General features: G+C 41.7%; 4 protein-coding genes and 2 pseudogenes across 5 annotated transcripts; all 6 read left to right on the top strand.

Moving 5' to 3' along the window:
- Positions 1-27,370: 27,370 nt before the first annotated feature.
- LOC130886568 (C-type lectin domain family 2 member E-like) lies at positions 27,371-67,869 on the top strand. Its single transcript, XM_057788494.1, has 5 exons — positions 27,371-27,440; positions 29,791-29,922; positions 45,311-45,495; positions 46,048-46,154; positions 67,734-67,869. The coding sequence occupies exons 1-5, from the start codon at positions 27,371-27,373 to the stop codon at positions 67,867-67,869; spliced, it is 630 nt and encodes a 209-aa protein (XP_057644477.1).
- Positions 67,870-73,939: 6,070 nt separating this feature from the next.
- Positions 73,940-74,200, top strand: LOC130888040 (centromere protein W-like). The gene has a single exon (XM_057790868.1). It carries the CDS (start codon positions 73,940-73,942, stop codon positions 74,198-74,200), a length of 261 nt encoding a protein of 86 aa, XP_057646851.1.
- Positions 74,201-83,370: 9,170 nt separating this feature from the next.
- Positions 83,371-89,305, top strand: LOC130886499 (C-type lectin domain family 2 member E-like). The gene is made up of 5 exons (XM_057788393.1): positions 83,371-83,497; positions 83,919-84,050; positions 87,419-87,603; positions 88,154-88,260; positions 89,161-89,305. Exons 1-5 carry the CDS (start codon positions 83,371-83,373, stop codon positions 89,303-89,305), a joined length of 696 nt encoding a protein of 231 aa, XP_057644376.1.
- Positions 89,306-102,577: 13,272 nt separating this feature from the next.
- Positions 102,578-117,193, top strand: LOC130872231 (C-type lectin domain family 2 member F-like). Of its 2 annotated transcripts, none has more exons than XM_057766115.1 (5): positions 102,578-102,808; positions 112,419-112,550; positions 115,022-115,197; positions 115,755-115,861; positions 116,820-117,193. In XM_057766115.1, the coding sequence occupies exons 1-5, from the start codon at positions 102,634-102,636 to the stop codon at positions 116,962-116,964; spliced, it is 735 nt and encodes a 244-aa protein (XP_057622098.1). In that variant the 5' UTR covers positions 102,578-102,633; the 3' UTR covers positions 116,965-117,193. The 2 variants fall into 2 exon arrangements, with proteins under 2 accessions (XP_057622098.1, XP_057622091.1); XM_057766108.1 differs by having other exon boundaries at positions 115,019-115,197.
- LOC130876163 (kelch repeat and BTB domain-containing protein 2-like) lies at positions 105,777-108,156 on the top strand (annotated as a pseudogene).
- An 8,474-nt stretch (positions 117,194-125,667) lies between the features above and the next one.
- On the top strand, positions 125,668-129,441 carry LOC130886495 (C-type lectin domain family 2 member D-related protein-like; annotated as a pseudogene).
- Positions 129,442-144,179: the final 14,738 nt, after the last annotated feature.

Genomic DNA, 144,179 nt, shown 5'->3' with positions numbered 1-144,179 from the left:
TTGTGCCAAGAAGAAAGTAAACTCCAAGTGGAGTGTCTTGAGTGCCCAACATTCTTTTGGGAATAGATTGGTGCTGGTGGGAGCAATTGTGTCTCATGTCAACAGAAGCCTAAGTTATTTAAATGCCATGTTCTCCATATCTTCGAAGTGGTTGAAGATCACCTATCAACGCAGAATATAAGCTCTATGTATCTAAAGAACCTAATTAGTCTGAGTATATGTATAACAAATATGAATGACTATAACCTATAATACTTAATACCTATATAACTTAAAGATTAAGACTTCCTATCAGAATATTCAACAATCTTTAAACAACTGTGCAGTAAAGGAGGACAATGATCTCAAAATGTAAACAATGTATAAGTACCTTGATCACAGGTAGAAATGTATAATACAACATGATAAATATATCCTAAAATTGTATCAATATACAAAACATCTTAAACAGAGGTAGAAACATTCATGTATACAATCTGACAAAATAACTTTGCATAGGTGGTGTGGGAGGTCCTTCTGTCTATGTGTTACTTTTATTGGTTAAAGACTAAAGAACTCCTTTGAGCCTATGGCAGGGAAGAACAGAGCTAGGCAGGGAAAACTAAGCTGAATGCTGGGAGAAGGGAGGTGGAGTAAGAGAGATGCCATGGATCTGCCACCGGAGATAGACATGTTGAACCTTTGCTGGTTGGCCATGATCTTGTGGTGATGCACAGATTACTGAAATGGGTTAAACTAAAATGTAAGAGTTAGTCAATAAGAAGTTCGAGCTAAAGGGCCAAGCAGTGATTTAATTAATATAGTTTCTGTGTGACTATTTTGGGGCTAAGTGGCTGGGAACTAACTAGCAGCCCTTCCTGTAACACATAGGTGTACAAATATTGTAAACAGATATTGGAACATATTCAATATAACACATAATTTGAGCTCATATCAATATACAAAAATCTGTGCTAATGTATTGTCTATAAATAATATCTTATAAGTATTTGCTCTATTATTCACTATTATTATTATTATTAGTGTGAGTAAGTTCACACTAAACTACCTATTATCCCATTCAGTTTTCCCTCTTTATTATTATTATTTTTTATGAGATCTCTGGGCCAACATAATATCCACCCCAACCTCCAACCCTATACAAATAATAATCAACCACCAAATGGTGTCCCTAACCTTGAGGACAATCTTTGTTGGGAGAGGAGACATTATCATTTATATTTGCTTCCAGCTCTCATGGGAATGATGTTCTTTCTATGGGGTCCTGTAAAAGAAAAATGATGGTTAAGTTTCAAGATTGCTATTTTGCATAACTGCAATTGTCTCTGAGTAGACAATAGGATTTTTCTGAAGTTCTTATTTGGAGTTCTGGCCAGAACATTGTAAGAAGGTGCATCATTTCCATAGCTGGTACCCCCAAATTGGTGTAATAGTAGTGCTATCAGCATCATGACATCATATTGACCAGGTGGATTTGTTGTGGGGTCCCATCTTCTTCCTGAAAACTTCAAAGATTACTGAAGGAACATCTACTCTTCATTGTAGAAAACTTAAACATTATAAATACAGACATATATTCAACAAAAGATAAGATATAGACAAAATGGGCATGGAGAAAAGTAAAGTATTTCCTTAAAATCTATATTCTTTCTGTCCCATACCAGATCCAACATATTCTTTCAGTCATAATATAATATTCCCAATCACGCCTTATTTGTTTTAAATTTTTAAAATGTGAATGCTGCTGGAAAATCTGCAGTGGATTGAGTTTTGGCATGAAGGCACCTCTATGAATTTGCCCTAATTAAATGGAAAGAACCATCTACCGGTTTATGAAAGAGCTCTGACCATGTATTAGTATGGGGATAAGGGCATGTCTGTGTGTTTTCACAGAATGAAAATGAAGCCTGACATGGGAACAACTCCTGAGAGAGCAGGCCCAAGTCAGAAACCTCTGTGGGAGCAGGTCCGAGCCAGGGACATCTGTAGGAACAGGACTGAACCTGTGACCAGAGCTGGGAGCAGGCCAGAGGCAGTTACCTCCACAGGAGCAGACTCAAGCCAATGACCTCCACAGTTGCAGGACCAAGGCAATGACCTCCTTAGGAGCACATACAAGGGAGCCAACACTGAGGGAACAGGCCTGAACCAGAGACATCTGCTGAACCAGGTGTGAATCAGCAAACCCCGAGGGAGCAGGCTCAAGCCAGAGATATCTGTGGGAATAGGCCTGACTCAGTGACCTCTGCTGGAACAGACCCAAGCAGTAACCTCAGCATGAACAGCCTCAAGCAAGCAATCTCTGTGGTAGCAGGCCCAAATGACTCCTGGGAATGCAGAGTGATCCTTGGCAGTGCTGAGTGACCTCTAGAGTGACTGGAACCATGGCTCTGACTGCACAATGAGGAGCAACCATCTGAGCCTTGGATCCACTAGCACCTGAAAGACTGATCACCAGAAACACAGCCCCAACTATACCAATCAGAGGAAATGATGGATAGAAAAGGTAAGAACACACTCAACACCACAAAGAGTAAAACAACATCAACAAAAACTAGTGACCCTACAATAGCAAGAATTGAACAACCAAATATAGATAACAGAAGAAAGTGACCTAAAAAATAGAATGTTTGAAACTCTTAAGAAGGAAATAAAACATTCCCTCAAAGAAATGGAGAAAAGACAAACAAAAAATTGAAAGAAATCAACAAATCCCTTAAAGAAGACCAAGGAAAATTAATGAAACAGATGAAAGAAATGATTCAAGACTTGAAAATAGAAATAGAGACAATGAAGAAAACATAAACCAAGAGAATTATAGAAATGAAAACCATAAAGAAACGATCAGGAACTAAAAATGTAAGCATAAACAACAGAATAAAAGAGATGTAAGAAAGAATCTAAACGCTGAAGATACAATAGAAGAAATAGACTCATCAGTCAAATAAAACATTAAATGTAACAAATGTTTAACACAAAATATCCAGGAAATTTTGGAAAACATGAAAAGACAAACATAAGAATATAGGGATAGAAGGAGAAGAAGTCCAACTCAAAAACACAGAAAATATATTCAACAAAATCATAGTAGAAAACTTTCTCAACCTAAAGAAAGATATGCATATGAAGATACATGAAGCTTACAGACACCCAATAGACTGGATCAAAAAAATCTTCCCTCATCACATAATAATCAAAACACTAAACATACAGAATAAAGAAAGAATATTAAGAGCTACAAAGGAAAAAGGCCAAGTATCATGTAAAGGCAGACCTATCAGAATTATACCTGTTATCTCAATGGAAACAATAAAAGCCAAAGATCGATGTCAAGTGTTATGCAGACATAGACTAAAGATGCCAGCCTAGACTACTATACTTAGCAAAACTTTTAATCACCATAGAAGGACAAAACAAGATATTCCATGACAAAACCAGATTTAACCAATAGTTAGCCACAGACCCAGCCCTACCCAAAGTACTAGAAGGGAAACTCCAACCCAAGAAAGTTGGCTACATCAACAAAAACACTGACAATTAATAATCTCACAGCAACAAATCCCAAAGAAGGGGAAAACAGACAAAATAACATCACCATCAATGAAAATTAAATTAACAGGAGATAGCAATCACTGGTCATTAAGATCCCTTAATATAAATAGACTTTACTCACCTATAAAAAGATACAGGTTAATAGACTGGATACAAAAACAGAACCCATCCTTCTTCTGCATACAAGAAACATACTTCAACATCAAAGACAGACATGGCATCAGAGTAAAGAGTTGGAAAAAAGTTTTCCAATCAAATGGACCTAAGAAACAAGTGGGTGTTGTTATCCCGCTATCCTAATATCTAACAAAATAGACTTCAAATTAAAATCAATCAAAAGAGACAAAGATGAACATTTCATATTAGTCACAGGAAAAAATCCATCAAGAGGAAATCTCAATATTGAACATCTATGCCTCAAATACAAGGACACCCTCATATGTAAAAACACTACTATAATTTAAATCCCACATTAAATCCCACACACTAATAGTGGGAGATTTCAAGACTCCACCCTCACTACCAGACATGTCAGACAGACAAAAAATTAACAGAGAAATAAAAAAAAACTAACAAATGTTATGACTTAAATGGACTTAACAAATATCTATAGAACATTCCATTCAAACAGTAAGAATATACCTTCTTTTCAGCACCTCATGGAACCTTCACAAAAATTGACCACATACTAGGTAACAAAGCAAACTTCAACAGACAAAAAAAAAATTGGATTAATCCCATGGATCGTATTGGATCACCATGGCTTGAAACTAGAATTAAACAGCAACATTAATTCTAGAAAGCCCACAAACACATGGAAATTAAACAATGCTCACCTGAATCACCAATGGGTCAATGAAGAAATAAAAGAAGAAATTAAAGATTTTCTAAAATTCAAGGAAAATGACCACAAAACATTCCCCAATTTATGGGACACACTAAAAGCAGTGTTAAGAGGAAAGCTCATAGCACTAAATGCCTACATAAAGAAGTTAGAAACAAATCCCACACTGATGAGCTAACAGAATACCTGAAAACTCTAGAACAAAAAGAAGCATACTTACCCAGGAGGACTAGATGGCAGGAAATAATCTAATTAAAAGATGAAATCAACAAAATAGAAACAAAGAAAACAATACAAAAAAAATCAATGATACTAAGAGTTGGCTTTTGAGAACGCCAACGAAATAGACAATGGCTATTCCAACTGTGTGGAAGTACAATGAGAAATGTAGGTTTGTGACATGCTAAGTGTTTGAGGCTAGTGGAATGTGCCAAACTTGTGGTTTTTGTCTTTAAAAAGTACCTGCTCACTCAGCTAGTGGCTGATTGTAGACTTATATTTGCAAGAGTGTGTGACACTGGTCAAGTCTGAGTGCCTCAATAAACACTTCAAGTTCATAAAGTGCTCATCCTGGCCTCTTTGTCTTGGGTGAGAGTACCACATTTACAACAGGATGAGGGGTCTCTGTCCTTACCCTGGGCTCCTTGGCATGTGCACTTCTGAAAGTGATCAGTGCAGTCCAACATCAGACCTGAGGAGATACTGAATGGGAGAAGTTTTGTTAAAGGTGAGAACAGCTATTCTGGGTCCACAGATTTCACCTTTGACACAAAGGTGTGGGTTCAGTTCCTCACCAGAGGGGCTTCTGCATAAAGGGCTGTGCCTCTGAACAAAGCCTTCCCTGTGGACACAGTTGCTATTCACTTGCCATTGCCTATGTCCATGGTACCTTCCATAGAGTGAGGGGGCTCTTCAACCCCACTGACAATAAATAAATAAACAACAACAAAAATATCCTATTCATGTAAGAGGCCATATGTCTGCCAAGAGAGGTAGCCATTTTGTAGTGTAAAAGGTCTCAAATGGGAATCTGCAAAGGTCCAGGGAAGAAAGCAGCAAATATGGCTGCCCTGAAAGTGGCTCTAGAAGAAGAGTGGCTTCTTCAATACTTGGATACTCTGCCTGTACTTTAGTTGTTCTAGAGCCCCATCTTTATAGAAAGACACCAAATGGACAAAAAGAAAATGAACTCAACAGGAGACAAATGGGTGGTGGTTCTTGCTGAATGAGGGACCTGTACTCCCTGCCTTTTTCAGAGGACAGATGGTCCTAGCAACCTTGTGTGGGTAAAGAGATCCTGACATGGAGCCTTGAGCAAATATGGAAAGTCTCACACCCTGTGGTCCTCACACTGCTACAGCATCACTGGTGTCCCCTGTGCACACAGCACACCCAGCATAGGTAGACTACACATCATAAGGGCAGAGGGGTCATCAGCAGGTCCTCTGACTCCCTAAAGATAAGACTGACATAGGCCCTATAATTACAATTGTTCTATTTTCTCTTTTTTGTCATCAGTGGAAAGGACCCCAACCCTCCATAAGCCAGGAACTTCTTTATGAAGATTAAGAAAGACTGGAACTAGGCAGCTCATAGCCAGTCTATCCACTGAGAACCAACCACCCACCTTCCAGGTATATTTCTATAAAATATTTCACCTAGATGCTACTGGGGGATGGTTTGCTTAATCATGGAGAGGAGAAGAACACCTGGGACTATGTGTCCATTGGTGAAGAAAAAGTGCTATCATATATTCAGTACCCTGCCTGCCTGACTCCACCCCTCAGCCTCAAACTGCCAAAAGCCAAGCAAGTACCATTCTGCTTGCTGCCATTGTGAAACTAAATCCTTCTGGGAGCACACTAGTCCCTTCATAGTCTTACAAATGAAACTGCTGTGGAATATTATTTTAGCTAGGCAAAGATGTATTACATTTGTTTATGCTACAGAACATTAACTTAGCTGTGTAAAGGTGTGAAACTGTTGTTTATGATGCATTTGTTTAGCTATGGAAAGATGTGTTGCATTTGTTTCACATTGCCTGCCTATGGCACCTGACTGTTCTAAGAAAGCTGAAGGGCCATTAGCTAGACAGACAAAGGACAGGCAGAGCTGGCTTGTTGAGAGAATAAATAGGAGGACAAATCTAGGCTGAGAAGTGAGAAGGAAAAATGAGAGGAAGAAGAAGATAGGAGAATGAGAGACAATTCCGGGGCAAGAAGTCAAGCAACTTCCATCCAGTCAGATACAGTAGTAGTGAAAATAAGTTATATAGAAAAAAAGGTTAAAAGAAAAAAAAAACAAGGAAAAAGGTAGATAAAGAAAAACAGACTGGCCAGGCGGTGGTGGCGCATGCCTTTAATCCCAGCACTTGGGAGTCAGAGGCAGGCGGATCTCTGTGAGTTTGAGGCCAGCCTGGTATACAAGAGCTAGTTCCAGGACAGGAACCAAAAAGCTACAGAGAAACTCTGTCTCGAAAAATTAAAAAAAAGAAAAAGAAAAACAGACTAATTTAAGTTAAAAGAGCTAGCCATAAAGGAGCCTAAGCCATACCAAATATTTATAATTAATAAGAACTCTCGGTGTGATGGTTTGGGAGCTGGTTGGTGACCCAAAAGAAAAAGCCTGGTACAGGAAACCATCATCATCCAGTTCACCAACCCAAACTGACCCATCTTAGCACCAGCAGAATACAAGCCCTCAGTGATGGCAAGGCCTTAAACCCCAATTTCACTATGGATTCCGTTGGCAACTGGAATGATAAAGGTTCAGGAAGCAGCAGATGCCAGCCCCTCAGTGTTGAGGATGCTAGAAAGAATGTACCAGTTCTTTAACCTCTCCCAACTATACATAGGTCAGGACAGCTAGCTATGCCTAGATCCCACACCCACATAGTATGTTGGGAATAGAACTAATCAACAACAAGCTCTGCTTCCAAACCTATCAGCTGTAAATGGACCGGCTAAGCTCACCCTGGGTGAAACTTAGGGGCAATGGTGCCTATTTAATATCACCTGGATATCCCCCAGATATTTCCCCAATGCAGATTTATGTATCCATACGCATTAGGTCAATTCCAGGAATGGCATCAAGTGTATTTCAAGTCCCAGAGATTACCTGGCTTTCTTGAACGAATTCAGTGCTTGATCAAGTACACATCTTCTGGAGAACCCACTCTGTTGCGACCTTGCGCATATTGTACCACAGGTGTTCCTCTGTAATGAAGATGAAGAAAGGGCTTGGGTCAATGTTGGACTTGGGGTTTTCTATGTTCTGTGAGCCATCTCCATTTTCACTCCCCTGTTGGTGGAGGCAGGTATCACAGCCTCCATTGCAGTTGGAAATTCAACCCTATTTATGTGGGATAGAAACTTCCAGTAACTCAGTGTTCAGGTTGACATACACCTGGACTATCTAAATAATTCTGTTTCCCATCAGGAAGCCCAATCAGTACTTAAACAGGGCTGGTTTTCAGAACTGAAGAGGATTGAATCCCTCTTGATGAGACAAGCAGGTCTCTGTATGGAACTTGGAGAAACTTGTTTCTTTTATGCCAATCTGATAATTAGAGAAAGTTTAGCCGTGGTCAGAAATAGCATTCAGTAAAGATAAAGGGCAGAACATCAAGAATCTAACAATTGGTACCAATCTATGTTCTCCTTGTCTACTTAAGACCATGGCTAGGTAATTAATCCTTTTGCTACCAGCTCTCACCATAGGACTGTGCTTGCTCAACTGTCTATTCCACTATGGAAAATAGAATAAATTCTGTTGACACATGGTCATAAGGAGACAAAATAACCCTTTGCACCCAAGTGAATCCGTGATTTGACAAATGCCCCAAGATCCAGGGGATCTATGAGGAATGCATAAGGTTCCCAGAACTTTTCAGGTCACCAAGCCTTAGCTCAACTGACCATGATGGAAGTACCTTTCAGGTCTTGGATCCCAACCTTTAGGCAGCAATTTCTGCTGAAATGAGAACGTCGTCAAAGTCCATACTTCAAGGAAAGTCTCTACATTTACTAGTCTTGATTTTTGACTTTGTTAGTTTGTTTCTGGCTACCTGTTCTTATTAAGTCAGGTATATCGACCCAGGAGGTGAGTGTTTTTTTTTCTCAGTACATCATCCTGACAGTGCTGTACCTGGGTCCTGAACACCCTGTTTAGTTGCTGGATGGTCAATAAAGACCTTTTGTTTGTTTGAACCCATGTGTGAGTGATCTTCTCTGGTGGACACCTTACAATACTTGGAAAGTAGATTATAAGAAATAATCAAACTCAGTGCTGATAACCATAAGATAGAAATAAACACAAATTCATTCAAAGTATCAATGAAACAGAGTTGGTTCTTTGAGGAAATCAGTTTAAGATTAATAATACCTATCCAAATTAACCAAAAGGCCCAGAGATCTCAAATAATATAATTGGAAACTAATGTGGGATATAATAAGATAGTGTAGGAACCCAGACTAATAAGGGCATACTTTAAAAACCTGTAATACACCAAATTAGAAAACCTAAAAGAAATGAATAAACTTGCTGATGCATCTCACCTACCAAAGTTAAATCAAGAGCAGACAAGCATTTAAACAGGCCTACAATCCTTAGTGAAATAGAAGCAAGAATAAAAACTCTATCAACAAAAAAACCCAGTGCCAGATGGATTCATGAAGAAAGAGATCAAGAGCTTTCCTATGAACACCCAGGATATTACCTGGGAACCTAAGGCACCTTTGTGAGTTTGTAGCTTCGTTGATAAGAAGATAAAAGAATTAAAAAAGGGTTCAGACAGAAACTTCAGGACTATCTCATTGACATTTGAGAGAGAGGAAAGGAAAAAGAGGACACAGGTCAGGTGGAAGACAGTTTCCAGAAAGCATATATTAGAATAAAAAAATCACACTGATTTAGAGTCCAGGGAAGCAGTCAGGCTGGGCAGTGGAAGTCTGCCAGCAGCTGCATTGGGGTGGGCGTGCTTGTAGGCAGGCTTAGCAGTGGGATCAGGAAGAGACAGCATTAGGGAAGGAGATCCTGGGTGTGTTCATGCTTTCTGTGTTAAGGGGATGGTTTGTTCTCTCAGCTTCTGTGTCTTCAAGTGTGTCTTCTCACCTTGTTTAAAGAGCAAGCAGTTCCTTTTCCTTTCCTTCTCATGATCTTTAGCCTGATGATGGCATCTGGGGTAGATTCTGTCGGCTATCAGCACTTGGAAATCTTTCCTTACTGCTAACTGCCCTTGTGGGATGCACATAGAACTGCTGATGGCCATTAAGAGCTCTGAAACCCCAGAAAACCATTGCACAACTGCCGGACAGGACTTGTCAGACAGCTGTGTGCACAGCTGCACCTGTCACAGAAGCAGAGAGTCCAGGGGCATTGAGAACCTTCTCTAAAGTCTCATCATCAAAGAACACCCAGGACAGCACTTGGATGTGAGCATAGCCATTTTAAACAGACACATTTCATTGGAACAGTGAATGTTCCTCATTAAAGACCTTGATGGAGGAAGGTCATTGGCTAATAAAGAAACTGCCTTGGCCCATTTGATAGGCCAGCCTTTAGGTGGGTAGAGTAAACAGAACAGAATGCTGGGAGGAAGAGGAAGTGAGCTCAGACTCGACAACTCTCCTCTCTGGGGCAGATGCGATGAAGCTCAGACCCAAGATGGACGTAGGCTAGAATCTCCCTGGTAAGTCACCACCTCGTGGTGCTACACACATTAATAGAAATGTGCCAAGCAGTGTTTATATGAATACTGTTTGTGTGTTGTTATTTTGGGGCATAAGCTAGCCAGGCGGCTGGGAGCTGGGTGGCAGGAATGCAGCCCGCAGCTCCCACTACAGAATGGCGCCCAGACATAAAAAACTGCATCCATAGAAAGCCTGAGAAAGCTTGGGAAAAGAGAGTAAAGCATGTTTTCTTGGTAGCAGCAATTTCTTGAGTCTGCTCTGCTTGCTAGAGGCAAGCAAGTGCTCTCATCTTAGAGAGGCTTCCAGACTCAGCCTTAGCTGCAAAACCCAGCAGCTCCTTTAAGAGGTCCTGCCATGAAACACTTAAATGGTGTTGATAAAAGCCAACTGAATGCTTGTTTGTTTTCAGCAGTAGCAGGAAAACAGCTGAGTTGTTTTAAAATGTCAGCTTTGTGGGCCTTCCTGCCAGTGCAAACTCTGATTCTTTGAGGCAGGAGGTCAGCCACAGAGAGAGCATTTGAGTGTTGTAGCTTGTTTGCTGTTAAGGACCTTGAAATGCCATAGAGTTGTGGCTATAAAAATGGCTACAGGTGGTACCTCAGCCATGAGGCTGGAAAGCTAAGGAATGGGCTGAATCCAACCATCAAAGCCACGGCTTTAATCCTACCCATATTGATCAGTAATTTAAAGGCTCATAAGGTCAGAAAAAGAGAGAGAGATACAGTAAAGAGATATTCAAAAACAAAGAAAACCTCTCAATGATTTACAGTTTGTTAAAAATATATGCAGGCTAAAAGTTAAAGTTCTTAAAGTAAAAAAAAAAAGGAAGAAAGAGAGTAGTTGGGTGTGGTAGTACACACTTTTAATCCCAACCTTTGGGAGGCAGAGGAAGATTGACCTCTGTGACTTCAAGGTGTGGTAGCACATGCCTTTAATCCCAATGCCTGGGAGGCAGAGACAGACGGATCTCTGAGAGTTCAAGGACAGCCTTGTCTACAGAGTTATTCCAGGACAAAGATATACAAAGAATCTGTCTCAAAAAGTAAAAATAAATGGAATAGAGTTAAAATAAAGCTGTACAAAGATGGAAAATACACAGAGAAACTTGATACTGTACGTTATTATGATGTCTTTGAATTGTTTGAATGCTGAGGAAAGAGCAACAGATGATAAAAGATATTTGTTTATAAATGCTGCTGAACTAATCCAACATAGATATTTTGAAAATACCTTGACTTTAAAATTTGGATCTAAGGACATGATGCTTTGGAAAAGAGATTCTTCTTACGTTTTCACAGAGGATGAGACCCTGTGGATTGCTTCTATACCAATATGGTATGATGGACCACGCCCTCCTGAAGGGTTGCTATGAACACCTTCAAAAAATTACTTCGCTCAACTTCTGACTGAGATGAACCTAACAGACAGGTTACACCATAAAAGACCTAATTAACAGTGCCTAATACAGCAGGAAGCAGTTTGGAGAGAAATAACTACGTCCATATTCCCAAATGTTGTTTATAAATGTTCTTTTACATTTAAAGGGGGAGATGATATAGATATGGATAATTTGCATTGGTATGGATTTTAAGGTCAATTTTGTTATATGTATATGTATTTCTGCTCTTGATTAATTGTGATTGTGTAGTTTATGTAAAAACGTAATGTATATAGGTTGTTAATGGATAATCATCGATAATAGTCGAACTTGTAGTAATGTTAGTTAGACTTTCTACATGTACATAGATATATTTTAGATAGACATTCTTCATATCTTTCAAAGATTACAGAATAGGACATTTAATGTTTTAATAACTTAGGGTTTTTCATGACAATGAGACACGTCTGCTCCTGGCAGCACCAATCTACTTCAAGAGGAAGATGGGCATCAAAGAGTCTCCTTATGGAGTTGGTTAGCCATTTGGGCAAGAAACTGCTCTTGCCTGGACTGTTGCATAAACTGGACACAGAGAACCCCCAGAGAGAGGACTACTGAACTTGCCTAAAGGTGAGATGATCTTTTGGGGTTCCTGATTCATGAAAGAGTCTGCGAGACATTCTGCAGGACACAGCAGATAGTGACTGAACTGCCTTTGAAATTTCCTGCTTCATGGAAATGTCTGCTGGAAACTATGGGCCTGTAGGCCGAAGATGGATGCCCCAAACCATACAGAGGAACTTTGGGTGACTGTCCAGGCAGCAAGATGTCTCTACCATTTCTAGAGTTTGGAAGTTGCTTATTTCTTGTTTGCTTAGGTAATATTATATCCTTCTGGAGTCTTTGATGGAGTTAAAGAATATATAGATAGTTATAGTTTTCCTTAGCTATGATAAAAGATAAAGTAGATATAAATATTGTAACTGTCATTCTTGCTTTATAACTGTTTTGTTATATGTAATTTTGCTATGTTAGAGTGAAAGCCTTTCCTTTTTGTTTAAACAGAAAAAGGGGAAATGATGGAGGAAGGTCATTGGTTAATAAATAAACTGCCTTGGCCCATTTGATAGGCCAGCCTTTAGGTTGGTAGAGTAAACAGAACAGAATGCTGGGAGGAAGAGGAAGCGAGCTCAGACTCGATAGCTCTCCTCTCTGGGGCAGATGCGATGAAGCTCCGACCCAAGATGGATGTAGACTAGAATCTCCCTGGTAAGTCACCACCTCGTGGTGCTACACACATTAATAGAAATGTGCCAAGCAGTGTTTATATGAATACAGTTTGTGTGTTGTTATTTTGGGGCATAAGCTAGCCAGGCAGCCGGAAGCTGGGTGGCAGGAATGCAGCCTGCAGCTCCCACTACAATACCTTTAGAATTTACTAAGTGCATTTTTCCCAGTTTCATACATGTGAGAAATTCTTCAAGATAGAATTGAAATCCACCCTTTGTGATGCTACCTATGGGTGAATGAAGTTCATGTGAACATGGCAGAGAACACCAGTCAAATGCTCTGTACACACAGTACAGGGTCCAACATGGATGAGTGAGAAAGGTGGAGTCACCAAATGGAACCCTGAGAATGGAAAAGTCACTGGGTGTAACACTAGTGCAGGTGATTCCTCATGAACTCTGCCTTTCTGTGATTCGTGCTATAAACAAGCAGTGGACACGAGTGAGATATCATTGCTGGAGGGAATGCAGTGGCCGATGCTGCAGAAATTTTGTTTGTTTTTTGTTTTAGGGTTACCACCCAAGGAGAACGAAAGCATGCCTACCTGAGTGACAGAGGGATCAGCAGTGCCAGGAACAACATACATAGGAGGTGGATTTGTAGCAAACCCTACAGCTATACTTTACAGTGTCCAGTAGTCTCACAGCTTGTGTAGAGAGTGTGTCAAAGCAGTTATGAGAGCCCTGTAACATGTTATCTACAGCTGCAGCCTCATTTCTTTATCTTATACTATTATCAAAATCAACACCTAATATGTGGTGACATCAGAAATAAAATCTATCACAGATGACTATACTTATAGGTACTTGGAAGAGTTTGGGTAATTATAAATTAAATAAGTGTTTGGTATGAGTATGTACTCATATCATAAACCTAAATTACAATCATATCATTCAGAAAAATAACATTTCTCTGTGTTCTATTCATAGTTCATTCAGTGCCACTTTTGTTTCATTTCATTTTATCTCAGATAAACAGTGTGTATAAATAAATACTTTGTCCTATGGAAATTTTTTTGTGTTTTGCATTTTTCATTGTCTTATTTACAGTACATGTTAATTCCAAGGATTGGGGGAAAAGATCACTGACCCAAATCTTCATGACCAAATTAATTAATTAAGGCATGCTTTTTCCCTTCTTTGAGTTATGTGGGTGGAGGGTTATCAGGTGTCTGTGTTATTGTGGGTGTTGTTAGCTTCTTTGGGTTGAGGTTTTCCTTCTAGTACTTGCTGTAAGGCTGGGTTTATGGATATATATTGTTTAAATCTGTTTTTGTCATGGAACATCTTGTTTGTTCCATCGATGGTGAAAGAAAGCCTCGCTAGGTATAGTAAGTAGTCTGGGCTCGCATCCATGGTCTCTTAGTGTATGCAGCACATCTATCCAAGACCTTCTGGATTTCATTGTTTCCATTGAGAAATCAGGTGTAGTGCTGATAGTTTTGCCTTTATATGTTACTTGACCTTTTTCCTTTGCAGCTCTTAACATTCTTTCTTTATTATGTATGTTTTGTGTTTTGATTATTATATAGTGAGGGGATTTTTTTTGATCCAGTCTATTTGGTGTTCTGTAAGCTTCATGTACCCTCATAGGGATATCCTTCTTTAGGTTGGGAAAGTTTTCTTCTATAATTTTGTTGAATATATTTTCTGTGCCTTTGAGCTGGAGTTCTTCTCCTTCTTCTACCCCTATTATTCTTAAGTTTTGTCTTTTTATGGTGTCCTAGATTTCCTGGATGTTTTGTGTTAAGATTTTTTTGGATTTAATATTTTCTATGATCAATGAGTCTATTTCCGCTATATTATCTTCAGCACTATAATCAAAGGAGATTGAACCTTTGTTCATGATCCTAGAGAAGCTAGGGAATAAGGTGAACCCAAAGAAAACATATATAGTTCCATCTGGAAACTGGAAGTAGACAAGATTGCTTGGCAAAAGTTGGGAGAATGGGGGTGGGGTGGAGAAAATGGGAAAGGTGGAGGGAGAGGGGTGAAGGGGAGGTTTGGGAAGAGCTTGGAGGAGTGGGATGGTTGAGATGGAGGAAGGATGGATATGGGACCAAGTAAGGAGATACCTTAATTGAGGGAGCCTTTTTGGGGTTGGCAGGAGGTTTGTTTCTGGAGGGGTTCCCAGAGTCCACAGGGATGACCCCAGCTGGGAGCCTGGCCAGTGGAGGAGAGGGTTCCTGAACTAGCCTTATCCTGTAGTCAGATTGATGACTATGTAGGGATATAGCCCCACCCATTGGGGGCGTGTTCACCTTGGGCTAATGTTTACTGATAAATCTGCCGGGCATGATCCCAGCAGCCCTTTTTCTATGCTTTTCCTGTTCTCCGCAGGAACCTGTGGTCCTGTAAGTCTATTTCCTTATTAAAGCTGTATATATCTTTATAATCTGTCTGCATTCATTTACACCACCATATTTGGCGTCCAACGTCGGGCTATTTTGCCCCCGCCCCGGCACAGGGCGGGCGCAAGCTCCATCTTTCCCAGCCTTTGCGAGTAAGTTAGTTACCGGAACTCAGGAAGTGCTATTGGGCGAGCATAGCCTGCTAGCTTTTACAGTGCACTCCCTGATTGCTTTCCCTTCCCCCATTCCAGACCACAATACAGTCGCAGAGCAGCGTCCCCCACAGAGCAATTAATCGCTCCCTGGTTCTTCCAAAAACTCACCACCTGAATTAACGGAAGCACCTGAGGTTTTGAAGCAAAAGCCGCCAACCCCTTCCCTTATCAGGCAGTACAATAATTTTTGTTTTGAGTTAATTGTTTCAGACCGGCTCTGGCTTAGACCACGTGGACTCAGGTGCATTTCTTTCACCACAACTGGCAGGAAAACTTCATTACAGGTACATAATTTTCTTTTATAAATAAGAAAAATGTCTGAAAACATTACCATTCAAGACTTTAACAGCCTTTTCAATTGTACCATGTGGGAGATTTTACAAGAAGTGTCTGTCAGTCCACAGATATGGATCTTTCTGGGATTTGTAGTTTTCCTTGGTACTATATGGTTTGATAATAGAAATATGATAAAGTCTTTACGAGACGAGGTTGAACGCTTAAAAACAATTGAGAATGACAACAATCTTCTCAAAAATCAGTTTGCAGTTCTCCAGGCAGAGAACAGATCTTTATTTAACACAACTTGACAAACTGAACAAAATTTAGAAGAGGTACAGGCTGATGTTAAGGAGAAATTCATTACTATGGAAGAGGGAACAGCTGATTTGGATCGTAAGCTTCAGTCCCTTTCAGTAGGAACTGAAACATTAACTGAGAGAATCAAAACTGCTGAATGTGACAATCGGATTTTGTCTAAAGCTTATGACAGATTGGTGGAAAGATTGTCAATACAAGAAGGCACGGTTTATGCTATAAAAATTATGTCCAAAGATGAGATGTTATCTCTAATGGACAAACTTCATACTTTAGAATCCTCAGTGAAGGCTTTAGAACATAATTCTGGACAGGAGATTCAGACATTACAGAAGGCAATGGTAAATAGAATTTAAAAGATTGAGGAATTTCTAAATTCTGAGGAAGAAGAGCAAGAGGTAGAAAGGCAAATTTTAACTAAATCTGTGGGTAAATCTCTCCGGGACAATTCCCACAAAGCTCTACCTACAGTTCTATCTGCCTTTCCAGTTGTAACAACAGAGAAAGTAGTTGGTTCCAGAAACCCTAGGGTCATCAAGGAAGATACATGGGAACCTGTCCGTATGAATGATCTCAAAGAAATTAAACAGGCTGTAATGACTTTTGGAATGAATGCCTCTTTTGTTAAAGAGATGCTAAGATCTTGGGCCACAACAAATAAAGCCACGCCCTCTGACTGGTTACAACTGAGCTCTGCTGTTCTTGAGAGTGGACCGCAATTGAAATGGAAATGCTTATTCAGGCAAGAGGCTAGACTTTTAGAACAGCAGGAAAGAGCAAAGGTAATTGAGATTTCCCTAGATCAAATTCTAGGAGAGGGGCTATTTTCTGAGCCTCAGGAACAAGCTAATTTGGATGAAACACACTCTCCATGTGTACTACAGCAGCCTTAAGGGCTTGGGACAGGGTGCAAGACCCAGGACAGAGGATGGAATCATTTGTCAGAGTTAAACAGGGTCAGAGAGAACCTTTTAGTGACTTTTTACAAAGACTAACTAAAGCTGTACAAATAGGGATATCTGACCCAGAAGCAAGACGTATAATGATCGAGACTTTGGCTTATGAAAATGCAAATGTGGAATGCAAAAGGATTTTGGGACCTTTAAAGCTCAGATCAGCGCCATTAGAAGAATGGGTCTTGCATACACTGAATCTTGATACATTTGACTATGGCACTGAAGCATGGGTAGGAGAAGCAATTTCCAATGGTAAAAGGAGACATCAGAATACCAAATGTTTTAATTGTGACAAAATGGGTCATATTAAAAGGAATTGTAGACAATGGATTTTCAAAAATAATAATAATGCATCTTCTAGAAATAACAGAAATAGGAGGACTCAGCCTTCAGATTTGTGTAGAAGATGTGGAAAGGGCAGACATTGGACGAATGAGTGCAGGTCTACAAGAGATAGACAAGGCAACCTGATACAGACAGGAAACGGGAGAGGGGGGCCTCACAGGCCCCCATGGCAAACATGGTTCAGTCATTTCCAGTTACTACAGAGAACGTGACTCGTCAGGACAATTAGAAAGCCCCATGCCTACTGTTACAAGCAATAATGATCAGAAAGATGAGTTCCGTGTGTTTTGGCAAACTTCTATAAATGATCAAAGACCAAAGCTGAGAGTGTGTGTAAATGGCATTTTTATTACTGGCCTGCTGGACACAGGTGCGGATGTAAGTATCATTACCCCAGAATCTTGGCATCCGTATTGGCCTCTTTAGAATGTAAATGTTCAGCTCCTGGGAATTGGAACCCTATCTCGAGTAAGGCAGAGCACGAGATGGGTTGAATGTATAGGGCTAGAGGGACAAATAGGAAAATTAAGGCCATATGTAGCCAATATTGAAATGAATTTATGGGGTCGTGACCTATTACAACAATGGAATACCCAAATTAAAATTCCTGCTACTTCTAGAGCCTATATTTCTGGGGATAATATTAAAAGATATTACAAATGGAGAAAACCAGCCATTCGAGCTGTACAAGAACAAGCAATTGATGTCCCTTCAGAGATACCAACAGCCTTGCCTTTAAAATGGTTGACTGAGAAACCAATATGGACAAAGCAATGGCCTTTAGCTGAGGAAAAGTTACAGGCTTTAGAACAATTGGTACAAGAGCAATTAGATGCTGGACATATAGAAGAATCTACCAGCCCTTGGAATTCTCCTGTATTTGTGGTTAAGAAAAAATCAGGTAAATGGAGAATGGTGACAGATCTCAGGGCTATCAACAAGGTTATTCAACCTATGGGCCCTCTACAATCTGGAATTCCTTTGCCCTCTTTATTGCCAAAAGGATGGCCTCTCATAGTTATTGATTTAAAGGATTGTTTTTTCACTATACCTTTACAAAAAGAAGATAGAGAAAAATTTGCCTTCACAGTGCCTACTTATAATAATTCTCAACCTTCGAGGAGGTACCACTGGGCCGTCCTCCCCCAGGGTATGTTAAATAGCCCCTCCCTGTGCCAATATTTTGTGAATCAACCATTGCAAGTAATACGCAAGAAATTTCCCAAATCGATAGTATATCATTACATGGACGACATGTTGTTATCCGATTCAAACATGGATACCTTGAACAGACTGTTTGAAGAAATAAAAATACTTTTACCTAAATGGGGATTGCAAATTGCTCCTGAAAAGATTCAAAAGGGAGATTCTGTTAATTATTTAGGTTATAAAATAGGTTTGCAAAAAATTAAGACACAAAAGGCACAAATTCGGAGAGATCGCCTCCGGACTCTTAATGACTTTCAAAGACTATTAGGGGACATTTCCAGTCTACGGCCAGCTATTGGGATAACACCTGATCTAATAATTCATTTGAACAAAACCTTGGATGGTGACAAAGATTTAAACAGTCCCAGAGAATTAACAGCTGAAGCAGAAAAGGAACTGACGATGATTGAGGAAAAATTACAACAAGCACATGTGGACAGGGTAAATCCAGAGCTTGATTGTATTCTCGTCATACTACCATCAAAAATTTCCCCTACAGGAATTTTAATGCAGAGAGATGATATTATCTTGGAATGGATCTTTTTACCACATAAACCAAGTAAGAAACTGAAAACTTATGTGGAAAAAGTCTCTGAGTTAATTATAAAAGGCAAGTTGAGACTTCGTCAACTAGCAGGCATAGACCCAGCAGAAATTATAGTGCGTTTCACTGCTGATGAACTAAAGAAATTATGGAAAGATAATGAACCATGGCAAAGAGCTTGTGCTAACTTTTTGGGAGACATTAATAACAACTATCCAAAAAGCAAGAGGCTTAACTTCATAAAGAGAACTTCTTGGATCCTTCCTCGAATCGTCCGTGATACTCCAATAACTGGAGCCCGTACATTCTATACTGATGCCAATAAATCAGGGAAGGCAGGTTACAAATCAGAAGACTTGGGTAAGGTGGAACAAAGTCCTTATGATTCTGTCCAGAAGGCAGAATTATATGTCATTCTTATGGTGCTAAGGGATTTTAAAGAACCTATTAATATAGTTACTGATTCACAATATGCAGAAAGAGTTATTCTACATATTGAAACTGCTGAATTTATACCTGATGATAGAGAACTAACCTCTTTGTTTATCCAGGTGCAAGATTTGATTAGGAACAGGCTTTGCCCTATGTACATAACACACATCCGATCCCATACGGGTCTGCCAGGTCCTCTAGCACAAGGTAATGCAGAAATTGATCAATTATTGATTGGTAGTGTGCTACAAGCCTCTGAATTTCATAAAAAACATCATGTTAATAGCAAAGGTTTGAAGAAAGAGTTTTCTATTACATGGCAACAAGCTATGGAGATTGTAAAGAAATGCCCTACTTGCTCTTTCTATAACCAAACACCACTGCCTGCAGGGGCTAATCCAAAGGGCACCCAAAGGAATGAAATCTGGCCGATGGATGTGTTCCACTTTGCAGAATTTGGCAAATTAAAATATGTTCATCACACCATTGACACGTATTCAGGTTTTCAGTGGGCAATGGCTTTAAGTTCAGAAAAAGCTGATTCAGTTATCACTCATTTATTAGAAGTCATGGCTATCATGTGTATACCTACACAAATAAAGATGGATAATGGTCCTGCTTATGTGTCTAGGAAAATGAAACGGTATTTTGATTATTACAATATCAAGCATGTTACAGGTATACCATACAATCCTACAGGTCAAGCAGTCATAGAAAGATCAAATCGAACTATAAAGGATATGTTGAACAAACAGAAAGGGGTGGAAAACACCCCCAGAAATAGGTTACATAATGCTTTGCTAACCTTGAATTTTCTCAACGCTAATGCCAAGGGAACAACGGCTGCAGAAAGACATTGGATAATGGAAAAGTCTACTGAACTAAATCAACCAGTTTATTTCAAGGATGTGCTGACCTCACAATGGAAGTCAGGAGATGTGCTGCATTGGGGAAGGGGATTTGCTCTTGTCTCCACAGGTGAGGAAAAATTGTGGATACCATCAAAATTGATAAAGGTTCGTTTTGATGAAGAGAAGCCAGTTGGGAAAGATAAATAACAATTCAATCACATGTATGGCAATCATACTGATGGTAAGTAATACAGATAGGTTGGGGGCAGGGTTCTCTTTTTATCTCCACAGGAAAATACCCATCTTCAAAGAATTTAAGGGACCCTGAATATTTAATTACTGATGGAGGGACATGTTCTGTAAGTATTAATTATATATATATATGTATATATATATATATATATGTCTTAAACTTTCTTTGCTTTTCCTCATATCTGTGTCTTTCTTTATATGTCAGTATATGTCCTTGTTGTTAATGTTTAAATTTCCCATAACAAGCAACAAATTTTCCTACAGTAATCTTTGAAGTTCCAGGATGAAGATGCGGCCCCACGACATCAACTCAATCTGGTTTTTATGACGTCATGAATTTTTTTTTTTAAAGCGCTAATATTAGACCTGTTTTTTTTTTTTGGTACCAACTACATGAGACAATTTCGAATGGTGCACATTTTTGACAACACTCTGGTCGGACCTTCTCAAAATGCTCTGAGACTAGTTACAATTTTCTTAGGTCAAAGGTTAAATTGGGAATTTTACCATCATTTGCTTTCACAGGACCCCCTAAGAAGAACGTCGCCCCCCATGTCAGCAAGAAGCAATCTTAGAGGACAACATCCCCTCTCCCAACAGAGTTTGCCCTCAGGGTTAGGGACATCTTTTAGTAGTTGGTTTATGGTTGAGGGGATGGGGTGATATTTTTATGGACTTAGGAAAAAAAAAAGAAGAAGAAGAAGAGGAGGAAGAAGGGGGATTAACTGTTTTTATGGGATGATTGGTTTTTGTGAATTATTGTTTATAGAAAATTGTATTGGTACTGTTTCTTGTATATTGATATATTGAATATTGAATGTGAGTGTTACTACCTCTATTTTTGTATGAGTATGCTTATAACTTTGTCTATATTGTATTGATGCATCTACCACATTACAATGTACATTTCTACCTCTGATACTATGACATTGTTTACAGTTGAAGATCATTGTCTTCATATATTGCACAGTTGTTTATTCTCTTAGTCTTCAAGTTAGATAGGTATTGAGAATTATATGTTTGTCATATTTATTTTTAAGTTAATCAGGTCTTTTAGTTACATAGAGATTATATTTAGTTTAGATAGTATGATCTTCAAAGATCTGTAGAAAATGGCTTTTAATCTAACCTAAAATTTCTGTGCCAACGAGACACAATTACTCCTGGCAATGCTACTCTACTCCCGAGAGAAGGTTGAGTACCAAAGACACTCCACTGGGAGCTTGTCTTCTTGGCAGAACTGGCTTTTGGGTTAAGAAAAGCCCATACCTCAACTTCTGACAAAGATACAGAATATCCCTAAGTGGATGAAACAGGATTGTCTTATCCTGCCAAGACAGGGTAGGATAGTTCTAAGAATGGTATGTCAGTTATATTAGGCCTTAGTCAAAGTTGGTTGACTCAACATTGCAAACGAGACTTTGGGTTATTGCCCAGGTAGTCAGTTGTCTCTGTCAATTGTTGCACATTTTGGATATCTCTCGTTTGTTAAGTAATATTTATTCCCTTCTCAGATCTTTGATGGAATTGAAGATTATATAATTGTAGTTACTCTCTATGTTATTTAGACTCCTTGAGATAGAATGTTTAGCAAAACTTTTGTTCTCAATATTGTTTGTTATATTTATTATTTGTTATTATTTTATATAGTTGTATTTGGTTTAGTTCTATCTTATTTAGACAAAAGGGGGAGATGTAGGGATATAGCCCCACCCATTGGGGGCGTGTTCACCTTGGGCTAATGTTTACTGATAAATCTGCTGGGCATGATCCCAGCAGCCCCTTTTTCTCTGCTTTTCCTGTCCTCCGTGGGAACCTGTGGTCCTGTAAGTCTATTTCCTTATTAAAGCTGTATACATTTTTATAATCTGTCTGCATTCGTTTACGCTACCACAGAATAGTCTCGGTCCTACTTTTTCTATTGTATCCCAGGTTTTTCAGTAAGGCATGCATGGGAGATTTGATCCAACCCGCAATTCCATTTACATTTTTAGTTTATGGTAAATGATGGGGAAAGGACTTTGGAGATTTCTATTTTTAAACCGTATCCTCTCATTTTGTAAAGTTTATATTTCATTCTTTAAATTTCTTTCCCTTTAATTGACACCTTTTAAAATTCATATTATGTGTATGGGTGTTTTGCCTGCTTGTCTGTACATGCCTGGTGCCCACAGGGGTCAGAAGAAGGTGTTGAATCCCCTGGACCTGCACTTAGGCAATTGTGTGGGTGCTGGAAATGAACCGAGTCCTCTCTCTACAAGGGTAGCAAAAGCTCTTCACTGCTGAGACATGACTCCACCCCCCCATCCCTTCTAGCCAAGGCAAGTTGATCTCAGGGATTCTTTCCATCTCCCCCCCCCCTTCCCTCCATAACATCTTTACCCTTATACCCTTTCCAATACCCACTAAACAAACTATACCAAAGCTCTGCATGGCTTAAAGCAACTGACTTAGGTGAAAGTTGCCATATCTGCCGACCCAGCTCTCTGAAACCTACTGCAGCCTCTCTGATGTTTTCACCTCTTCTGATTAATACCAAAAGAGAAAGCTCATGAACAACACTACTGTTTCTCAGCTAAAACAAGTACTTCAGAGGGATTAGGAGCTAGATAAATAGCGTGAAGGCTGTAAGAGAACCCATGACTAAGCAATAATGATGGTGAACTTCCAAGATGGCGGCTTCTTCTTCACCTTCCAGAACTGAGACAAAGCCTAGGGCTGCTTAAAACAAAGTCCTGGGAAGCTTTTTCTCCTGCCAGTGGGGCCCCTGCTGGTGAACCAGATTGAACAGTTCACAGCTCACAGCTCAATGTCGAACAGGATGTGTTTTTCGATTGACAGATTAAATTAACACAGGTGAATATATTATAAATCCTCTCTGCTTTTTAATTTTTTTTCATTTTAATTTTTATTTTTTGGTTTTTTTTGAGACAGGGTTTTGCTGTAGCTATTGAGCCTGTCCTGGACCTAGCTCTTTAGACCAGCCTGACTATTTTTTAGAAGCACTGTATGTTACTGTATACTGTGCTCATCCTACTGAGCCTTTTAACACCAGATCTGACACTGTTTTATTGTAAATATTATCTACTTCCTCTCTACCTCCCCAAGAGACATTTGTATTTGATTGTGTATTATAAGTGTTGTAAAATCGTGGGAGAGAGACCATGGTGGGCCAAGGGGCCAGGAGGCAGGTGAGCGCCAGAGGCCTCATGGGAGACAAATACTCCATGCATGCCAAGCTGGAAAGAAATTGAAAGTTGGCAGAGCTTGTCTCTTAAAGAGATAGCAACTGGATATAGACTATGTAGTGACATAACAGCCATTGGACCCTGGGCTGGCTGGGGTACTGCCTGGATTCATCCTGCCAGATGACAGGGTCAGCATAATTACTGAATCCTACCAGTAACACAGTATTACAATCAATACAGGTTCTGTGTGATTATTTTGGGTACCAGAAATGAATGAGTAGTCTCTGACGACAAACACTGTTCACAAATACCAACACTTGTAAGCCATCTGCATCTATTAGTGAATAAATGGGGAAAATTGTGATCCATACTCCTGTTGGGGGATCTTTAGATGGGGGCTGTAATGGTCTGTATTGTCTCTTTAAGAGACAAGCCCCGCCCACTTCCCCCTCCACTGAGGCAAGCAGATCTTCCTGTCTCTCTTTCTTCTCCCACTCTGCCTCTTCCCCCCTCCTCCGTCTCTCTCTGCCTTTCACTGTTCTTCCCCCTTCTCCCCTTCTCTGCTTTCCCCTTTCCTTCCATAATCTACTAAATAAATACCCACTTTCTCTGTCTGGTGCATCTCTGTCTCTCACCCACCACACAGGTCTCTCATCTGCCACCCAGCTCCCTGCCTGGGATCAGCTGCCTTCGTGGCCTGCCATGGTTTTGGGACCTGCTAGCCCTCTTGGCCTGCTGTTGTAGCCTCAGTGAACTGCAACATCTTATTTTTACCATAACAGGGGCCCCATCCATACTCTGGTCTTACTCCTCCCATTCTAGGCCCAGTCCCCTCAGAAAACCTGCCAAACAATGGCCCTGCCTATTAGAGAGCCCACCAAGAGTCAGTTCCTCCCTGGGGCTCTCAATACCATGCCTATAGGCTACTTAAGACATGGTCACCACACTCGCATGCTTTCTCCTCTGCCTTCCCGAGAGCCAGGGGGTGCTTTGCTCTGCTCAGTTTAAGCCTAGATTTATTATTCGCTTTGGTTGGATTTTTGCATCTGCGACAGAGGATATCCAATAACTGGGGATCTGAAACTTATCATCTCCCATATATAATGGAATTCTATGTACCAATAAGAGAGAGTGGGACAATGTCTTTGGTGACAACATGGGTGGACCTGGGTGACAGGTTGAGAGATGTTAGTCAGGCAATGAAAGTCTAATACTGCTCGTCAGTCAGAGAGAGGTAGCTAAAATCAGACAGGAGTTTATATTATTTTCTTGGATTTGGAAAGATTTTTTTAAAGCATGATGCAAAACTAGAAATCACAAGGAAGCCTATTCATTCAAAGTATGAAGGAGTCTAGAAATCTCCCAAGATTTACTTTCTATAGGGGGTGTGAGGAGCTAGGAGAAACCAGGGGAAACCAGATTGCTCACAGGCTGAGAAGTGAGGAGCTGTAAATGAGCACGGGAGAATTATTGTGCTACCTTCTATAGTTTTGTATGACTGGAAAGAGTGAAGCTTTGTGTGAACTCAAGATCCAAAGGCCACAGTTCAGTGCTTAAAGTCTTCCAATTCTACATATCCTTCTCATACCTTGTTAATAGGATGGAGGTTTCTTGGTATTTTAGGTGTGTGAAAACTCCAAAATAAATGGTTAAAATCAGTGGAAACCTTGTAAAAAGTACGATTTGTGTTTCTTAAATTAACTCAATATTATATATTTACATGAATTTTGAAAATATAATAATGCTTTCTTCATCAAGATATATAAGTATAGGAGAGTTGGCTCAACCATTAAAAGCATTTATTGCTCTTGCAGCAGACTGGTAATAATTCCCAACATCCATATGGTGGCTCATACATCCACCCCTAACTCCAATAACAGGGATCCAATACAGTTTTCAGAACCGCCCCCCCCCAATACTAGGCATGCATGTAGTACACATATATACATACATGCAGACAAAACACTCATACACATAAAATAAACCTAAAACAATAGTTTCAAAAGATATAGACCCCTCACCTCACTTCAAATTCCCTATTCCCTGTTGCAGACACTTTGTACTTCTGTACCCAGCCCTTACACTTACTTTTCCAGAATGCTACAAAATGGATCTCTGAAGCAGAGACTTCACACTTGACTTCCTTCATGCCGTCTCAGCATTGCATTCTACTCTTCAGACAATGCAGTGTCTATCAGACACAGCACTGATTAGATTCTAAGAGACTGTATCCACATCACAAATGACACAGGAACAATGCTCTGAATTCAGAGGTTCGCAAGCACCACCTAGTCAAACGTTATACACAGAAGTTAGAAAAGCTGGCAGGAACCTTGCGAAAAAGTGAGAGAAGTAAGTGAGTCGTGTCAGTTTCGGACTCTTCAAAGCCAGCCTGAAAGAGACTGCTTTCTGGGGCTCTCTGCCTTTAATCTTGTTTAAGCTTGCTGATAAATTCAGTTATTACTGTCTGGGGTGGAGCAGCCTGTAGCAGCACAGGGTTCAAAGTTTAGTTATTGTTGCCTGGGGCTGGGGCAGCCTCCAACAGCACAGGGCTTAAAGGGAACTGCACAGAGTCTGTAGTACTAAACTTTTCTTAACTTGAGGGGAGTTTAGGGAAGAAGCCACTCACACACTCTCTTGATGGTGTCATTCTTTATTCTGTTCTACTGCATACTTTTCTACAACTTATATACCCCAACAAAATTATTCAGGCAATATATGAATTACAATGTGGTTACATTCTATTGTTCAGGTGAGTGATTATAAAGAATACAGGCAAAAACATGCTTTTCATTTCCTTTACATTATTAAAAGAAAGTCACCAATAACCCATATACATTTACATCTAAGTAACTTGCCACAGCTTAATAGAACATGAGCAAGCAGAAGGTATATTTTCTTCATTTATCCTTTTTGTTGGAAGGCTGTATATTGTGGTTACAAAGAATCAATCACTTTATTATTTATCATGAAAGATAATCTTATAAGGAATCTTAAAGGAGTCACAGACCTAAACTTTTATACATAAAAAGCAATCGGTTAGCTGTGATTTAAAACTTTAGTGTGCATACCTATTTATCAATAGTTTCTTATATCAGGTGATTGAGGGCAGGAATGGGTACAGGGAGTTAATCTTCACCTTTGATCATCAACCAATCCTAGCAAGGAAAGTATGTCAGCTAGTAATATTTGGACTGTTTTGTATTTTTGACCTCAGCTATGAGTTCTTGTGAAATTTAGATTATTTTCTGAAGTTTTTAAATCTCAAAGCTATTATCAAAACATCTTAATTAACCTAATGTTATTTTAAAGCTTTTTAAAGCTAATGGTACACACTGAAACTGGTGACTGTGTATTTCAGCATTAAGCTTAAAGACATTTGAGTCATCCTGGCTCCTGGGACTCAATTGTTTTTCTTAATCATTTACTTGAGCTGCAATCTATGCAGCACCTTAGGTGAAACTCATAGACCCTAGCTATGTAAGATTTCTTTGTGTTTAATTTATTCATCAAAACTCTGTATAAACTAACATTACTATTATTAATTAGGCAATACACCTTAGGAAGGAATAATCTTCATGATAATCCAGAGGTAATAGTGCCCAGTAGAATGGGATGTTTCCATTATATAAACACACTATATCACAGGCAGTGGAGATTTCCCTACACCCATTCACACCATGCCAGAACCAGAGAAGGATAGCAGCAGCAAACATGTAAAGGCACAACAGAAGCAAAAGGCATTCAGAAGTCTGTGGTCTTGGGGTCTTGCCTCCTAGTGGGCTGATACCTCACTCTGCAGTTGTTACTTGCTGCTCCTCTGACATAACCAAGGGCATTTAGTTTAGGAACTTTTGAGTCAGAAGCCTTGGGGGATTTGCTCTGGTAAAGTGGTATAAGAACTAGGCAAGTGCAGGCTTGTGGTCAAACTTGTCTCTTGTGTAGAGAGGGTTCGTTTACCTTGTCATCAGCTTGGGGACATTTGAATGATTGCAGTGTTCCATATTTTACAGTGATCCTTAATGCTGCTACAAATATGCAATAAAGGTTTCTTTTTCTTTGTTCTTGAACCTTTAATGCAGGTTTTCCTTCCAGCATGGGGTATGTGGGTAGGATGGGGGCACATCACTGTGTTGTACACTTTCTGGACAAACAGCTTCATAGAAGCTGCACAAGTTTGCCTTTCTAAACGAAAGGCATTGGATTCCTATTGGGAGCTTCTGAGTACCAGCCTCAGCACTCCCTCAGGCTCAGAACAGGACTTCTATGACCAGCGAAAACTGGCTTGAAAATGGGATCTGAGGGTAAAATGAAATAAATCAATTCATGTACATGACCACTACATCTTCCTTGCAACTGTAAGGACATGGAAAATTTTAAGAAACGTTGTTTGATCAGGAGCTGGTTAAGGCATTGGGAATATCAAAGCAGATCTAGGTACACATGGTTTATATGTCAATAACTCATGCACAAGTTTGTATATGCATCACAGTTTCACTTCCTGAGAGGTGATTGAACTCGGGGAAAAATCATAACACCAAATTACTTGAAAAGTGCTATGAAAATTAAAAGGAAACTAGAATAGTCAAAAGTAATTCTGAAGAAGAAGAGGTTGAATTCAGAAAGATCACACTGCCTAATCTCATGACCCCTGGGAACAGGAAAAAAGACAGCCTGGTGCTAGCAAAAGAGTAGACTCTAGGACAATACTGCAGAAAAAAAGACTCCAGAAATGATATCACACACTTGTGGTCAACAGCTATTTAACAGAGATGAATAGCTTTTAGACAGGAGAGGGTGACACCGCTCCAGTATGTGCTACTGAAACAACCTGGTGTCTGCTAAAAAGAAGACTCAAGATGGAGTGTAGACCCAAGCACAAAGTTTAATATTGTAAAGTCAATGGATTCTTTAAGGGGGAGTGTATTTGTGAACTTCCCCTGAGCAATAATAGTAAAATCATTGTCTATACAACAGGAGTTTGATGAGTTAGATGTTGAGGTGAATTGTTGTGGCAATTCATTCAGCAAATAGCCCATTAGATACCAGTCCATTAGGATGTGGTTGAGGTACCATAAGCACAGACAGGAAGTGTGCTCAGCCTCTTTTACCTTTTGCTTGGTTGGTGGGTGGAGTTTGGTTCGCAATCCCAGCACCCACCTATTGTAAGTGATTCCCAATAAACATCTGTTATTCTTTATTAAGGGTTCTTCTGGATCTCATTTCATTACAGAACAGTGAATCTATAGTGAGCCCACAAGTACAGCTAACAGATCTATTGGGCTATCCATGGGAGGCGTATACGTACACTCCACTTAGAGTAATCCATTTTTGCCCCTCTGCAGAGACATCTGACCTTTGGATAAGTCACTGTCTATTCTATAGCAATCTTGTGAAATCATAGCATTTCTCCCTTCTACAGTATCCCAGGAATGTATAAACCTGACTTTTTAATATAGGATTAACTCCTGAGGAATTCTCTGGCACCATGACCCCATTTCTTTGCCATGACTGGGCCTCTTGTGAAGTCATAGCAGAGAGCAGACATCCTACTCCTGTTCCCAGTTGCAGAGAAACCATTAATAACTGCACCCTTGGAATTAAGCAGACTGCAGCTGAATTTATTGTTTTGCATTGAATTGATAATTTTTGTAGAGTTCAGGATATTTCTCTAATTTCTAATCTTTCATAATTTTGCTGTGTACTGATATTTCTATTTTTCCTCTTTTCTTAGTGTGCTAATCTGTCTAACTACATTCAGTTCTCCCTAATGTTTCCATTACTCCTTGTAACCAGAGCACTTTCTGGACAGAAATCCAGTTGACTGTTGTTTTTCACTGTGATCCTCACTCCTTTAGGTTCCTGCTCTTTCATGATTCACCCTAAGTTCAGTAACTAGAAAACCCCTGGGAAGTTCTGCTTCTAGAATCTCTAGTCTTCTTTCCACCATGGCCATCTTTATGGACCAGGGTCTTCCTTGAAAAAAGAAGCACTCTTTCAGGTACTTATAGGCGATTGTAAAGTGGATGTTTGTCATAAATTTATTCTGTTTTCCTTAAGAAATGTTCGAAGTTACCATTATTATATTTGTATTTTACAGATAAAGAGTTCCAAGGACAAAGTCTCAGAATCGTCTCCCCTGTGTCTCCTGCTGGGCTTTACTGTTGCTATGCAGTAATCATCGTCCTCATTGGAGCTGTGATTGCACTTTCTGTTGCTTTGTCATTGTCAGGTGAGTGACATTCTCCAGATCCTGCAGCATTCTGTCCACATCCACACTGTCAGTTACCCTTACTGAGCACTGTGATCCAGGCACTGTGTGAAAAGCTGAGAAAAAACACACTGAAAATTCCTGTTCTCTGGGAAATTAGGGTCTAGCAGGAAGATGCAGTGAAGGAATAGCACAGACTGTGGTGTGCACAGGAGGCCAGGTTCAGCATCCCTGAGAAGAAGCATCCCTCTAGAGAGATGCAGGAGACATGTAAACGTTGGGGAACTATTGAAGGCCGAGGACAAGTCATGCAGTCTCAAAGGAGGAGCCTCACAGAAGCTGCTGCAGCAGCTAAAAGGGCAGTGAGGGCAGTGAAAGGTGATATTGTTGGGGAAGATCCTGAACTACATCACCCCAACCATGACTTATGGTTTCAGTTAATATCTTTAACTTTGGTCTGAAGAGATTAAATAGAATGTTCCAGAAATATACTGTACACATACTGTATTCATTTAAACACTGCCTGGCCTGTTAGTTCTAGCCTCTTACTGGCTAACTATCACATCTTGATTAACCCATTTCTAATAATCTGTGTAGCACCATGAGGTGGTGGCTTACCGGGAAAGATCCTAACCTACATCCATCTTGGGCCAGAGCTTCATCGTGTCTACCTCACTGCTTTCTTCCTCCCAGCATTCTGTTCTGTCTTCCCTGCCTACCTATGTTCTGACCTATCAGGCCAAGCTGTTTTCTTTATTAATTAACCAATGAAAGCAGCAGATAGATAGAAGACCCACCTACATCATTTCCCCTTTTTCTGTTTAAACAAAAAAGAAAACCTTTCACTTTAACACAGTAAAATTACATATAACAAAACAGTTATAAAGCAAGAATTACAGTTACAATATTTATATCTATTTTATCTTTAACATAACTAAGGAAAACCATAACTATCTATTCATTCTTCAACGCCATCAAAGACTCCAGAGGATATAATATTACCTAAGTAAACAACTTCCAAAACTCTAGAAATGACAGAGACATCTCGCTGCCTGGACAGTCACCCAAATTTCCTCTGTATCGTTGGGGCATCCATCTTCAGTCTTCAAGCCCATAGTATCCAACAGCCATTTCCAAGAAACAGGAAAATTCAAAGACAGTTCAGTCACTTTTTTCTGTGTCCTGCAGAATGTCTCACAGACTCTTTCATGAGTCAGGAACCCCAAAAGACCATCTTACCTTTGGGCAAGTTCAACCGTCCTCTCTCTGTGGGTTCTTTGTGTCTAGTTTATGCAACAGTCCAGGCAAGAGCAGTTTCTTGCCCAAATAGCTATCAAACTCCATAAGGAGTCTCTTCGATGCCCATCCTCCTCTTGAAGTAGCTGGTGCTGCCAGAAGCAGACATGTCTCATTTTCATGAAAAGCCCAAGTTATTAAAACATTAAATGCCATATTCTGTAGTCTTTGAAAGATATGAAGAATGCCTATCTGAAATATATCTATGCACATCTAGAAAAATCTAACTAACATGACTTCAAGCTTGACTATTATTGATGATTATCCATTAATAACCTATATTTCCTAATTATACATTAGATTTTTAAATGAACTACACAATCACAATACCTTAATCAATATCAGAAATACAAATACATATAACAAAATTGACCTTAAAATCCATACCAATGCAAATTATTCATATCTATATCATATCCCCCTTTAAATGCAAAAGAACATTTATAAACAATATTTGGGAATATGGGCACAGTTTTTTCTCTCCAAATGACTTCGTGCTGAATGGGGGCACTGTTAATCATATCTTTCATGGTGTAACGAGTGCGCCAGGTTTATCTCAGTTGGCAGTTGAGTGAAGTAATTTTTTGAGGGTGTTCACAGCAACCTTTCAGGAGGGTGTGGTCTATCATACCATATTGGGATAGAAGTAATCCAGAGGGTCTCATCCTCTGTGAAAACAAAAGAAGAACTTTTCCAAAGCATCATAACCTTAGATCCAAAATTTGAAGTCAAGGTATTTTCAAAATATTTATCTTGGATTATATCAGCAGCATTTTAAACAAATATCTTTTAGCAGCTGTTGCTCCTTCCTCAGCATTTAAACAATTCAAAGAGAGCATAATAGCATACAGCATCAAGATTCTCTGTGTATTTTCCATCTTTGTATTGCTTTATTTTAACCTCTATTTTGTTTATTTTTACTTTTATTTTTTGAGACAGGTTCTCTGTATGTCTTTGTCCATGAATAACTTTGTAGACCAGGCTGTCCTTGAACTCACAGAGATCTGTCTATCTCTGCCTCCCAGGCACTAGGATTAAAGGTGTGTCCTACCACACCTTGAAGTCACAGAGGTCAATATACCTCTGCTCCTTGAAGTCTCAGAGGTCAATTTAGCACTGCCTCCCAAGTGTTGGGATTAAAGGTGTGTACCACCACAAGCAACTACTCTCTTTCTTTCTTTACTTTAAGAACTTTAACTTTTTTCAGCCTGCATATATTTTTAAATACACTGTAAACCATTTAGAGTTTTTTTTGAATCTCTCTTTACTGTATATCTCTCTTTTTCTGACTACATGAGTCTTTAAGGAAAGGGTTAAAGCCATGGCTTTGAGAGCTGGATCAAGCCCATTCCTTAGCTTTCCACCCCCATGGTGGAGGTACCAGCTGTAGCCATTTTTATTGCCAAAACTCTGTGGCGTTTCAAGGTCCCCACCAGCAAGCAAGCTGCAGCATTCTGTTCACAGACCACACTCAGTTGGACTGCTTGCCTGAAAGAGTCAGAGTTTGCCCTGGCAGGACAGCCCAGAAAGCCGGCATTTTAAAACAGCATGGCTTTTTTCCTGCTATGGCTGAAAACTGAAAAGCATGAAGTTAGCTTTTCATCAACACTGTTTAAGTATTTTGTGGCAGGACCTCTTAAAAGAGCTGCAGGGTTTTGCAGCTAAAGCTGAGTCAGGAAGAGCAGACCCAAGAAATTGCTGCCACCAAGAAAACATGCTTTACTCTACTCTTTCCCAAGCTTTCAACAGACCAAGCTGGTTCAACATACGCAAATCTATCAATGTAATCCATCATATAAATAAACTGAAAGAAGAAAACCTTATGATCATTTTATTAGATGCTGAAAAAGCATTTGATAAAATTCAACATCCCTTTATGATAAAGGTCTTGGAGAGATTAGGGATACAGGGATCATACCTAAATATAATAAAAGCTATTTACAGCAAACCAACAGCTAACATCAAATTAAGCTGTGAGAAACTCAAAGCCATCCCACTAAAATTAGGAACACGACAACGCTGTCCACATTCTCCATACGTCTTCAATATAGTGCTTGAAGTTCTAGCAATAGCAATAAGACAACATAAGGGGATCAAGGGGATTCGAATTGGAAAGGAAGAAGTTAAACTTTCATTATTTGCAGATGATATGATAGTATACATAAGTGACCCCAAAAACTCTACCAAAGAAATCCTACAGCTGATAAACACCTTTAGTAATGTGGCAGGATACAAGATCAACTCCAAAAAATCAGTTGCCCTCCTATACACTAAGGATAAGGAAGCAGAGAGGGAAATCAGAGAAGCATCACCTTTCACGATAGCCACAAATAGCATAAAATATCTTGGGGTAACTCTAACCAAGGAAGTGAAAGATCTATTTGACAAGAACTTAAGTCTTTGAAGAAAGAAATTGAAGAGGACACCAGAAAATGGAAGGATCTCCCTTGCTCTTGGATTGGGAGGATCAACATAGTAAAAATGGCAATTCTACCAAAAGCAGTCTATAGATCAATACAATCCTCATGAAAATCCCATTAAAATTCTTCACTGATCTTGAGAGAACAATAATCAACTTTATATGGAAAAACAAAAAGCCCAGGATAGCCAAAACAATCTTATACAATAAAGGAACTTCTGGAGACTTTACCATCTCTGACTTTAAACAGAGCTACAGTATTGAAAACAGCTTGGTAGTAGCATAAAAACAGAGAAGTCGACCAATGGAATCGAATAGAAGACCCGGATTTTAACCCACAAACCTATGAACACCTCATTTTCGATAAAGGAGCTAAAAGTATACCATGGAAGAAAGAAAGCATCTTCAACAAATGGTGCTGGCATAACTGGATGTCAACCTGTAGAAGAATGAAAATAGATCCTTATCTATCACCATGCACAAAACTCAAGTCCAAATGGATTAAAAACCTCAATATCAGTCTGAACACACTGAACCTGATAGAAGAGACAGCGGGAAGTACTCTACAATACATGGGCACAGGATACCACTTCCTACGTATTATCCCAGCAGCACAGACATTAAGAGCAACATTGAATAAATGGGACCTCCTGAAACTGAGAAGCTTCTGTAAAGCAAAGGACACTGTCACTAAGACAAAAAGGCAATCCACTTACTGGGAGAAGGTCTTCACCAACCCCGCAACAGAAAAAGGTTTGATTTCAAAAATATATAAAGAACTCAAGAAACTAGACTTTAAAATGCTAATTAACCCAATTAAAAAATGAGGCACTGAACCGAACAAAGAATTCTCAACAGAACAAGTTCAAATGGCCAAAAGACACTTAAGGTCATGCTCAACCTCCTTAGCGATCAGGGAAATGCAAATCAAAACAACTTTGAGATACCATCTTACACCTGTCAAAATGACTAGAATCAAAAACATCAATGATAGCCTTTGCTGGAGAGGTTGTGGAGTAAGGGGTACCCTCATCCATTGCTGGTGGGAATGCAAACTTGTGCAACCTCTTTGGAAATCAGTGTTGCGGTTTCTCAGGAAATTCGGGATCAACCTACCCCAAGATCCAGCAATATCACTCTTGGGAATATACCCAAGAGATGCCCAATCATACTACAAAAACATTTGTTCAGCTATGTTCATAGCAGCATTATTTGTAATAGCCATAACCTGGAAACAACCTAGATGCCCTTCATTAAAAGAAGGGATGAAGAAAGTGTGGAATATATACATATTAGAGTACTACTCAGCGGTAAAAAACAATGACTTCTTGAATTTTGCATGCAAATGGATGGAAATAAAAAACACTATCCTGAGTGAAGTAAACCAGACCCAAAAAGATGAACATGGGATGTATTCACTCACAATTGGTTTCTAGCCATAAATAAAGGACATTGAGCCTATAATTCATGATCCTTGAGAAGCTAAATAAGAAGGTGAACCCAAAGAAAAACATATAGTTATCCTCCTGTATATTGGAAGTTGACAAAATTGCCGGACAGGGGTTGGGAGCACGGGGGTGGGGGTGGGGTGGGTATAAGGGGAGATGGGGAGAGAGAAGGGAGAAGAGGAGGATGGGGAGAGCTTGAGGGAATGGAGTGGTTGGAATGGAGAAGGGATGGGTGTGGGAGCAGGGAAGTAGATATCGTAATTAAGGGAGCCATTTTAGGGTTGGCAAGAGACTTGACTCTAGAAGGGTTCCCAGGTGTCCATGGAGATGTCCCAAGCTTGTTCCTTGGGCAGCAGAGTAGAGGGTGCCTGAACTGGCCTTGTCCTATAGCCACACTGACGAATATCTTGCATATTACCATAGAACCTTCATCTGGCGACAGATGGAGATAAAGACAGAGACCCACATTGGAGTACTGGACTGAGATCCCAAGGTCCTAATGAGGAGCAGAAGGAGTGTGGTATGAGGAGTGGGCTGCTCCCCACCACTCGGCTAGCTTTACACCCGAAATAATTATACAGAAACTGTATTTATTTAAACACTGCCTGGCCCATTAGTTCCAGTCTCTTATTAGCTAGCTCTTACATATTGATCTAACCCATTTCTAATAATCTACGTAGCACCACAAGGTGTGGCTTACCAGGAAAGGTCTTAACTTGTGTCTGCCTCAAGTGGGAGAATCATGGCGACTGACTGACTCGGCTTCTTTTTCCCAGCATTCTCTTTTGTCTACTCCACCTACCTAATTTTCTGTCCTATTAAAGGCCAAGGCAGTTTCTTTATTAATTAACCAATGAAACAACAGATAGACAGATGACACTCCCATATCATTTTCCCTTTTTCTGTTTAAACAAAAAAGAAAGGCTTTCACTTTAACATAGTAAAATTACATATAACAAAACAGTTATCAAGCAAGAATTACAGTTACAATATTTATATCTATTTTATCCTTTATCATAACAAAGGAAAATTATAACTATCTATTTATTCTTCAACTCCATCAAATACTCCAGAGGATATAATATTACCTAAGTCCAACACTCTTGAAATGACAGAGACATCTCGCTGCCTGGACAGTCACCCAAAGTTCCTCTGTACTGTTGGGGCATCCATTTTTGGCCTACAGGCCCATAGTATCCAGCAGACATTTCCATGAAGCAGAAAATTCCAAAGACAGGAATTGTGTCCTGCAGAATGTCTCACAGACTCTTTCATGAATCCGTACCCCAAAAGACCATCTCACCTTTAGGCAAGTTCAGCAGTCCTCTCTCTGTGGGTTCTCTGTGTCCAGTTTATGCATCAGTCCAGGCAAAAGCAGTTTCTTGCCCAAATGGCTATAAGGAGCCTCTTTGATGTCCATCTTCCTTTTGAAGTAGATTGGTGCTGCCAGGAGCAGAGGTGTCTCATTGTCATGAAAACCCTAAGTTTTTATAAAATGCCATATTCTGTAGTCTTTGAAAGATATGAAGAATGCCTATCTAACTGAAATATATCTCTATATATCTAGAAAATCTAACTAACATGACTACAAGCTTGACTATTATTGATGATTATCTATTAACAACCTATATTTTCTAATTATACATTACATTTTTAAATGAACTACATGATCACAATACCTTAATCAAGAGCAGAAATACATATACATATAACAAAATTGACCTTAAAATGCACACCAATGTAAATTATTCGTATCTATATCAAAGGAAGTAACATATGAATGTAAATTATTCATATTTATATCAACATGAGCAAGGAAGTCAAGGATCAAACGAGTTCATCCAGCATGCCCGAAGGCAGTACACCTGTCAGCAGCACCAATATGAAGTCAATGCCAACCCCTTCAACCCTTGGACCTTTGCAGGCACACCAAAGATTTCTGCTGCCAACTCCCTTGGTATGCCTGTTGCAGCTGCCGCTGGCGCTCAGCAGTAACGATTTCCCATCTATCTCCTGATGACTAAGGAGAGGTGGGGAAATCCAACCTTTGTTTGATGCAGCTTGCACCTGGTTGGTAGAAGTAAGAAAACTTCAGAATCACCATGTCTGAACTGTCGCTTGTGGATTTAGCAGTCGAGTCATAAAAAATTATAATAGGCTGATTTCTTTTTGTTTGTTTTTGTTTTTTAAACTTGGACTTTTCGTAACTCAGGGTGTTCCCTGAAAAATTACCTGCAGGTGTAATATTTCATGGACAACATTTTTTCTCCCTTTTCAAATTCAGTTCATCACCACTAAAGAAAAACATAAACTAGCCTCAGTCCCATCTACTGTGTTTGGGTAGAGATTTCTTCCCCTTCCCACAATGCTCTCCCCACATCTCCTACACTCTTGGGGCACAGATCTCATGCTCTTCCCCAGAGATTAGAAAGTGTAGCTTATCAAGGGTGGTGGGAAGGAATCAGGTAGGGAGGACCCAGTCTTTCCTGAACTTTGTTCTGCTGCTGGTCACTTCATCACCTTTCTCCAGGACTGCGTCCATGGTTTGTCTAGCTCTGCTGGAGGTGGATCTGTCTTCATTATATCAAGATGTTAAAAGTCTATCCAACTTGCAGACAGATCCTAAATCTTCTTTTCTGATTGAATCATGTCTTGTTGACCTAACCCTAAATTGTTTTAATTTTAGTTGAGTTTAAATCTGTGATACTTTCCCTCCTGGGCTCCTGCTTTGGTCATTCCCTTTTCATCTCCTCACATGCTGTGCTTCATAGCTGGTAGGAGAGGGAAGGCAAATCTTTTTCAGTTTTCTTTGACTTGGCCATTTTGAAGTCAGTTATTTACTGGGCATAATTTATTGCTTTTTAAAAAAGAAATACTGTCCATGTAAGTTTCGTGCTAGAACTCTTAAGAGCTAATAGGAGATGTGGCCACACTGGGTTCATTTTGAGCTTTGTACTTTTTTCTCCTCCTACCTTCCCCGTTCTTCACATGCCATCTACTAAGGAGACTAAAGAGTAATTGAAACTAAAGAGTAATTGAAACTAAAGAGTAAGAATTTCTGTTATCACTAAGTAATAAGGTGAACTCATAGAAAAACATATATAGACCCACCTGGATATTGGAATCTGACAAAAATTTGGGAGCAGAGGGGTGGAGGTTAGAGAGGGGAAAAGTGGGGATGGAGTAGAACTTGAGGGAATGGGATGATCGAAATGGAGGAAGGACAGATATGAAAACAAGGAAAGAGATATCTTGATTAAGGGAGCCATTATGGAGTTAGCAAGAAACCTGGCTCTAGAAAAATGCCCAAGAACCCACAGAGATGAACTCAGCTGAGACCCTAAGCAATAGAGGAGAGGGTGTCTGAGCTGACTTTACCCTGTAGTCAGACTGATGATTTTCTTAAGTGTCACCATAGAACCTTGGTCCAACAAAAAAAAGATGGGGAACAGAGGCAATGACCCACATCAGAGCACTGGACTGAACTCCCAAGATACAGTTGAAGAGTGGAGGGATTGAGAGTATGAGCAAGGAATTCTAGACCATGAGGGGGTCATCCACTGAGACAGTTTGCCTGAGCTAATGGCAGGTAGCTCACCAGCTCCAACTGGACTGGGAGTGAACGAGTGCCTCTCTATCATGGCTCTAGGGGACCCCTAGAGCAGTCACCCTCCCCCTCCATCCCTTTTTTCCTCCATAAACACACTTAAATCTGTCCTCTGGCTTCTACACTAGGCTTTCACATGCTAACCAAGGACAAGTCCTCAAAACATTTTGCCAAAAGTTGGGAGAGGACACCGTTATCTCCTGGTCTATTTCTTTAAACACCTAGAATAGTCACTGCAGGCTGAACATTTGCTGCTAGATCCTGGCCATAGCGGAACTGCTTATTCCTGAGACAATCAAAATCTCACCTCATAGCCCCCTACACATGCTCAGTACACACTCACTACAGCTACTGAGATTTCCTAACTCTCCCTCCATCCAGAGTAAGGCTGTTTCATACTTACTAATATTAAATCACAGCCTCATTTTTTTTTGTGGTATGCCCACTATCCACCCCACAACACATCTCCAATAACCCCATCCACGTCCTCTTTCCTCCTTCCCTCCACTTGGAGACACTTGCCCTTTCTTCTAACCCTTTTGCCTATATATTGGATCATCTCCTGAAAAGCCCCAGATTGTTTTACAGATGGGAACATCCTAAAATAAACCCAGCATGGTCTTGAACTCACAAATTCCAGCTGCTTCTGCCTCGTGGTTGCTGTGATTTAAGGTGTGCACCACCACTGCCTGTTCTGTTCTTTTTCCCTGTTATTTCCACATTTCTTTGTCTTCCCAGCTGTCTCCCTTCTAATTCTTTGAGATCTTCTCCCTTTTATTTCTTCCCTGATGTTCCCTTTACATCTTTCCTGATTATTCCATCTCTTATTTTTATTTTCCTCTTATTCCTGGTATACCCAAGTCAAAAATTCTCTTCTTTTTTATTTCTTTACCTCATATGAGTGCTCTGTCTGTCTGTATGTAAGTTTGTGAAGAGTACAAGAATAAGAAAATAAAAATGTAGATCCCAGAAATAAGAATGTAGAAATAAAGAAATATAAAATTATAAATCTAGCAGAATGAGAACAGACTGTCAGCAGCTTTCTCTGCAGATCAAGGATCAATCATTCACAGTGAGCTATTTTCTTAGAGGCATAAGAAGCCTCCATCAGCTTAGGTTGCTTCATTTTACAACTTGCTGTTCTATTTACAAGACCAGAGCTTCTCTCTGCAAACTGAGAGTAGTGTCCTGGCCATCCGTGATACATGACAGATATGAACTGCATTAACTTTTAGGAGACAGAGATATGTGACCTCCAGGTTAGGCACTGTTTTTGTTATGGGAAATTGGCACCATCAAAGAGGAGGCATGAGGCTCCAGTATACATTGCCTGAAGGTACCAGGAGAGACAGTGGGTAAGGTACAAACACTTGTTTGACTAATGAGCTCTGATAAGGGAGGTTATAAAGTATGGCAGTCTGTATCTGAGTTTTACCTTGAGATAGTTTGAAAAGCTTTCTGCTATCATCTAAGTTCCCTGCCTAAGAACCCTAAGAACCAATCATTCTAATTTATTAAGCCTCTGATATCACTAGCAGTCCCTTTTCTGACTAATAGCTATAGACATCTGTTTTTTTTTTTTTTTTCAATTGGTGACTTTCACTGTAATCTCCTCTGAAACATATTTCATGATACCTGCCTAGTTATCCATTGACATTAGAACTCACTCACCTCCTTATGGTCTCTGTTGACTGACCTGCAGTTCAGGGCAAAATTATAAAAATTTTCAGACCTAATGCTTGGTGCCCCTATTATAAAAAGGTGTGTTTAGAAGCCTACCTTTTCCCACAGCCTAACAAACACCATCTCTGGCTGTGGTCTCAGCTAGCTGATAAACTTCTGTGCCCCATGGTGTTTTTATTTTTTTATTTTTAAGCTTGCTTCTGGTTTTCCTGGAATCTGGTTTCTGGAATAAAGTTTGCTTCTGGTCTACTAGACTTTGGTGGTCTGTCCCCATCTTTGCTCGACTTCCTTGGACCCAGCATTTGCTGTCTTTTGGCTTTCAGATGCCGTCAGTAAATTCCTTCCCGAGCATTTCTTCCCTCTGCTTCTCCCTCGCTCTCTGCCAGGCCACCCACACCTGAGAAGGCGACTGGAGGCTGTGGGTGGTGGCACAAGGCATGGACCAGATGACACACTGCCCATCGGCCATGGAGTGCAGCAGGTTGAGGTTACAAAGAGGCTTGAGTCACATAGTGCCTGGAGGCATGGTCCGTGGCTCCACACAGGGTTGGAATTGTGGGCTGAGACCTGGGTGAGTTGATCCCAAATGCCCAATATTGCTTTGGGTGGTGGCCTCAGGCATCAGTGGAGACAATGGCAACCTGCGGTCTCTCAGCCTGTGTAGAGCAGCTAGCTGCCTGCGTTTGTTCCTTGAACCTTGAAGTATGATTCACGTTGTGTGTGCATGGTGGCTCAGGTGTCTTGGCTCCAAAGTCTCAACAGGTCAGAGTTACTAACTGGGACACGGAGTTGGTAACCAAAGCCTGGTGAATAAGGGATCGCGAAGCCCGATGCTGTGGCCGTCATGTCTGAGGACTTGTCCTCCTCCATCAACAAGGACTACAAGAAGCTTCAAGAGATGACAGGTGAGAGCCCAGGGGCAAGGGGACTCTGGGCACAAGCCTCGGGGCACTTCCTGGGGTGGGGCTTCCTCCACAGGGAAAGGCTTACCTGAAACCCTTGTGTTCTGGGCAGAAAGACCTGTGGATGGGCGGCAGGCCACGTCAAGGTGGCAATGGGGCTTGTGGGCAGAGCAGTTTGTCCCTGGAATTGTGGACCATGGGCACTTCAGTCCATTCCTGCATCTGCACGACGACTCCTTCAAGTGTACCACAGCTGTCACCACACACAGCACTGGACAGTAAGTCTCGGCTTCTGGACTATGGACGTCATTTCTGCCCCTAGAAAGGTTGCAGCCAGTTTCTTTCAAGGGAAATTTTGTCTCATCCACCCTCGTGTTGTGGACATTTGCTCATCTACCCACATGGCATGGGATGTACGGTCCATCCTTCCATGAGAGTGAGATCTGAGATTTATGGGATCCTCAAGGTTAGGCAGTAGATTACTCTTACTTAGTTCAGTAACTAGAAGACCCTGGGTCAAGCTGTGTTTCTGGCATCTCTGGTCTTCTTTCCACCATGGCCATCCTTTATAGACCACGTCTTCTTTGAAGGAAGAAGCAGTCTTTCAGGTACATGTGGGTGATTGTAAAGTGGCTTTTTGTTGTAAGTTTCTTTTATTTTCCTTAAGTAATTCTCAAAGTTGGTGTTCTTATATTCGTATTTTACAGATAAAGAACAAGGGCAATGTCTCAGAATTATCTCCTCCGTGTCTTCTGAAAGACTTTACTGCTCCTATGCAGTGATCATCGTCCTCACTGGAGCTGTGATTGCACTTTCTGTCATTGTCAGGTGAGTGACATCTCCAGATCCTGCAGCATTCTGTCCACATCCACACTGTCAGTTACACTTACTGAGCCCTGTGAGCCAGGTACTGTGGGAAGGGCAGAGACAAAACACACTGGAAATTCCTGTTCTCTGGGAACTTAGGGTCCAGCACGAAGATGCAGTGAAGGAACAGCTCAGGCTGTGATGCGCACGGGAGGCCAGGCTAAGCATCCCTGGGAAAAAGCATTCCTCTAGAGAGATGCAGGAGACATGTCTACCTGGAGGAACAATTCAGGCAGAACACAAGAAAAAAAAAAAAACCCAAAGGAGGAGCTTCAAGGAAGCTGCTATAGCTAGGAGCAGGGAGGGCAGTGAAGAGCAATATGGTTGGGGAAGGTATAGAACACCCCACCATCCCATGACTTATGGTTTCAGTTAATATCTTCACCTATGGTCTGAAAATATTAAATAGAATGTTCCAAAAATATGCTGTTCCTGAGCTTTTAGTTTTAGATTATTCAGAATAATGTGAAAAAGTCTTGTATAGCTTCCCTGCCATAGCTGGAATAATGATTCATGATATTGTTTTATATAATCAATTTTAACCATGTCAGTGACTAATACACAAGTCTAAATATGGACGAGCATTTGCCCACAAGACTTAGTATGTATAATCTAAACTGTCACATGTCTCTAAATAACCGTCACCCCCAGTTCCTGTTACATTGATTCCTTTCATTAAAGCCTCATGGTAGTGTGTATAAGAACTGGGAACAGCTACAACAAATTGCCCTCCACTAAAAATAAGTGTGAGAGTGTCATTTCTAGTATTTAACATTTCTTATCAAATCATTTATTTCTATCCTCAGTAGATCTTCCAAAGAGTCGTGTAGTCATTCTAGCTTGTTAAAGGAAGAAAAAAGCAAAGTTATGAAAGAAAAATGTTATTTTTCTAAACAGTCCTGCATTCAGAAATTCTTACACACACACACACACACACACACACACACACACACACAATCACTCTATTGTGATAGACTCACAAATGAACATATCACACTGCTCCATTAGCATAGCCACTCAAACACTGGTCAAGTCCCAAACCCCATCCATCTCACTGAACTTCCACCCTGGTATAATAGCCATTCTGACATCATGATCTTTGGTTATGGTTTTAGATTTCCATTGTATTTACAATTTTACATGCTTATCAGCCACAAATTAGAAGAAACAACAGTAAAGTTAAAAGTAGAAAAATAATGCTCTTTATAACTTTTTTTGTGTGACTTTGGGCCATTTGCTGCATCCTGTCCTTCCTTGTCACCTTACATCAATCTTCCTTATTCTCCTGTCTATGTGTTACACCGTGCCCACACTCACAGCTCTTCACACTGTGGATCTCAGGCTGGGACAAGCATATGAGGGAGTGAATGGGGTCTCTTTCTTTCTGGGCTAGTGTGACATTATTTAATATTATGCTTTGTAGATCTCCCACTCTTCTACAGGTTTCAAGTTTTCTTTATGTCTGAATAACTTTCTGTGTTACATATGTATCACATTTTCATTACCTGTTCATCAGTTGATGGACATCTAGGTCAGGTCTGTTTTGCTGCTATTGTACATGGGGCATCAGTAGACATGGATGTGCAGGTCTCTGTGTTATGGTGTGTGTTCTTTCATATATGCCCAGGAGTGGCATAGTTGAGTCACATAAGGTCTGTTTTGTAACTTTTTAAAGGAGCCTCCATACTGGATGTTTCAGTTTATACTCCCACCAGCAATAAATAAGTGCCCCTATTTCTGCAGAGTTCTGACATCTGCTGTGAGATTTCTTGATAATTGCCATTCTGACAGCCTCTAACGAGAGCCAGCACACATTCATGTGGATTTGATGAATGTATACATGATAACAGGAAGGCCTTAATCAAAGTTTTGGTATCAAAAAATTATTTGACCATGCCTTGTTTGGCATGCTGGTATTTGTCCATAGTTAAATCCAGAGAAGTGAGGAGTCTTTATTTGGTCATTACAAAAGTAGACTGTCTTCTCATTCCTTCCACTCTTTAGCTGGGCTTTGGCAGCTCAGTCCAGTGTTCCAATGTGGTTTCTGTTTTTGTTTTTGTCAGTTGCTGGATGAAAGGTCTATAGTGATATTTAAGATATTCATCAGTCTTACTACAGGGCAAATCAAGATTGGGCTCCTCTCCTCTATTGCTTAGGGTCTTAGCTCAAGTCAGCCTTGTGGATTCTTGGGAATTCCTCTAGAGACTGGTTCCTGCTAACCCTATAATGCCCCCCTCAATCAAGATATCTTCCCTTTGTCTTGTCTCTGTCATTCCTCCATCTCGACAATCCCATTCCCTCAATTTCTTCTCAACCATCCCCTTATCCACTCCTTTTCATTTTTCATCTTCAGTTTTTCCCTCACCCCCATGCTCCAAGACCATGATGGGTTCACCCACTGAAACAGTCTACTTGAGCTAATGGGATCTCACCAACTCCAGCTGGGCTGGGAAGAAACAAGCATAGGACCAAACTAGTCCTTCTAAATGTGGCTGACAGACTGAGGGGTCACTGGCAGATTTATCCCTACTCCATGTACTGGCTTTTTGGGAACCGATTCTCTTTGGATGCATACCTTACTCAGCCTGGATATAGTAAGGAGTGCCCTGGACCTTCCTCAAAGCAATGTGCCTAACCATCTCTGAGGATTGGAGCAGGGTGTGAGGGTGTGTGGAGGGAATGGGAAGAAGAGAGTGAGTGGGAACTTGGATTGGTATTTGGTTTAAATCTGATAAGTTAAAAAAAAAAAAGCAAGATGTGAAGCAGGATTATAGGAAAGGAACCTGTAGGATTCTAGCAATCAGGAAGTCCTCATGGGGTAATGACTATGATTTTGTTCAGGGTATGGTGTCTTTAGTCCCTGCTCTTAGGAGGCACAGCCAGGTGGATTATTACAAAATCCAGACAAGTATAGTCAAGTATAGACAAGTATAGTGAGATTGAAGCCTGGCAGAAGGACATAGAGAGATTCTGTCCCCAAACTCAAAATACAAAGAAAAGAAACATTTCCTTAGAGTCCCACATGAAGTTTCTTGGTGGGAGATCACCATGCTAGGAGGAGTCTCTTAGTGATCAGTAATGAAAGGTACAGTCTAAATACACACCTCATAACAGAGATTGAATGGTTAGCCAAAGAGACAAGACACAGAAATGTTTATGATATGTAATTGCACTGTGTACATTCTAGTGAGAAAGACAGAAAAGGCCATTGTGAGTCCTGAAGCTGGCTATGTTACCTGCCCAAAAGACTGGATTGGATTTGGAAGTAAATGTTTTTATTTTTCTGAACACACAAGTAACTGGACATCTAGCCAGACCTCCTGCATGGAGCTGGGGGCCCATCTAACTCACTTTGACAGTCTGGAGGAGCTGGTAAGAAAGGATCGGGAATTGGTTTGGTGTTTGACCTCCTGTGGAATATGTATTGCCTTGAGATAGAGAGCTTAAAGCTGGAACATGAGGAAAGTTCCCACCCTAGGAATTGGGGTACATGGGATACATGTTAGCATGTGCCATTTGTGATGCTAACACATGTGACTGTATTCTTGAGACATTTCAAAGATATTCTCTCTTGTAATGCTGATAGTCAACCTGCATTCATATATCCAGATATATATTTGACTGAGAATCATCTTGGTCATGCAAGTGCTTGTCCGCGCCAGCAGGTGTTGCAAACTTAAGGTGAAAACTGTTACTAACTTAAATACAGACTTAACTAGGGACTTTCTCAGCCTCAGAAGGAGGGGTGGTTGTCTGTGTACTATGGGATATAGCTTTAAGTTGCATACACTGAGAATTGAGACTCCAAGGTTGATGACCCTCAGTTCAAACCTACTGCCATCCAGAGAGAAGGCCATAGAACAAAGACTCAAGGCTCATCTGAAACTGAGAGACACATATATTTGCTGTCTGTGTTTTTGACAGAATTTCCTGCATAGATACAAGGGGGATTCTGCCGCCTGGATTGGCCTGCACAGAGAGTCATCAGAGCACCCTTGGATGTGGACAAACAACACTGAATATAACAACTTGTATGTTTTCAGAATGTTTCTCCTTTTACTGTGTTCACGTGTTGTGACTGTGTGAGTTGTGGTTGTGAAAGGTGAAAGGCTGAGTCATGTGAACAGAAAAGGGAGAAACCCTTGGGCTGGAGGTGTGTTACATGCAACCGCCAGTTCCCAGTAATTCCACATCCCGTCAAATTCACATCTGTCAGAGTCACCTAGTGTTATTTCACTCCAGATCTTTAGCCTGATGATGGCATCTGGGGTAGATGCTGTCTGCTCTCAGCACTTGGAAATCTCTCCTTGCTGCTAACTACCCTTGTGGGATGCAGACCGAACTGCTGATGGCCACTAAGGGCTCTGAATCCCCAGAAAGTCACTGCACAACTTGCTGTAGGACTTGTCACACAGCTGTGTGTACAGCCGCACCTGTCGCAGAAACAGACTCCTGGGGCATTGGGAACCTTCTCTAAAGTCTCATCGTCAAAGAGCACCCAGGACAGCACTTGAATGTGAGCATAGCCATTTTGAACAGACCCATTTCACTGGAACAGTGAATGTCCATCAGTAAAGACCTTTAGAATTTACTAAGTGCATTTTCTCCCAGTTTCATACATGTGAGAAATACTTCAAGATATAATTGAAAACCACCCTTGCGATGCTACCCATGGCTGAATGAAGTTCATGTGAACATGGCAAGAAACTCTAGTCTAATGCTTTGTACACACAGTGTAGGGTTCAACATGAATGAATCAGAAAGATTTGGTCACCAAATGGAACCCTGAGAATGGAAAAGTCACTGGGTGTAACTCTAGTGCTGGTTGTTTCTCATGGCCTCTGCCTTTCTGTGATTCTTGCTATAAACAAGCAGTGGACACGAGTGAGATATCATTGCTGGGGGAATGCAGTGGCTGATGCTGCAGACATTTTGTTTGTTTTTTGTTTTAGGGTGCCCACCCGAGGAGAAGGAGAACATGCCTACCTGAGTGACAGTGGGATCAGCAGTGGCAGGGACTACATAAGTAGGAGGTGGATTTGCAGCAAACCCTACAGTTATATTTAACAGTTCCCAGTAGTCTCACAGCTTGTGTAGAGAGTGTGTCAAAGTCGTCACAAGAAATCTGTAACATGTTATCTAAAGTTACAGCTTCATTTCTTTAACTCATGAAATTTTATCAAAATCAACTCATAATCTGTGCTGACATCAGAGATGAAAACTATCATAGAGGATTATACTTTCGGGGACTTGGGAGACTCTGCTGATTCTAAATTAAATAAGTGCTTAATATGGCTTTGCACTCACATCATAAACCTGAATTACAATCACATCATTCAGTAAAATAAGATTTCTCTGTGTTCTATTCATAGTTCATTTAGTACCTGTTTTGTTTCAATCCATTCTATTTCAAATTTTATTTCACTATTTCTCGAATATGTAAATACTTTCTCATATTGAAATTACTTTGTGTTTAGCAGTTTTAATTATGTTATTTACAGTACATGTTAATCCAAAGACTGGGGGAGAAATATCATTGACCCAAATATTCATGACCAAATTAATTAATTAAAGCAGGCTTTGTTATTTGTATACATGAACTGCCTCCCCAGAGGTGGGTTTGAGAGGTCAGCATGGGAGGTGAGGGAGACAAGATTTTTATAAAGATCAGGGTAGGGAGTTTCCAAATGGTGGACTTGACAGGTGAAAGACGTGGGGTTACAAGAGCAGAACATAAATTACACAATAGTCCAACACAGGCTCCTGAAAGACATGACTGAAAAGGGGGGCATATCAAGGTAGTCATTAGCTTCAAGGAGTCAAAAGGTGGTAAATAGGTGTTCATGTAACCTTTTAAAACAAAGATAGGGTTACAAGATGGTTATAAACAACATTTGGAAACAAAGACCTGGTTGCCATTTCTGGAACAGATCATACAGAACCATTTGTAGCTAGGCTTACAGGTAGGCATAGCCCAATCCATGAAAATAGAGGTTTAATCATAAACAGGAAGGAACCTGGTGAACTACATCCAGATTCCCAAATATTGTTTATAAATGGTCTTTTACATTTAAAGGAGGATATGATATAGATATGAATAATTTACATTGGTATAAATCTTGATTTATTGATATAAAGTTAAGGTCACTCTTGTTATATGTATATTTCTGCTCTTCATTAAGGTATTGTGATTGTGTAGTTCATTTAAAAATGTAATTTATAATTAGGAAATGTAGGTTGTTAATGGATAATCATTGATAATAGTCCGACTTGTAGTTATATTACTTAGATTTTCTAGATGTGCATTTCAGATGGATAGGCGTTCTTCTTATCTTTCAAAGACTACAGAATATGACACTTAAAATGTTTTAATAACTTAGGACTTTTCATGACACACATCTGCTCCTGGAAGCACCAGCTACTTCAAGAGGAAAATGGGCATTGAAGAGGCTCCTTATGGAGTTTGCTAGTCATTTGGGCAGGAAACTGCTCTTGCCTGGACTGCTTCACTGGACATGCAGTACCCACAGAGAGAGGACTGCTGAACTTGCCTAAAAGTGAGATGATCCTTCGGGGTTTCTGCTTGGTGAAAGAGACTGTGAGACAGATTGTACAGGACACAGAAAAAGTGACTAAACTGTCTTTAAAATCTCCTGATTCATGGAAAAGTCTGCTGGATATTATGGGCCTGTAGGCTGAAGACGGATGCCCCAACGGTACAAAATAACTTTGGGTGACACTCCAGGCAGCCAGCTGTTTCTGTCATTTCTAGAATTTTGGAAGTTGCTTACAATGTACTTCCTTTTTACTTAGGTAATATTATATCCTTCTGGAGTTGAAGAATTGATATTTATAGTTTTCCTTTGTTATGATAAAAGGTAAAATAGATATTAATGTTGTAACTGTAATTCTTGCTTGATAATTGTTTTGTTATTTGTAATTTTATTATGTTAAAGTTAAAGCCTTCCTTTTTATTTAAACAGAAAAGTGGAAATGGTGTAGAATGTCCTCCTGTTTATGTGTTGCTTTCATTGGTTTATTGGTTTATACTTAAGCATGACATACTCAAAAAAAAAAAAAAAACTGCTTGGCCTGATAGGGCAGAACTCGGGTAGGCAGACAAGACAGAACTAAATTCTGGGAGAAGAAAGCAGACAGTTGCCATGGAGCTGCCAGGTCAGACATGCTAAATCTTTCCCGGTAAGCCACAACCTCATCGTGAACACAGATTAATCGAAACGGATTAAATCAAGATGTGATTGTAGGCCAATAAGAGGCTAGAGATAATGAGTCAAGCAGTAATTTAATAAATACAGTTTCTGTGTGATCATTTTGGGTGTAAGCTACCTGGGTGGCCAGGACAAACAAAGGGCCCAAATCTAACATGAACCTATTTTGTTTTTGCTATAAGATGGCTTTTAAGCCTAAGATGGAGGCAGGCTAGTTCTTCCTACACTTCATCCTATGTCTCAATTCCCCCTCTTATCTGTGATTTCATTTCTCTGAGAGACAAAGAACTTCATTTGCTTCCTGAATGGCTATTCTACTCCAATGGGTGAAGTTAACCAGCCACCTGACAAGTGGGATACAGTTATAAGTGGACTTATTGGGAACAGCCAAGGATTGAAAACAGAAATTCTTACTCTTTAGTTTCAATTTCTGTCTTCCTGTAGCTGAGAGGTCAGTGCTACAGAGCCTGCCAAGTTTTCTGTGTGACTGCTGAAGTCAGAGTCATCACACCAGAGCTCCTGCAGGAGGGATGAATAGGTGTGCATTGAATACAATCTGAATCAAACTGAAAGGGCAAGAGGAGCCTCACAGAGGAATCACAGATGAGCTGAAGCTCGTGAAAGTTAGATTCTCACAGTGGGTCTCTCTCTGCAGTAGAGGAGATGCTTGGGGACCTCTGTTATATTAATAACTCTTTTGGAGTATGTCATGCTTAAGTATAACCGGGCAAGAGAAATGGGCAGTGAATTAATTATGAGGCCTGAGTCATAGTTTTTGTTTGGTCAGTGAATAAAGTGAGGACATGACCATTTCCCTGTAGGTTTGAGGGGAAGGTTTTATTGTAGATGTGAGGAAGAGCACCAGAGGCATCTGGAAGAGTCCACAGTGGGGAGAGAAAGGAGTAGACTAAACCTGACCAGCAGATTCCACTTGGCCTTGAGAGAATAATGAGCAGAGGAGAGTGAGAGAGGAAGACCAAGAGAGGAAGATAAAAGAGAGAGCATGGCCAAAATGGTAGGGTTATGTAGGAATGAGAGGCTGGGAAAGGGAAACCGATGAGCTGGAGTTTAGAGTAGGGGCCAGGGAGAGAGGAGCTGAGAGGATTCACAGGTCCTGAGTGAGCCTGGAGACCAGCATGCATTGCGGGATGGTAGTAGCATGGAAGTCTGTCATTTGTCCTGAGTTTCTTCTGGACCAGAGAGTTGATTTATTTGAGTTGGGGTTTTCTTTGTTTTTTGTTTTGTTTGCAGTGTGTGTGTGTGTGTTTAATTTGTGTGTTTGTGTGTGTGTTTCACTTTCTAGTCTACTCTTTCCAGTAATATGCAGTTACAGGAAATTGCTGTGGACCATGTTCCTTACGTCCCAGAACTAAGGAAACTCTAACAGCACAGCTCTCGATGTGCACAGCTAAGGAAGTTCCCTGTGGGCTGGGGCCTGGGGTTTTCAGATCCAGTGTGGTTCAAAGGGAAGGTGGGGAGTGGAGGTGCAGTGGAGGTTGAACCCCACTCCAGCAAGTTCTCTGGCATTTATGGTTTGTGGTAAATTATGGAAAGGAAGGATCTTCTGGGATTTCTGTTTCAGTCTACAGAAAGGAAACTGTCTTCTGGATTTTGAAAATGGTTGACTTCACTCTTTTATTTTTATTTTATTCCCACTGTCCTTACTTTAATTTTTCTTTGTGCACTTGCTTGTTTTAGTAAAGACTAATGAGTATCCTGGGAAACAGTCTCTTACAAAGCAAAGAGGCAAGTTCGCGAGGAATGTGGATGATTTTCATGTAAGCAAAATATTCTGTAGCTGCTATTAGGTTCTTTTATTCCTCTTTCTAAAACTCCCTGTTCTATGAGAAAAGCCAGTGCTGACAAAATATATCATACCATTTTATCTAGTGTGTATATACTTAAGATTTTCCTTTATAAACACTTTAAATTTAAATTTTAAAGAAATAGTAAGGAAAGCAAGTGAGAACAACTCCATATGCGGGTAAAGAAACAAATAACTTTCAGCAGTGAAACAGCCTAATGGGTTTTTATTGGAGACATTGATAGTAAGAGTGGCACATTACCTAATTAGACATTAGAGACGCTAGGAGAATTCTAATGCACTGAATACAAAGGGCATCTTTGTTTAATGTATAACTGGAAGGAAGGAGGGAAGACAAAGAAAAAGCCTATTAAGTCAAACATATCTGCCATGCACCATTTTCCCTTGTCTGCCCTCTGTGCGCAGGCACCCAGTTCACAAGCTTCAGGCAAGGGGGCTGGAGGTTAAAATACACAGACGCACACAGACAGAGAGACAGCGACAGGGGTCATCCTTGAATTCCCCAAGAATGCCCCCTTTATTGTGTTCAGGGGGAGATTATATAGAGATAGCCACGCCCCAGCTAAACCCACCAGCGACCACTCTCCTGCCATCAGGAACTCCTGAAGGTTTCGTGCTCAGAGCAGTTGTAGGCACTCCGATCATGGGATTACAAGAAATTCAGGTCCAACAGCAACGACGAGGAGCCACAGGAGGAGATAGGTGAGAACTTGCCCGCGGCCATCAACGGGGATGATGAAGAGCAGCATTTGGTTGAAGGTAACAACCGAGGGGCTATGCGCAGGCACTCTGGGCACAAGCTTCAGGCACAGGGCTAGCGCCTGGGGTGGGGCTCCTTCCGGGAAAGACTTAACTGAGACAGACACATCCTGGGCAAAAAGGCTTGTGGATGGGCGGCAGGCCTGGTTAAGGAGGCTGTGGGATTCGTGGGCAGAGCAGTGTCCCTGGGATTGTGGACCATGGGCACTTCAGTCCATTCCTGTATCCACACAGTGCACCGCAACGACTCTAGAGAAACTTCAAAGGAGCATCAGCTAACCATCAGTTTTCCTTTACACACAAGAGAGCCATTTAATTTCATTTCATAAGTTTGTTTCTTCAAGGTGGATACTGGTTCCTGTGATTAATTCTATAAGCTACATGACCAAGGAACTCTGCCCTACTTTGGGTGCAGGGACAAAATTTTCTTGATAATCAGCCTGTTTTTCCAGGGGCAGAATTCATGGGTCGATAGTGCATTAAACTTCCTTCTTAGTTTCCATCCTTGGCAAATCTCACCTCTAACAAAGGGGAAGCTGACTTTTAGTCTATGTTTGCCTTTTTTGTATCTCTTATTTTGGAGCACTTGGCCAAATAACCAAAACCATTTCCCTAGTCATCTTTATTGGTCTAACTGAAAAGGTCCAATTAAATCATTGATTTAACTAATCATCATTGCGTTCATAAAATCAAATCATCAGTGATCTCATAAAGATCATCAAGTAAACTGATCAGTGAGGAGTGGAATTTAATGCCACCAAGGGCAGATACACGGAACATGGCCACAGGAAGCAGGAGGAAGTACTGCAGAAACAGGCATTCTGGAGACAGTTGTCAGTTTCCCACCCTCTGGGGTGGGTGGGGGGGCTTTGCTGAACAGCCCTTCTGAGTTTGTAAAGCAAAGTAGGTGTCCGGATTCCTAGAGGACTGGTTGGAGGAACCTGGACATGCCCAGGCATGTCGCTGCTATCCAGTACCCCTAAAGTGACCCTGCTCACACCTCCCCTTCACCTTCTTTTCTGGGCTCCCACAGTGGACCTCCCCTCTGCTTGCTTTCTCATCCATAACCTCCAGGTTGTCAGAAATTCTCCCCTTTCCTTAGGACACAGGTGCACTCCTTCAGGTCTTAAAGGATTGTGTGGCACCAGGGAACAATCTCTTTCCTACTTTACCTAGTGCTGCATCCCAGGATTTTCAGTAGGTCGGGGATGGGAGACTGATCCCACCTCTAAATCCATCTTCAGTTTCAGGTTATGGTAAATGATGGAAAAAGGACATTGGAGATTGCTATTTTAAAACCGTATCCTCTCATTTTGGAAAGTTTCCATTTCATTCTTTACATCTCTTTTCCTTTAACTTAAAACTTTTAAAATCCATTTTACGTGTATGTGTGTTTTGCCTGTTTGTCTGTGCACCACATGCATGCCTGGTGCCCACAGATATCAGAAGACGGTGTTGAATCCCCTGGACCTGGACTTAGGCAATTGTGAGCCACTGTGTGGGTGCTGGAAATGAACCGAGTCCTCTCTCTAAAAGGGCAGCAAATGCTCTTCACTGCTGAGACATGACAATATCCCTACTTTAATATTTTTGTTTAGGAATAGAATATTTCTTGAAAAACGGAGTTCACAATTATTGTTAGATCAATGGTCTAATGGCAGCCTCAGGAGATCAGGCTAAGTTCCTCTAGGTGGACAGGTCCCTGATGTGGTGGAAATACTGGTCTGGGAGGTAGGGGACAAACGGAAGAGGAAAGCCTTCTAACCAGGCCTCTCTTGAATCCCTGAGCCCTAGCCCATGCCATCTAGTGTACACCTAAAGTGCCCCCAGCTCTTACCCAGGATTCTCAAAAAGACTGAAGAACCCACCGTCCTTATGGTAGAGCAGCAGGTCTCGGTCTGTTTTGCTGTCCCCAGCTTTGAGTTATGGCTAGGCCCTCAGGTACCACCAAGTCACTTATTCCTCAAAGTAGCCAAAACACCTACTATTCTGGGAGAAATTACAAATATAAAGATTTCCTTCCTTCTTTGGACTTATCTATGGGCTGAAAACTGCAGCTAAGTTCTCATGGCAATGGGCGGAAGTCCATAAAGCAACTGACTTAGGTGAAAGTTGGGGACCCCAGCTCTCTCAAATTCTCTGCAGCTTCTCTTACGTTTTCACCTCCTCTGACTAATACCAAAAGAGAAAGCTCATGAACAATACTACTGTTTCTCAGCGAAACCAAGTACTTCTGAGGGATTAGGGGCTAGAGAAATTCTGTGAAGGCCTTAAGAGAGCCCATGACTAAGCAATAAAGATGGTGACCTTCCAAGATGGCGGCTTCTTCATCACCTTCCAGACCTGAGACCAAGCCTAGGGCTGCTTAAAACAAAGGCCTGACAAGCTCTTTCTCCTGTTAATGGGGCCCCCTGCTGGTAAAAGACTGAACAGCCCATGGTCAGAGTAGAATCTGTGTTTTGATTGACACATTAAAATTAACATGTTCATTGTTTCATTATGATGAATATATTAGGAATCACCTCAGCTATTTTTAGAAACACCGTGTTATTGTGAACTGTACTCATCCTACTGAGCCTTTTAACACCTGATCTGACACCACTTTATTGTAAATATTGTCTACTTCCTCTCTACCTCCCCAAGAGATATTTGTACTTGATTGTGTATTATCACACTGTTCACAATAACCAGCACATGGAACCAACCTGCATCTATCAGTGAATAAATGAGGAAAATTGTGGTCCATCCTCCCAAATATAATGCAGCAATAAGAGACGATGGGGCAATGTCTTTGGTGCTATCATGGGTGGATCTGGTGACAGGTTGAGAGAAATTAGTCAGGCATTGAAAGTCTAATACCGCCGCATCAGTCAGAACTTGCTAAAATCAGACAGCTGGATTTGGAAAGATTTTCTTTTTAAAACATGATGCAAAACTAGAAATCACAAGGAAGCCTATAAATTCAGAAGCATGAAAGCACAACACAGTCAAACATTATACAAAGAAGTTGTGAAAAGCTGACAGGAAACTTGTTGAAAAGTGAGAAGAGGAAGCAAGTTGTGGCAGTTGGGGTTTCTTTTCAAAGTGAGCTGGAAGGAGACTTTTCTATGGCCCACTGCCTTTAAGCTTGCTTAAGCTTAGTATAGGAACAGGAACGTCTGAGTCAGAAGCCTTTGGGACATTTGGGCTGGTAAAGTGATGTAAGAACTAGGCAGTGTACAGGGCATGGTGGGCCAGATGAAGGTGGGTGCAGCCCTGGGCACCTGGGAGCTGCCAGAAAGGCTGCAGGAGTGGATTAGGGCATGGCGGGCACAGGCGGTAGGCCAAGATGGCCCATGGTTTCTATTATACCTTTCCTTGGATGCTGACCCAAATCCTAAACCTGCTTCCTTTGACTCACTAACAATCTCCATCTCCTGAAGACTTCCCACCCCATGCTTGCAGATTTCCATGGCTGATCTTGACTGCTTCCCTGATCTCTGCAAGCAGCCCTTTTACACTGTCACTAGCTCTCTCTATAATGCCCCCAACTAGGTGTTAGTAAGCCCAAGTGTGTTTATCAACTGGACCAGGACTTCCAGATAAACACCTAGGTTGTCAGGCAAGGTGGACCTTTAATCCCAGCACTCTGGAGGCAGAGGCAGGGGGATCTCTGAGAGTCTGAGGCCATCCAGTTCTACAAGAACTAGTTCCAGGACGGGCACAAAAGCTACACAGAAAAACCCTATTTGAACAAACAACCAAACAAACATACAAAAGAAAACGGAAAACAACAAAAGAAAACCACCCAGGCAATTAATTGTTCACACCTTCCCTGTGGGTGCTCAGCCATTCACAGGCCATCACTCCATCCCCTCCTCTGCTGCCATCTTTTCTATCTATGACCTTAAAGATGCCTTCTTAACTATCCCTCTGCACCCATCCTCCCAAGCCTCTTTTGCCTTCACATGGGAGGATGTAGACATTCTGCCTGCCCCGCATCTCACCTGAATGGTTTTGCTCCAGGGATTCGGAGACAGCCCCCACTACTTTGGCCTGGTCTTACAAAAGGACCTCATCAACCTGGACTCGTCCCCTCATCTCCTTCTCCACTATGCAGATGATCTCCACTTATGCCTTCTCCACAGACCAATCTCCCACACTCCATGACCCTTCTTAACTGGCCTCTGACACCTATAAGATTTCCAGAGACAAGGACCAGATCTGCCAGCCATCAGTCACCTATCTGGGACTCTAATCTCAGGAGAGGGAGAACTATTCCCAGAGTTAGGTTAGAGGAACTCCTTGCCTTCCCCACCCACAAACCAAATTTGAGCTTGTTGCATTACCAGGCCTCTTTAATTCCTCTGCATAAGGACCCTCAACATTTCCCTTGCTGCTCAGCCTCTCTATCATGGCTCTAAGGGGCCCCTAGAGCAGTCACCCTCCCCCTCCATCCCTCCTTTCCCCCATAAACACACTTAAGTCTGCCCTCTGGCTTCCACACTAGCCTTTCACATGCTAACCAAGGACAAGTCCTCAAAACACTTTGCCAAAAGTTGGAAGGGGACACATATTACCCCCTGGTTAATTTCCCTAAATAGCTAGGCATAGTCACTGCAGGCTGGACATTTGCCTCTAGACCCTGGCCACAGTGGATCTTCTTATCCCTGAGACAAAGAAAATCTCACCCCACAGCCCCTACACATGCTTAGTCCACACTCACTCAAGGGCCTCATCAGCCACTGAGATTTCCTGACTCTCCCTACATCCAGAGCTGCTCCATACTTACTAATAGTAAATCACAGCCTTGTATTTGGGCCACGCCCACTATCCACCCCACAACACTTCTCCAATAACCCCTCCAAGTCCTCTGTCCTTCTTTGTTCCACAATGAGACACTTGCTCTGTCTTCTTATTCTTTTGCAGTATATTGGATCACCTCCTGAAAAAGCCCCAGATTTTTTCCAGATGGAAACAGCCTAAAATAAACCCCTTACTCAGCAGGATGTGCTGTACCCAAGGGAACCCTGCTGCCGAGGGGCCCAGCCCCTACCAGACTCCCAGGAAGTCAGAGAAACTGGAGAGGAGATGTGGGTAGATAAACAATTGAACAGATGTCCAGACACACACGGGAACTGTATCTGAGGGCCAAAGCTTAGTTTATTTTGTTTTTCTCTTTTTTGGTTGCTCTTCCTCTTCCTAATCTTTTGTTCTAATTTATTTATTTACTTATTTATTTATGGTTTTTTGAGACAGGGTTCCCTTGTATAATGTCAGGAGCCATTTTCCAGGAATGATGGCGGGGACCATTGTCCTGGGGATGTTTGTGGAGAGCCCCACACCCCAACTGTATTGAGAACTGTTTGTTGGCAGAGCCCACCCCACACCCAACTATCTTGAGAGCTATCTGTTAGCGGAACCTGCCCTGCATTCCAACTATCTAGAGAACTGTTTGTGGTTGGAATCACAAAAGGAACGATTTGGCTTGCATAGAGAACACTAGGTGTGTCGACTCTTGACCTCGTGATCGAGGACTCGTGACCAAGTGTTGACTAGTGACCATTGCCACAAGATCCCTTCCTGCCCTTTCCATGCCTCTGCCCCCCCATCCCAACCCAAATTCCTCATCCAGGGGCTATATAAGCCACAACCATTAGGCTAATAAACGGAGACCTTGACGAGAACTCTGCTTGGTCTCCTCCCTCTTTCCGGCCCATGTCTTTTCAGATAGCACCTCTTCTAGGACCCTGGAATAACTGACCTGCCAGGCGGGTTACAACCCTAGAATAACTGACCAGCTGGGCGGTTACAGTATAACAGCCTTGGCTGTCCTCGAATTCGATCCGTAGAATAAGCTGGCCTTGAACTCACAGAAATCCACCTGCTTCTGCCCCCCGGGTGCTGGGAATGAAGGTGTGCACCTCCTCTTGTTTTCCCTGTATTCATCTTCTCAGCTGTCTCCCTTATACTTCTTTGAGATGTTCTTTCTTATATTTCTTCCTTGATGTTCCCTTTATATCTCTCTTTATTCTTATTTTTCCTATTTTCATTTTCCTCTTATTCCTGTTATACCGAAGACAAAAATTCCATTCTTTTTTCACCTCATAGAAGTGCTCTGTCTGTATGTAGACCAGTTTACTGTCTTTTGACTTTCAAATGCCCTCAGTGAATTAATTCCTTCTCGAGCATTTCTCCCCTCTGCTCCTCACTTGCTTTCTGAAAGTTCAGCCACACCTGAAAAGGCAGCTGGAGGCTGTGGGTGGACCCAGTGGCTTCTGGCCAGAGGACAGCCCTTGCTGACAGCCCATAGGCCTGGACTCTGGGCACAAGCCTGAGGGCACTTCCTGAGGTGGGCTCCCTCAGCGGGAAAGACTTACCTGAAACAGATATGTCCTGGGCAGAAAGGCACATGGATGTTCGGCAGGTCACAATGTAGCACTGGGGTTCATGGGCAGAGCAGTGTGTCCCTGGGATTGTGGACATGGGCACTTTAGTCCATTCCTGCATCCACACAGTGCACCGCATCGAATCTAGAGAAACTTTAAAGGAGCGTCAGCTAACCATCAGTTTTCCTTTACACACAATACGGTCATTTAATTTCTTTTCACAAGTTGGTTTCTTCAAGGTGCATACTGGGGCCTGTGACTAATTCTGTAAGCTACATGACCAAGGAACTGTGGCCTAAGTTTGGGTACAGAGACAAAGTTTTCTTGATCATCAGTCTGTTTTTCCGGAGGCAGAATTCATGGGTCTATATGTGTGCAACTTCCTTCTTAGTTTTCATCCTTGACAAATCTCACATCTAACAAAGGGGAAGGTGACTTTTTGTCTATTTTTGCCTTTTTTATATCTTTTATTGGAGCAATTGTCCCAATAACCTAAACCATTTTCCTAATCATCTTTACTGTCTTAACTACCTGTATCTTTTAGGCAAACTCAGAAAGTTCAATTAAATCATTGATCTAACTAAGCATCATTGCTCCCACAAAAATAATCTTCATTGTCATCTGCAAGTAAAGTGCCCAGTGAGGAGTGGGATTTAATGACACCAAGGCCAGACACAGCAGGAACAGGGCCACAGCAGTCAGGAGGAAGGACAGCAGAAGCAAGGGGCATTTTGGAACTCAACCCCACCTCCTCCCTCCCCTCCCTCGCCCTCCTCCCTCCACTGGGATTTGCCTCTTCAGGGTTTAGATTTACTATTCAGTCATTTTAACTCCACAAGCTCCCTTGCTGACTGTAGCTCCTCTGACATGGGCTCTGGCAGAACCCCACGAGTCCCACAAGCCCACACTTAGTAGCAGCGAATCCCTACCCTTCACACAGCTTCCCAGAGGCAGAACTAAGTGTTCCTACCTGGGCTCTCGCACTTGCTTCCAGTCTTAGAGTCAACATATATACTGGTTTCAAATACATCTGCAGCATAGCACATGGAACACCTTACTCTGGAGAGAAAGGGGTTTCCTAAGAAAAGGAAACATCAATAATGAACTCCCTTTTCATACAGAAACAAAGCAGTTCTCCTTCCCAAGTAGCCATTGCCCACTGCAGGTGACAGCAAAAAGACAAATGATTCTTTTCTCAAAATCAAGCTGACCAATGTCCCAACAAACTGCCCTATCATATCCTACCTCTGCTCCAACAACAACAACACCACCATCTCCAAAGCCAATCTTGTCCATTCAAGACACTGCTTCCCACAGCTGTCACCACACACAAGGCACTGGACAGTAAGTCTCAGTTTCTGAACTATGGATGTCATTTCTGCCCCTAGAAAGGTTGCAGCCAGTTTCTTCCAGTGGGAATTTTGTCTCATCTACCCACATGGCATGGGATGCATGGTCCATCCTTCCATGAGAGTGAGATCTGAGATTCATGTTATCAAGGTTAGGCAGTCGATTACTCTTAGTTCAGTAACTAGAAGACCCTGGGTCAAGTTGTGTTTCTGGCATCTCTTTATGGACTAGAATTTTCTTTGAAGGAAGAAGCACTCTTTCAGGTACTTGTAAGTAATTGTAAAGTGTATTTTGTAATAAGTTACTTTTATTTTCCTTAAGAATTTCTCAAAATTGACATTCTTATATTTGTATTTTACAGATAAAGAGGAACAAGTAAAATGTCTCAGAATCGTCTCCCCCGTGTCTCCTGCTGGCTTTGCCGCCGCTGGGCAGTGATCATCGTCCTCAGTGGAGCTGTGATTGCACTTTCTGTGGCTCTGTCATTGTCAGGTGAGTGACATCTCCAGATCCTGCAGCATTCTGTCCACATCCACACTGTCAGTTACACTTACTGAGCACTGTGAGCCAGGACTGTGTGAAGGGCAGAGACAAAACACACTGGAAATTCCTGTTCTCTGGGAACTTAGGGTCTAGCAGGAATCTGCACTGAAGTGACAGCACAGGCTGTGGTGTGCACAGGAGTCCAGGGTCAGCATCCCTGGGAGGAAGCATCCCTCTAGAGAGATTCAGGAGACATGTCCAACTGAGGGAACAATTTAAGGCAGAGGGCAAGGAGAAAACACTCAAGTTGGAGCCTTAAGGAAGCTGCTGCAGCTAGGGGCAGGGAGGGCAATGAAGAGTAATATGGTTGGAGAAGGCGCAGAACACCCCACCACCCTATGATTCATGGTTTCAGTTAATATCTTCATCTATGGTCTGAAAATATTAAGAAGAATGTTCCAAAAATATGCTTTTCCTGAGCTTTTAGTTTTAGACTATTCTGAATTCTGTGATAAAGTCTTATGTAGCTTCCCTGACATAGCTGGAGTAATGATTCATGATATTGTTTTATAAAATCAACTTTAACCACGTCAATGAATAATACACAGTCTAAACATGGACAAACTTTTCCCACAAGACTTAGTATGTATAATCTAAACTGTCATGTGGTGTAGTAGGAGCTGCGGGCTGTGTTCCTGCCGCCCCAGCTCCTGGTCATCTGGCTAGCTTATGCCCCAAAATAACAACACACAAACTGTATTCATATAAACACTGCTTGGCCCATTAGCTCTAGCCCTTACTGGCTAATTCTCATATCCCGATCAACATATCTCTAATAATCTGTGTAGCACCAATCTTACCAGGAAAGATTCAGCATGTCTGACCTGGCAGCTTGCCTCATCGTGTCTGACCCTGAGAGGAGCTGCCCTGCATCTGAGCTTACTTCCTCTTCCTCCCAGCATTCTGTTCTGTTTATTCCACCCACCTATGTTCTAACCTATGAGGGCCAAGCAGTTTCTTTATTATTTAACCAATGACCTTCCTCCATCAATGTGGCTCTAAGTAACAGTCACCCTCAGGGCCTCTTGCATTTGTTCCTTTTATTTAGCCTCATGGTAGTGTGTATAAGAACTGGAAACAGTCCAAACAAATTGCCCTCCACTAAAAATAAGTATGTGAGCGTCATTTCTAGTATTTACTATTTCTTATCAAATAATTTATTTCTATTTTCAGTAGCCCTTCCAAAGAGCTATATAGTCATTCTTACCTGTTAAAAAAAAGAAAAAGGTAAACTAATGAAAAAAATTTTATTTTTCTCAGCAGTCCTGCATTAAAACTTCATACAGACACAAACACACACTCACACACATACACACACATACACATATACAATCACTCTATTGTGATAGATTCACAAATGAACACATCACACTGCTGCATTAGCATAGTCACTCCAATGCTGGCCAAGTCCCAAACCCTGTGCATCTTACTGAACTTCCAGCCAGTTAGAAAAGTCTTTCTGAAGCCATCAAACTTTGCTTATGGTTTTACACTTTTACTGCATTTATATTTTTTATACACTTATCAGCTAAAAATTAGAAGAAACACCAGCAAAGTTGAAACTAGAAAAGCCGTGCTCTTTATAACTTTTTATGACTTTGGCCTCTGCTTTAATCCTGTCCTTCCTTGTCACCTATGTCACCCTTCCTTGTTCTCCTAAGTGTTACTCTGTGTCCTTCCTCACAGCTGTTTACACTGTGTGTCCCAGGCTGGGACAAGCATATGAGGGAGTGCATGGGGTCTCCTTCTTGCTGAGTTTGTGTGACCTTATTTAGTATTATACTTTGTAGATTCCCCACTTTTCTACAAGTTTCAATTTCTTTATGTCTGAATAACTTTCTGTGTTACACACGTACCACATTTTCATTATCTGTTCATCAGCTGATGGACATCTAGTTAGGTCCATTTTGCTGCTATTGTACACGGGGCAGCAGTAGACATGGATGTGCAGGTCTCTGTGTTATGATGTAGTGTTCTCTCACATATGCCCAGGAATGACATAGCTGAGTCACAAAAGGTCTGTTTTAACTTTTTAAAAGAGCCTCCATCCTGGATGAATCAGTTTATACTCCCACCAGCAATAAATAAGTGTCCCTATTTCTGCAGAGACACTTATTCTGATATCTGCTGTGAGATTTCTTGACAATTGCCATTCTGACAGCCTCTAACGAGAGCCAGCATATATTCATATGGATGTAATATATGTGTACATGCTAACAGGAAGGCCTTAATCAAAGTTTTGGTATCAAAAATTAAGTGATCATGCCATATTTTATGTCCTGGTGTTTCTCCATAGTTAAGTCCAAAGAAGAGAGTAGTTTTCTTTATTTGGTCATTACAAAAGCAGGATGTGAAGCAGGATCATAGGAAAGGCACCTGTAGGATTCCAGCCATCAGGAAGAGTCCTCACAGGGTAATGACTATGATTTTGTTCAGGGTATGGTGTCTTCAGTCCCTGCACTCAGAGCAACAGCCAGGAAGGTTACTACAATATCTAGACACATATAGTCCACAGAGTGAGATTCAGGTCAGGCAGGGGCACATAGAGAGTTTCTGTCCCCATACTCAAAATACACAGAAGAGAAGCATTTCCTTAGAGTCCTACATGAAGGTTCTTGATGGGAGACCACCATGCTAGGAGGAATTTCTTAGTGCCCAGTACACACACCTCACAGTGGAGAGTGAATGCTTAGCCAAAGAGACAAGACACGGAAATATTTATTAACGATACGCGTTTGCACTGTGTTCATTCTAGTGAGAAAGGAAAATATGGCCATTGAGAGCCCTGAAGCTGGCTATGCCACCTGCTCAAGAGACTGGATTGGATTTGGAAGTAAATGTTTTTATTTTTCTGAACACATAAGTAACTGGACATCCAGCCAGATCTCCTCCATGGAGCTGGGGGCCCATCTAACTCAAGTTGACAGTCTGGAGGAGCTGGTAAGAAAGGATCGGGAGTTTGTTCTTTGCTCCTGTGGAATATGTATTGGCTTGAGATAGAGAGCTTAAAGCTGGAACATAAGGAAGGTTTCCACCCTAGGCATTGGGTACACGGGGCATATGTTGGCATGTGCCATTGTGATGGTAACACATCAGGCTATATTCCAGAGACATTCCAAAGATATTCTCTCCTATGATTCTAATAGTCAACCTGCAAGGCCAAACATACATTTGAGGATCGTGGTTGTTATGCAAGTCTTTGTTTGAGCTGGCAGGTTTTGCAAACTTATGGTGACAGCTGTTAATAACTGGAAATACAGAATTAACAAGGGACTTTCTCAGCCTCAGAAGGAGACAGAATGGCTGATGGCCACTAAGGGCTCTGAAACTCCAGAAAGCCACTGCACAACTACTGGACAGGACCTGTCAGATAGCTGTGTGCACAGTTGCACCTGTCACAGAAACAGACTCCAGGTGCATTGGGAACCTTTCTAAATCTCATCATCAAAGAGCACCTAGGAAAACACTTGAATGTGAGCATAGCCATTTTGAACAGACCAATTTCACTGGAACAGTGAATGTCCATCAGTAAAGACCTTTACCAATTTAGTAAGTGTGCATTTTCTCCCCCTTTCATACATGTGAGAAATTCTTCAAGATCAAATTGAAAACCACCCTTTGGGATGCTATGCACAGGTGAATGAAATTCATGTGAACATGGCAGAGACCACCAGACAAATGTTTTGTACACACAGTACAGGGTCCAACATGGATGAGTGACAAAAGTGTGGTTACCAAATGGAACCTTGAGAATGGAAAAGTCACTGGGTGTAAGTCTAGTGCTGGTGATTCCTCATGGACTCTGCCTTTCTGTGATCTGTGCTATTAATAAGCAGTAGACACGAGTGAGATATCATTGCTGGGTGAATGCAGTGACTGACTCTTGTAGTGATGGGGCGAGCAGGCCTGCTTTTCATCCGGCCCAGCTCCCGCGTGGCTAGCTTTATAACCGAAATAACAACACACAAATTGTATTCTTTTAAACACTGCCTGGCTCATTAGCTCTAGCCTCTTACTGGCTAACTCTCACATCTTGATTAACTCATATCTATTAATGTGTGTAGCACCAACTGGGAAGATTTGAGCCTAAGTCCATCTTGGGTCAGAGCTTCATCGCATCTGACCTAGAGAGGAGAGGCATGGCGATTGCCTCACTTCCTCCCAGCCTTCTGTTCTGTGTACTCCACCCACCTAAGGGCTGGCCTATCAAATGGGCCAAGGCAGTTTCTTTATTAACCAATGAAAGTAACTCCTCCATCATTTCCCCTTTTTCTCTTTAAACAAAAAAGAAAGGCTTTCACTTTAACATAGTAAAATCATATATAACAAAACAGTTATCAAGCAAGAATTACAATTACAATTTTATATCTACTTTATCTTTTATCATAACTAAGGAAAACAATAACTATCTATTCTTCAACTCCATCAAAGACTCCTGAAAGATATAATATTCCCTAAGCAAACAAAAAATAAGCAACTTCCAAACTCTAGAAATGAAAGAGACATTTTGCTGCCTGTACAGTCACCCAAAGTTCCTCTGTACCGTTGGGGCAGCCATCTTCAGCCTACAGGCCCATAGTATCCAGCAGACATTTCCATGAAGCAGGAAATTTCAAAGGCAGTTCAGTCACTATCTGCTGTATCCTGCAGAATGTCTCAATATCTCACAGACTCTTTCATGAATCAGGAACACTGAAAGATCATCTCACCTTTAGGCAAGTTCAGCAGTCCTCCCTCTGTGGGTTCTTTGTATCCAGTTTATGCAACAGTCCAGGCAAGATCAGTTTCTTGTGGAAATGGCTAACTAACTCCATAAGGAGCCTCTTCGGTGCTCAACTTCTTCTTGAAGTAGATTGGTGCTGCCAGGAGCAGACGTGTCTCATTGTCATGAAAAACCCTAAATTATTAAAACATTTAAAATGCCATATTCTGTAGCCTTTGAAAGATATGAAGAATGCCTATCTGAAATATGCACATCTAGAAAATCTACCTAACATGAGTACAAGCTTGACTATTATTGTTGATTATCCATTAACAACCTATATATATATTACATTTTTAAATGAACTACATAATCACAATACCTTAATCAAGATTAGAAATATGCATATACATATAACAAGATTGATCTTAAATTAGTATCAGTAAACCAAGATTCATACCACTCCAAATTATTTATATCTATATCATCTCCCTCTTTAAATGTAAAAGAACATTTATAAACAATATTTGGGAACATAGGTGCAGTTTTTTCTCTCCAAACTGCTTCATGCTGATGGGGGCGCTGTTGTTCAGGTTTTTCATGGTATAACCTGGTTCATCTCAGTCGACAGTTGAGTGAAGTAATTTTTTGAGGGTGTTCACAACAACCTTTCAGGAGGGCATGGTCTATCATACCATATTGGGATGGAAGCAATCCACAGGGTCTCATCCTCTGTGAAAACAAAAGAAAAATCTCTTTTCCAAAGTATCATATCCTTAGATCAAATTCTGAAGTCAAGGTATTTTCAAAATATCTATGTTGGATTAGTTCAGAAGCATTTATAAACAAATATCTTTTAGCAGCTGTTGCTCCTTCCTCAGCATTCAAATAATTCAGAGAGCATAATAGCATGCAGTATCAAGATTATCTGTGTATTTTCCATCTTTGTGTGGCTTTATTTTAACCTCTATTTTGTTTATTTTTACTTTGTGAGACAGGTTCTCTGTATATCTTTGTCCTGGAATAACTCTGTAGACCAGGCTATCCTTGAACTCAGAGGTCTGTCTCTGCCTCCTCAGTGCTGGGATTAAAGGTGTATGCTACCACACCTTGAACTCACAGAGATCTGTCTGTCTCTGCCTCCCGGGCACTGGGATTAAAGGTGTGTCCTGCCACACCTTGAAGTCACAGAGGTCAATCTACTTCTGCCTCCCAAGTGTTGGGATTAAAGGTGTGTACTACCACACCCAACTACTCTGTCTTTCTTTCTTTCTTTCTTTCTTTCTTTCTTTCTTTCTTTCTTTCTTTCTTTCCTTTCTTTCTTTCTTTCTTTCTTTCTTTTTTTCTCTTTCTTTCTTTCTTTTTGTTTTTTACTTTAAGAATTTTAACTTTTAGCCTGCATATATTTTTAACACACTGTAAATCATTTAGAGGTTTTCATTGTTTGATGGAGGAGGGTCATCTTTCTATCTGTTGTTTCATTGGCTAAGTAATAAAGAAACTGTCTAGGCCCATTTGATAGTCCAACCCTTAGGTGGGTGAAGTAAACAGAACAGAATGCTGGGAGAAAGAAACCAAGTCAGTGAGTCGCCATGATTCTCCCACTCCAGACAGATGCAGGTTAAGATCTTTCCTGGTAAGCCAGCTCATGGTGCTACACAGAATATTAGAAATGGGTTAGATCAATGTGTAAGAGCTAGCCATTAAGAGGTTATAACTAATGGGCCATGCAGTGTTTAAAAAAATACAGTTTCCATGTAATTATTTTGGGTATAAAGCTAGCCGTGCAGGTGGCTGGGTGCCGGGGACGCAGCCCCGCCACTCTTATTATTACATTTGTTTTTGAATCTTTCTTTACTGTATATCTCTCTTTTTGTGACTACATGAGTCTTTAAGGAGAAGATTAAAGCCATGGCTTTGCTGGCTAGATCCAGCCCATTCCTTAGCTTTCTAGCCTCATGGTGGAGGTACCTGCTGTAGCCATTTTTATTGCCACAACTCTATGGCATGTCAAGGTCCCTGCCAGCAAGCAAGCTTCAACAATGTGCTTGCAAACCACATGAACTGCCTGCTTGAAAGATTCAGAGTTTGCTCTGGCATGACAGCCCAGAAATCTGGCATTTTAAAACTGCATATCTTTTTTCCTGCTACAGCTGAAAACTGAAAAGCATGCGTTCAGCTTTTCATCAACACCATTTAAGTGTTTCGTGGCAGGACCTCTTAAAAGAGCTGCAGGGTTTTGTAGCTAAAGTTGAGTCAGGAAGCCTCTCTTAGATGAGAGCACTTGCTTGCCTCTAGCAAGCAGAACAGACCCAAGAAATTGGTGCTACCAAGAAAACATGCTTTACTCTATTCTTTCCCAAGCTTTCTCAGGTTTTCTGTGGATTCAGTTATCCACATTGGGCAGCCATTTGTAGATAGAGCTGCAGGCAGCGTTCCTGCCACCTGGCTCCCAGCTGCCTGGCTAGCTTACCCTGAAATAACAACACACGAATTGTGTTCTTTTAAACACTGCTTGGCCCATTAGCTCTAGTCTCTTACTGGCCAACTCTCACATCTTGATTAACTCATATCTATTAATGTGTGTAGCACCACGAGGTGGTGGCTTACCGGGAAGATTTGAGCCTATGTCCATCTAGGGTCAGAGCTTCATCGCGTCTGACCCAGAGAGGAGAGGAATGGTGTTTGCCACACTTCCTCTCAACCTTCTGTTCTGTGTACTCCACCTACCTAAGGGCTGGCCTATCAAATGGGCCAAGGCAGTTTCTTTATTAACCAATGAAAGGAACTCCTCCATCAGACTCTGCAGAAATTTTGTTTGTTTTTTGTTTTAGGGTTCCCATCCGAGGAGAAGGAGAACATATCTACCTGAGTGACAGAGGGATCAGCAGTGGCAGGAACTACATTAGAAGGAATTGGATTTGTAGCAAACCCAACAGCTATACTTTACACTGTCCAGGAGTTTCATAACTGATGAAGGACACTAAAAAAGAAGTCTCACACTAGCTCAAAATTGAGTATAATAAAAGGCTGTTTATTTAGGCATAGACTCACAGATCTAATCTTCTGCTCGAACAGGACACAACAATTGATTCCAGCAGCTGGAAAACAAGGAGAGAGGCCGGATGCAAGCTTTAACTCGGCATATATAGTATATGAGGCTATACCCAAGGGGGTGGGTAACTTAAATGCTACTGGCTGCAGGAATTCCTACAGCACACAGCTTGTGTAGAGAGTATGTCAAAGTCATCATGAGAGATCTGTAACATGTTGTCTACAGCTACAGGTTTATTTCTTTAACTTATGTAATTTAATCAAAATCAAATCATAATCTGTGCTGACATCAGAGATGACAACTATCATAGAGGACTATACTTATGGGTACTTGGGAGACTATGGGTGATTCTAAATTAAATAAGTGTTTGGTATGGGTTTGTACTCACATCATAACCTGAATTGCAATCACAATCACATTGTTCAGTAAAATAACATTTCTCTGTGGTCTATTCATAGATTATTTAGTGCCACCTTTGTTTCAATCAATTTTATTTTTTATTTTATTTCACTATTTTTAAATAAATAAATACTTTCTCCTATTAAAATCACTTCATGTTTGGCATAAAACGACATGTTTCATAAAAGCCTCAAAAAATTTAAAATATCTTGTCATAATTCTAACCAAACAAGTGAAAGACTTCTATGATAAAAAAAAACTTAAAACACTGCAGAAAGAAATTGAAGAAGGTATAAGAAAAATGGAAAGATCCTGCATGCTCAGGGATTGGTAAGATTGACATAATGAAAATGGCTCTTCTCCATAAAGCAATCTACGCACTCCCCATCAATATCCCAACACAATCCTTCACAAGTCTTGAAAGGACAGTTCTCACTCTATATGGAAAGACAAAAACCCCGGAATAGCTAAAAGAGTTCTGAACAATAAAAGAACTGCTGGAGGTCTCGCCATCTGAGATCTCAAATTCTATTCCAGAGCTATAGTAATAAGAACAGCATGGTCTTGGCATAAAAACAGACACATTGATCATCAGCATTGAACTGAAGATGGAGATGTAAGTCCACACACCTATGGACACCTGATGTCTAATAAAGAAACCATACAGTCATGAGAAAACAGACGGCATCTTCAACAAATAGTGCTGGTCAAACTGAATGGCTGCCTGTCAGGAAATGCAGTCTCACTCATTCCTACCACTCTGCTCTAAACTCAGCTCAAATTGGGTCAAAGACCACAACATAAAACCAGACACAATGAACCTTGCAGGAAAGAAAATGTTGAATAGCCTTGAGTTCATTGGCACAGGAAAAGACTTTCTGAACAGGATACAGTTAGAACAGGCACTAAATCAATAATAAATAAATGGGGTCCCTTGAAACTGAGAAGCTTCTGCACAGTAGAGGACACTGCCATTCAGACAATGGGGCAACCTGCGAAAATGAAAATGTTTTTACCAACCACACATCTGATATTTTGCCAATATTTAAATATGTATAAGACTCTCAAACCAGGACATCAGATAAACACATAACCCAATTTAAAAAGTGTTGTATACATCTCAAAAGAGATTTCTCAAAAGACAGACACAAATGGCTGAGAATCTCATAAAGATATGGTCAATATCCATAGTTATCAGGGCAATGTAAATCAATACTACATTGAGATTTTATTGTATACAGGTCAGAATCACCAAGATAATTAAACTAAAATGGATCCTGCTGGTGAGGTTGATACAGAGAGCATGAATGTTTGCATACCCCCCCACATACACACACACACACACATGGAGGGAAGAGTGTCAGAGACAGAGGCAGGGAGAATGGAGGGAGAAAAAGACAAAGCGGGGAGACCGGAGATTTTCTTTCTAATACATAGGAATAACACACTGTGCCCACTGAGGTTGCTTGGAGGCTCTGCTTTGCCTCTATTTCACTACAGGATCCACAGGAGCTGGCAGGACCCGCAACACTGTTTGCTTAGGTAAAGAAAGTCAAGGAAATTACACCCTGGTTCTTAAAACACCCAGCAGATAGACATTCCTACAGTTGACTGTAGGAGTTACATGACCTGAATTCACGGGCACAGGGGATAGTACTATGTGGCCTCTGTTGTGTTCAGAAATCCTGTACCTTGCAGAGACTGAGAAGAGGCTAGGTCTCAGTTGATGGATTCAGTGAGGGGGATTGGATCATGAAGTCTCAGACTCCACCAATGAATTAATCCGTACGGCTTCCTAATTTCACAGCCTTGCTGTGAGGTGAGGGCAACTTCCTAGCTTTGCATAATATATACCGTGCATAATATATATAAAAACGAGGCCTAGCTTTTGGAAGATTCTGGAGCTGTGTCTACCTTATCCTTGCTTCTGCTGTTGTCACTCCACTGGGCAAGCACCAAGAATCTTCAGGCACTACTGTTCCTGTTGAGATCTCTTCCCAGTCTGAATTGGCCTCTCCTGTAGTCCCTGCACTTAGAAGTCAGTTACAAGGGTCCCAGTGTTGAGGTCCCAACAGGCCATCTCCATGTGCAGACTTTGTCTGAGCACTAATCTCCCTCTGTAAATGTGGGGCCCCAGGGCAGAGGATGAGTGTAGAAGGCTGCAAGCCTGGGGTGTGGTTTAGAGCAGACTAGTCCTGGCCTGGGAGCTGGCTGGCCATGTGGGAGTGCGATACTCGGAAGGAGCGCGAGGGGGCGCCCAGCCCTGTGCTTCTACCCCTCAAAGTACAGTGTAGAACCGAAAAAGGTCCAATAATCAAGAAGCTTCAACTAGAAAACTGCAAAGATAGTTATAGTCTGTTCTGGTGGCCCCGGCCAGTATCATATGCTGAAGAGGCAGAGTTAGCAGTTTCTGAGTTCGAGGCTAGCCTGTACTGCACATTTTTCGCTCCCAAACACAGACTATGATTCTGGAGTTAGTTTCGTTGGCAGGGACCTAGCGTTATATCTTTAGTTTTAACTTTTAACGAATAGCTAGGGTAGGATTGTCTGAGATATACTGTGAATTTCCTTCCTGTAAGTACCTAGATATTTTGGGAGGATTCCTCGCCCTTCTGCCACCACACAATAATTCTGCTGGCCACTAACGAGGTGGATATTCACAAAAGAATCTCCTGATTTGTTTTAGGACACGGTATATATTATGCAAAGTAACATTTCAAAAACAAAAAACCTCAAAATTTGAAGTCTGATATTACTTTTATAATCCAGTAAAGAAATGAACAGACCTTATCACCAGCAGGGACCCCAGAAAACATTACGGGGATATAGCCACTCCCTCCTCTTGGTTAAAAAGGAAATATACCTGGAGCAAGTGTAAGGGACCCAAAACACACATAGAGTCATGGGAAAGGGGAGAGACCAAGATAAAAGTATTATTCCACACCTCACACATCCAGGCCTTTAGTCCCACAGATGATGGTGGAACAAGAATAGAAGAAAGCAAACCTTTCCAGGTAATCTTGTCCTGTCCTTGTCCTCAAGACAGAGGGGGGAAAGTGTCCTTAAGGGGAAAGAGAAAAGTGTCCTTAAGGGGGAGACCCCTTTCCTTCGCCCAGGGAGGTAGAATACTTAAGCAAGAAAAAGACATTCTAGAAATAAAACCACAGAAAAGAAATGTTCCAACGGGCAACTGCTGGGTTCTGAGGCAGTGAGTTTGTTTGAACGGAGTTTTCCTGCTGTAGCCCAGAAGAACCTTGTGTTGCTATTTATTTTGCCCTAGAAAGCCTGTGTGTCATAGAGTCATGACTGTCAGCCATCTTGCCCGTGGGGTGCGATGTTTGTCACTTCAATCTCCAAAACATAAGAGGTAGAAGCAGCAGTTAAAGAAAAGTCTGAAAAAAGAGACCAAGAGCTTTTCTATGAACACCTAAGATATTACCCCGGAATCTAAGGTACCTATGTGAGCTCCTAGTTTCATAGACACAAAAATAAAAGAACTGAAAAAAGGCTTCAGACAAAAACTTCAGGACTATCTCATTGGCATTTGAGAGAAAGAAAAGAAGAGAGAGGATGCAGGTCAGGTGGAGAGCAGTTTCCTGGACAGAGGAAAGAATAGATAAGAATAAGAGAATCACACTGATTTAGAGACCTGGGAAGAGTGAGGCTGGGCAGTGGAAGTCCTCCAGAAGCTGCATGGGGGTGGGCGTGCTTGCAGGCAGGCTTAGCAGTGGGATCAGAAAGGGACTGCATTAGGGGAGGGGATCCTGGGTGTGTTCATGATTTCTGTGTTAAGGGGATGGTTAGTTCTCTCAGCTTCTGTGTCTTCAAGTGTGTCTTCTTACCTTGTCTTAAAGAGCAAGCAGTTTCTTTTCCTTTCCCTCTCGTGTCCCCATCATTGTCCCTGAATCTCTATCCTGCCTCCTAACAATTTTCTAACTCAGGAAGCAGAGTTTTTTCTTCCCTTCTTTTATTTCTTCTCTCTCTCTCTCTCTCTCTCTCTCTCTCTCTCTCTCTCTCTCTCTCTCTCTCTCTCTCTCTCTCTGTTGGAAATATAGCATGAAGGTCCTTAAGTCCACAGATCTCCAGAGAAACCATGAATGTTAAGCATACAGGTATAGCTGGAGACTGCTCATTCATTCCTGGCCACTCTGATCCAAAAATCCCACAGAAACTATATTAATCACAAAACTGCCCGGCCAATAGCTTATACTTCTTATTAACTATCTCTTACACCTTAAATTACCTCATTCCTATGATTTTATATTTTACTACAAAGCTCACCGTTTACAGGTAAATTTCTGGGACATCTGCCTCCTTTGGCATCTACATGGCATCTCCCTGACTCTGCCTACTTTCTCTCTATGTCTCTGTTCTGATTTCCTGCCTGACTTTGCTCTACTAAGTCATTGGTCAAAACAGCTTCTTTTTCAACCAATGTTAATAAAACATATTCATAGCATACAAAGGGGAATCCCACATCATTTTACCTCTTCTGTCTAAATAAAAAGGAAACTTTTAACTTTAATATAATAAAACTACATATAAAAAGCAGGTATCAAGTAAAAAATGCCACTTCAATATGTATATCTGCTTTATTTTTTATCACAACTAAGGAAAACTATAAAATTTTTTTGTTTTTGTTTTTGTGTTTTCGAAACAGGGTTTCTCTGTGGCTTTGGAGCCTGTCCTGGAACTAGCTCTTCTAGACCAGGCTAGTCTCGAACTCACAGAGATCTGCCTGCCTCTGCCTCCCGAGTGCTGGGATTAAAGGTGTGCGCCAACCATTTATTCTTCAACTCCATCAAAGTCTCCAGAAGGATATATTACCTAAGTAAACAGGAAACACTTTTTAAGCAACTTCCAAAACTCTAAAGTTAACAGAGACATCTCGCTGCCTGGAAAGTCACCCAAAGCTCTACTTTAACGTTGGGGCATCCATCTTTAGCCTGTAAGCCATAATATCTGGCTTTTCCATGAAGCAGGAACCCTAAAGGACTCCCTCACTTTTAGGTAAGTTCAGCAGTCATTTTTCTGTGACTTCTAAATGTCCAGTTCATACATCATACCATCAGTCAGTCCAGGCAAGAACAGTTTCTTGCCTAAATGGCTAACAAATTCCATAAGGAGCCTCTTCGATGTCCATCATCCTCTTGAGGTAGATTGCTGCTGCTAGGAGCAGATGTGTCTCATTGTCATTAAAACTCCTAAGTTCTTAAAACATCTAAATGCCATATTATTTAAGTCCTTGAAAGGTTTGAAGAATACCTATAAATCTGAAATATATCTCTGTACATCTAGAAAACCTAACTAACATGAATACAAGCTTGACTACTACAGATGACTATTAAACTATATTTCTAATTATACAATTACATTTTTAAATCAGCTGCACAAACACAATACCTTAATCAAGAGCAGAAATGTAGGCCTTGCACCAACGCGCTGCCTGGGGGCAGATTCAAACCCAGGGCTGGCCCTGGGGTCTGGGAGGAAATTTGTTGTGTTCTCCCGGGTGAGGTTGTCCCCTCAGTCCCTAGGCCGCTGTGGAGGCCGGACTGAGGTGAGCGAGCGCGACCAGCTGCGGGGATGGCACTCTCCACCACCGTCTCCCAGTGGATCAAGCACAAGGCACCCTGTGCCTTCCTCAGGCGCACCTTCAAGCAGAAGAAGCCGCACCTTCTTTTGGAGACCAGCTACGACCTCCTGATTCATTTTAACTGCTTACTCTTTGTACATCGATTGGCAGAAGAGTCCAGGACAAATGCCTGTAAAAGTAAATCTAAAGTTATCAAAAAGGATCATGTACTGGCTGCAGCAAAGCTAATTCTGAAGAAGAGCAGAGGTTAGAAGTCAACGCATGTTTAAGAATTATATGATGTAATAATTTAAGTGGTAACAGATCATTAAGACATTTTTGTATGTGTCAGTTTATATGGTGGATTATTAAAACACTGACTATATGAGCAATGCGTGAATTTTACTTTTAGGAATTATGTTTTTTTCATTTTAAGTGACTTCTCGATTTTTTGTCAGCTATTGTGCTTAGTCTATCAAAAATGAAATCATACTGTACTGATAACTTCAAGAGATATACTCCTTAGACTTAAGCTTATGTCTTTGGATTTAGCCAGAATTATACAGTGAATTTAATTTCTGAGAGAAAGCAGTATATATTAAAATATAGATACAGGGCAGGCCCAGGCAGCGGACACACCGGCGCGCAGGCAGGCCCAGGTGGCGGGGACACTGGTGCAAATTGCCTTGGCCCATCTGACAGGACACAATTTAGATAGGTGGAGTAAACAACAGAATGCTGGGAGGAAGAGGAAGTGAGCTCAGATGCAGGGCAGCTCTTATCAGAGCCAGACGCAATGCAGCCTGCCGCCAGGTCAGACATGTTGAATCTTTCCCCGTAAGACTGGTGCTACACAGTTTATTAGAGATGGGTTGATCGGGATATGAGAATTATCCAGTAAGGGCTAGAGCTAATGGGCCAAGCAGTGTTTAGATGAATACAATTTGTGTGTTGTTATTTTGGGGCATGAGCTAGCCAGGCGGCTGGGAGCTGGGTGGCAGGAACGCCAGCCCACAGCTTACTACAACACAGGACCGCAAGGACCCACACACTGAGACAATGGGGATGTTCTATCGGGAACTCACCAAGGCCAGCTGGCCCGGGTCTGAAAAAGCATGGGATAAAACCGGACTCGCTGAACATAGTGGACAATGAGGACTGCTGAGAACTCAAGAACAATGGTAATGGGTTTTTAATCCTACAGCACGTACTGGCTTTGTGGGAGCCTAGGCAGTTTGGATGCTCACCTTACTAGACTTGGATGGAGGTGGGTGGTCCTTGGACTTCCCACAGGGCAGGGAACCCTGATTGCTCTTTGGGCTGACTGGGAGACTAGATCAGGAGAAGGGGATGGAAATGGGAGGCGGTGGCGGGGAAGAGGCAGAAATCTTTAAGAAATAAATTAATTAATTAAAAAATAAATAAAATAAAATAAATATACATTTTAAACATGTTTATTTTTTATGTATTCACAAAACATTTCTGTCTAATTTTGTTTTTCACTAATAGTAAAAGTAAAATTTCTCAGCTAGAAGATTGTAAGCATTAGCCAAGGTTTTTACAAACATATTTCCCTCTATAAACCACAAACAAGAAGTTCTGGAACAGCTGACCTAATTCCTTTAAATCATGGGCTTTAGTGATAAGACATTGCCACAGCAGTTATTTGGAAACTTATTGTATATTATTCAATATTTACTTCTAAACTTTGTTCTGAGATAATTACAGATTGTGTATAAAGTTGCAAAGCTAATATAAACATATAGTCTACACTAGACACCCAGTTTCTGCAGTGGTTACATCTAACATACAGTGTAATATAGCAAAAGCAGGATTTGGTAATTGGTATCTATGTAGCTCTCTGCTGTTTTATCATGCGTGCAGATTCATGGAATTGCTACAAGCAGTGTATAGAACTACCCCAGTACCAGAGAGGTCTTCGTGGTTCAGTTACCGTGTTCTCTACCGGACCACCACCCCTAACCAACTGTTCTCAGCTCTATAGTTTTGTCACTGAGAATATTATGTAACTAGAAGCATTTAAGAAATAACCTTGGGAGATTTTTTTTTTCACTCAGTGTAATATCCTTATGATCTGTTCAAGTTGTTATATTTACTGCTGAATGGTCTGGATGTACCATACTTTGTGTAACTGTTTGCTTATTGAAGAACATTTTAATTCGTCTGATTTGGGGATTATTATAAATAATTTTTTTGCCAATAAAAAAAGAGCAGAAATGTTCAAATAACAAAATTGACCTTAAATTTCTTTCAATAAACCAAGATCCATACCAATGGAAAGTATTCATCTCTATAGCATATACCCCTATAAATGTAAACAAACATTTATAAACAATCATGTAGGGAATTTGGGCATTGTTCTCCAGACTACTTCTTGTTGATGGGGGTGCTGTTAATCAGGTCTTTCATGGGGTATCCTGTGTGGTAGGTTCATCTCCATGAGATTTCCTAAGCTGCCATGGTTGTTTGACCATCTGGGCAATTGCTTCAGGGGTCTTGCTTGATTAAACCATATTAGCTGGTTGTTGACAGAGGTTTCTGTCCTGCCCAGTTTGGCAGCCATTCAATCCCAAAGAAACACACAGAGGCCTACATGAATTATAAACTGGTTGGCCTATTACTCAGGCTTCTTATTAACTAACTCTTACATCTTAAATTAACCCATGATTCTTGTCTGTGTTGCCACATAGCTTGGTACCTTTCATCAGTGACAAATTCTCATCTTGCTTCCTCTGGGTCTGCGTGACAACTTCAGACTGAGGCTTTCCTCTTCCCAAAATTCTCCTGTTCTGGTTGTTCTGCCTATACTTTCTATCTGGCTACTGGTCAATCAGTGTTTTTATTAAACCAATACAAGTGGCCTATTAGCTCTATCTACTTATTGGCTAACTCATACATCTTAATTTAACCCATCTCCATTAATCTGTGTTTGCCATGTGCAGTGGCTTATGGGCTAAAGTTTCTGCATGTCTGACTCTGGCAGTGACTCCATGGCATCTCCCTCTCTGCCTTCCTTCTCACAGCCTTCAGCCTAGCTTTCCCTGCCTACCTTAGTTCTTCCTAGCTATAGGTCCAAAGCAGTTTCTTTTTTCATTAACTAATAAAAGCAACACAGATAGAAGGACCTCCCACTCTATTTCCCCTTTTCAGTTTAAACAAAAAGGAAGGCTTTAATTTTAACATAGTAAAATTACATATAACAAAATATATATCAAGCACAAACTACAGTTATATTTATATCTACTTTATCTTTTATAATAGCTAAGGAAAACTATATCTATAACTATAAATTCTTCAACTCCATCAAAGAATTCAGAAGGATGTAATATTACCTAAGTAAACAGAAAGTTCATTGTAAGAAACTCCCAAAACTCTAGAAATGACAAAGACATCTTACTACCTGGAGAGTCACCCAAACTTCTTCTGTACCGCTGGGGTATCCACTTTCAGCCTACAGGCCCGTAGTATCCGGGAGACTTTTCCATGACGCAGGAAATTTCAAAAACAGTTCAGTCACTTCCTTCTGTATCCTGCAGAATGTTTCCCAGACCCATTCATGAAGCAGGAACCCCAAAGGATCATCTCACCTTTAGGCAAGGTCAGCAGTCATTTCTCTGCGGATCCTGCATGTTCAGTTCAGTAGTCCAGGCAGGAGCAGTTTCTTGCCCAAATGGCTAGCAAACTCCATAAGGAACCTCTTCGATGCCCATCTTAAATTTGAAAGACAGTTCAGCCAATATTGGCAGCTTGTCAGTAATTTTCTTCCGTGTCCAGCTTATCCATTTCTGGATACCATGTAACTTGTCAGTGAGTGAGCCCTCCTCCAACAGCTTCTTTGTACATTGGGGATTGTATCACACTAGGAAGCTCTTTTCCAAACTCTACTGGGCTTCAATGTATTGGGAATAAACCACTTATTAGACTTCCTGAAGTCTGATCCAGATTGATGAAGTCAATCTGCATGGGTTTTCATTCTTATATCTTCATGGGGTTCCCTTCCCTGTTTTACACCTGCAGGGGCCCCTCCTTTATTTTTTCCTTTTTTTTTTTTTGAAAGACAAGGTTTCTTTTATGTCTTTCTCCGAATGGTGACCCAAATCCTAAACCTGCTTCCTTTGACTCACTTAGCAATCTCCATCTCCTGAAGACTTCCCACCCCCATGCTTGCAGATTTCCATGGCTGAGCTTGACTGCTTCCCTGATCTCTGCAAGCAGCCCTTTTACACTCTTACTAGTTCTCTCCATAATGCCCCCAACTCGGTGTAAGTAAGCCCAAGTGTGCTTATCACCTGGTCCAGGACTTCCAGATAAACACCCAGGTTGCTAGGTGGTGGTGGCACAAGCATTTAATCCCAGCACTCTAGAGGCAGAGACAGGTTGACAGTGTGAGGTCAGCCTAGTCTAGAAAAGCTAGTTCCAGGACAGGAACCAAAGCTACACATATCCCTTGCTGCTCAGCCTCTCTATCATGACTCTAAGTGACCCTAGAGCAGTCACCCTCCCCCTCCATCTCTCCTTTCCCCCATAAACACACTTAAGTCTGTCCTCTTGCTTCCATACTAGCCTTTCACATACTAACCAAGGACAAGTCCCCAAAACACTTTGCCAAAAGTTGGGAGGGGACACATATTACCCCATGGTTTATTTCTCTAAACAGCTAGACATAGTCACTGTAGGCTGGACATTTGCCCCTAGACCCTGGCCACAGTGAACTGCTTATCCCCGAGACAATGAAAATGCAGGAGAAGGCAAAGCATAGCCCCCTCCATGAGCAGTTCCTGAGATGCAGGAAGCAATTCCTCTTAGGCAACCCAGTGGCAGCTAAGTGAGCCTGTTACTTGAGGGTCAAGGATAAAACACCTACATGCCTGAGGATAGCTTCTATTGTGCCTGCATATGCATTTGGTAATGTTAGAGATGATTCTGGTTATAGCAATTATATTAGTGTACTTGTTCTTCACTTTCTTTTTCTCTTTAAACACCAGTGGCTTCTGAAAATATGGATGTGCTGTGTGATAATATGAGTCTTCCTGATCTGATAGAGCAGGCAGGCATTGAAGCTGTAAAACAGGTTATGGAGGAGGGGAAACCTAACTGATGAAAGAATTGGGGAAATTTGGACAAAGTACAGAATTTTTTTAAACCTGATTATAAAACTTGGCAAAACAATTATACTGAAACAGAAAAGAACTTGGCTATGAAGAATAAAGTTTCTGAGGAACGTAGTGCTTTTAGGACTGACTGCCTATGGTCTTATAAATCAAAACTGAAATTATGAGGAATAACAATGTGAAAGGTACAACAATGGAGTAAAACCCACTGAACTATGCTTCTGTAACTGCAAGTAATTAGCCTCTGAAGTGAAAGCTTCAGAAGTTGTTTTATGATTAACTCATCTAAGACTTAAGAATATAGTGGCTGTCATGGGGCTTGGCAACTGGGAAAATGTCATAATGAATGATGAAGTTCTGACTTCAAAGAATCTTTTTACTTCTTGTGAACTGCTTTGCCCAGGTAATGATTAACTTGTGGCTAGAAAAAAAGAATCATTTTCCTTGTGTAAAATTTGCAATAAAAAACTGAAGCTTGAAGGTTAGGGAAGCAGCATCAGCATCAGAAGTAGACCAAGAAGAAGCAGAAGAGGAAGAACTTGCCCTGCAGCTATGAACTTGTCCTGTTGTCAGCTTGCATCAGAATCCTGGGTCGTGTATTCATTCTGCCTTCCAGACACCACAGATTCCAGACCTACTTCTCTGCTGAGGCTGGTCCCTGGTAAGAAAACCTCACTTCACAACCCCCTACACATGCTCAGTACACACTCACTCAAGGGCCTCGTCAACCACTGAGATTTCCTAACCTTCCTTTCATCTAGAGTCTGCCTCTCTGTACTTACTTGATGGAGGTGGGTCTTGTATCTTATCTGTTGCTTTTATTGGTTAACTATAAAGAAAACTGCTTGGCCTAATAGGACAGAAAATTAGGTAGGCGGTGTAGACAGAACAGAATGCTGGGAGAAAAAAGCCGAGTCAATGAGTCGCCATGATTCTCCCACCCGACACAGCCACAGGTTAAGATCTTCCCTGGTAAGCCACCTTGTGGGCTACACAGATTATTAGAAATGGGTTAGATCAATATGTAAGCTCTAGCCAATAAGAGGCTGGAACTAATGGGCCAGGCAGTGTTTAAAAGAATACAGTTTCCGTGTAATTATTTCGGGTATAAAGCTAGCCGTGCGGGCAGCCGGGTGCCAGGAACATAGCCCGCCGCTCCTATTAACAACACTTACTAATATTAAATAACAGCCCTGTGTTTGGGCCACGCCCAATATCCACCCCACAACACTTCTCCACTAACCCCTCCATGTCCTCTGATCTCCTTCCCTCTGTTTTGAGACACTTGCCCTGTCTTCTAACCCTTTTGCCCATATATTGGATCACCTCCTGAAAAAGCCCCAGATTGTTTTATAGATGGGAGCAACCTAAAATAAACCCCTCATACAGCAGGATGTGCTGTACTCAAGGGAACCCAGCTGCCAAGGGGCCCAGCCCGCAGCAGTGTCCCGGGAAGTCAGAGAAACTGGAGAAGAGATATGGGGAGGCAAACTATTGAACAGATGCCCAGACACATACAGGAACTGTATCTGAGGGCCAAAGCTTAGTTTATTATATTTTCCTCTTATTTATTTATTTATTTATTTATTTATTTATTTATTTCAAGACAGGGTTTCCATTGTGTAACAGCCATGGCTGTCCTGGAACCGATTTGTAGACCAACCTGGCCTTGAATTCGCAGAAATTCACCTGCTTCTGCCTCCTGGGTGCTGTGATGTAAGGTGTGCACCAGCACTGCCTGGCCTGTTCTGTTCCTTTTCCCTGTTGTTTCCCCATTTCTTTGTTTTCCCAGTTGTCTTCCTTCTAATTCTTTCAGATATTATTCCTTTTACCTCTTCCCTGATGCTCCTCTTACATGTCTCCTTATTTTTCCTTTCCCTATTTTTATTTTACTCTTATTCCTGTTATACCTAAGACAAAAATTACCCCCCGTTTTTTTTTTACCTCATATGAGTGCTCTGTTTGTATATATGTCAGTTTGTGAAGAGTCCAAGAATAATAAAATAAAAATTTAGATTCCAGAAATAAGAATGTGAAATAAAGAAATATAAAGTTATAAGTCTAGGGGAATGAGAAAAGACTCTCAGCAGCTTTCTCAGCATTTGAAGGATCAATCATTCACAGTGAGCTATTTTCTCAGATGCTTAAGAAGCCTCTCTCAGATCATTTCATTTTACACCTGGCTGTAAATCCCAGTCTCTGGCCTCCAGAGGTAGCCAGCCAAAATCTTGACCACTCCCCCAGTATATTTCAACTTCTCCCTGGGAAAGTCCCTTCGTGCCACCCCCCACCCCCACCCCCACCCCCTACCCCCCACCACCAACCCCCCCATCCCCCCCCACCCCCCTAACCCTCCCCAACACTCCCCTCTGTGGCCCCATTCCTGACTTCCTGGTTCCGCTTGGGGCCACCTGAGAGTGCAGGAATCCCATTAAACCTGGATATCCTTTAATTTGGCTTGATTGGGAATTTTGCTTTGGCAGAGAGCTCGTGTTAAAAAATTTCCTAACACTGGCTGTTCTATTGGCCGGAGCTTCTCTCTGCAAACTGAGAGTAATGTCCTGGCCATCCCTGATAAACGACGAATATGAACTGAATTAACCTTTAGGAGACAGAAATACGTGACCCCTGGGTTAGGCACTGTCTCTGTTTTTGGAAACTGGCATCATCAAAGGGGAGGCATGGGGCTCCAGTATACACTCCCTGGAGGTACCAGGAGAGACAGCGACCACAGCACAAATACCTGGTTTAACTAATGAGCTCTGATAATGGAGGTTATAAAGTATGGCAGTCAGTATCTGAGTTTTACCCTGAGATAGTGTGAAAAACTTTCTGTTATCTTCTAAGTTCCCAGCTTAAGAACCAATTATTCTAATTTATTAACCCTCTTCTATTACTAGCAGTCCCATTTTTGACTAGTTGTTAAAGACATCGGTTTGTTTGTTTGTTTTGCAACTGGTGACTTTCACTGTAATTTCCTCTGAAACATAATTCATGATAGCTGCCTAGTTACCCATTGACGTTAGAACCCACTCACCCCCCCTTAGGATCTCCATTGATTGACCCAAGTGTTGGAAAGATCATAAAAATTCCTTTGTTCAGACCTAATGCTTGGTGCCCCTACTATAAAAAGGTGGGTTCAAAACTTACCTTTTGCCACACCCTAATAAACACCATCTCTGACTGTGGTCTCAGCTAGCTGATAAGCTTCTGTGCTCCATGGTGTTTTTTTATTTTTTTATTTTTAAGTTTGCTTCTGGTTTTCCTGGAATCTGGTATCTGGAATAAAGTTTGCTTCTGGTTTATTAGACTTAGGTGGTCTGTCTCCATTGTTGCGCAACTCCCCCTGAACCCAACATTTGCTCTCTTTTGCTTTCAGATGCCTTCCTTCCTGAGCATTTCTTCCCTCTGCTCCTCCCTCGCTCTCTGCCACTCCATCCACACCTGAGAAGGCAGCTGGAGGCTTTGAGTGGTGGCACAAGGCACTGGGGGAAGGGGTGAGATGAAGGCCTCAAGATAACAGCACCACACAATCTGTCAGCCTGTGGGGAGCAGCCGCCTGAGTTTGTTCCCTTATAGAGGAGTAACCTTGAAGTACTAGACAGGTTGTGCTGTAGGCGTGGTCTGTGGCGCCACACCTGTTGGAGTTGCTGGAGGAGACCTGGTCAAGTTGGTCCTGAGAGCCTGGTGAATGGGGGATCACGGAAGCAGGCTCAGTGGCTGTCATGTCTGAGGACTTGTCCTTGTCCATCAACGGGGACAATGACAAGCTTCAGTGTAGGGCCCGGGTCTGCCCTTGTTTCTGGGTGCATCTCGAGGACAGTTTCTGGTCAGCTAACTAAGCATCCTGTTTGTTCCAGTGCTCCCCCCCCCCCCCCCCCCCCCCCCCCCCCCCCCGGTGGTTAGCTGTAGGGCATTGGCCTTTGTTGGTATGGTAATTTTCCACCTGCCTGGGCGGAGGTCCTTGTGCAGCAGTTAGGTACTTAAGGACTTCCCCAAGTCTGAATAAATTGGCACTCAGCTGATCTCCTTTCGAATGACCCTGGTCTCTTTGTGTGTTCAATCTCCAGGCCCTTGCCCGACTCTCGTAAGGTACAGTGGCGCATGAACTGTACCGAGGGTGTAACACAGAATCGGGTGTTACACTTCAGGAGATGACAGGTGAGAGCCCAGGGGCAGGGGGACTCTGGGAAAAAGCCTCAGAGCACTTCCCGGGGTGGGGCTCCCTCCACAGGGAAGGGCTTACCTGAGACTCTTGTGTTCTGGCCAGAAAGACCTGTGAATGGGCGGTATGCCACGTAAAGGTGGCCATGGGGTTCGTGGAAGAGCAGTGTGTTCCTGGAATTGTGGACCACGGGCACTTTAGTCCATTCCTGCATCCACACAATGCCTCCTTCAAGTGTACCACAGCTGTCACCACACACAAGGCACTGGACAGTAAGTCTCAGCTTCTGGACTATTGATGACATTTTTGCCCCTAGAAAGGTTGCATCCAGTTTCTTCCAGCAGGTATTTTATTTCATCCACTCTCGTGGTGTGGACATTTGCTCATCTACCCACATGGCATGGGATGCGTGGTCCATTCTTCCATGAGAGTGAGATCTGAGATCCATGGGATCCTCAAGGTTAGGTAGTCGATTACTCTTAGTTCAGTAACTGGAAGACCCTGGGTCAAGTCGTGTTTCTGGCATCTCTGGTCTTCTTTTCACCATGGCCATCCTTTATGGACCAGGTCTTCTATGAAGGAAGAAGCACTCTTTCAGGTACTTGTAGGTGATTGTAAAGTGGGTTTTTGTTGTAAGTTTCTTTTATTTTCCTTAATTCTTGAAGTTGGCATTCTTATATTCATGTTTCACAGAGAAAGAGTTCCAAGGACAAAGTCTCAGAACCGTCTCCCCCGTGTCTCCTGCTGGGTGTCACTGCTGCTATGCAGTGATCATCGTCCTCAGTGGAGCTGTGATTGTACTTTCTATTGTTCTGTCATTGTCAGGTGAGTGACATCTCCAGATCCTGCAGCATTCTGTCCACATCCACACTGTCGGTTACACTTACTGACCTCTGTGAGCCAGGCACTGTGGGAAGGGCAGGAGAGAGAACACACTGGAAATTCCTGTTCTCTGGGAACTTAGGGTCTAGCAGGAAGATGCAGTGAAGGAACAGCACAGGCTGTGGTGTGCACAGGAGGTCAGGCTCAGCATCCCTGGGAAGAAGAATCAATCTAGAGAGATGCAGGAGACATGTCATCCTGGGGGAACAATTTAGGCAGAACACAAGAAGAAAAAAACCCAAGTAGGAGCTTCAAGGAAGCTGCTACAGCTAGGGGCAGTGAGGGCAGTGAAGAGTAATATGGTTGGGGAAGGTACAGAACACTCCACCACTTCATGATTCATGGTTTCAGTTAATATCTTCACCTATGGTCTGAAAATATTAAATAGAATGATCCAGAAATACGCTGTTCCTCAGCTTTTAGTTTTAGACTATTCAGAATAATGTGCTAAAGTCTTGTACAGCTTCCCTGCCATAGCTAATGATTCATGATATTGTTTTATAAAATCAACTTTAATCATGTCAGTGACTAATGTACAAGTCTAAACACAAACAAACTTTTGCCCACAAGACTTAGTATGTATAATCTAAACAGTCATGTGGATCTAAGTAACAGTCACCTCAGGGCCTGTTGCATTTGTTCTTTTCATTAATGCCTCATGGTAGTGAGTATAAGAACTGGAAACAGTACAACAAATTGCCCTCCACTGAAAATAAATATGTGATCGTATTTCTAGTATTTAATATTTCTTATCAAATCATTTATTTCTATCCTCAGAATCCCTTCCAAGGAGCCATGTAGTCATTCTTATCTGTTAAAGGAAGAAAAAGGCAAAGTTATGAAAGAAAAAGTCATTTTTTCTAATCAGTCCTGCATTCAGAAATTCTTACACACACACACAATCACTCTGTTGTTATGGACTCACAAACGAACACGTCACCCTGCTCCATTAACATAATCACTCAAACACTGACCAAGTCCCAAGCCCTGTGCATCTCACTGAACTTCTACCCAGTTAGGAGAGCCAATCTAAAGCCACAGAGCTTTGGTTATGGTTTTATATTTTCTTTGTATTTACATTTTTACACGCTTATCAGCCACAAAGTAGAAAAAACCCAGCAAAGTTGAAACTAGAAATGTAATGCTTTTTATAACCTTTTATGAATTTGGCCTCTGCTCTAATCCTGGGCTTCCTTGTCACCTTATGTCACCCTTCCTTGTTCTCCCTTTTACATGTAACTCCATGCCCACTCTCACAGCTGTTCACACTGTACATTATAGCCTGGGGCAAGCATATGAGGGAGCACATGGGGTCTCCTTCTTGCTGAGTTTGTGTGACCTTATTTAGTATTATACTTTGTACACCCCCCACTTTTCTACAAGTTTCTATTTCTTTATGACTGGATAACTTTCTGTGTTACACATGCACCACATTTTCATTATGTGTTCCTCAGTTGATGGACATCTAGGTCAGGTCTATTTTGCTCCTATTGTACACAGGGCAGCAGTAGACACGGATGTGCAGGTCTCTGTGTTATGGTGTAGTGTTCTCTCATATATTCCCAGGAGTGGCATAGCTGAGTCACCAAAGGTCTATTTGTAACTTTTTTTTTTAAAAAAAGATTTATTTATTTATTTATTTATTAATTATATATACAGTATTCTCAGTATACCTCCAGGCCAGAAGAGGGCACTAGATATCACTACAGATAGCTGTGAGCCATCATGTGGTTGCTGGAAATTGAACTCAGGACCTTTGGAAGAACAAGCAGTGCTCTTAGCCACTGAGCCATCTCTCCAGCCCCCTATTTGTAACTTTTTAAAGGACCCTCCATACTGGATGTTTCAGTTTATACTCCCATGAACAATAAATAAGCGTCCCTATTTCTGCAGAGTTCTGACATCTGTTGTGAGATTTCTTGATAATTGCCATTCTGACAGCCTCTAATGAGAGCCAGCACACATTCATGTGGATTTAATGTATGTGCACATGATAACAGGAATGCCTTAATCAAAGTTTTGGTATCAAAAAATTATTTGACCATGCCTTGTTTTGCATGCTAGTATTTCTCCATAGTTTAAATTCAGAGAAGTGAGGAGTCTTTATTTGGTCATTACAAAAGCAGGATGTGTTCTCATTCCTCCCACTCTTCAACTGGACTTAGGCAGCTTAATCCAGTGCTCCTGTGTGGGTTTCTGTTTCTGTTTCTGTCAGTTGCTGGATGAAAGTTCTATGGTGATATTTAAGATATTCCTCAGTCTGACTAGAGGGAAATCAAGATTGTGCCCCTCTCCTCTATTGCTTAGGGTCTTAGATGGAATCAGCCTTGTGGATTTCTGGAAATTAGAGTCAGTTTCTGCTAACCCTATAATGACTTCCTCAATCAAGATACTTTTCCTTGCTCTCGTCTGTCCTTCCTCGATCTTGACTATACCATTCCCTCAAGTTCTCCTCAACCCTCCCCTTTCCTTCTCACCTTACCCCCATGCTCCAAGACCATGAGTTCACCCACTGAAACAATCTACTGAGCTAATGGGATCTCACCAACTCCAGCTGGGCTGGGAAGGAACAAGCATAGGACCAAATTAGTCCCTCTGAATGTGGTTGACAGTTGTATGGCTAGGGCAGACTGAGGGGCCACTGGCAGTGACACCATGATTAATCCCTATTGCATGTACTGGCCTTTTGGGAACCAAATCTCTTTGGATTTAATATCTTGCACAGCCGAGATATAGTAGGGAGAGCCTTGGAACTTCCACAAAGCAATGTGTCTTACCATTTCTGAGGACTTGAGGGCATGGGAGGATGTGTGGAGGGAATGGAAGGAAGAGAGGGAGTGGGAACTTGGATTGGTATTTTTTAAATCTAATTAATTAAATAAAAGCAGGATGTGAAGCAGGATCATAGGAAATCATCTGTAGGATCCTAGCAATCAGGGAGAGTACTCATGGGGGAACTATGATTTTGTTCAGGCTATGGTGTCTTCAGTCCCTGCTGTTAGGAGGCACAGCCAGGTGGATTATTACAAAACTCATACAAGTACAGTCTACAGAGTGAGATCCAAGTCAGGCAGGGGGACATGTAGAGATTCTGTCCCCAAACTCAAAATACAAACAAGAGAAACATTTCCTTAGAGTCCCACATGAAGCTTGTTGATGGGAGACCACCATGCTAAGAAGAGTCTCTTAGCAATCAGTAATGAAAGGTACAGTCTAAACACACACCTCAAAACAGTGATTGAACGGTTAGCCAAGAACCAAGACATGGAAATGTTTATCTATGATATGTATTTGCACTGTGCACATTCTAGTGAGAAAGGAAGAAAAGGCCATTGCAAGTCCTGAAGCTGGCTATGCCACGTGCCCAAGAGACTGGATTGCATTTGGAAGTAAATGTTTTTATTTTTCTGAACACACAAGTAACTGGACATCCAGCCAGACCTCCTGCATGGAGCTGGGGGCCCATCTTACTCACTTTGACAGTCTGGAGGAGTTGGTAAGAAAGGATCGGGAGTTGGTTTGTTGTTTGTTCCTGTGGAATATGTATTGCCTTGAGAAAGAGAGCTTAAACTCAAAACATGAGGAAGATTCCCACCCTAGGTACTGGGGGACATGGGACACACATTAGCATGTGCCATTTGTGATGGTAACACATCTGGCTGTAGCCCTGAGACATTCCAAGGATATTCTCATCTGTAATGCTAATAGTCAACGTGCAAGGCCCAATATACGTTTGAGAATCTTGGTGGTCATGCAAGTCTTTGTCGGAGCTGGCAGGTGTTGCAAACTTAAGGTGACAACTGTTACTAACTGTAAATACAGACTCAACGAGGGCCCTTCTCGGCGACAGAAGGATGGGTGGTTGTCAGTGTGTTATGGGTTATGATAGGAAAATGCATCTACTGAGAACTGAGGGTTATTAGGCTCCACAGTTGATGACCCCCAGTTCAAACCAGCTGCCATCTGGAGAGGAGGCTGTAGGACAGAGACTCAAAGCTCATCTGGAACTGAAAGACACATGTATTTGCTTTCTGTGTTTTTGACAGAATTTCCTGAATAGATTAAAGGGGGATTCTGCTGCCTGGATCAGCCTGCACAGAGAGTCATCAGAGCAGCCTTGGATGTGGACAGACAACACTGAATATAACAACTTGTATGTGTTCAGAATGCTTTTCCTCCTACTGTGTTCATGTGCTGTGATTGTGTGAATTGTGGTTGTGAAAGGTGAAAGGCTGAGTAATGTGAAGAAAATGTAACTGGAAAGAGAAAAACCCTTGGGTTTGAGGTGTGCCTTGGGTCTGATTGTGTGTTACATGGAGTCCCCAGTATCCACAACCTGGTAAATTCACATCTGTCAGAGTCACCTAGTGTTGTTTCACTCCAAATCTTTATCCTGATGATGGCATCTGGGGAAGATGCTGTCTGCTCTCAGCACTTGGAAATCTCTCCTTGCTGCTAACTGCCCTTGTGGAATGCAGACAGAACTGCTGATGACCACTAAGGGGTCTGAAACCCCAGGAAGTCACCACACAACTGCTGGACAGGACTTGTCAGATAGCTGTGTGCACAGTTGCTCTTATCACTGAAGCAGACTCCTCGGACATTGGGATCCTTCTCTAAAGTCTCATCATCAAAGAACACCCAAGACAGCACTTGTTATGAGCATAGCCATTTTGAATAGTCCCATTTCTCTGGAATGGTGAATGTCCATTACTAAAGACCTTTAGCATTTACTTCAAGATAGAATTGAAAACTACCTTTGGATGCTACCCATGGCTGAATGAAGATCATGTGAACATGGCAGAGAGCACCAGTCAAATGCTTTGAACACACAGTACAGGGTCCAATGTAGATGAGTGACAAAGGTGTGCTCACCAAATGGGACCCTGAGAGTGGAAAAGTCTCTGAGTGTAACACTAGCGCTGGTGATTCCTCATGGCCTCTGCCTTTCTGTGATTCGTGCTATAAACAAGCAGTGAACATAAGTGAGATATCATTGCTGGGGGAATGCAGTGGCCGACTCTGCAGACATTTTGTTTGTTTTTTGTTTTAGGATTCCCATCCGAGGAGAAGGAGAACATGCCTACCTGAGTGACAATGGGATCAGCAGTGGCAGGGACTACACACATAGGAAGTGGATTTGTAGCAAGCCCTACAGCTATGCTTTACAGTGTCCAGTCATCTCACAGCTTGTGTAGAGACTGTGTCAAAGCAGTTATGAGAGCTCTGTAACATGTCATCTACAGCTGCAGCCTCATTTCTTTATCTTATAAAATTATCAAAATCAGCACCTAATCCGTGGTGACATCAGAGATAACATTATCAGAGAGGACTATACCTACAGGTATTTGGAGGACTGTGGGTGATTCTAAATTAAATAAGTGTTTGCTATGGGTTTGTACTCATATCATAAACGTGAATTACAATCATAAAATCCAGTAAAATAACATTTCTCTGTGTTCTATTCATAGTTCATTTAGTTCCCCTTTTGTTTCAATCCATTTAATTTCAGATAAACAGTGTGACACTATTTCTCAAATAAATAAATAAATAAATAAATTTTTGTCCTATGGAAATTACTTTGTGTTAGTAGTTTCAATTATCTTATTTACAGTACATACTAATCCTAAGCCTTGGGGAGAAAGATCACTTACTCAAATCTTCAAGATCAAATTAATTAATTAAAGCATGCTTTTTTATTTGTGTTCACGAACTGCCTCCCCTGAGATGGGGTTTGAGATGTCAGCATGGGAGGTGAGGGAGACAAGATTTTTATAAAGTCCAGGGTGGGGAGTTTCCAAATAGTGATCATGACAGGTGGAAGAGGTGGGGTTACAGGAGCAGAACATAGATTAGTTTGGTCAGTGAATAAAGTGAGTACATGACCATTCCAAGGTAGATTTGAGGAGAAGGTTTTATTGTAGATATGAGGAAGAGCATCAGAGGCATTTGGAAGAGTCCACAGTGGGGAGAGGAAGGAGTAGAGTAAACCTGGCCAGCAGATTCCACTTGGCCTTGAGAGAATAAAGAGCAGAGGAGAGTGAGAGAGGAGGATCAAGAGAGGAGAATAAAGAGAGAGCATGGCCAAAATGGCAGGGTTATGTAAGAATGAGAGGCTGAAAGGGAAGCCATGAGCTGAAGCTTAGAGTAGGGGTCAGAGAATGAGCAGCTGAGGGAGTCACAGGTCCTGAGTAAGCCTGGAGGCCAGCATGCATTTTGGGATGGTAGTAGCATGGAAGTCTGTCATTCGTCCTGAGTTTCTTCTGGACCTGAGTGTTGGATTATTTGAATTGGAGTTTTCTATGTTGTTTGGTTTGTTTGAAGTGTGTGTGTGTGTTTGTGTGTGTGTTTAGTTTGTGTGTGTGTGTGTTTAGCTTTCTAGTCTATTTTATCAGGTGAATTGCAGTCTGTTGAGTTAAAGGAAGTTGGTGTGGACTATGCTCCTTATGTCCCAGAACAAAGGAAACTCTACCAGCACAGCTCTCAATGTGCACAGATAAGGAAGTTCCCTGTGGGCTGGAGCCTGGGGTTTTCAGATCCAGTGTGGTTCAAAGGGAAGGTGGGGAGGGGAGGTGCAGTGGATGTTGAACCCCACTCCAGCAAGTTCTCTGGTATTTTTGTCTTGTGGTAAATTATAAAAAGGAAAAATCTTGTGAGATTTCTGCTTCAGTCTACAGAAAGGAACCTGTTTTCTGGATTTTGAACACGGTCTGTTTCACTCTTTTATTTTATTGCTTTATTCCCACTGTTTTTACTTTATTTTTTTTTGAGCACTTGCTTGTTTTAGTAAAGAATATTGGGTATCCTAGAAAACAGTGCTCATACAAAGCAAAGAGTCAAGTTCTTGAGGACTGTGGGTGATTTTCATGTAGGCAAAATACTCTGTAGCTGAAACCATGTTCTTTCATTCCTCTTGCCATAACTCCCAGTTCTTTGATAGAAGCCAGCGCTGACACAATATATCATACCATTTTATCTGGTGTGTATATACTTAAGAATTTTCTTTATAAACACTTTGGATTTAAATTTTAAAGAAATAGTAAAGAAAGCAAACAAGAACAGCTCCATACGTGGGTAAGAAACAAATAACTTTCAGGAGAGAAACAGTCAAATGGGTTTTACTGGGGACATTGAAATTAAGAGTGGCACATTACCTGATTAAAGATGAGAGACGCTGTGAAAATTCTAATGCTCTGAATACAAACGACGTCTTTGTTTAATGTATAACTGGAAGGAAGGAGGGAAGACAGAGAAGCCTGTTAAGTCAAACACATCCATTCAACCATGAGGAGCAATGAGAGTCACATGACAGCAAGCAGCAAGCTGAGTCCAGAGAAGAAGTGAAAAAGTCTGGCTTTAGCCAGTATCCTAAAGAGAAAGAGAATCAGAACACGGAGAAGCTCAGATCTTCTGATTTAGTTCTGAAAAGCCAACGAGCTTCACAGACTGCTTGGTGCAGCTCCACAGGTGACCACAGAGTGGAGTTCCAGGAAAGGAAAAGCACATTAACTCAGTAAAGATAATGTGTCCCCTCTGCCAGCTCTTTAGCATGGCTTTAGGTGGATCAGCCTTGCTGAGGGGTGGGCTCTTGCTCAATGATTGACAGGCCCAGGAGGACTTGCTCTTGCTTATTTGCTTTCCTCATGCTAGCAGGTCCATTCCTACACTGGCATTAGAGCAGTGTTTCTCAACCCGTGGGTCTCTACTCCTTTGGGTGTAACATATCAGATATCTTGCTTATTGGATATTTACATTAAGATTCATAATAGTAGCAAAATTACAGTTATAAAAGTAGTACAGTTACAAAGTAGTAAAATGTAAAGAATTTTAGCATTGGGGGTCACCACAACATGAAAAACTGTATTAAAGCTCCCCGCATTAGGAAGGTTGAGAACCACTGCATTAAAGCCTACTTCTTCGGGATTCCAGCATCTACAGAAGACCATCTGAGACATCCAGTCTCATAGATTGAGAAACTTCTGGATTCTTGGATTTTATGTTCATAGGCAGCCATTGCTGGACTAGCTGGATTACAGCCTGTAAGTCATTCTAATAAATACCCTTTCTATAAACAAAGAAGATTCATTCTATAAGTTCTTTTGCTGTAGACATCCCTGACAAATACAGTGATATATGATGAAAAGGCAGGACAGGATGCAGGCAAAGAGTCATGAAAAAAGTTATGGAGAAAATGGTTTAATTGATTTTTTCTTATTTAGTGGTGAGTAAGTTCATAAACATGCAATTGACAGTGAAATTCTAAAACCATAACCAAAGCTCCATGACTTCAGAATGGCTGTTCCAACTCTGTGGAAGTGCAATGAGATACCTAGGTTTGGGGATGTGCTAAGTTTCTGAGACTAGTGAAATGTGCCAATCTTGTGGTTTTTGTCTCTAAAAAGTCCCTGCTCACTCACCTTGTGAATGATTCTAGACTTACACTCCCAACTGTGTGGGACCTTGGCCAAGTCTGTGTGGCTCAATAAAAACTTTGAGATCATAAAGTGTCAACCTGGCCCCCTCGTCTGTGGTGAGAGTACCCCATTTGCAACAGGATGAGGGGTCTCTGACCTCCAACCTAGGCTTCATTGTATGTGCACTTCTGAAAGTGGTCAGTGCAGTCCAGCGCCAGACCTGAGGAATGGGAGAAGTTTTGTCCAAGGACAGAACAGCTATGCTGGGGTCCAGCTTTCACCTTGGATTCAAAGGTGTGGGTCCAGTCCCTCATCGGAGGGGCTTCTGCACTAAGGGCTGTGCTTTTGGCCTTAACCCAGTCCTTCACTGTGAGAAGGACAAACCCCTCCCTGTGGACACAGAAAGTTGCTATTCCCTTGTCATAGCCATGTCCATGGAGCCCTTAATAGAGAGAGGGGGCTCTCACCTCACACTGAGTACAAATAAATAAGAACAACAAAAATATACTGTCCATGTGAGACATCATATGTCTGCCGAGAGCGGTAGCTATTGTGTAGTGTAAAAGACCCCAAAAGGGAATCCCCAAAGGTCTATGGATCAAAGCAGCAAATGTAGCTGCTCTGAAAGTGGCTCTGGAAGCAGAGCAGCCTCTCCAGATCTTGAATACCCTGCCTGAACCTTAATTTCTCTAGAGCCCAATCTATATACAAAGAGACCAAGTGGACAGAAAGAAAAGATACTCAACAGGAGACAAATGGATGGTGTTTCTTTCTGAATGAGGGACCTGAACTCCCTGCCTTTATCAGAGGAAGATGGTCCAGATGGTCACCAAACTCTACCCGGCTGCCCATCTGCGGGCATCTATAACTGCTGAATGACTCAGGTCCAGATATTATTCCCAGATTGTGGTCTCTCCTCTCCCGGTGATGGAGGAAGGTCATTGGTTAAATAATAAAGAAACTGCTTGGCCTTCATAGGTTAGAACGTAGGTGGGTGGAGTAAACAGAACAGAATGCTGGGAGGAAGAGGAAGTGAGCTCAGATGCAGGGCAGCTCCTCTCAGGCAGACGCGATGAAGCAAGTCGCCAGGTCAGACATGCTGAATCTTTCCCGGTAAGACTGGTGCTACACAGATTATTAGAGATGGGTTGATCGGGATATGAGAATTAGCCAGTAAGGGCTAGAGCTAATGGGCCAAGCAGTGTTTAAAACCATACAGTTTGTGTGTTGTTATTTTGGGGCATAAGCTAGCCAGGCAGTCATGAGCTGGGCTGTGGGAAGAGGCCCACAGCTCCTACTACATCCCGGTGTCCAACAACAGTTTGGTCTTCCTTGCTAACGTTTTCCAATATCTGGCTAAGGTTCTAAATGTCGATTGGAAACTACATATAGGACACAAAGCTCAGGGAAGACAGGAAGAATAAATAGAAAGGAAACATGATCTAGGTATGTTCTTGAGACTGGCGAATACTGGACCAATCTCCTGCCTTTTGCTCTTATACGAGAGAGATGTAACCCGCATAAAGAAGCCCCTAAGACAGAAATGACTAATCATTCCTTCCCTATGTCCATCCATGTCCTGCGACAGCCATAGGGACCATTCATCAGACATTTTGCCAGGCTGCATGTTTGCCTGGAACCTGCCCACAAGTTCCAACCTGGCAACCTTGTGTGGGTAAAGAGATCCTGACACGGAGCCTTGAGCAAATATGGGAAGTCTCATACCCTGTGGTCCTCACACTGCTACAGCATCACTGGTGTCCCCTGTGCACACAGCACACCCAGCATAGGTAGACTACACATCATAAGGACAGAGGGGTCATCAGCAGGTCCTCTGATTCCCTAAGGATAAGACTGACATGGGCTGCATAATTATGTTTATTCTGTTTTCTCTTTTTTTTTGTCTCCAGTGAAAAGACCCCAACCCCCTGTAAGCCAGAAACTTATTTATGGAGATTAAGACGACTGGAATCAGGCAGTTCATAGACAGTCTAACCCTTGAGGCCCAGCCACCCACTGTCCTGATACATTTCTGTAAAATATTTCGCCTAGATTCTATTGGGGGATGGTTTGATTCATCGTGAAGAGCAGCGACAACCCTGGGACTGTTGTGGGTCCACTGTTAAAGAAAAGCGGCCATGATCTATCCAGTACCCTGCCTGCCTGACTCCACCCCTCAGCCCCAGGATCCCAAATGCCAGGCAAATAACATCTTGCTTGATGGCACTGTGAAACTGGTCCTCCTGGGAGCACACTAGTGGCTTCATTGTCCTAGAAATAAAACTGTTGTGGATTATTATTATTATTATTTCATTATGTTTATCATGTAGCTTTTCTGTATTTGGAAATGTTTTCACATACAAACACCCTTGTGTTTCAAAGGAGTACAGAATTAAGCATGTACTATGCTGTTCACGTTTGTGGCTTAGGAGCCACAGCCCTAGGTGTGTGGTATTGGCTGTGCTGGGGTAGCTGTGTGAGTGCACTCTGTGCTGCTTGCTCAAAGACAAAAACACCCACAAATGTACTTCTAGAAATCAGCCCTCATTGTTCCCAGGCTCTCAGATGCCTGTAAAATGCCAAGGGTGGCATTAAGAAAGTCAACACGAATGTCTCTCTGTCCATGAAAGCAGCATCCATCTCCTGGGGAAAAGTTAAATCATCCTGACTTCCACTACTCTCAGACACTCTCTGTATGGCTTAGCCCCTGGGGACAGAACTGTCACCTTTGACTCCTGCTGTGGGGGAGCCAAGTCCCACTTTGATTGTGACTTTTGCTTCCTTACCTTGATAAATCTCCACCCGTTCCTGCCTCTGGCATACAGCCCAAGAACCAAGAAAAAACATAGAGATTTAAGCATAAACCAAAAATGCAGGACTGCCATGTGTCAAAAACGAGCTGAAACTCTTCCTAAGTCAAGGATCTTAAGCAAGAGCAATATATCCTTTAGGGAAATGCAGTCGCTTGAGAGTACACTAGACCTGCATTTGGTTTCTAATATGTTTGTACAGCTGTATGCCAAATTTGATTCAAATAAAGATTTAAATAAAATCTGAGCTGCACATTGAAAGTATTGTGAAAATGACCTGCTTGGGCCTGACTGGAAGCTCCTCCATGGTGCATTTCTGCCCTCTGCTGCTGGATGGTGTTTCCAACAGCTCATTCTCCCTGTGATCCATTTCTGATTTTTCCTTCCTCAATGCTGGTGATGTTGTTTTAATCCAAAATGGACCTGAAGCTTTCATTCACAAGTGAACAGTCTCTAATGAGACTTGGGGCTCGAATCTGTAGCCACGAGATTAAAAGATTAAAATGTCCAGTTAGATTCCTTAACCAGGGCTGTTCTCACAATTAAAGAGGATTGAACTTCCTCTTTATTAGACAAGCAAGAATCTATTTTTTTATTATTATTATTGTTGTTCTGATAATTAGAGAATGTTTAGCCATGGTCAGAAATAACATTCAGGAAAGATAAAGGCCAGAGACACCAAAAATCTAAGAACTGGTACCAATCTATGTTCTCCTTCTCTACTTAAGGTTATGACTGGGCAATTAATCCTTTTGCTTCCTCCAACTCTCAGTATAGGACTGTGCTTGCTCAACTATCTACTCCACTATGGAAAATAGAATAAATTCTGTTGACACATGGTCCTAAGGAGACAAAATAAATCCTCTGCACCCAGGCAAAACCATGATTTGACAAATGCCCAAAGATCAAGGGGATCTACAGGAATGTATAAGGTCCCAGAACTTATCAGGTCACTAAGCCTTAGCTCAACAGACACCATGATGGAAGTACCATTCAGATCTTGGAACCCAACATGTAGGCAGCAATTCCTGTGAAAATGAGAGCATACAATCCATCAAAGTCCATACTTCTGGGAAGTCTATAATGTACTACCTTGGTTTTTGACTTCTGTAGTTTGCTTGTGGCTACCCATTCTTGCAAGTGGCTAAGTGGGGTGAGTGAACCCAGTCGGTGAGGGTTTGTGTGTAGTAATAAGAGTAGCGGGGCTGTGTCCCCAGCACCCGGCCGCCCGTATGGCTAGCTTATGCCACGAAATAATTACACGGAAACTGTATTCTTTTGAACACTGCCTGGCCCATTAGCTCCAGCCTCTTATTGGCTAGCTCTTACATATTGATCTAACCCATTTCTAATATTCTATGTAGCATCATGAGCTGGCTTACCGGGAAAGATCTTAACCTGCGTCTGTCTGGACTGGGAGAATCATGGCGACTCACTGACTCGGCTTCTTTCTCCCAGCATTCTATTCTGTTTACTCCACCCACCTAAGGGTTGGCCTATCAAATGGGCCTAGGCAGTTTCTTTATTAATTAACCAATGAAAGCAACAGATAAATACAAGACCCACCTCCATCATTTGTGTGTGTGTGTGTGTGTGTTTTATGTGCTTAATACCTCATCCTGAGGAAGGCTTATTGCTGTACCAGGGACCTGAACACCCTGTTTAGTCGCTGGATGGCCAATAAAGAATTTTTGTTTGTTTGAACCCATGTGTGAGTGTTCTTCCCTGGTGTAAATCTTTTTTTTTTTTTTTTTTTTTTTTTTTTTTTTTTTTTTTTGGTTTTTCGAGACAGGGTTTCTCTGTGGTTTTGGAGCCTGTCCTGGAACTAGCTCTTGTAGACCAGGGTGGTCTTGAACTCACAGAGATTTGCCTGCCTCTGCCTCCCAAGTGCTGGGATTAAAGGCGTGCGCCACCACAGCCCGGCTGTAAATCTTATAATACTTAGCAAGTAGATGACAAAAAAAAAAAAAAAAAAAGAAAAAAAACCAAACTCAGTGCTAATACTATAAGTTAGAAACAAGCAAAAATCACTCAAAGAATCAGTAAAACAGAGTTGGTTCTTTGAGAAAATCAGTTTAAGATTCATAAGTCCTTAGCCAAGTTAACTAAAAGACACACAGATGTGATCCCAAGTAATATAATTGGAGACTAATGGGGGATATAATAACAGACAGTGTGGAAACCCAGACTAATAAGTACTACTTTAAAAACCTGTAATCCTTTAAATTAGAAAACCTAAAAGAAATGGATAAACTTGGTAATGTCTATCACCTGCCTAACTAAAATCAAGATCAGACAAGCATTTAAACAGACCTACAATGCATAGTGCAATAGAAGCAATAATTAAAACTCTACCAATTGATAAGCCCGATGGCCAGATGGATCCACAGCAGAATTCTAAACAGATTAAAAAAAAATTAATGCCAACATTCCTCAAATTATTCCACAAAATAAAGACAGAAGGAACATTGTCTAATTCTTTTAATGAGGCCACAATTACCCTGATCTAAATTAGATAAAGCCATTAAAAATGAGTATTGTAGACCAAGTTCTCTTGTGAACATATATGCAAAAAAAAAAAAAAAGCTCAATAAAATACTTGCAAACAGAATTCCAAGAGCACATCAAAAAGATCATCTGCCATGATCAAGTGGTTTCATCCCAGAGATGCAGGGATCATTCAGCATACATAAGTCAATAAATGTCACCTACCAGATATATAGAGTGAAATAGAAAAACCACACGACCATTTCATGTGATGAAGAAAACCCTTTGATAAAACTGAACATTCTTTCATCGTGAAAGTCTTGGAGAAACTGTGGGTACACGGGACATATGTCAACACAACAAAGGCAGATTATATCTTGCCCACAGCCAGAACCAAAGTAAATGGGGAGAAACTTGAAGCATCCACAGTAAAGTCATGAACAAGAGAAGGATGCCCATCTGTCCATATTTAGTTCATCTAGTACTTGAGCTCTTAGCTAGGACAATGGGGAGAACTGAGGCAATCAGTGGATACCACCGGGCAAGAAAGAAGTAAACATATCTTTAGTAGCAAATGATATGATAATAAACATACGTAATCTTAAGAATTCTACTAGAAATCGTCCTCAGATGATGAACACTTCCAGCAGTAGTGTTAACTCACAGGGAAAAAACTCCTTTAAATATAGCCTCAAAAAATTTAAAATATCTTGTGGCAACTCTAACCAAACAAGTGAAAGACTCATATGATAAAAATCCTTAAAATACTGAATAATAAAATTCAAGAAGGTATCAGAAAATGGAAAATTCTTGAATGCTCATGGATTGGTAGGATTGATATTATAAAAATGCCTCTTCTACATAAAGCAATCTGCAGATTCAATGCACTCCCCATCAAAATCCCAAGTCTTGAAAGGACAGTTCTAGCTGTATATGGAAACACAAAAGGCCAGGATAGCTAAAATTACCTGAACAATAAAAGAACTGCCGTATGTCTCACCATCTGAGACCTCAAAAATCTACTCCAGTGCTATAGTAATAAGAACAGCATGGAGTTGGCGTAAAAACAGACACATTGATCATCAGCATTGAGCTGAAGACAGGGATGTAAATCCACACACCTATGGACACCTGTTTTTTGATAGAGAAAACATACATAGGCATGAGAAAAAAAGACAGCATCTTCAACAAATAGTGCTGATCAAACTGAATGGCTGCCTGTCAGGAAATGCAGTCTCATTCATTCTTACCACTCTGCACTAAACTCAGTTCCAACTGGATCAAAGACTGCTATATAAACTGGACACAGTGAACCTGGCAGGAGAGAAAGTGTTGAATAGCCTTGAGCTCATTGGCACAGGAAGAGACTTTCTGAACAGGATACTGTTTGAACAGCCACTAAATCAATAATAAATAAATGGGGCCCCATGAAACTGAGAAACTTCTGCACAGTAGTGGACACTGCCATTCAGACAATATGGCAGCCTGCAGAAACGGAAATATTTTTACCAATTACACATCTGATATATTGCCAATTTTAAAATATGTGTTGGACTAAATAAAGACGACATCAAAAAATACATAACCCAAATTAAAAAGTGTTGTATACATCTCACAAAAGATTTTTCAAAAGATGGACACAAATGGCTGAGAAACACATAAAGAAATGGTCAATATCCTTAGTTATTAGAGCAATGCAAATGAAAACTACATTGAGATTTCATTGTATATAAATCAGAATGTCCAAGATAAATAAACAAAAAACATCCTGTTGGTGAGGTTCTGAGGTTGATACAGACAGCATGCATGTTTTCACACAAAAACACACACACACACACTTATCCACGGTGTGGAGATAGATAGATAGATAGATAGATAGATAGATAGATAGATAGATAGATAGATAGATATAGAGAGAAACAGAGAGACAGAGAGAGAGACAGAGAGACAGAGAGACAGAAACAGAGACAGAGAGAGACAGAGACAAAGAGGTGGGAGGAGGGAGGAAAAGAGGGAGGAAGAGACAGAGAGGGAGGAGGGGGATATTGGAGACTTTCTTTCAAATGTATAGTATAGAGGTTAGTTCAGTTTAACAAATAACCAGGCTAGCCTAAAATATAAAACAACTATATTTTTATTTATTATAAGGGGAAAACTCAGGAAACAGGAAGGAGAAGTCTAAGCTAAGATGTACCCCAAGGAAATCTCAGAGAGAGAGTGAGAGCACCTGGGATATATCCTGTTTTTTTTTTTTTTTTTTTTTTTTTTCGTATATTTGTTTTTGGGTCCCAGAAAGCCACACCCTAACTTGGTCCCACCTCTTAAAGATAAATTGGTTAACAAGGCTTCCCCACCAATATAGGAATCACACACTGTGCCCACTGAGGTTGCTTGGAGGCTCTGCTTTGCCTCTATTTCACTCCACAATCCACAGGAAGATGGTAGGACCTGCACCGCTGTCTGCTTTGGTAAAGAAAGTCAAGGAAATTACACCCTAGTTCTTAAAACACCCAACAGTGAGACATTCCTACAGTTGACTGCAGGAGTCACATGACCTGAATTCATGGGCACAAGGGATAGTCTTATATGGCCTCTGTTGTGTTCAGAAATCCTGTGTCTTTCAGAGACTGAGCAGGGGATGCTCCTTCTCAGGCGATGGATGCAGCCTGTGAGGGGGATTTGAACATGAGCTCAGCCTCCGCCAAAGAGTTAATCCGCACATGGCTTGCTCTGAGGTGACGGCAGTTTTCCGAGATGAGGCGTAGCTGTTGGAAGACACTGGAGCTGTGTCAACCTTATCCTTGGTTCCGCGGTTGTCCCTCCACTGGGTAAGGATCGTGAGCATTCACGCACTAGTGTCCATGTTCAAATCTCTTCCCAACCTGAGCTGGCCTCTCCTAGAGTCCTGCTCTCAGAAATCAGTGACAAGCATCCCAGTGTTGTGACCCCAGCAGTTTCTCGAGGATTGAGTTTTGAGACCTGTGATTCACCCCCGAGGAAGGCGACCTCCGTGTGCAGGCCACCTTCGTCTGAGCACTGTTCTCCCGCTGTGAATGTGGGGCCCAGAGCAGAGGAAGAGCAAGAGAGCACAGGGATACAAGTGTGGGCTGTGGGGCACAGCTGGCAGGCCTTATGGAGCGCGTTTCCCAAAAGGAGCGCGAGGGGGCGCCCAGCACCTTGCTCAACCTCTTCAAGTACAGTGAGCAGCTGATGTCATCAAGAAGCTTCAACTCCAAAAATCGTGCTTTGTGGTGGCACAGGCCGGTAGGATATGCTGCTAGAGGCAGAGGCAGGAGTGTGTGAACTGAGGTCAGCCTGGACTGCACATTTTTCACGCTACTTTCACTTTTCTCCTTTGAGTTGTAGGAGCCAGCCATGATAAGCTAAATATGAACAGATCCCCCAAAAGAAGCTCTTAACTTCCAACCATTATCACCTGCCAGAATAAGACTCAGCCATCGGTAAATTTAATAGAGGCCTGAGTCTCAGTAGTTTGCCCTGAAGCAATACCTGGTTGCAGGAAGGACCGAAGGACCACAAACTGAGATTACCAGAGCACAATCCAAGAACAGATGATCCAAAGGAAATGCCTAACTTTCTAATCCCTGTAGATAGGATTACCTACACTCACCAGGACAGCCCTCGACAAATGTCAGCCAATCAGGGGTCCTGAACCTCAGAAACCCCTCTCCCCCACCTTCACTACTACAAAACCCAACTCTAACTGAGCTCGGGGCTCTCTGCTTATTCCCATACGTTGGACATGCAGTGAAAACAAATTTCCAATTGGCAAAAAATAAAGGCTCTTTGCTTTTACATAAGGAACTTGGTCTTCATTTTGGTTTTTGGGGAACTTTGCGTATTTGGGCATAACACGAGTAAGAAAAGATTAAAAGATTATAAAAAGATTTAGGCCAAGAGGTGGTAGTGCAATCCTTTAATCTCAGCAATTAGGGGTCAGAGGTAGATGGACTTCTGTGAATTCGAGACCAGCCTCATCTATGGAGTGTGTTCCAGGACAGCCAGGGCTGTTAAACAGAGAAAACCTGTCTGGAAAAACAAAACAAAAGAGAGAAAGAAAGAGGAAGAGAGAAGGAGAGAAAGTAAACGTGCCACTCATAATGCTTGAAACAAATACTACAGCCAGACCCTACAACTTTGTTGGCACTGGAATATTGTCATCCAGTTTTGCTTGTTGAAATCATTTTAGTCGTGCAGGGGCTGGCCCACATGCCGCTCTTCCTGAGTCCAAGTCCTATCACCGGGGTGTGCTCAGGAGACTTCCTTCTGGAGAGCTCGGCAGGACCTGAACTGAGGTGGTCAGGTGAGGAACTTGTCTGCATGGACTCTTATCTAGGTTTACATATTTACATTTTTTCCCTTCCCATTTTACTAAAAAGCGATCTTCTTAGGCCGAGAAAGCTGAACTGTGAAGATGACAAATGACAGGGCGCTTGAAAGGATCCCAAGGCTCCTGACAAAAAACTCACTTAACAGTCAAGGTGGTTATTCAAGTGGATTCTACACCTCAGCCCCTGGAATTCACTTACACAACCGCTCCCCGGGAGCGATTTGCATATTGCTTGCCTGCTTGTTGTTGGGGGTAGAGAAATTTTGATCCTTGCTTTGGGTTCAGGTTGAGGTTGGGGCGGGGCGGCGTGGCCTGACCAGAAGCTGGAGTCCTAATGGGAGTCTCCGCCCCGGGACCGCCCTTGTTCCCAAGGATACAACAGATCAGAGGTGGTGCCAGAGAGTGAGAGTTGATCCCGAGAGCCTCGTGAGTGACGGAGTGGGGAGCCAGGCACTGCGGTCTTCATGTCTGAGGACTCCGGCGGCCTGTCCAACAGCAACGACGACGAGCTGCAGGAGGTGATAGGTGAGAACCTGCCCGCGACCATCAACGGGGACGACGAAGAGCTACAGGAGGAGATAGGTGAGAACCTGTCCGCGACCATCAACGGGGACGACGAAGAGCAGCGTTTGGTAGAAGGTAAGATCCGAGGGGCTACGTGCAGGCACTCTGGGCACAAGCCTCAGGCACAGGGCGTGCACCTGGGGCGGGGCTCCTTCCGGGAAAGACTTACCTGAGACAGACACATCCTGGGCAGAATGGGCGGCAGGCCTGGTTAAGGTGGCAGTGGGCTTCGTGGGCAGAGCAGTGTGTCCCTAGGATTGTGGACCATGGGCACTTTAGTCCATTCCTGCCTCCACACAGTGCACCGCAACGACTCTAGAGAAACTTTAAAGGAGTGCTCAGCTAACCATCAGTTTTCCCTACATACAATAGCGTCCTGTAATTTCGTTTCACAAGTTTGTTTCTTCAAGGTGGCTCCGGGGGCCTGTGATTAATTCTATAAGCTATATGACCAAGGAACTCTGGCCTACCTAGGGTGCAGGGACAAAATTTTCTTGATAATCAGCCTGTTTTTCCAGGGGCAGAATTCATGGGTCGATAGTGCATTAAACTTCCTTCTTAGTTTCCATCCTTGGCAAATCTCACCTCTAACAAAGGGGAAGCTGACTTTTAGTCTCTTTTTGATTTTTTTGTATCTCTTATTGGAACACTTGGCCAAATAACCGAAACCATTTCCCTAACCATCTTTATTGTCCTAACCAAGAAGGTCCAATTAAATCATTGATTTAACTAATAATCCTTGTGTTCATAAAATCAAATCATCAGTGATCTCATAAAGATCATCAAGTAAACTGATCAGTGAGGAGTGGAATTTAATGACGCCAAGGCCAGATACACGGAACAAAGTCACAGGAAGCAGGAGGAAGCACTGCAGAAGCAGGCATTCTGGAGACCAGTTGTCAGTTTCCCATCCCCTTGGGGTGGGGGGGGGGCTTTGCTGAACAGCCTTTCTGATTTTGTATAGCAAAGTAGGTGTCCGGATTCCTAGAGGACTGGTTGGAGTAACCTGGGCATGCTCAGGCATGTCACTGCCATCCAGTTCCCCTAAAGTGCCCCTGGTCACACCTCCCCTCCTCCTTTTCTGGGCTCCCACAGTAGACCCCCCCCCCCCCCCCCCGCACCTTGCGTGCTTTTTCATCCCTAACCTCCAGGCTGTCAGAAATTCTCCCCTTTCCTTAGGACACAGGTCTTAAAGGATTCTGTGGCACCAGGGAACAATCTCTGTCCTTTACCTAGTGCTGCATCCCAGGATTTTCAGTAGGTCGGGGATGGGAGACTGATCCCACCTCCAAATCCATCTTCAGTTTCAGGTTATGGTAAATGATGGGGAAAGGACATTGGAGATTGCTGTTTTAATACCGTATCCTCTCATTTTGGAAAGTTTCCATTTCATTCTTTGAATCTCTTTCCCTTTAATTTAAAACTTTTAAAATTTATTTTACATGTATATGTGTTTTGCCTGCTTGTCTGTGCACCACATGCATGCCTGGTGCCCATAGATATCAGAAGACGGTGTTGAATCCCCTGGACCTGGACTTAGGCAATTGTGAGCCACTGTGTGGGTGCTGGAAATGAACCGAGTCCTTTCTCTAAAAGGGCAGCAAATGCTCTTCATTGCTGAGACATGGCTATATCCCTACTTTCATATTTTTGTAGAATATTTCTTGAAAAATGGAGTTCACAATTATTGTTAGATCAATGGTCTAATGGCAGCCTCAGGAGATCAGGCTAAGTTCCTCTAGGTGGTCAGGCCCCTGACGTGGTAGAACAACTGTTCTGGGAGGTGGGGGACAAACTGAAGAAGAAAGCCTTCTAACCAGGCCTCCCTTGAATCCCTGAGCCCTAGCCCGTGCCATCTAGTGTACACCTAAAGTGCCCCCAGCTCTTACCCAGGATTCTCAAAAAGACTGAAGAACCCCCCCGTCCTTATGATAGAGCAGCAGGTCTCCGTCTGCTTTGCTGTCCCCAGCTTTGAGTTGTGGCTAGGCCCTCAGGTACCACCAAGTCACTTATTCCTCAAAGTAGCCCAAACACCTACTATTCTGGGAGAAATTACAAAAGTAAAGATTTCCTTCCTTCTTCGGACTTTTCTATGGACTGAAAACTGCAGCCAAGTTTTCATGGCAATGGGCAGAAGTCCATAAAGCAATTGACTTAGGTGAAAGTTGGGGACTCAGCTCTCTCGAACTCACTGCAGCCTCTCTGACACTTTCACCTCCTCTGACTAATACCAAAAGAGAAAGCTCATAAACAATACTACTGTTTCTCAGCTAAACCAAGTACTTCTGAGGGATTAGGGGCCAGATAAATACCATGAAGGCCTTAAGAGAGCCCATGACTAAGCAATAAAGATGGTGACCTTCCAAGATGGCGGCTTTTTCATTACCTTCCAGACCTGAGACCAAGCCTAGGGCTGCTTAAAACAAAGGCCTGGCAAGCTCTTTCTCCTGCCAATGGGGCCCCCCACTGGTGAAAGACTGAACAGCCCATGGTCAGAGTAGGATCTGTGTTTTGATTGACACATTAAAATTAACACGTTCATTGTTTCATTATGATGAATATATTAGGAATCACCCCAGCTATTTTTAGAAACACCGTGTTATTGTGAACTGTACTCATCCTACTGAGCCTTTTAACACCAGATCTGACACCACTTTATTTTAAATATTGTCTACTTCCTCTCTACCTCCCCAAGAGATATTTGTACTTGATTGTGTATTATCACACTGTTCACAATAACTAGCACATGGAACCAACCTGCATCTATCAGTGAATAAATGGGAAAAATTGTGGTCCATCCTCCCAAATATAATGCAGCAATAAGAGACGATGGGGCGATGCCTTTGGTGCTATCATGGGTGGACCTGGGTGACAGGTTGAGAGAAATTAGTCAGGCATGGAAAGCCTAACACTGCTCATCAGGCAGATCTAGCTAAAATCAGACAGGAGTTTATATTATTATTTTCTTGGATTTGGAAAGATTTTTCTTTTTAAAACATGATGCAAAACTAGAAATCGCAAGGAAACCTATAAATTTAGAAGCATGCAAGCACAACACAGTCAAACATTATACAAAGAAGTTGTGAAAAGCTGGCAGGAAACGTGTCGAAAGGTGAGAAGAGGAAGCAAGTTGTGGCAGTTGGGGTTTCTTTTCAAAGTGAGCTGGAAGGAGACTTTTCTGTGGCCCACTGCCTTTAAGCTTGCTTAAGCTTAGTATAGGAACAGGAAGTTCTGAGTCAGAAGCCTTGGGGACATTTGCGCTGGTAAAGTGGTGTAAGAACTAGGCAAGTGTACAGGGCGTGGTGGGCCAGATGAAGGTGGGTGCAGCCCTGGGCACCTGGGAGCTGCCAGAAAGGCTGCAGAAGTGGATTAGGGCATGGTGGGCACAGGCGGTAGGCCAAGATGGCCCAACTCAGGTACATGGAAGGGAACTAGTGCCTTGGGTTTCCCCAGATCCAGGCCCCCTGCTGTGCGTGCATCCCTGCAATGCAGCCTGGTGGAGTGACATGTTCTGCAGAAAGCCTGCTGAACGTAAGATGTTGCAACAAAATCTACCTCTTGTATTTTTCCCTTTTATTCATGAGCTGCACAGTTTCAGATTTGAGCAGGATGTCTGGAGACTCTGTTGAAAACTCTAGCGCAGGATGACCTAGCAAAGACTGTAAGCCTCTAACAAGATTCTCCAGGATTGTGTCAGTTCTGGCTGAGTGCTACACATAGCAGCAAATGGACTCCCTCCTTTATTTCTGAAGTATTCCTTTGACCTTCCATTATGACGGACTTTTCTAATCTGTTCTGGGAGATATTAGTGGAACACAGTCATATCCACTCAAGAGGAAAGGCAGATCAATACCAAGTATGCTGCGTCCTTGTTGGAACAGTTGAACCTGTTTTACCAACAGCAGTTGTTTAGTGACATACTGTTAATTGTTGAGGGCACTGAGTTCCCTCGTCATAAAATGGTTCTTGTGACACGTGGATTCTCTTTCAGGGCCATGTTCATGAGTAGACTAAGTGAAAGCAGGCAAAGGCACGTCTGCCTGAGGAATGTGGGTGTGGCAACTAAGGTACACACGGGGAACTTGGCAGAAAACGACAGCACTGTAGAGCAGCTCTAGCAAACAGCTTGCTTCCTACAGGTAGAGGATGTATTATAGCGTTGTCGAGAATACTTAATTAAAAAATGAATACAGAGAACTGTATTCGGTTGATGAGTTTAGCTGATCTCTTGACTGTGAAGAGCTAAAGCAGAGTGCTGAAAGAACGGTGGAGCAAGAGTTCACTGCTGTGTCCACCAGAAGCCTTCATACAGCTTCCCCACAACCTCCTGATAGACATTCTTAGCAGTGACAACTGCCCCATGACATCCTGATGGACATTCTCAGCATCATCAGAAACCCTTGTAGTCTTTACTCTTCTGTCTGTTATAGCCCTCGGCAGAAAAGGTTTCCAAGTTATGCACCCTGCCAGCTGATTTGCCTAAGGTTGGGGCAATTGTAACCCGTGATAATGATATTTACATAGCAGGGGGCCAGGTACCCTTGAAAAACACAAAAACAAATTACAGTGAGACAAGCAAACTGCAGACTGCCTTCAGAACTGTGTTGCTTTTACTTGTTTGATGCACAACAAAATGCCTGGTTTCCAAAGACACCAATGCTCTTCCTCACGAAGCCACCCTTGCTTTGCTGTGAAGACTATATCTATGCAATTGGAGGAGACAGTGTTGGTGGAGAACTTAATCGGAGGACTGTAGAAAGATACGACACTGAGAAGAATGAGTGGACAGTGGGGAGCCCCTTCCCGTGTGCGTGGCAGTGGAGAGCAGCCCTTGTGGTTCATGACTGCATTTATGTGATGACAATGAACCTCAGGTACTGTTACTTTCTGAAATCTGACTTGTGAGTAGAGATGGCCGTGGGGCAGACTAGCAGATCTTTTGCTTCAGATGAAGCTTTTGGCGATAAAATTTTCTCCATTGGAGGGTTGCATATTGCTACCAGTTCTGGCATAAGACTCCCCTCTGGCACTGTAGATGGGTCTTCAGTAACTGGAAACTTAGGATGTGAATAAAAACGAAAGGGAGATGGCGGCCAACATCCCTGCTAAAAGGTACTCTGATTCCTGTGTTAGAGCTGTTGTGATTTCAAATTCTCTTTGTGTGTTTATGTGAGAAACCCATTTAAATGAATGAACTAAATATGTCACCTCCAGTTTGATTTGGGACTTGATTGGTGGTCTCTGGCAGCACATATCTGAACGTGTACTGTGAGACCTAGGGAGAGATTTTCGATGCACTGCGGGGAAATATCCATCCTGTCTTAAAAAATCTCCATGGAAGCCACCAGCTTACTTTTTGTTCACCAGATGGAACTGAGGAGTTTGAACTGGACGGAGAAATGGTTGCACTTCCCCCTGTATAGGGGAGTTGAGGGGGTGCACATGCGAGATTAGTGATATCCTTTGCTAAACCGGAGGATATAAAAGGACTAAGTATGAGTACATAAAAATCTATCTCTGATACATTTTAATTTTATGGCCTACTTACTATTTGCATCAGTATAATATGTATCTGTTATACAGAAAGATATGCTTCTGTAATATGAAATGGGTTATTTGATAATTGAGAGACTTTGATGTGTATCATGTGAGCATAAGAGTCTGAATTATCTAACGTGTTAGCCCTGTGTATGTACAGTCCAGAACTTCACTTTTTTTTTTTTTTTTTTTTTGGTTTTTTGAGACAGGGTTTCTCTGTGGTTTTGGAGCCTGTCCTGGAACTAGCTCTTGTAGACCAGGCTGGTCTCGAACTCGCAGAGATCCGCCTGCCTCTGCCTCCCAAGTGCTGGGATTAAAGGCGTGCGCCACCACCACCCGGCCAGAACTTCACTTTTAAAAGGAATTTCCTGTTGCTAGTGTGGTATACCAAAATTGTGCTGAGGTTATTTTAGTATATGTATTGATAATCTCATACTTCTCAATTTCTGGAATATAGTTTTTTCTAGCATAATTCAGCTGCACTTAACACTAATGTTCATGTCAGTCTAGAGATGTCTTTCAAATGCTATATTGTTGAGGAAGATCTTCTCTATGTCTATGGTATCACACAGGGAAGCTGTGACTGCAGGACCAGTCTCACGCTTCTACTAGGTGCATGCATTCCCTTCCCACTGACTGTACTTGTCCATCTAGAATACAGGTTGTTCAGTCAGCTGGCCACTTACTAGGTGTGGACCTGTAAGTGAGCTTGAAAATGAATTGCTAGTCCCTCATTGTGCTGGTCTATGTGGAACTTTAATCAGTAAATGTCTCCACTTTCTATTTTACAGTAATGTTGGCTCATGCATATAACCACCTGCTGCCAATGTAGTTCTCCATCTTAAAAAGGTTTAGACTGAATTAACCAGGTCATTACATCTTAATTTAATAACTAGCATTACTGTACAGTGATTGTGTATAGGTATCTCTTAGGTGGTATTTTTTTAACCTGATGTGTGTATGTTTGAGGGGTGGGGGTAGGAAGGTGAGCCATGCAGGAATTGTGTGCACTGAGTGTGCAGGAGAACAAACTAGCATTGCTCTGGCATTAATATCAGGAACCACTAGCAGGTGTGGGGCGCCATCAATGCAACGTGAGCACAGGTGCCTCGTGACAAACATTGCTGGCATGTGCAAATGCTCTGGCACTGTATTTTGAATGACATTAATTTATTAAATAAATTGTATATAATCAGTTAAAAATTAACTAGGCAAGTGCAGGCTTGTGTCCAACTTGTTTCTTGTATTTAGAGGGTTTGTTTACCTTGTCATCAGCTTGGGGAATGATTGAATGATTGTAAATGTTCCATTTTTTTACAGTGATCCTTAAAACTGCTACAAATATTCACATAAAGGTTTCTTTTTCTTTTCTCTTGTACCTTAAATGCAGGCTTTCCTTTTCAGCGTGAAGTATGTGGGTAGGATGGGGGTACATCACCATATTGTACACTTCCTGGACAAACAGCTTCATAGTGACTGCACAAGTTTGCCTTTCTAAAAGAAAGGCGTTAAATTCACATCAACATTCTAATTAATCAACATCCTGTTATTTAGACAGTGATTTTACTCTTGAATCTAAGAGGGTTTTGCCCAAAACAAGTTCACAAACATTTTCCCCACTTTATAAAATTTCAGTGACTTTACAACATTGAGCTTTGTGCTCAGGTCTACAATCCTGTTTTTAGCAGACATACAACAGGTTGTTTCAGTAGCACATACTGGATGGAGTGACCTATTCTTTCCTGTCTAAAAGCCACTCATCTCTGTTAAATATCTGTTGACCATGAGTGTTTGGTATCATTTCTGGAGCCTTTTTTTTTCCTGCTGAATTGTCCTAGTGTCTTTTGCTAGTACCAGACTATCTTTGTTCCTGTTCTCATAAATCATGAGATTAGGCAGTGTGATCTCTCTGAATTCGACCCTTCTTCAGAATCGTTTTTGGCTCTTCTAGTTTCTTTTTAATTTTCATAAGTTTGATGCTATGATTTTTTTTTCTGAAAGCACTCTCACACCCCACCCCCGGAAGTGAAACTGTGTTGCGTACATAAACTTATTCAGGATTTGTTGACACATGAGCAATAGTGAGTGTTTTATTTATTTTATTATATAGCATTTACTTATATTGTTGTGTTTTGAATAAAACTTGGGCGTCAGATAATAGAGTAAAAACTGTTGGGGATCTTCCCTGGACCTGCCCTCTCCGTACCCTGCCAAAAGGAAACCTGCCAAGTAGCGGCTCCACCCCTGAGGATATTTAAGGTCTGGCCCATATAATTCTCCATGTGGCTTGTCTTCTTTCCTGGACTACCTAGCTATGTTTTGTTCAGAATAAACCTGGGCTTAGTACTTTGTCCTGATTTGGCTTATTGTATCAGCGGAGTTATTCACTACTGGGTTATTTGTACTTACCAGAAAACCTGATTGATCAGAGAAGCAATGGAGAAGCAAACAGTGAATTTCTCTCTCTCTTCTTTTTTTATCCAAATGGGCTCATGAATCTTTCTCGGTCCTTCCAATGTCTCTCTATTTATATCTTTGCTCCTTCAAGACTTCAACTACTAATTCTGGTCTGCTAGTTGCCTGCTACACCCCTGATTCAATGTTAAACATTATTGGCAGTCTTGGAATGCCAGTGTGCACAAATATCCCGCAACAATTATGTGCCTTGATTTCTTTCCTTTTTTTATTTTTTAAAAATTATGCATATGGGTGTTTTACCTGCATAAATATCTGTGCATCACATGCATTCCTAATGCCCACCAAAGTTAGGAAAGGATGTCAGATTTCTGAAACTGGAATTCTAGATAATTGTAAGCCACTGTGTGGGTTCTGGAATCAAACCCAAGTTCTCTGCAAAAAAAAAAAAAACTTAACCACTGAGCTGACTCTCTAGCCTTGTCTTGATTTATTCATAATTTTAAATGTAGTTTTTGATTATGAACTTTTTTAGATTTATATGTTATGGGTTTTGGCATTATTGTAATTGGTGTTGTTTTAGACATTAATTCCCCTTGGACAGGAAAATGCAGCTAAATTCACCATGCTGACATTGTGTCATACATTTTTGTAGACTCATTTTTTACATCCAGTAGTCTTTTGTAGATTTGTTAAAATTTTTATGGTAGAACCATGTCATCTGTGATGAGAAACACTTCATCTGTTTCTAAGATGTGTAAACCTTCTTTCTTTCTTTAAGGGCACCCTTCCCCCTCTTAGGACTGGAGGGGTAGGGAGGAGGGTGAGTGTGGGAGTGGGAGGATGGGAGGAAGTGGAAATTTTGAATGGTATTATTTATAAAGTAATAAAAATCTTTTAAAAAGCATCTTATTTTATGTATATGGCTCTTTTGCCTGCACGTTTGTTCAACACATGAAGGCCTGGTACCTATAGAGTGTGATGAGTCCCCTGGAACTGGAGTTGACACAGTTGTAAGTTACCTTGTGAGTGCTGGGAATTGAACCTGTGTCCTCTGGAAGAGCAGCAAGTGATGTTAACTCCTGAGGCATTCTCTAGTCTCATGACCCTGTTTCTTTGCCCTGGCTGGACCTCCTGTGAAATCATCCTGGAGTAGAGAGCAGAAATTTTACTCCTGCTCCTGAATGCTGGGAAAGCATTCATAACTGCACCCTTGGGAATGAAACAGACTGCAGTTGTATTTATTGTTTTATGTTTAATTGATGATAACTTTTGTTGGGTTGAGAAAGTTGCTCTAATTCCTATTTTCATGTAATTTTGCTGTGCATTGATATTTCTATTTTTCCTCTTTTCTTGGTGTGTTAATTGGTCTAATTATACTGAGTTTTCCCTAATGTTTCTGTTACTCCTAACCAGAGTACTTTCTGGAGAGAAATCCAGCCGATTGTTGGTGTTGTCTTTCACTGTGATCCTCACTCCTTTAGGTTTCTGCTCTTTCGTGATTCACCACCAGTTTTAGTAACTAGGAGACCCCTGGGAAGTTGTGTTTCTGGCATCTCTAGTCTTCTTTCCACCATGGCCATCCTTTATGGACCAGGGCCTTCTTTGAAAGGGGTTTGTAGCACTCTTTCAGATACTTGTAGGCAATTGTAAAGTGGATGTCTGTGCTAAGTTTCTTTAATTTTTCTTAAGAAATTCTCCAAGTTGGCATTCTTATGTTTATATTTTACAGCTAAAAAGCTCCAAGAAAAATGTCTCAGACTCGGCTCCCCCGTGTCTCCTGCTAGGCTTTACTGCTGCTATGCAGTGATCACCGTCCTCACTGCAGTTGTGATTGCACTTTCTTTTGCTCTGTCATTGTCAGGTGAGTGACATTCTCCAGATCCTGCAGCATTCTGTCCACATCCACACTGTCAGTTACATTTTGTTGTAAGGAGCGCGGGACTCCTTTGCTCTGTCTGGCACGGCTAGCTTATACCCGAAATAATCACACAGAAATTGTATTAATTAAATCACTGCTTGGTTCATTATCTCTAGCCTCTTATTGGCTAACTTTTATATCTTCCTTTAACTCATTTTCATTAATCTGAATCACCACAAGGTCATGGCTTACTGTGAAAGATTCAGCATGTCTGACCTGGTAGCTCCATGGTGGCTCTCTCTTTCTGCTTTCTTTCTCCCAGAATTCAGTTCTGTCGACTCCACCTACCTACATTCTGCCCTATCAAAAGGCCAAGGCAGTTTCTTTATTCAATCAATGAAAGCAACACATAAACAGAAGGACCTCCTACACCAACACTCACTGAGCACTGTGAGCCAGGCACTGTGGGAAGGGCTAAGAGAAAACACACTGGAAATTCCTGTTCTCTGGGAACTTGGTAGGAATTTTCAGAAAAAGCTGTGGTGTGCACAGGAGGCCAGACTCAACATCTCTAGGAAGATGTCATTTAGCAACCTCTAGACAGAGTTGCAGAAGACATATGTCTACCTGGGGAACGATTCAATGCAGACGACAAGGAAAGGAAACCCAAAGGAGGAGCCTCAAGGAAGCTGCTGCAGCTAGGGGCACTGAAGGCAGTGAAGAGTAATACGATTGGGGAAGGTACAGGGTATCTCATCCCAACCATGACTCATGGTTTCCATTAATGTCTTCTACCATGGTCTGAAAATACTAAATAGAATGTTCCAGAAATATGTGATTCCCAAGGTTTTAGTTTTAGACAGTTCGAAGTAATGTGATAAAATCTTGTACATCTTTCCTGCCATAGCTGGAGTAAATGTTCCATGATATTGTTGTATAAAATCAACTTAGGGTAGTGGTGTGCACGTCTTTAGTCCCAGCTATTGGGAGACAGAGGCAGGCCGATCTCTGTGAGTTTGAGGCCAGCCTGGCCTCTCAGAGCTAGTTCCACGACAGATTCCAAAGCTACAGAGAAACCCTGTCTAGATAAACAAAATAAAATCAACTTTAACCACGTCAGTGAATAATACACAAGTCTAAACATGGACAAAATTTGCCAGTAAGACTTAGTCAGCGTAACCTATACTATTATGTATCTCTGCAAACACTCAGATGAAAAGAAGTGGCTGTCGCCCTCAGTGCCTTTTGCATTTGTCCCTGTCATTAAAGCCTGGTGATACTTATTATTGGAACAGGGAACATCTACAGCAAATCTACCTCCACCAAAAATAAGTGTGTGATGTCTAGTATTTAATATTTCTTATGAAATCATTTATGTCTAGGCTCAGTAGCCCTTCAAAGAGCCATGCAGTCATTTTTATGTGTTAAAGGAAGAAAAAGGCAAAGTTACGAAAGAAAAATATTTGCTGTTTTTCTAAGCAACCCTCTGAAAGTTTGCACATTCAGAGCTTACACACACACACACACACACACACACACACAATCACTCTATTGTGATAGACTCACAAATGAACACATCACACTGCTCCATTAGCATAGCCACTCCAATACTGGCCAAGTCTCAAACCCTGTGAATCTCACTGAACTTCCACCCAGTTAGAAAAACCATTCTGAAGCCATGGAACTTTGGTTATGGTTTTAGACTTTCACTGTATCTTTATAGCTCTATTCATGGCTTATGTGCCCTTGCTCAGCACCTTACATCATCCTTCCTTATTCTCCTGTCTACGTGTTACACTGTGCCCTCACTCACGGCTGTTCACACTGTGTATCCCAGGCTGGGACAAGCATATGAGGGAGTGCATGGGGTCTCTCTTCTGAGCTTGTATGACATTGTTTAATATTATCCTTTGTAGATCCCCCACTTTTTTTTACAAGTTTTAATTTTTATTTATTTCTGAATAACTTTCTATTTTATCCATACATTACATTTTCATTATCTGTTCATCTTTGATGGGCTTCTTGGTAAGGTTCTTTTGTTACTATTGTACATGGGCAGCAGTATACATGAATGTGCAGTATACATGGATCTGTGTTACGATGTGTGTTCTCTCATATATGCCCAAGAGTGGCATAGCTGAGTCACAAAAGGTCTGTTTGTAACTTTTTAAAGGAGCCTCCATACTGCATGTATCAGTTTATACTCCCACCAGCAATAAATAAGTGTCCCTATTTCTGCAGAGTTCTGACATTTGCAGTGAGATTTCTTGATAATTGCCATTCTGACAGCCTCTAATGAGCACTAGCATATATTCATGTGGATTTAATGTATGTGTACATAATAACAAAATCTTCAATCAAAGTTTTGGTATAAAAAAACCTATTTGATCATGCCATGTTTATATGTTTGTATTTATCCATAGTTAAATCCAGAGAAGTGAGGAGTATTCTTTATTTTGTCATTACAAAAGCAGGAAAGACAAAACAGGTCTCAATCAAAAATACCTATGCTACTTGCCCAAGAAACTGGATTGGATTTGGAAATAAATGTTTTTATTTTTCTGAAGACTTGGGAAACCAGACATTCAGCCAGAACTACTGCATTGCACTAAAGGCCCAACTAGCTCGATTTGACAACCAAGAGGAACTGGTAAGAAATGATCAGAATTGGTTTGTTGCTTCTTCTGCTGAGTATTTGCTGCCTTAAGATAGGGACCTTAGGGCTGCATCATGAAGAAGGATTCCACCCCAGGTATACAGAGACATGGGGAGCACATATTAGTATGTGCCATTTGTGATAGTAACCCATCTGGCTGTCACCCTGAGATACTCCAATGAAATTTTCTCTTGTAATGCTAATAGTCAACTTGCATGGCCAGAAATATATTTGACTGAGAAACACGGTGGTGATGTAAGTCTTTGTTCGAGCTGGCAGGTATTGCAAACTTAAGGTGACAACTGTTAATAACTGTAAATACAGGCTTAACAAGGGACTTTCTAGGCCACAGAAGGAAGGGTGGTTGTTAGTTTACTGTGGATTATGGCTATAAAATATAGCCACTGAGAACTGAGAGTTATTTAGTCTCCAGAGTCAATGACCCTCAGTTCAAACCTGCTGCCATGCAGAGAGGAGACTGTAGTTTGGAGACACTCAATGGTATCTGATGTCGAGAGACACATATATTTGTTTTCTGTGTTTTATGACAGAGTTTCCTGAAGAGATACAAAGGACCTTCTGACCACTGGATCGGCCTGCACAGAGAGTCATCACACCACCCTTGGATGTGGACAGACAACACCGAATATAACAACTTGTATGTTTTCAGACCTCTTTTCTTCTTCTGTGTTCATGTATTGTGATGTGTGTGAGTTGTGGCTATGAGAGAAAAAAGGCTGAGTCATGTGAAGCCAACTGTACTGGTATGAGAGAAAAATAAACCCTTGGGCTGGATGTGTGCCTTGGCATTGGTTGTGTGTTAATGCAACAGCCAATCCCCAGCAACTCCACATCCTAGCAAATTTACATCTGTCAGAGTCACCTAGTGATATTTCACTCCAAATCTTTAGCCTGATGATGGCATCTGGGGTAGATACTGTCTGCTGTCAGCTCTTGGTAATCTCTCCGTGCTGATAACTGCCCTTGTGGGATGCAGACAGAATTGCTAATGGCCACTAAGGGCTCTGAATCCCCAGGAAGCCACACACAACTGATGTACAGGACTTGTCAGATAGCTGTGTGCACAGCTGCACCTGTCACAAGAGTAGAGACTCCAGGAGCATTGGGAACATTCTCTAAAGTCTCATCATCAAAGAGCACCCAGGACAGCATTTGGATGTGAGCATAGCCATTTTGAACAGACCCATTTTACTGGAACAGTGAATGTCTATCATTAAAAAACCTTTAGCAATTTACTAAGTGCATTTTCTCCCCCTTTCATACATGTGAGAAATTCTTTAAGATAGAATTGAAAACAACCCTTGCGATGCTACCCATGGTTGAATGAAGTTCATGTGAACAAGGCAGAGAGCACCAGTCAAATAATTTGTACACACAGTACAGTGTCCAACATGGATGAATGACAAAGGTGTGGCCACCAAATGGAACCCTGAGAATGCAAATGTCACTGGGTGTAACACTAGTGCTGGTGATTCCTCATGGCCTCTGCCTTTCTGTGATTCGTGCTATAAACAAGCCCTGGACACGAGTGAGATATCATTGATGGGGGAATGCAGTGGCCGGCCCTGCAGATCTTTGTTTGTTTTTTGTTTTAGGTTTCCCACCCGAGGAGAAGGACCACATGCCTACCTGAGTGACAGAGGGATCAGCAGTGGCAGGGACTACATACGTAGGAGGTGGATCTGTAGCAAACCCACCAGCTATGCTTTACAGTGTCCAGGAGTCTCACAGCTTGTGTAAAACTGTGTCAAAGTGAACATGAGAGATCTGTAGCATGTTATCTACAATTACAGTTTCATATCTTTAACTTATGAAGTTATCAAAATTAACTCACAATCTTTGCTAACATCAGAGATAAAACTATTATAGAGGGTACTTGGGAGACTATGGGTTATTTTAAATTAAATTAAATAAGTGTTTATATTGGTTTGTACTCACATCATAAACCTGAATACAATCACATCATTCATTAAAATAACATTACTCTGTGTTTTATTCATAGTTCATTTAGTGCCCTCTTTGTTTCAATCCATTCTATTTCAGATTTTATTTCACTATTTCTCAAATATGTAAATACTTTTAATATTGAAATTACTTTGTGTTTAGTAGTTTTAATTATCTTATTTACAGTACATGTTACCCAAATACTGGGGGAGAAATATCACTGACCCAAATCTTCATGACCAAATTAATCAATTAAAGCAGGCTTAGTTATTTGTGTACATGTATTGCCTCCCCTGAGGTGGGGTTTGAGAGGTCAACATGGGAGGTGAGAGAGGCAGGATTTTTATAAAGCTCAGGGTAAGGAGTTTCTAAATGGTGGACATGACAGGTGAAAAAGGTGTGGTTACAGGAGCAGAACATAAATTACACAAGAGTCCAACACAGGCTCCTGAAAGAGAGACATGACTGAAAAACGGGGCATATCAATGTAGTCATTAGCAACAGGGAGTCAAAAGGTGGAAAATTGGTGGTCATGTAACCTTGTAAAACAAAGGTAGGGTTACAAGGTGGTTATAAACAATGTTTGGAAACAAAGACATGATTGCCATTCCTGGAACAGACAGTACAGAACCATTTGTAGCTAGGCTTACAGGTGGGAATAGTCCAATCCATGACAAGCGGGGTTTAATCATGCACAGGTATGAACCTATTTTGTCTTTGCTATAAGATGGCCTTTAAGCCTAAGATGGAGGAGGCTGATTCTTCCTACACTTCATCCCATGTCTCAGTTCCCCTTCTTATCTGTGATTCCATTTCTCTATAGCCAAAAAGTTTCATGTGCTTCCTGAGTGGCTGTTCTACTCCAATGGGTGAAGTTAACAAGCCACCTGACAAGTGGGATTCAGTTATAAGTGGGCTTATTGGGAACAGCCGAGGACTGAGAACAGAAATTCTTACTCTTTAGTTTCAATTTCTGTCTTCCTGTAGCTGAGAGGTCAGTGCTACAGAGACAGCCAAGTCTTCCTTGTGCTTGCTGAAGTCAGAGTCATCACACCAGAGCTCCTGCAGAAGGGACGAATAGGTGTGCATTGAATGCAATTTGAATCAAAGTGAAAGGGCAAGAGGAGCCTCACAGAGGAATCACAGAGGAGCTGAAGCTTATGAAAGTTAGTTTGTCACAGTGGGTCTCTCCCTGCAGTAGAGGAGATGCTTGTGGGCCTCTCATATAGTAATAATTCTTTTGGATTATGTTGAAATAGGAGCGGCGGGGCTGCGTCCCCGGCACCCAGCCGCCCGCATGGCTAGCTTATGCCCCGAAATAATTACACGGAAACTGTATTCTTTTAATCACTGCCTGGCCCATTAGTTCCAGTCTCTTATTGGCTAGCTCTTACATACTGATCTAACCCATTTCTAATATTCTGTGTAGTACCACGAGCTGGCTTACCAGGAAAGATCTTAACCTGCGTCTGTCTGGAGTGGGAGAATCATGGCGACTCCTGACTCGGCTTCTTTCTCCCAGCATTCTGTTCCGTCTACTCCGCCTACCTAATTTTCTGTCCTATTAAAGGGGCCAAGGCAGTTTCTTTATTACTTAACCAATGAAACAACAGATAGAAAGATGACCCACCTCCATCATTTCCCCTTTTTCTGTTTAAACAAAAAATGGCTTTCACTTTAACATAGTAAGATTACATATAACAAAATAGTTATCAAGCAAGAATTACAGTTACAATATTTATATCTATTTTATCTTTTATCATAATTAAGGAAAACTATAACTATAACTAACCATTCTTCAACTCCATCAAAGACTCCAGAAGGATATAATATTACCTAAGCAAACAAGAAATCCAAAGTTCTAGAAATGACAGAGACATCTCACTGCCTGACAGTCACCCAAAGTTCTTTTGTACCATTGGGGCATCCATCTTCAGCCTTCAGGCCCATAGTATCCAGCAGACATTTTCATCAAGCAGGAAATTCCAAAGACAGTTCAGTCACTTTTTGCTGTGTCCTGCAGAATGTCTTGCAGACTCTTTCATGAGTCAGGAACCCCGAAAATCCATCTCACCTTTAGGCAAGTTCAGCAGTCCTTTTTCTGTGGGTTCTCTGTGTCCAGTTTATGCAACAGTCCAGGCAAGAGTAGTTTCTTGCCCAAATGGCTATCAAACTCCATAAGGAGCCTCTTTAATGCCCATCTTCCTCTTGAAGTAGATTGGTGCTGCCAGGAGCAGACGTGTCTCATTATCATGAAAAGCCCTAAGTTATTAAAACATTAAATGCCATATTCTGCAGTCTTTGAAAGATATGAAGAATGCCTATCTAGCTGAAATATATCTATGCACATCTAGAAAATCTAACTAACATGACTACAAGCTTGATTACTATTGATGATTATCCATTAACAACCTATATACATTACATTTTTAAATGAACTATACAATCACAATACCTTAATCAAGATTAGAAATATGCATATACATATAACAAAATTGACCTTCAAATCCACACCAATGCAAATTATTCATATCTATATCATATCCCCCTTTAAATGTAAAAGAACATTTATAAACAATATTTGGGAATATGGACGTAGTTATTTCTCTCCAAACTGCTTCCTGCTGAATGGGGGCACTGTATTCAGATCTTTCATGGTGTAACCTGTGTGTCAGGGTCATCTCAGTCGGCAGTTGAGTGAAGTAATTTTCTGAAGGTGTTCACAGCAACCTTTCAGGAGGGCGTGGTCTATCATACCATATTGGGATAGACACAATACACAGGGTCTCATCCTCTGTGAAAACAAAAGAAGACCCTCTCCAAAGCATCACATCCTTAGACGCAAATTCTGAAGTCATGATACTTTTAGAACATACATGTAGTTTGGCAGACCACATAATGAAATGTCTCTCTGTACTTAGCTCCTTTATAGTCAAAAATTTTAAAGAAAACACAACGTACATAATCCAGACTCTCTGTAAATTTTCCATTTTTACGTGGCTTATTTTTCTTTATTTCTTTTAATCTATAACTATCTGTACTCTGTCTCTTTAAAGACTTTACCCTTTTTTTAAGACATTAACTTTATTCTTTATATATTTTTTTCTCTCTCTCAAGCCTACGTACATTCATCCAACAGTGTCTGAATCTGTTCTATTGTGAATCTGTAATTTTTTTACTATCCAGGAGTACTTTGTTTTGCGCTTTTAAATCACTAAGCGCTTAAGAATCTAAGCTGTGACATTCCTAGGTCAAAAACAGGTACTGCCTGCTTGCCCCGCCCAGTCCAACATGGCGGAGCCGCTCGTGCCTCTGATCCTTGCACTTTGCATCAGTAGCATGGTGGAGCTGCTTGTGCCTCTGAGCCGCAGCACAAAAATGACTTCCTTTTAGGCACACAGCGAGTCTAGTTGCCATCAAACAAATTGTAGCACTTTACTCCAAATGATCCATTCAAAAGCTCTGTCTCCTGCAGGAGCCAGACAGAGATCGCAATGGCGGCACAGCCCAGAAAGCCGGCATTTTAAAACAGCCAGTTTTTTCCTGTTGCTGAGTCAGGACAATTTCTTTGCCGCACGCAACCCACAAACAGCAAAAAGCTGTCTTAAATTCTCTTTCTGTGTCCTTTTTAAGCCCTCTCAGGTTTTACGTGGAGTTTATTAGCACGTTGGGTGCCACTCTGTTGTAATAAGAGCGGCGGGGCTGCATCCCCGGCACCCGGCCGCCTGCATGGCTAGCTTATGCCCCGAAATAATTACACGGAAACTGTATTCTTTTAATCACTGCCTGGCCCATTAGTTCCAGTCTCTTATTGGCTAGCTCTTACATACTGATCTAACCCATTTCTAATATTCTGTGTAGTACCACGAGCTGGCTTACCAGGAAAGATCTTAACCTGCGTCTGTCTGGAGTGGGAGAATCATGGCGACTCCTGACTCAGCTTCTTTCTCCCAGCATTCTGTTCTGTCTACTCCACCTACCTAATTTTCTGTCCTATTAAAGGGGCCAAGGCAGTTTCTTTATTACTTAACCAATGAAACAACAGATAGAAAGATGACCCACCTCCATCAGGATTATGTCATGCTTAAGTATAACTGGGCAAGAGAAATGGACAGTGAATTAATTATGAGGCCTGAGTCATAATTTTTGTTTGATCAATGAATAAAGTTAGGACATGACCATTTCCAGGTAGGTTTGAGGGGAAGGTTTTATTGCAGATATGAGGAAGAGCAGCGAGAGGTATCTGGAAGAGTCCACAGTGGGGAGAGAAAGGAGTAGACCTAACCTGGCCAGCAGATTCAACTTGGCCTTGAGAGAATAAAGAGCAGAGGAGAGTGAGAGAGGAGGGCCAAGAGGAAGATAAAGAGAGAGCATGGCCAAAATGGCAGGGTTATGTAGGATTGAGAGGCTGAGAAAAGGAAGCCAAGGAGCTGGAGTTTAGAGTAAGAGCCAGGGAGAGAGGAGCTGAGAGGAATCGCCGGTCCTGAGTGAGAGGGAGGCCAGCGTGCATTGTGGGATGCTAATAGTGTGAAAGTCTGTCATTTGTCTTGAGTTTCTTCTGGAGCAGAGAGTTGGTTCATTTGAGTTGGGGTTTTCTTTATTTTTTGGTGTCTTTGCAGTGTGTGTGTTTGTGTGTGTTTATTTGTGTGTTTGTGTGTGTGTGCGTTTCACTTTCTAGTCCACTCTTTACGGTAATATGCACTCTGATGAGTTACAGGAAGTTGCTGTGGACCATGCTCCTTATGTCCCAGAACAAAGGAAATTCTAACAGCACAGCTCTCAATGTGCACAGCTAAAGAACTTCCCTGTGGGCTGGGGCCTGGGGTTTGCAGATCCAGTGTGATTCAAAGGGAAGTGGGGAGGGGAGGTGCAGTGGAGGTTGAACCCCACTCCAGCAAGTTCTCTGGCATTTCTGGTTTGCGGTAAATTTTGGAAAGGAAAAATCTTCTGGGATTTCTGTTTCAGTCTACAGAAAAAAAAAACCTGTCTTCTGTATTTTGAAAACGGTCTGTTTCACTCTTTTTTATTACTTTATTCCCACTGTCCTTACTTTAATTTTTCTTTGTGCACTTGCTTGTTTTAGTAAAGAATATTCGGTATCCTGGAAAACAGTGCTCATACAAAGCAAAGAGGCAAGTTTGTGAGGAATGTGGATGATTTTCATGTAAGCAAAATATTCTGTAGCTGATACCACGTTCTTTTATTACTCTTGTCAAAACTCCCAGTTCTTTGAGAGAAGTCAGTGCTGACAAAATATATCATACCATTTTATCTAGTGTGTATATACTTAATATTTTCCTTTATAAACACCTTGAATTTAAATTTTAAAGAAATAGTAAGGAAAACAAGTGAGAACAGCTCCATATATGGGTAAAGAAACAAATAACTTTCCGGGGTGAAACAGCCTTCAGGTTATTACTGGGACATTGATAGTAAGAGAGGCACATTGCCTGATTAAAGATGAGAGACGCTGTGAGAATTCTAATGCTCTGAATACAAAGGATGTCTTTGTTTAATGTATAACTGAAAGGAAGGAGGGAAGACAAAGAGAAGAAGCCTGTTAAGTCAAACACATCCATTCAACCATGAGGAGCAACGAGAGTCACATGGCAGCAAGCAGCAAGGTGGGTCCAGAGAAAAAAAAATTGAAAAAGTCTGGCTTTGGCCAGTGTCCTAAAGAGACAGAGAATCAAAGCATGGAGAAGCTCAGATCTTCTGATTTAGAACTCAGAAAAGCCAGCAACATTCACAGACTGCTTGGCTGCAGCTCCACAGGTGACCTTAGAGTGGAGTTCCAGAAAAGGAAAACCACATTATCTCAGTAGAGAAAGACTGTCTCCTGCAGCCTCTTTAGCAGGGCTTTAGGTGGATCAGCCCTGCTGAGGGGTGGGCTCTTGGTGACATGATTGACAGGCACAGCAGGGCTTGCTGTTTGCCTGCTTCCTTTCTTCATTCTAGCAGGTCCATTCCTACACTGGCATTAGAGCAGTGTTTCTCAACCTGTGGGTCTCTACTCCTTTGGGGGGTCACATCTCAGACATCCTGCTTATTAGATATTTACATTATGATTCATAACAGAAGCAAAATTATAGTCATGAAGTAGTACAGTTATGAAGTAGTGAAATGTAAAGAAGTTTATGATGTGGGAGTGTCATATATCAATCTGTTGATTTCATTGGTTAAGTAATAAAGAAACTGCTTGGCCCTCATAGGTTAAAACATAGATGGGTGGAGTAAACAGAACAGAATGCTGGGAGGAAGAGGAAGTGAGCTCAGACTCAAGAGCTCTGCTCTCTGGAGCAGATGCCATGCTCCCCTCTCCCCAGCAGACACAATGAAGCTCCGACCCAGGATGGACGTAGGCTAGAATCTTCCCGGTAAGCACACCTTGGGGTGCTACACACATGAATAGAAATGGGCCAAGCAGTGTTTAAAAGAATACAGTTTGTGTGTCATTATTTCGGGTATAAAGCTAGCTGTGCAGGAGCCGGGCAGGACGAAAAGCAGGCCCGCAGCTCCCCACTACAAGTTTAGGATTGGGGGTCACCACAACATGAGAAACTGTATTAAAGGCTCACAACATTAGGGATGTTGAGAACCACTGCATTAGAGCCTACTTCTTTGGGATTCCAGCATCCACAGAAGATCATCTGAGACATCCAATCTCATAGATTGGGAGCAACCTTTGGATTCTTGTACTTCCTGTTCATAGGCAGCTATTATTTGACTAGCTGGATCACAGCCTGCAAGTCATTCTAATAAATACCCTTCCTGTAGACAAAGAAGATTAATTCTATAAGTTCTGTTGCTGTAGAGAATCCTGACAAATACAGTGACATATGGTAACAAGGAAGGACAGGATGCAGGCAAAGGGCCTATGAGTCTTGAAAAAAGTTATGAAGAAAATCGTTTTTCTGTTCTCAGCTCTGCCATAGGATTTTCTTATTTAGTGGTGAGTCAGTTCATAAACATGCAATTGACAGTGAAATTCTAAAACCATAACCAAAGCTCCATGACTTCAGAATGGCTGTTCCAACTGAGTAGAAGTGCAATGAGATATAAAAGTTTGGACTTGAGAAGTGTTTGAGGCTAGTGGAATGTGCCAATCTTGTGGTTTTTGTCTTTAAAATGTTTCTGCTCACTCAGCTTGTGAATGATTCTAGACTTATACTCCCAAGAGTGTGGGACCCTGACCAAGTCTGTGTGGCTCAATAAATACTTGAAGTTCACAAAACGTCATCCTGGCCCCCTCATTTGGGGTGAGAGTACACTGTTTGCAACATGATGAGGGGTCTCTGACCTCCCACCTGGGTTCCGTGGCCTCTGCATGTCTGAAAGTGGTCAGTGCAGTCCAACACCAGACCTGAGGAATGAGAGAAGTTTTGTTCAAGGACAGAACAGCTATGCTGGGGCCCAGATTTCAGCTTGGATTCAAAGGTTTGGGTCCAGTCCCTCACCTGAGGGGCTTCTGCATAAAAGGCTGTGCTTCTGCTCTTAACCCAGCCCTTCATTGTGAGAAAGGCAAAGCCCTTCCAGTGGACACAGACAGCTGCTATTCCCTTGTCATAGCCATGTCCATGGGACCCTTAATAGAGAGAGGGGGCTCTCACCTCACAATGAGCATAAATAAATAAATAAATATTTTGGCAATGTAAGATGTCATATGTCTGCCAAGTGACGTAGCCATTGTGTAGTGTAAAAGCCCTCAAAAGGGAATCCCCAAAGGTCCATGGAACAAAAAAAAAGCAAATATGGCTGCCCTAAGAGTGGCTCTGGAAGCATAGTGGCCTCTCTAGATCTTGGTTACCCTGCCTGAACCTTAATTTCTCTACATCCTAATCTATATGCAAAGAGACCAAGTGGACAAAAAAGAAAAGATACTCAACAGAAGACAAATGGATTGTGTTTCTTTCTGAATGAGGGACCTGTACTCCCTACCTTTATCAGAGGACACCAGATTCTACGAGCTACCCATATGCGGACATCTATAACTGCTGAATGCCTCAGGTACGGATATTATTCCAAGATTGAGGTTTCCTGGACCTCTTTCTGGCCTGGTCTTCCTTGCCAACATTTTCCTAAATCTGGCTAAGGTCCTAAATGTTGATTGGAAACTACATATAGGTCACAAAGCTCAGGGAAGACAGGAAAAATAACTAGAAAGGAAACATGATCTAGGCATGTTCAGTTCTCTACTCTACCTACCTACATTCTGCCCTATCAAAAGACCAAAGCAGTTACTTTATTCAATCAATGAAAGCAACACATAAACAGAAGGACCTCCTACACCAACACTTACTGAGCACTGTGAGCCAGGCACTGTGGGAAGGGCTAAGAGTAAACACACTGGAAATTCCTGTTCTCTGGGAACTTGGTAGGAATTTTCAGAAAAAGCTGTGGTGTGCACAGGAGGCCAGACTCAGCATCTCTAGGAAGATGTCATTTAGCAACCTCTAGACAGAGTTGCAGAAGACATATGTCTACCTGGGGAACGATTCAATGCAGACGACAAGGAAAGGAAAACCCAAAGGAGGAGCCTCAAGGAAGCTGCTGCAGCTAGGGGCACTGAAGGCAGTAAAGAGTAATACGATTGGGGAAGGTACAGGATATCTCATCCCAACCATGACTCATGGTTTCCATTAATGTCTTCCACCATGGTCTTAAAATACTAAATAGAATGTTCCAGAAATATGTGACTCCCAAGCTTTTAGACTGTTCTAAATAATGTGATAAAATCTTGTACATCTTTCCTGCCATAGCTGGAATAAATGTTCCATGATACTGTTTTATAAAATCCCCTTTGGGCAGTTGTTGTGCATGCCTTCGATTCCAGCTCTCGGTAGACAGAAGCACGCAAATCTCTGTGAGTTCAAGGCCAGTCTGGTCTCCAAAAGCTAGTTCCAGGACAGGTTCCAAAGCTACAGAGAAACCTTGTCTCGATAAACAAAATAAAATCAACTTTAACCACGTCAGTGAATCATACACAAGTCTAAACATGGACAAAATTTGCCAGTAAGACTTAGTCAGTGTAACCTATACTATTATGTATCTCTGCAAAGACTCAGATGAAGAGAAGTGGCTGTCACCCTCAGTGTTTGTCCCCGTCATTAAAGCCTCTTGGTACTGAGTATTGGAACAGGGAACATCTATAGCAAATCTACCTCCACCAAAAATAAGTGTGTGATGTCTAGTATTTAATATTTCTTATGAAATCATTTATGTCTAGGCTCAGTAGCCCTTCAAAAGAGCCATTTTTATGTGTTAAAGGAAGAAGAAGGCAAAGTTATAAAAAAATTATTTGTTGGTTTTCTAAGCAATTCTCTGAAAGCTTGCACATTCAGAGCTCACACACGCACATACATACACACACATACACACACAATCACTCTATTGTGATAGACTCACAAATTAACACATCACACTGCTCCATTAGCATAGCCACTCCAACACTGGCCAACTCTCAAATTCTGTGAATCTCACTGAACTTCCACCAGTTAGAAAAGCCACTCTGGAGCCTTGGAGCTCTGGTTATAGTTTTAGACTTTCACTATATTTACATTTTATACACTTATTGGCCACAATGAGAAAAAACATTAGCAATGCTGAAACTAGAAAAACAATGCTCTTTATAGCTCTATTCATGGCTTATGTGCCCTTGCTGCATCCTGTCCTCATTCATCACCTTATATCACCCTTTTCTGTTCTCCTTTCTACTTGTTACACCGTGCCCACACTCACAGCTGTTCACACTGTGTATCACAGGCTGAGACAAGCATATGAGGGAGTGCATGGGGTCTATCTTCTTCTGAGCTTGTGTGACATTATTTAATATTATACTATGTAGATCCCCCACTTTTCTACAAGGTTCAATTTTGTCATGTCTGGATAACATTGTGATTTACACATGTAGCACATTTTCATTATCTGTGCATCAGTTGATGGACATCTAGGTCAGGTCCATTTTGCTACTATTGTACATGGGGCAGCAGAAGACATGGATGTGCAGGTCTCTGTGCTATGATGTAGTGTTCTCTCATATATGCCCAGGAGTGGCATAGCTGAGTCACAAAAGGTCTCTTTGTAACTTTTTAAAGGAGTTTTCATACTGGATGCATCAGTTTATAGTCCCACCAGCAATAAATTAGTGCCCCTAATTCTGCAGAGTTCTGACATCTGCTGTGAGATTTCTTGATAATTGCCATTCTGACAGCCTCTAATGAGAGCCAGTATATATTCATATGGATTTAATGTATGTGTATATGATAACAGGGAGGCCTTAATCAAAGTTTGGTATCAAAAAACCTATTTGACCATGCCATATTTGTATGTTGCTATTTGTCCATAGTTAAATCCAGAGAAATTCTCTTTATTTTGTCATTACAAAAGCAGGAAAGACAGAACAGGTCTCAAGCAACAATACCTATGCTTCTTGACCAAGAAAATGGATTGGATTTGGAAATAAATGTTTTTATTTTTCTGAAGACACAAGAAACCATACATTCAGCCAGAACTACTGCATTGCACAGAGGCCCAACTAGCTCGATTTGACAACCAAGAGGAACTGGTAAGAAATAATCAAAGTAGGTTTATTGTTTGTTCTGTTTAATATTTACTGCCTTGAGATAGGGACCTTAAGGCTGCAGCATGAGGGATTCCACCCCAGGCATACAGGGGACAGGGGGACACATATTAGTATGTACCATTTGTGATAGTAACCCATCTGGCTGTCACCCTGAGATACTCCAAAGACATTCTCTCCTGTAATGCTAATAGTCAACCTGCATGGCCAGACATACATTTGATAGAGAAACATGGTAGTCATGTAAGTCTTTGCCTGAGCTGGAGAGTGTTGCAAACTTAAGGAGACAACTGTTAATAATTGTAAATACAGGCTTAAAAAGGGACTTTCTCAGCCACAGAAGGATGGGTTGTTGTTAGTGTACTGTGGATTATGGCTGGAAAATATATCCACTGAGAACTGAGAGTTATTTAGAATCCAAAGTCAATGACCCTCACTTCAAACCTGCTGCCATGCTGAGAGGAGGCTGTAGTTTGGAGACACTCAATGATATCTGATGTAGAGAGACACATATATTTGTTTTCTGTGTTTTATGACAGAGTTTCCTGAAGAGATACAAAGGACCTTCTGACCACTGGATCGGCCTGCACAGAGAGTCATCACACTACCCTTGGATGTGGACAGACAATACCGAATATAACAACTTGTATGTTTTCAGACCTCTTTTCTTCTTCTGTGTTCATGTATTGTGATGTGTGTGAGTTGTGGCTATGAGAGAAAAAAGGCTGAGTCATGTGAAGCCAACTGTACTGGTATGAGAGAAAAATAAACCCTCGGGCTGGAGGTGTGCCTTGGTGCTGGTTGTGTGTTACATGCAACAGCCAGTCCCCAGTAATCCACATCCCAGCAAATTCACATTTGTCAGAGTCACCTAGTGTTGTTTCACTCCAAATCTTTAGCCTGATGATGGCATCTGGGGTAGATGCTGTCTGCTCTCAGCACTTGGAAATCTTTCTTTGCTGATAACTGCCCTTGTGGGATGTAGGCAGAACTGCTGATGGCCACTGAGGGCTCTGAATCCCCAGCAAGCCACTGCACAACTGCTGGACAGGACTTGTCAGACAATTGTGCACACAGCTGCACCTGTCACAGGAGTAGAGACTCCAGGATCATTGGGAACATTCTCTAAAGTCTCATCATCAAAGAGCAAGTAGGACATCATTTGGATGTGAGCATAGCCATTTTGAATAGACTCATTTCACTGGAACGTCCATCATTAAAAATCCTTTAGCAATTTCCTAAGTTCACTTTCTCCCCCTTTCATAACATGTGAGAAATTCTCCAAGATAGAATCGAAAACTACCCTTGGATGCTACCATGGCTGAATGAAGTTCATGTGAACATGGCAGAGAGCACCAGTCAAATAATTTGTACACACAGTACAGGGTCCAACATGGATGAGTGACAAAGGTGTGGTCACCAAATGGAACCCTGAGAATGGAAAAGTCACTGGTGATTCCTCATGGACTCTGCCTTTCTGTGATCTGTGCTATAAACAAGCAGTGGCCGACTCTGCAGAAATTCTGTTTGTTTTTTTTTGTTTTAGGTTTCCCACCCGAGAAGAAGGAAAACATACCTACCTGAGTGACAGTGAGATCAGCAGTGGCAGGAACTACTACATACGTAGGAGGTGGATCTATAGCAAGCCCTACAGCTATGCTTTACAGTGTCCAGGTGTCTCACAGCTTGTGTAAAACTGTGTCAAAGTGATCATGAGAGATCTGTAGCGTGTTGTCTACAATTACAGCTTCATATCTTTATTTTATATAATTATCAAAATCAATTCCCAATCTGTGGTGACATCAAAGAAGAAAATTATCATAGACCACTATACTTACGGGTACTTGGGAGACTCTGGGTGATTCTAAATTAAATAAGTGTTTCGTATTGGTTGACACTCATATCCTAAACCTGAATTGCAATCATATCTGTATTAGTGACCTCCACTTTTATAACCAGACATGAAAATTTCTTCATTAACTCTTCCTTTGAATGACTGTTACATTAAAAAAAAAAAAAGGAGGATCCAGGCAGTGATGGCACATGACCTTAATCCCAGAACTGGGAGGCAGAGGCATGCGAATCTCTGTGAGTTTGAGGTCAGCGTCATCTACAGACCAAGTGCCAGGACAGGCTCCAAAGCCACACAGAGAAACCCTGTCTCACCCTCCCTGCAAACAAACAAACAAACAAAAAATGAAGGGAGGACAAGATTGAGTTAAGATGGGTGAAACACAGGGCTCCTGCAGGGGGCTAGAAGGGGAGGCAGAGGAGTGGAGTCTTTGCCACATTCTTTCCCCACTGCCCTGAGAATCCTGCTGCAGGCTGCATCACAGGTCTGCAGTCACCAAGAAGGAGGCTCAGACATGGATGCCACAGCTGCTGCAACCCAAGGCAGAGCTGGAGCGAGGCCCTGCTGTTAGAAAGTCATGGAAGAGTGGAAGAGAGAATGGCTCTATCTCCAGTAAGTGTGCCCTGGCACATCTGTAACTTTTGTTATCAGAACCTTTTAAAAAATACTTGAAGATTGATTTAAGATGTAGGGTGGCTTGTAGGGTGGGTTTTTGTTGTTGTTGTTGTTGTTTTTGTTCTCCACCTGGAGCCACCACTGCTGTGCAGCTGCCCTCAGCCTGCAGGTGTGATGGTCATACCTAAAGTGCCTTCATTGAGGGCACAGAGATATGCAGAGACCTGGAGCTCCAGTGGATTCTGTCCCCAGACACCCTGCCCAGCCAAAAGATCTTTTTGTCTCTGGTCAACAAGAGCAGATCCCAGACTGGTGTTAGTGGTAGCGTACAATCACCCTGGCTCTGAGGAACATCAGTATGTCCGTGATGGAGACCTGTTCATTTTTTGGATTGGACCTCAAGAAACGTAGCACTGGCAGCTTGGTAAACAGCAGCCTGAATCTACCACAGGCTCTGCACTTTAATACACCTCATAACCACCCTGTTTCTGAGGAGTGCAGGGATGTCCAAGGAGAGTAGTGTATTTTCTGGTTTGGGCCATCTCAAAAGACTTCCATGGTGTGTGCTGCCACCACATGCCATGCTGCTGTACATGGTGCATGCTACGGCTGGGGCTGTTCTGGTTTCCATGGTTCTGTCTACCTCTGTAGGTCCTGTGGAGGCCACAAAATGTGAGCCTGTTTCCACCTTGTCTGATGGTTAGAGAGTTGTAGGTTGCTCAAAGTAGCTGACAAGCATATTTGCATGTTCCAACTCAGCATGTGATTACTTAATTGTTTTGACATTAAGATAGCCCATACAAGTAGGTCCATTCAATCCTGACAGGTGGTCAGGATATGCAAATGTACTTCTGCTCCTTCTTTTATGACTATGAGGTCACCTGGGCAGTTGCTGTCTTCAGGATTCATGGTCTAAGGCAGCTTCACTGCTTAAACAAAAAATGCTAATGATTTGATGTCTCAAAGTGTTAAAGGAATTAACTGTTTTGAGTTGTACTTTCTATCAAGTATATAAAGTATTTTTTTTTTTTTTTCCCCGAGACAGGGTTTCTCTGTGGTTTTGGAGCCTGTCCTGGAACTAGCTCTTGTAGACCAGGCTGGTCTCGAACTCACAGAGATCCTCCTGCCTCTGCCTCCCAAGTGCAGGGATTAAAGGCATGCGCCACCACCGCCCGGCTACAAAGTTTTTTCTTACGTTCTCTCTCCACCTCCCTACCCCCATTTGTATTGGGTATAAAAACTTTGGGAAAAATAAAAGTGGGTTATTTCAGTATTCACTGAAATACCCTCCTGTACTTTTCTATGGCTTCTGTATTATTATTTTTCATGTGTCTTCATATTCTTATATTTCGAACCCCCATGCCCCTACCCTGGCAAGAGGTATTTTTGTCGAAGCTGGACCATGACAAATCTGTGTTGATACCCATGGACCATGCTGTTTCTGGAGACCATATGGGTGTTCTTGGTCTGTGCACGGCTATGTTGATATTAGTGGTCTGTGCTGTCCCCTGAGGCCATGTTAGTGTCTGTAGACTGAGATGCTGCTAGGGGCCACATGGATACCATGACTCGTGTTATCACCAGGGGCTCTGTGGGCTTCTGTGGTCTGTGCTACCACTGGAGGCCATGCTGATGTTCATGGCTTGGGCCATGGTCTGTACTGCCTCTTCAAGCCATGTTAACATCCCTTGCCCACAATGCCACCAGAGGCCATGCAAGATGATCTCATTTAGGAAAATAGCATTTTTCAGTGTTCTGTTCTTAGTTCATTTAGCATCCCCTCTTTTTTCAATCCACTTTATTTCAGATAAACAGCATGACACTTTCTAAAATAAATGATTCCTTCCTTATATTGAAATTAGTTTGCATTTAGTATTTTTAATTATCTTATTTACAGTACAGGTTAATCCCAGATATTGGAGCAGAAAGATCACTGACCCAAATCTTCATGACCAAATTAATCAAAGCATGCTGTTTTTATTTGTGTACATGGGGTGTCTCCCACTCAGGTGAGGATTGAGTGGTAATTATTGGTGGTGAGGGAGACAAGATTTTTATGAAGCTCAATGATAGGGGGTGTAGTTGGAGGCCACTTGTTTGTTTCCTGACTGCCCAGACCTGAAATAATCACACAGAAACTATTATTACAGCACTGCTTGGCTTATTAGCTCATGCTTCTTATTGGCTAGCTCTTATATCTTAAATGAACCCATTTCTAGCCGGGCAGTGGTGGCACACATCTTTAATCCCAGCACTCAGGAGACAGAGGCAGGTGGATCTCTGCGTGTTCAAGGCCAGCCTGTCTACAAGAGCTACTTCCAAGACAGCTTCCAAAGCTGCATAGAAACCCTTTCTCAAAAAACAACAATAACCAAAAATATACCCCATTTTTTATTAATCTGTGTATTGCCTTGTGGCTATGGCCTACCAGTAAGGTTCTGTCTAGTATGCAGCATCTGTCTCCATGCCTAAGATGGAGGCAGGCTGGTTCTTCCTACGCCTCATCCCATGTCTTAAATCCCCCTGCTATCTGTGATTCTATTTCTCTATGAGACAAAGAGCTTCATGTGCTTCCTGAGTGGCTGTTCTACTCCAATTGGTGAAGTTAACAAGCCACCTGACAAGTGGGATCCAGTTATAAGTGGGCTTATTGGGAACAGCCTAGGATCGAGAGCAGAAATTCTTCTCTAGTTTCAACTTCTGTCTTCCTGTAGCTGAGACTCCGCTCAGAGATTAGTGCTGCAGAGACTGCCAAGTCTTCTGTGTGCTTGCTGAAGACAAAGCCATTACAGAGCTCCTGCAGATGGGATAAATAGGTATGTATTTAATGCAATCAAACTGAAAGAGGAGAGAGGAGATTCACAGAGGAATCACAGAGAAGGTGAACCTCATTAATGTTAGTTTGCCCAGCAGCTCGCTCTCTGTAGAAGAGGAGATGCTTGGAGCCTTTCTTATGTTAGTAACTATTGGAGTATGCCATACTTCAGTATAACTGAAGAAGAGGAAATGGATAGGGAATAGATGACAAGTACTGAGTCATAGCTTTTATTTTGTCAGTGAATAAAGTGAGGACATGACCATTTCCCTGTAGGTTTGAGGGGAAGGTTTTATTGTAGATATGAGGAAGAGCAGGCAGAGGCATCTGGAAGAGTCCACAGTGGGGAGAGAAAGGAGTAGACTAAACCTGGCCAGCAGATTCCACTTGGCCTTGAGAGAATAAAGAGCAGAGGAGAGTGAGAGAGGAGGACCAAGAGAGGAGGATAAAGAGAGAGCATGGCCAAACTGGCAGCGTAATGTAGGAAAGAGAGGCTGGGAAAGGGAAGCTAATGAGCTGGAGTTTAGAGTAGGGGCCAGGGAGAGAGGAGCTGAGAGGAGTCATAGTTCCTGAGTGAGCCTGGAGGCCAGCATGCATTGTGGGATGGTTGTAGCATGGAAGTCAGTCATTTGTCCATATATATATATATATATATATATCTGTTATTTATTTATTTATTTATTTATTTATTTATTTATTTATTTATTGTGTGTGTGTGTGTGTGTGTGTGCGCGTGCATGTGTCTGTGTTTAGCTTTCTAGTCCACTCTTGATCTGGTAATTTGAACTCTGGAGAGTTACAGGAAGTTGCTGTAGACCATCTTTCTTATGACCCAGAAGAAAGGAAACTCTAAGAGCACAGCTCTCAATGTTCACAGCTAAGGAAGTTCCCTGTGGGGCTGGGGCCTTGGGTTTTCAGATCCAGTGTGGTTCAAAGGGAAGGTGGGGAGGGGAGATGCAGTGTAAGCTGGACCCCAACTCCAGCAAATGATATTACCTAGACCTAAAATGACAAAGGTTTCATACTCCTTCTCATTTATGAATGTTAGTTTTGAATATTTAGATTTGTGTCTTTAAAAAGAAGTACCCACAGATTGTAGGAAACTAGTAAGAGACATAAAGCAGGTATATTTTATGATTTCTCTTTGTATTCATTTATTAAATAAATCGTTTTGCTATTACAGTCTCCTTAATAATAAAAAAATTCAAACGTATCATAGACATGAGCTAAAAGGACCTTACAAATATTTTTTTTTTATTTGGTTTTTCGAGACAGGGTTTCTCTGTGGTTTTGGAGCCTGTCCTGGAACTAGCTCTTGTAGACCAGGCTGGTCTCAAACTCACAGAGATCCACCTGCCTCTGCCTCCCAAGTGCTGGGATTAAAGGCATGTGCCACCACCGCCCGGCCCAGATATATTATTTAATACAGCATAAGAACCCCTGTTTTCTCTAGTCCTCAAAAGATATATGTTTAAGTACCAGTGAGATGACTCAAAATTTAGGGCACATACTGCTTTAGAAAATCTTTATATAATAAAAAAACTCCTGAAGGAAATGCCAGAAATAGCTCTATAGAAAATTCTATGTTCAAATTCTAATGCTACTTTATTAAGCAAAATTTAAAACGATTCAAATAAAATAAAAATTTTATATTACATAATTTGGAAAATTTTAGGCAAGTTTTTCAATCTAAAAACAACAAAATAGCTATGTAATTATGCTTTTGTATCAGGAATAAAACACAAAGTATTTTCATTCTTGAGGATTATGATGTTTGTAATTTACTTTTAAAAAGAAAATAGCAGGACTTCCTGGGCTCCCTGCAGGGACTCTACTTCCCGCATACTGCCTCTCTCTTCCTATCCCACCCAGCTTGCATCCAGAACCCTTCTTCCTTCTGTCCCCTTCCCTCTTTGGGCACATAACACCACCCAGCTCAGCCTGTCTTGGCGCTGGGGGCAAATCCTTAGGGCAAGCAGGCAGGCGGGAGTTCCTTTGTTTCACTGGCCTGCCTGCACCAAGCAAGGTAGGCGCTTTGTTTATGAACTACCCAACCAGCATGGAGATCTGATCTCGGCACCAGGAGAGCCATCATTGGGGTGAGTTTGTGACCCACGGCAGCAGCCCAGGACAGGGAACTCAGAAGTTCCTCATCCCCCCCCCTATACTTCCTGGGCTCCCTGCAGGGACTCTACTCCCCGCATACTGCCTCTCTCTTCCTATCCCACCCAGCTTGCATCCAGAACCCTTCTTCCTTCTGCCCCCTTCCCTCTTTGGGCACATAACACCACCCTGCTCAGCCTGTCTGGGCGCGAATCCTCAGGGCAAGCAGGCGGGCAGGAGTCCCTTTGTTACTCTGGCCTGCCTGTACCAAGCAAGTTAGGCGCTTTGTTTATGAACTACTCAACCAACACGGAGAGCTAATCTCGGCTCCAGGAGAGCCATCATTGGGCACGGAGATCTAATATTGGCACCAGGAGAGACATCACTGGAGAACCAGGAGAGCCATCACTGGGGAGTACCATCACTGGGAAGGTACATCAGTAGGCAAGGAGACCTGATCCTGTAAAAGAAGATCCATAGGAGAGCATTTGGAGGAAGAGATGGGCAAGCGCCAATGCAAGAATTCACCCAACAATCTGAAAAACAATATGAAACCAGCAGAACCCAGCAACCTCACAACAGGAGGACATGAACACCTTAATCATGAAGAAGTAGAAAAAATTGACTTTATGAAAGTGATTGACGCCCTTAAACAGCATGTAAAAAATGCCCTTATAGAAATGGATGAGAAGTATAACAGAAAGTTTGAAGAATTGAGTAAATCAGTGAATGAACCCCAGGAAACCAAGGAAAAACAATTAAACAGATAATGGAAACAGTTCAAGACTTGAAAACTGAAATGGAGGCAAAGAAGAAAACACAAACAGAAGGCCGGCTGGACATGGAAAATCTAGGTAAACGAATAGAGACTACAGAAACAAGCATAACCAACAGAATACAAGAGATAGAAGAAAGAATCTCAGATTCTGAAGATACCATACAGAAAATAAACACGCTGATCAAAGAAAACAGCAAGGCCAACAAACTCTCATCACAAAACATTCAGGAAATATGGGACACAATAAAAAGACGAAACCTAAGAATAATAGGAGTAGAAGAAGGAGAAGAAGCACAGCTCAATGGTCCAGAAAGTATATTTAATAAAATTATAGAAGAAAACTTTCCCAACCTAAAGAAAGATATACCTATGAAGGTTCAAGAAGCATACAGAACACCGAATAGGCTGGATTAAAAAAAAAAAAAAAAAAAAAAAAAAAAACACAAAAAACATCCCCTCGCCATATAATAATCAAAACACAAAGCATACAGAATAAAGAAAGAATATTAAGAGCTGCAAAGTAAAAAGGCCAAGTTACTTATAAAGGTAAACCTATCAGACTTACACCTGACTTCTTTCTGGAAACCACCATGAAAGCCAGAAGGTCCTGGATAGATGTACTGCAGAAACTAAGAGACTGTGGATGCAAGCCCAGATTACTATACCCAGCCAAGCTTTCATTCACTATAAATGGAGAAAACAAAATTTTCCAGGATAAAAACAAATTTGAACAATATGTAGCCACAAATCCAGCCTTACAGAAAGTAATAGAAGGAAAATCACTAACCAAGGAGTCCAACAATGACCACAATAACTCAGACATCTAGAGACCCTTCACCAGCGCAACTCAAAGAAGGGAAACACACAAAATCTACTACTAAAAAAGTGACCGGAGTTAACAACCACTGGTTATTAATATCACTTAATGTCAATGGACTCAACTCACCTATAAAAAGGCACAGACTAAGAGATTGGATACGAAAACAGGATCCAACATTCTGCTGTTTACAAGAAACACACCTCAACCACAAAGACAGGCACCTACTCAGAGTAAAGGGTTGGGATAAGGCTTATCAAGTAAATGGACCTAAGAAACAAGCAGGTATGGCCATACTAATTTCTAACAAAGTTGACTTTAAACTTAAATCAATCAGAAGAGATGGAGAGGGACATTTTCTACTCATAACAGGAACAATTCATCAGGATGAAGTCTCAATCCTGAATATCTATGCCCCTAATATAAAAGCACCCACGTATGTAAAAGAAACATTGCTAAAACTCAAGGCAGCCATCAAACGGCACACATTAATAGAAGGAGACTTTAACACTCCTCTCTCACCAATGGACAGGTCAATTAGAAAGAAACCTAACAGAGAAATAAGAGAATTAATTGAGGTAATGAATCAAATGGATTTAACAGACATCTATAGAATATTCCACCCAAATAGGAAAGAATATACCTTCTTCTCTGCAGCTCATGGAATCTTCTCGAAAATTGACCACATACTCGGTAACAAAGCAAACATCCACAGTTTCAAAAAAATATTAGTAACCACCTGTATCTTATCAGATCACCATGGATTAAAACTAGAATTCAGCAACAATGCTACCCCCAGAAAGCCTACAAACTCATGGAAACTGAACAGTCAACTACTGAAGCATACCTGCTTGGATTAAGGAAGAAATAAAGAAAGAAATTAAAGTCTTCCTTGAATTCAATGAAAATAAAGAAACAACATACTCAAACCTATGGGACACTATGAAAGCAGTCCTAAGAGGAAAGTTCATAGCACTAAGTGCCCACTTAAAGCAAACAGAGAAAGCACACATTGGAGACTTAACAGCCCACCTGAAAACTCTAGAAAAAAAAAAGAATCAGCCTCACCTAGGAGGAGTAGAAGAATGGAAATAATCAAACTGAGGGCTGAAATCAACAAAATAGAAACACAGAAAACAATCCAAAGAATCAATGAATCAAAAAGCTGGTTCCTGGAGAAAATCAACAAGATTGATAAACCCCTATCCAAACTAATCAAACAGAAGAGAGAGAATTTGCAAATTAATAAGATCAGAAATGAAAAGGGGGACATAACAACAGACACAGAGGAAATTCAGAGAATCATTAGATCTTACTACAAAAGCCTGTATGCCACAAAACTGGAAAATGTAAAAGAAATGGACACTTTTTTAAAGATAAATACCATATACCAAAGTTAAACCAGGACCAGGTGAACAACCTAAATAGATCTGTTAGTCCCAAAGAATTAGAAGCTGTTATTAAAAACCTCCCTTCCAAAAAAAGTCCAGGACCAGATGGTTTCAATGCGGAATTCTACCAGATCTTCCAAGAAGACCTAATACCTATACTCCTTAATGTATTTCACAATATAGAAACAGAAGAGTCATTGCCAAATTCCTTTTATGAAGCTACAGTAACTCTGATACCAAAACCACACAAAGACTCAACCAAGAAAGAGAATTACAGGCCAATCTCACTCATGAACATTGACGCAAAAATCCTCAACAAAATACTGGCAAACCGAATCCAAGAACACATTAGAAAAATTATCCATTATGATCAAGTAGGCTTCATCCCAGAGATGCAGGGCTGGTTTAACATACGCAAATCTATCAATGTAATCCATCATATAAATAAACTGAAAGAAAAAAAAAACACATGATCGTTTCATTAGATGCGGAAAAAGCATTTGACAAAATTCAACATCCCTTTATGATAAAAGTCTTGGAGAGATTAGGGATACAAGGGTCATACCTAAATATAATTAAAGCTATTTACAGCAAGCCGACAGCTAACATCAAATTAAATGGAGAGAAACTTAATGCCATCCCACTAAAATCAGGAACACGCCAAAGCTGTCCACTCTCTCCATACCTCTTCAATATAGTTCTTCAAGTTTTAGCAATAGCAATAAGACAACATAAGGGGATAAAGGGGATTCGAATTGGAAAGGAAGAAGTTAAACTTGCATTATTTGCAGATGATATGATAGTGTACATAAGCGACCCCAAAAACTCCACCAAAGAACTCCTACAGCTGATAAACACCTTTAGTAATGTGGCAGGATACAAGATCAACTCCAAAAAATCAGTTGCCCTCTTATACTCAAAGGATATGGAAGCAGAGAGGGAAATAAGAGAATCATCACCTTTCATGATAGCCACAAACAACATAAAATATCTTGGGGTAACTCTAACCAAGGAAGTGAAAGATCTATTTGACAAGAACTTTAAGGCATTGAAGAAAGAAATTGAAGAGGATACCAGAAAATGGAAGGATCTCCCTTGCTCTTGGATTGGGAGGATCAACATAGTAAAAATGGCAATTCTACCAAAGGCAATTTATAGATTCAATGCAATCCCCATCAAGGTCCCATCAAAATTCTTCACAAATCTTGAGAGGACAATAATCAACTTTATATGGAAAAACAAAAAACCCTGGATAGCCAAAACAATCTTATACAATAAAGGAACTTCTGGAGGCACTACCATCCCTGACTTCAAACTCTATTACAAAGCTACAGTAATGAAAGCAGCGTGGTACTGGCAAAAAAAAAAAAAAAAAACAGAGAAGTCGACCAATGGAATCATATAGAAGACCTGGATTTTAACCCACAAACCTATGAACACCTGATTTTCGATAAAGGAGCTAAAAGTATTCAATGGAAGAAAGAAAGCATCTTCAACAAATGGTGCTGGCACAACTGGATGTCAACCTGTAGAAGAATGAAAATAGACCCATATCTATCACCATGCACAAAACCCAAGTCCAAATGGATCAAAGACCTCAATATCAATCCGAACACACTGAACCTGATAGAAGAGAAAATGGGAAGTACCCTACAACATATGGGCACAGGAGATCGCTTCCTATGTATAACCCCAGCAGCACAGACATTAAGGGCAACATTGAATAAATGGGACCTCCTGAAACTGAGAAGCTTCTGTAAAGCAAAGGACACTGTCATTAAGACAAAAAGGCAGCCTACTGACTGGGAGAAGATCTTCACCAACCCCACAACAGACAAAGGTCTGATCTCCAAAATATATGAAGAACTCAAGAAACTAGACGTTAAAATGATAATTAACCCAATTAAAAAATGAGGCACTGAACTGAACAGAGAATTCTCAACAGAAGAAGTTCAAATGGCCAAAAGATACTTAAGGTCATGGTCAACCTCCTTAGCGATCAGAGAAATGCAAATCAAAACAACTTTGAGATATCATCTTACACCTGTCAGAATGGCTAAAATCAAAAACACCAAGGATAGCCTTTGCTGGAGAGGTTGTGGAGAAAGGGGTACCCTCATCCATTGCTGGTGGGACTGCAAACTTGTGCAACCACTTTGGAAATCAGTGTGGCGGTTTCTCAGAAAAATTGGGATCAACCTACCCCTGGACCCAGCAATAGCACTCTTGGGAATATACCCAAGAGATGTCCTATCATATGACAAAAGCATTTGTTCAACTATGTTCATAGCAGCATTGTTTGTAATAGCCGGAACCTGGAAACAACCTAGATGTCCTTCAATGGAAGAATGGATGAAGAAAGTGTAGAATATATACACATTAGAGTACTACTCTGCGGTAAAAAACAATGACTTCTCGAATTTTGTATGCAAATGGATGGAAATAGAAAATACTATCCTGAGTGAGGTAACCCAGACCCAAAAAGAAGATCATGGGATGTACTCACTCATAATTGGTTTCTAGCCATGGATAGGGGCCACTGAGTCTATAATCTGTGATCCCAAAGAAGCTAAACATGAGGGTAAACCCAAGGAAAAACATATAGTTATCCTCCTGGCTATGGGAAATAGACAAGATTGCCGGGCAAAAAATTGGAATCTTGGGGCTGGGGTGGGATGGGGGTGAGGAGAGATGGGGAGAGAAAAGTGTGAAGGAGAGGATGAGGGGAACTGGGGAAAACGGGATGATTGGGGATAAAGGCAGTTTGGTAGGGGAGCAGGGAAACTCATATCTTAGTTAAGGGAGCCACCTAAGGGTTGGCAAGAGACTTGAACTTGGAGTGGCTACCAGGTGCCCAGGGCAATGTCCCCAGTTAGCTCTTTGGGCACCTGAGGATAGGGAACCTGAAATGACCCTATCCTATAGCCATACTGATGAATATCTTGCATATCACCATAGAACCTTCATCTAGCGATGAATGGGCAGAGGGGTCATCAACAGATCCTCTGACTCACTAAAGAAAAGACTGACATGGGTCATATAATTACAGTTGTCCTATTCTCTCTGTTTTGCTACCAGTGAAATAGACCCCAACCATCCATAAGCCAGGAACTTCTTTGTGGAGATTAAGGATTACTGGAATCAGGAAGCTCATAGCCAGCCTATCTACTAAGACCCAACTGCCCACCTTTCATGAAGATTTTTGTAAAATATTGCACCTAGATGCTATTGGGGGATGGTTTGCTTGATCATGGAGAGGAGAAAACCCCCTGGGACTGTGTATCCACTGGTGAAGAAAAAGGGCCATGTAGTCTACCTCCCTGACTACATCCCTCAGCCCTAGGTTGCCACAAACAAGGCAAATAACATCTTGCTTGATGGCATTGTGAAACCGACTTATCCTGGGAGCACACCAATCCCTTCATAGTCTCAGAAAGAAACTGTTGTGGGATATTATTTTAGCTAGGCAAAGACGTATTAACTTTGTTTATGCTACATTTGTTAACTATGGAAAGATGTGTTGTATTTGTTTCACATTGCCTGCCTATGGCACCTGATTGTTCTAAGAAAGCTGAACGGACATTAGCTAGGGCGAGAAAGAACAGGCAGGGCTGGGCTGTAGAGACAATAGGAGGAGGTTTAGGTTGAAAAGACAGAAGGAAGAATAAGAAGAGGAAGATGAGAGAAAAAGATACAATGCCAGGGCAAGAAGCCAAGCAACATCCATCCAGTGAGAAGTAGTGAAAGATATTTATAAAGAAAGGAAAGGTTGAAAAGCCTCAGAGCAAAAGGTATGTAAGAACACATGTGAATTTATGTTAAAATAGCTAGCTTTGAAGGAGCCTAAGCTAAGCCAAACAATTATAATTAATAGACTGGTGTCATGATGCATATAGTGAGGGGATTAGATTATGAGGGTTCAGTCTCCACCAATGGATTAATCCACATGGCTTCATAATTCGATAGCCTTGCTGTGAGGTGAGGGCAGGTTTCTCAGATGAGACTTTGCTGTTGGAAGATTCTGGAGCCATGTCTGTCTTATCCTCAGTTCCACTGCTGTCACTCCACTGCGCAAGGACCACAAGTGTTCACACATTAGTGTCCCCATTGAGATCTCTTCCCAGCCTTACCTGGCCTCTCCTGGAGTCCAGCACTTAGAGTCAGTGATAAGTGTCCCAGTGTCATGGCCCCTGCAGTTTCCCAAGGATTGAGTTTTGAGACCTGTGATTCACCCCTGTGGAAGGCCAAGCCAGTGTGCAGCCTTCATCTGAGCACTGATCTCCTGCTGTGAATGCTGGGTGCCAGGGCAGAGGAAGAGGAAGTGCACAGTGCTGCAGGCATGGATTGTGGGGCAGAGAGAGAGGAGTGGTCCTGGCCTTGGAGCCTGTAGGCCATGGGGAGTGTGTTTTCAGGTAGGGGAACTAGGGGGCGCTCAGGCCTTTGCTTCAACCTCAGCAAGAACAGTGGGAAATTCTTGAGCAGTCTACTTCATAAAGAGGAAGCTTCAACTACTAAACTCGCTAAGAAAGCTCATGCTGGTTCTAGTGACCCAGTCCAGTAGGTTATGCTGTAGAGGCAGAGGCAGGAGTGTCTGAGTTCAAAGTCAGCCTGGACTACACATTTTTCTCTCCCAAACACAAATGCACTGACTCTGATAGGACCTGCTTTACATGACTCTGGAGTTACTTTCATTGGCAGTTACCAAGCTTTATATCTTTAGTTTTAACTTTTAATGCATAGTCAATGTAGGATTGCAATGTAGGTATACCATGAATTTCCTTCTTGTTAGTACCTGGAGATATTGGGAGGGTCCTCCCTTCTGGCAGGGGAACAGTCAGGCTTGGCAGTGGAAGTCTGTCAGCAGCTGCACTGGAGTGGGCCTGGTTGCTGTGGTCTAAAAGAGCAAGCAGTTTCCTTTTTCTTCTCTTAGAGAAGAGCTTTGGGTGACTGTACAGGAAGTGAAATGTCTGTCAATTCTAGAGTTTTGGAATTTCCTGTTTACTTTTTAATATTTTATAATTTGTAACATTTTATCCTTCTAGAGTCTTTGATGGAGTTGAAGAATAGATAGTTATAGATTTCTTTAGTTATGATAAAAGATAAAGTAGATATAAATATTTTAACTGTAATTCTTGCTTGATACCTGTTTTATTATATGTAATTTTACTATGTTAAAGTTAAAATCATCCTTTTTATTTAAACAGAAAAGGGGAGGAGATCTGGGATTCTTCCCCTCTGTATGCTATGAATAGCATTAGTTAATAAAGAACTGTCTTAGGCCTGTGCAGGGCAGAATAGAGATAGGCAGGGAAAACTAAACTGAATGCTGGGAGAAACAAGGCTAGTAAAGAGAAATCATATAGCCCTGCCAGAGACAGACGCTGGAACTTTACCCGGTATGTCACAGCCTTGTGGTGATATACAGATTAATGGAGATGTGTCAATTTAATATGAGTTAGCCAGATAATCTTAAGCTATTATTGACCAAACAGTATTGCTAATAATATGGTTTCTGTGTGATTATTTCAGGGCTAAGCAGCCGGGAACAAACAAGCAGTCTCCTTACTACATGTCCCCATAGTTGTTTCTGTTTTTCTATCCTGCCTCCTAACAAACAATTTTCTAAGTCAGAAAGTACAGCTTTCTCCTCTTTTCTCTTATATCTTTTCTCCTTCTCTTCCCCCTTCTCCCTCTCTCTCTGTTTCTGTCTTCTGTTTTCGTCTGTGTCTCTCTGTCTCTCTCTCTTTCTGTTGGGGGCATAACATGAAGGTCCTTGAGCCCACAGATCTCCAGAGAAACCAGGAATATTAAGCATACAGGATTGTCTTTCCAATGAGGAAAATAAAAATCATGTTCTTCCATCCAGAAAGCGAGAATTGGAAGTGATTAACAACCTGGTGATCTGTGTTATATGTTGGGTCAGGTCATATCAAGCACTTACAACCAAGACTGGCGGTGGCTAGCAATATAAATGACCCTTAGAGTCAGAGGCTCCACCAAGCTTCCACAACCAAGACTATAGGTGGCTAACAGACAAAATGATTTCTACACCACCTTTGTA

Source organism: Chionomys nivalis, chromosome 1 (genome assembly GCF_950005125.1).
Source record: "Chionomys nivalis chromosome 1, mChiNiv1.1, whole genome shotgun sequence".
Taxonomy (NCBI): domain Eukaryota; kingdom Metazoa; phylum Chordata; class Mammalia; order Rodentia; family Cricetidae; genus Chionomys; species Chionomys nivalis.
Note: the sequence above shows the minus strand (reverse complement) of the source record. Positions and strands in the feature narration are given on the sequence as shown.

Bases quoted from the DNA above. Each gene is read 5' to 3' on its own strand.
- LOC130886568 (XM_057788494.1), top strand. From the start codon at position 27,371: ATGCCAGAACCAGAGAAGGATAGCAGCAGCAAACATGTAAAGGCACAA. The intron at 27,441-29,790 runs GTCTGTGGTCTT...TGTATTTTACAG, and splicing joins GAAGCAAAAGGCATTCAGAA to ATAAAGAGTTCCAAGGACAA. The intron at 46,155-67,733 runs GTATGTTTTCAG...TTTTTGTTTTAG, and splicing joins AACACTGAATATAACAACTT to GGTTCCCATCCGAGGAGAAG.
- LOC130888040 (XM_057790868.1), top strand. From the start codon at position 73,940: ATGGCACTCTCCACCACCGTCTCCCAGTGGATCAAGCACAAGGCACCC.
- LOC130886499 (XM_057788393.1), top strand. From the start codon at position 83,371: ATGGGGTTCGTGGAAGAGCAGTGTGTTCCTGGAATTGTGGACCACGGG. The intron at 84,051-87,418 runs GTGAGTGACATC...TGCACATTCTAG, and splicing joins TATTGTTCTGTCATTGTCAG to TGAGAAAGGAAGAAAAGGCC. The intron at 88,261-89,160 runs GTATGTGTTCAG...TTTTTGTTTTAG, and splicing joins AACACTGAATATAACAACTT to GATTCCCATCCGAGGAGAAG.
- LOC130872231 (XM_057766108.1), top strand. From the start codon at position 102,634: ATGTCTGAGGACTCCGGCGGCCTGTCCAACAGCAACGACGACGAGCTG. The intron at 112,551-115,018 runs GTGAGTGACATT...TCATTACAAAAG, and splicing joins TTTTGCTCTGTCATTGTCAG to CAGGAAAGACAAAACAGGTC. The intron at 115,862-116,819 runs GTATGTTTTCAG...TTTTTGTTTTAG, and splicing joins AACACCGAATATAACAACTT to GTTTCCCACCCGAGGAGAAG.